This window comes from Parasteatoda tepidariorum, chromosome 3 (genome assembly GCF_982258835.1).
Source record: "Parasteatoda tepidariorum strain Cologne lab strain chromosome 3, Ptep-v5.0, whole genome shotgun sequence".
Taxonomy (NCBI): Eukaryota; Metazoa; Arthropoda; class Arachnida; order Araneae; family Theridiidae; genus Parasteatoda; species Parasteatoda tepidariorum.
The window spans coordinates 32,764,923-32,907,974 of NC_141757.1; the positions used below are offsets into that span (position 1 = coordinate 32,764,923).

General features: G+C 29.7%; 4 protein-coding genes across 17 annotated transcripts; 1 reads left to right on the top strand and 3 right to left on the bottom strand.

The window, feature by feature from the left end:
- Positions 1-3,142: 3,142 nt before the first annotated feature.
- Med (Smad/Smad4 homolog Medea) lies at positions 3,143-47,662 on the bottom strand. 8 transcript variants are annotated; one of them, XM_043052625.3, is made up of 14 exons: positions 47,347-47,460; positions 44,719-44,762; positions 42,806-43,111; positions 36,427-36,601; positions 34,774-34,803; positions 32,657-32,809; positions 29,025-29,234; positions 24,737-24,853; positions 16,510-16,626; positions 15,481-15,543; positions 12,212-12,395; positions 9,988-10,156; positions 4,771-4,909; positions 3,143-3,545 (listed from the first exon to the last, which is right to left on the bottom strand). In XM_043052625.3, the coding sequence occupies exons 1-14, from the start codon at positions 47,348-47,350 to the stop codon at positions 3,334-3,336; spliced, it is 1,923 nt and encodes a 640-aa protein (XP_042908559.1). In that variant the 5' UTR covers positions 47,351-47,460; the 3' UTR covers positions 3,143-3,333. The 8 variants fall into 8 exon arrangements, with proteins under 8 accessions (XP_042908559.1, XP_071033863.1, XP_071033868.1 ...); XM_071177762.2 differs by having other exon boundaries at positions 16,510-16,611; positions 47,347-47,459; XM_071177767.2 differs by lacking the exon at positions 44,719-44,762 and having other exon boundaries at positions 47,347-47,662.
- Positions 47,663-47,717: 55 nt separating this feature from the next.
- LOC107442573 (serine/threonine-protein kinase Nek8) lies at positions 47,718-99,603 on the top strand. 6 transcript variants are annotated; one of them, XM_043052620.3, is made up of 28 exons: positions 47,722-48,053; positions 49,968-50,068; positions 52,479-52,652; positions 56,175-56,254; positions 56,576-56,691; positions 58,454-58,569; positions 62,932-63,035; positions 66,009-66,128; positions 66,774-66,915; positions 67,115-67,243; positions 68,571-68,696; positions 71,280-71,377; positions 71,982-71,999; positions 72,512-72,596; positions 73,810-73,967; positions 77,191-77,331; positions 79,168-79,290; positions 79,488-79,665; positions 80,963-81,178; positions 82,442-82,679; positions 85,351-85,500; positions 88,369-88,435; positions 90,529-90,748; positions 92,263-92,356; positions 93,462-93,540; positions 95,094-95,199; positions 98,048-98,149; positions 99,427-99,603. In XM_043052620.3, exons 1-28 carry the CDS (start codon positions 47,915-47,917, stop codon positions 99,541-99,543), a joined length of 3,537 nt encoding a protein of 1,178 aa, XP_042908554.2. In that variant the 5' UTR covers positions 47,722-47,914; the 3' UTR covers positions 99,544-99,603. The 6 variants fall into 6 exon arrangements, 5 of the variants coding, with proteins under 5 accessions (XP_071033835.2, XP_042908554.2, XP_071033843.2 ...); XM_071177734.2 differs by lacking the exon at positions 71,982-71,999 and having other exon boundaries at positions 47,718-48,053; positions 71,280-71,392; XR_011636179.2 differs by lacking the exon at positions 92,263-92,356.
- A 5,462-nt stretch (positions 99,604-105,065) lies between these two features.
- LOC107442578 (uncharacterized) lies at positions 105,066-110,548 on the bottom strand. Of its 2 annotated transcripts, none has more exons than XM_016056177.4 (2): positions 109,840-110,548; positions 105,066-105,852 (listed from the first exon to the last, which is right to left on the bottom strand). In XM_016056177.4, the coding sequence occupies exons 1-2, from the start codon at positions 110,461-110,463 to the stop codon at positions 105,199-105,201; spliced, it is 1,278 nt and encodes a 425-aa protein (XP_015911663.3). In that variant the 5' UTR covers positions 110,464-110,548; the 3' UTR covers positions 105,066-105,198. The 2 variants fall into 2 exon arrangements, with proteins under 2 accessions (XP_015911663.3, XP_087015145.1); XM_087159019.1 differs by having other exon boundaries at positions 105,066-105,848; positions 109,836-110,545.
- Positions 110,549-116,074: 5,526 nt separating this feature from the next.
- LOC107453785 (uncharacterized) lies at positions 116,075-138,100 on the bottom strand. Its single transcript, XM_043052619.3, has 9 exons — positions 137,984-138,100; positions 132,904-133,022; positions 132,501-132,710; positions 129,897-130,113; positions 126,757-126,997; positions 124,318-124,441; positions 120,079-120,265; positions 117,956-118,178; positions 116,075-116,216 (listed from the first exon to the last, which is right to left on the bottom strand). Exons 2-9 carry the CDS (start codon positions 133,012-133,014, stop codon positions 116,123-116,125), a joined length of 1,407 nt encoding a protein of 468 aa, XP_042908553.2. The 5' UTR covers positions 133,015-133,022; positions 137,984-138,100; the 3' UTR covers positions 116,075-116,122.
- Positions 138,101-143,052: the final 4,952 nt, after the last annotated feature.

Below are 143,052 nucleotides of genomic sequence, written 5' to 3' on the forward strand. Positions count from 1 at the left end.
ACTCTGAAATTTAGAATTGTGTACTGCACAGGAAATTATTTGTACGAAATAAATTTTTTTAATTGAAATGAAAGTCAAATCATAATATACATAAATAGGTTTCATAGGATATATTTATTGCATATTCTTAGAATCTTATTGAAAAAGAGGATCACCATTCATATTAAGCTAGACTAAATTACGTAAGTATTTTAAGAGAAAATGAAGGCACCACTTGGATTTCCATTTTATTACAGTTCAACATATGGTAATCAATTCAGAATTACTAGGTTTAGTCAATTTAGAATGCCTTTACATAGCTGACAATTTTACTGGGTTTCACCAAATTTGATTAAAAATTCAAGTTTTTCACAATTGTCACAAATATTAAAAAAAAAAAAACGATTTTTGTGACGAGTGGAATAAATTTTATTACCAATTTTTTAGTTATGACTTATTCTCATGCGTAAAATATATTACAAATCCAAATTCAGCACAGCAACACCATTTAGGGCCAAGGCCTATGGTCTTCATCCTAATTTTTTTTGACCATGGACTCAAGGGGTGCAGGAGCAGAAGTTCTGGTTAGGTGGTCAGCCAAACACAGAACACACAGTGTTTAGTCTGCAAGAATACTTGATATTCATTTAATTGACCCACTGAAGGGATGAAAGGCTGAGTCAACTTCACTCGGTTCAAGAATAAACCTACAGACCTGCGACACAACAGCGAAAAGCACTACCATGCAGCCACCGGGCTTTGTATTATTATTAGCTTATACTTTCTGTTAGGGAAGAAGAAAATTTTTTTTCTTGAAATAATAATTATTACAAGATCTATTTTTAAAAAATGACAGAATTTACGGGTACTTCAAATACAATTTCCCTCACTTTTTGGGTATTTTAATCGAGTAGATTTGAGGGATCGGCAATAAGTTACGACCGAAAAAGAGTGTTTCGAACGTTATTCTTAAAAATATCTACAATAAGCTTGTAACTTGTATTTTGGTTATCATAAGAAATGGCTGCACAGAATTTCATAAACGTAGCGTAAATATTCAGAGAAAAAACATTTTTATAAATGCCGGCCTGTGTAGGAGTCAAGGAACTGGCCTTGCATCAGAAAGGTTCTGGGTTCAAACCACGGGCAAGGCATGGGTGTTCGTTCATTCTTTGTCCATACTGTGGGAGCAACGTTGGCCCACCTAATATGGTGTCCCTGAAAGAGTGGCCAACAAATCTGCCCTTCAGATGCCTGTATGACAAAAGGTTATTCTCCAGCTGGGCATCGGGGGGGGGGGAAACATTTTTATAAAATCTTAGATTTTTTCCTTGTGTTTTCTTACAACAGAAATATTCAATAAAATTGAACAAATATTTGAAAGTATTTTTTATTCATTGCAAAAATATTAAAAAAATAAAATTGTTACAAATTGCGCAAGATTTGAACATTTTAAGTCATCCTTTCATACTGCGCATACACGGAAAACATTTAAAAAATTGTTTTTCATAATTTTTGTTCTAAATTGTATTTGGTAACTTATGAAAAAATTTCGATTTGAACGTCTTGAAAATTTAAAAAGTTTCCACCAATTTTCAAATTTTTTTTTTCAATAATTAGAAAGAAAGCTTTGAATGGGTAAAGGGTTTTCCAGAAATTGCATCTCCTATTAAAGTATGTCCTATTTCCTTATACCATCACATTTTAAAGTCCTTAATCATTGTAGGGTATTATCATTTGTTACTAAATTTTGCTATAAAATACAAAATTAAATGCTTTAAAAACTCCCTATCATTTAGAAATATCTTAAAAAGTATAAAAATTGCTAGAAACATTTTTTCAAACATCTTCAAAATATTCATATATGTCTTTTTAGATAAGTTACCAAAATATGATTGCCAACAAAATTATGAGTTTTCTTAAATTGTGTCCCAGGCATGTTTTTCATGAAAGAACTACTTTAAATGCTTATATATCTTGAGCAATTTGAAAAGAATTTTTTTAAATTTTAGAGTGATACTCGTGTTATTAATGTAAAATTTCCCCAAATTTTTAATGTTAATTTTATTGAATATTTCTACAGTTATAGTAAGAAAACATAACACAAAGGAATTGCTTTTTATATATATCTCCCTATCTTCATAAATATTTAAGCTAGGTTTATAAAAAAAATGTGCAATTATTCCACAACCAAAGTAATTGATGCAAGTTTATTGCTATATTTTTTTGTTGTTGTTGTAGTTCATTTACGTCGCACTAGAGCTGCACAATGGGCTATTGGCGACGGTCTGGGAAACATCCCTGAGGATGATCCGAAGACATGCCATCACAATTTTGATCCTCTGCAGAGGGGATGGCACCCCTGCTTCGGTAGCCCGACGACCTGCACGCGAAGTCGAGCACTTTACGGTAGAATAGTTTAACGAGGACCAATACCGCACGAGGACCAATTCCTACGCAGACTGATCTAAGTGGTCACCCACCAGCACACTGACTGCAGCCAGTAATGCTTGACTTCGGTGTTCTGCTGGGAACCGTGTCTTAACGACCAGTCCACTGCGGGACTTATATATATATATTTTTTGTTGCATAGGCTGTTCCAAAACCAGGGTGCTAATAATAAATAGGGTGCCATTTACCATTCTAAGTCTAAGAAATATTTTCATTTTATAACCATAGATGGCACCACTGCATAGATTGTATTTTCAAAAAAATAGCATAATGATTAAATAATTTGTTTTGAAACATTAAGAAATTATTTTATCTTTTTAAACCCTAGCAAATTTTTCATGTAGGGTTTTAATATTGCTCTCTCTTTAAAAATATCATAATTCCCTATTGCCAGCAATAATATTTATTTCCCAGAGTTCATGCAAACGATGTAGGGGAAATTAAATATTGTCGGTCAAACCATCCAACAAAGATATAATTTTTGGCTATGTCTCACGTGATTGTTCAATTTGATCTGCATAGTGTCGTTTAGTGGAAAAAACACTTATGAATTGGAGAGGTGTGACTACAGATGGAAGACGCTGGAAAAAGTGTGAGCCTAAAGCAGCCACGGCCTGCAATAGGCTGTTGTTCTTGTGAAGAAGAAACAGAAAACAAATTAAAACATTTTTTGTTTGAAAGCAGAAATAGAACAAAAAAATGAGCTTCCAGGTGGAAAAGAAAAACTTTTATCCAAAACAAAAACTAAATAATTAAAATGATTTTAAAAAATGTACATTAAAAGTAACAGAAATTTATTTTTTTTTTTCTGCTTGAAGCAAACAATCATCTGAACAATTGCACGTAAGCAAATATTTTTGAAAACAATTACATAGTCCTTCTGATAAATCACATCTCAATCAATCAATCGTGTGGGCGAGGGTCATGGATGGGCATAGTGTGTAAGACCTCATCTAGCAGCTGGAGAGCACGGTGTAGATGAACCTCAATCCAACAGGGTGTCTCTTTAATGCGTTGACGAGGATAATCTGGACCCCAGCCTTTCACAAAGCTTAGCCTCAGAATACACAGTCTTCTCAAGTCATCTACTCCTATGCCAGCAGCAGCAGATAAACCTTAAACAATTAACATAAACATTCTCAAGACTGAAAATTTAGAATAAAAAAAAGGACAAACCCCATTTTTTTTAATAAAAAAAAATTAAATCAAGAGCTTTAAGCTCTTCTTTCTTTGTAAGCAGCAGATTTACCACATCTCCACAAATCTGTGGAATTCTGCTTTTTACCAATGAATTTCCATCAAAAGCTTAAATTGTAAAAGTCTGCTCTACAGTAGAACTTTGTTAAAAAGAAATCAGCGGGACTATCATCATTATTTCACGTTAACAGAATTTCGTCTTGGCCAATACATCATAAAATTTTTTTATACATGTTTATACTTTTAATACATGTTACGTACTACATTAATGTGTGCAAACAATATTATTATGAACCAAATAAATTAAAATAAGCTTAAAAGTTTTAACTACTTTCTTAAACTTATTTGCCCATCTGCTACTTGTAACAAAGGGAAAAATAGAAATAGTATTCCTCAAAATGAATGATTGAGATTTTATTCACATGCATATTATCTGTGCTGTATCCAGTTTCCTTTAATTTAAGCGATAATCAAGCACAGTTCCGAAAGGTGCAATGAATGTCTTGTTGCACCTTTCGAAACCGTGATTGGTGAGCATTTTTGTTTTTATTTCATGTGTATACTTTTTGATTTCAATTTTGACATGGATTCTAAAAATAAATATTAAGGAAGATTTTTACAAAACACCTTGTATGAAAATAGTAAAATAAACTCCCAACTAGCTGCTTTGCAGTTTATTTATAATCTATTTCTAAGGTAATATTATTGCGCCCTTATGCAACTAGGAATACAATTTTTCAATACTTTTATTTATTACAGAGAAATTCTGCCTTCTCATGCTGCTCTATAATACTGCATGAGTTTATTACCCATGATACTTGCATGCATTTTTTTTCTTTTTTGCATTGTTAAATTGCTTAAAAAGAGAGAGAATATAAGATAGCAATTGATTGAAATACGACTGCAATTAAAAATATGCAATAATGCTGTTAAAGTAGTTTGAGAAACATTCACCAGACTATTTGCAAAATTCTTGAATGCACGGTCATCATGCTACTCAATTTTATGGTTAATTAGTTTACTGTACGTTAAAAGCAGCGTATAAAATGTTTAGGAAACATCAAAACAAATGTCCCCCTATAAGTTGTCAGAAAACATGAACTTCTTTATTACGAAAACTAAAAACACATTAATATTGCTTACTTATTGCAGGAGCAATTCCTCCGACTGAATTTGGCCCTGGAATATGACCAGCTACTGCTGCAGCTTGAGCAACAGCTGCATCTTGGGCTGTCAATGCTTGTTGCTGCATTTGCCGATGGCATTGTCGTAGATCGAAAACCTGCAAAAAGGAAAATTTAGAAGAAGAAAGAAATCTTAAATGTTCACAAAAATGAATAGAGCCTTTCTTAAGAGGCCTCTTTCCTTTTGACCGAACTCAATTGTCAAAGGGGTTTTCATATGCTTTTAACCATCCAGAGATTCCACACAAACTTTTTGAGAGCCCATACAAACGCTAGAGCTTCTCGTTCTGTTGTCGAATAATTGCGTTCAGCCAGAGAAAGTAGTTGGCTCGTATATTCGATAGGGTGTTCGTTGGATCCATTGCCTTGAAGTAAAACAGCTCCTACAGCATAGTTACAGGCATCAGCTTGGACAATATACGGCTTAGTACCATCAGCTTGTTTCAACACAGCAGGTGTTATACGATACTTTTCAAGTGTTTCGAATGCTGTCTGCTGTTGAAATCCCTAGTTCCATCGAGATTTCTTTTTTGTGAGATCACTGAGGGGTCGTGAAACCTCAGCAAAATTTTTAATGTATCTTCTAAACCAGGAACATGTTTGAAGAAACGATTGGAACTCTTTAACACTTTTGGGAGGTTGGAATGCTTTGGATAGAGGCAACTTTTTCAGGATCAACTTCTATTCCTTTCAGGGTTATCCAAAACCCTAAATATTTCACTTTAGTAGATGCAAAGCAACATTTTTCTCAAATGGTCCGAAGTTTGAAAATTATGACTTTTTCAAATACACTCCTTAAGTCGGAAAGGTGTTTCTCGAAAGTCTCGGACAAAAGTTTCGAGATAAGCCAGAGTTAGGATGTCATTGCGGAAAAAGTCAATCAATCTCCGGAATGTTGCAGGGGCATTTTGAAGTCCAAAGGGCATATGTTTGAGACGATACGTTCCAAAAGGACACACAAATGCAGTTTTATCTTGATCATTCGGATCAACCTGAACTTGGTAGTAACCAGATTTGAGATCAATCGTAGACATGAAAGGAGTTGGTTTCGCTTCGTGTAGTAATTCATGTTTTCATACAAATCCATTTTCTCAATTAAATCCTCAGGTGTTGTCCATTCACACCAGACATCTAAAAAGTGCTCCTTAGCATTTGGAGGAACTCTTTTCTTCATTTGCTCAGCAATCAAGTTTTTCAAGTCATGAAAAGTTTTAACGTCTAATTCTATTAACCAGTTTTCGACAAAAGTTTGAGTTCAAAATGAATTTCCAAGTCGTCTTCTCAGGTGTTTTTCTATAAGTTGCATACAACTGTCGAAGCTTTTCTGCACTTAGCTTAAATCTTTTCAGAAGCATTTTCTTGATATAGCCAAAATCTTGTACTTTTTCTTCCGCTTCTCTACCAATAAGTTGAGCGATATCATTAGGGAAAGCGCTGAGAAGATATGCTACCTATTTATCTTCTTCCACTTTTAAAAATGTAAGTTGTCATTGAAACAAGTTAAGAAACAGAGACATGTCATCTGTATTGGGATCGAAATTTGGAACTTACTTTTTTAATTGTAAGCTTGGCTGAATTGAAGTTATATTGACAGGAGAAGTTTCTGAAACTTTTTGTGCCCTAGCTTGAAGCTTAAATATTTTTAACTAATATTTTTGTAGATGTTCTCTTACTCTAGTAATCCAATCTTGAACTTTTGCTTTTTTCGTTGTTCGTTTTTTCACAAATTTTTTCTAACCCTTTCATCAATTATTGTTTGTAATAGATTTTTACAAAAGTTCTCCCCATATTCAAAATTTTTCGTGATCAGTTCTTTCAGTTGTATTACTTTAGCATCGGGAGGAACCTCGAGACCCATTTCTTCAAATAATACACTTAGATCAACTTTTTTTCCCTTTCCCAAAAATGTCACTGTAGTAGTTGGAAAAGCACCACTTAATAGAAATTATTTAACACTTATTGCAGGCTTGACAATCTTAATAAGTCTTAAAATGTCACTTAATTTAATATGAAATGTTTCGAATAATAGTTTATCTTTTAATTCCCTATCACACAATATTACTTGAGATAATTTAAACCAGTAAATATTATAACCTATTCAAACAACCAATGAAAAATGGAAATATACAATGTGTTCTCAATTATGTAAACTGTAAAGCAAGTAATGGTAAAGTAAATTATAACTTTCAGTACATTGATAAACTTTCAATATATGATTCTGTATATACAAAAATTAAACATCAATATTGTAAATAAACTCAATATTTTGAACAATAAACCTTACTGCTTTTAACAACATACAAACATTTTACTTCATTCAAGAGCATTTATTCAGTGAATAAGTTATTTTAATACCACATTGAGAGAAAAATGTTTCATGGCCAGAATGCATGAAATAAAAATTTTATTCATAAAATGCACATGTGTTACCATCTAATAAATTTAATTGCTTCACTCATTATTTCCATTACTCCAAAAGTAAAGCAATAATAAATTTTCTTAAATTATTTACTTTTATATTCCTTGATAAAAACTTTACTTAACCAAAATAAAGATTCTGTATTTTTCAAAATACACAACTCCTTATTTACCAAAATTATTCACCTTTCTCACAAATGTGTATTTAATATAGGAACATATATATATATAAAGTGAATTATTTATTATAGATTGTCTATAGCGATATAGCAAAAAAGAAAAAAAAAGTGTCTTCTTTTTTTAAAAACAAAATGTAGTAACACATAAAAATTGTAAGATTAAAACAATACTAAAAGTTACACGAATTAATTAAAAAGAAATACCATATTTAAATATTTTTTTTCCTTTCTTAGTTCTAATTTGTGTTTGTTTCTTTAAAAATACCATGCTTTATTATAATCCTAGCAAAATGCATTATATCTCTGTATTTGAGATTAATGAAAATAAAACTAAATTTATATAGTAACAATTAAGACATTAGCTCTTGGTAATAATTAGCATAATTTTCAGTTTTGATAACATTTTATAAACACTTTCATTTTACCATGCTTGAAAAAGAAATTTGTTTGTGGTTTTGGCGCAGCAGGAAGCAATAAAGAATCTTGTCTGATTCATAGACACGCAAGTATTTAAGTGAAAGTGATACTCATATAAAATAATTTAAGAATGAATGAATTATTTCAAACACACTTTTTAATGTGAAAAATTCAATGTTTAAATAATTAGAATACAGTTTCTAAGCTTTGGCACAATATATATTCACTTTGACACATAAAGAGATAACTATCATGAAATATTTCCCTACTAGATTCTTAGAGAAGCTTTAAATAAATTATTTTTTAGCATCAAGGTTTCAAAATACTGATAACATATTTAACGTTAACACACAGAATTACTATATATCGTAATATGGTTTTGTTTTAGTATCATCATTGAGCGTACTATACAACATAACACTTTATCATAAAGTTTCAAATCAATATTTTGTAATTATTATTTTATTCGTAAATTTTACTACCATAAAAGTATACTTATCCAGTACTGGAACAGGATAGTTAAATAAATGCTATCAGGGGTGTTGGGGAAATGAGACCCAGTACAGAAAAAAAAACCTTAATACAGTAGAAACACTGTAATTCAAACGTGTGTTGTTGAGCGGGAAAAGGGGATTTCCAAGGAAAATGTTTTTGAGCGGGAAAGGGTTTTCCACCTGAAAATATTATCGAGCAGACGCGCAGACTAATTTTGAACAGAAGACGTTGGGCGCCACATTGAGATCTAGCCAGATCGGTTTAAATAAAGAAAAGCTTAGTGCCAAAGATTTTTATTAATAACAAATAGCACATGGACAAACATAAATTTGAATAATTACGATAAGGAGGAAAAGGAAAGTCCGTTCTGTCCAAAGTCTGAGCATCTACTGCGTGTTCAGATGGTGCTGTGGTTGCTTGGCAATGTGGTTGCTACAGTGTCACTGTCTTTTCAAAGGATACTATAAATGTATTAATCATTTTTTTAAAAAGTTGTACTCATTTTTTTTCCCTGTGAAATGTCAGAGTTCATTTTTTCAAGTTAAAACATGTGGTCCTCACAGTTATCTTGATTAATGCTATTTATCAAAAATGGCAGTCCAAAAGCATGCAAACTATTATTTTATTTTTCACATATGAAGTATAATTTTAAAGAGTACTTTTAAATACATATTAATATAGAAAAAAAATTGCATCATTATCAATGTTTAGGTTAGTTATCTCATTCTTTTAAAAGTAAAGCATTACTTTTTAAAACTGAACAAGTATTTTTTCATCTAAGAGTTACTATTTTTTATTCAATAATCTTCATTGAACAGCTGATCTAATTTTGAGTTTATGACTGCTAATGTTCAACTTCGTAGCCTTTTAATTTTGAACCTAATCCAGAAGATAAGGGATGCCCTGGATCAAGTATTGGGAAAAATTTGCCTCTGTTAAGGACATTGGAACTAACCTGCATTTACATTACATGGAGGAAAACCTCCCACGGTTAGCCTGATGGCAAGGGGACTCTAGCCAATGATCCATTTACCACTGAGGATATTTCATGTCAGCACTGTGGTTGGTGCAAGCTGGATGCGGAATTCGTATCGACCAGGCATCAAAGGGATTCGAAATCGGGTCACCTCATCGGAAGGCGAGTACTTTATGTCTTGAACCACACGACTTAAGAATTGTAATACATTCTTCTTATAACCGTCATTGAACAGCTAACCCAATTTTAGGTTTACGGCTACCAATGCTCAACTCCGTAGCCTTGTATTTTTGAACCCAATCCGAAAGGACAAGGGAACTCCTGGATCAAGTATTGGGAGAAATTTGCCCTGGTGGAGGATTTTTTGATAGAACTAACCTGCATTTGCGTACAGTTGTTTAAAGCATTTATGTTATAGCCACTTCACGTTATAACATCCGTTTTTGCTTAAACCATGTGGGTCATTATATCAATCACTGAGTGTATAGATAATTTTCATAAAATATAATACATAATATATACATATAATATATATATTATAAAAATATTATATATTTTTGTGTTTATGTTATGTCAATTTTAATGTCTAAGTATAATTATTGCTCATTATCTGATGAAAATAAACAAATAAAAATAATTTTAAATTTAAAATAATAATAAACAAAGATTAGTACAGTCAACAGTTATCTACCTTAATGTAGGCACTTGGATATATCTTGTGCACAGCATCACCTGGTGCTCTTCCTGCTTCCCGATCCAGATAGTAACTCTGCACAAAGACACTGTAATCGCTAAGGCATCTCAGCCACACATCACCCTCCCCTCTCAGATCTAATTGCACTCCTTTACCAATATGCAACCTATAAGAACATCAGTTATAAATACAACAGACTGAGTACACACACTGTTTATAAGAGAGTAACTAACATGCAAAACTGCTTTTTAGACCAAATGTGGGTAATTTGTTAAAACTAGATTACAAATACTTTTAAAATACAGTGGAGTCCCTTTTCCGGAATAGTCGGGATTTTGGCAAAATCTGAAAAAAGATTTTTCCGGATAAAAGGTCTTTAAGATAACCAAACATCGGAAATCCTAATTCTATAAAAAATAACAAATAGATCATACGTAACATTAATTTCAATCAACAACGAATAAATCCACGGGGTTGCGCTATTTCCAAAGATTTTGTCACAGATTTCCACATGATTTTGACGCAAATTTCGAATTACGCTTTTCAGTTAGTAATTCTTTTTCAATTTACTAAAACAGCGACGATTCCACAGTGAATTTGTGTGGTTTTGCTGATAGTTTTTTCAGTAGCTCTTAAATCGGATGTACTGTTTGTTTTTAAAATCGCAATGTTTTAATACAACATTATTTTGATTGACAAACCTCAAATAGAGCATTATGCACTCAATTATTATAGTGTGGATTTACAAAAGTGAAATTTTTAGAATTACTTTTTAATATCTCGATTTGTACCAATTTTTATTACCCATGTGGTTCTGTCAATCTCCACTTCAATGGTTTCAGGTTCCCAAATAGTTTTTAAAATTTCAATTGAATATTATCACAATCCGCAAGTTCCGAATCTCGCTATTGAATAGCCAATTAATGAACCGCTTTTGTAGTGACAATTTCATCTCAAATGTGAAATTTTTGAGCACTCTGAAAATCACCATGTGATTCTTAAAGGTAATAATTCTTTTAAACGAGACGTAAAAAATATTTTCTATGCGCTGTAGTGAAATGCTGAATTTGGTTTCTGTGATATCCAATTTTTTTTTCATATTGTACCGGAAATCGGATTAAAATCGAAGTTGGGTAAAAATAAAAGAGAAGCGGAAATTAGCGATAAACGTAGAATTCTAATTCCTGCATCTTTTACAACAAATCCCAAATGTAAAAAAAAAAAAAAAAAATTTTTTTTTGAAAAAGTTTTTTTGTGTGTTGTAATAAAAAGTGTTTGGAAAAAAGACCCTTCCGGTAAACCAATCTCCGTACACAGGGCTTTGTACTGTACAGTCAATTTTCTTCAAGTTGAAGGTCAAGAATACGATAGTTTGGTGATTGGATATAATTTCAAAATCGTGGTGAAAATGTAAGCTTTAATTAAATAATTAACATCCTGAATCAACGTTCTGTAGGTTCAATTTTTAACTTAGCAAAGAGATTTGTTTCTGAATTGGTACCGTGGTGTGATTAGCGAGAGTGTGGTTAAAGTTATCAAAAACATGATTAAATGTCTAGAAAAACTGAAATGTGCTTGTTAGTTTTAAGTTTCCTTTTTCAAACCAACTGGTTTTAGATGACTTTAAATCTGTCTTGCTTTCATTGACCTGAACAATGAACGGCTTCAAGTTGGGAAATGTTTATCTTTTCCAGTAAAGTTAACATAAAGTTTTCCAGTAAAGGCAGTTATTATGGAAAACTCTGCAAGTTTCTGAACTCCAAAACACCATTTCCTGCAAACATACTTCAAATTTTTTTTAAAACTGTATATTAAAAATAAAAAAATGCAAAAAATAATTAAATAAAATAAAATTATTTCTCAACAAGTATGTCTGTAAAAATAAGACACTCTCAGAGTATGGAAACATTTAAGATCAGGGATTTTTGCAGAATTTTTTTATGGCGACTTTACTTTTTTTTAACGATTTTCAAAGGAAATAAATTTGTATGGGTTTTAATGAAGGAGATTTCAAAAATTGTGATTTTTTGAGGGACAATAGAGAGAATTTTCAATGGCTCAAAGTGGGAGGGAGCATCTTACGGAGGTGATAACTCAAGTATGTCAACTTTACTATAACAGTAGGGTTATTTTTATATTTTTACTTATGTATTGTAGTAGTAGATATTTTTCAAGATCAGAAATTTAATTTTTAAACATAAAATATTTTAGTGAGACTCACCTAGGCCTCTCACTTTGTTCGGTCCTATGTACATTAGAGAGAGCACCCAAGCAGAAACGGTTTCCACCAGATGGATCTACATAGCCATCAACAATAACGCTCGTGTAGGTTGAGGAAACTTTGAAAGTTTCACCCACTTGTTGGTCAAGTTCAAAATACGCAATAGAGCACCAATATTCAGGGGCTTTGAAAAAATAAAGTGAAATCATTAAAACTTCTTTTTAATATGAAGGCAAGTAAAAAACCATTTACAATTACAACTTTTCTTACATTATGCACACTGATTTCTATTCCAGCTTACTTTATGTATCTTACTCAGGGTGTATAGCCAAATTATTCAACAAAAAATAAGCATATTTTAAGCACTTTTCAAGCACTCAAAAAATATTTTTATGCACTTCAAAAAAATATCATAATCGGGCAGGGTTGGAAAGTTTGTGACATTTGGCTGTTTTATCTTGTTTTAACCGTCATGTCAAAAAAATAAATAAATAAAAAAAAATGCTGGCATTGTTTTGACAATTGTCAAAAATCAGGAAGTTTTGAATCATGTAAAAGGAATGGCCTTTTCATATGCTACGGACTGACAATATGCTGAAATAGATTCGGGTTGAATGAATTGTGAAAACATCAAATAGAACAATGTGAACTGTGTCTTACTGCATAATTCGCAGTGAAAATCAACATGGTAAAGGAAAAATCTAATTTTGAAAAAGGGAAAATTAAGCACTTTTTAAAAACACCCAATGAAAAAAGCATCTTTAAGGGCTTTTAAAAAACGAAAATCGAAAAAAAGCACCTTTAAGCACTTTTTAAAAATGCTACGCATCCTTTTACTTTATGTATTTACATCAATTTTGCCCTTTTTTAGAATTTTTGACCCACCCACAAACTAAAAAAAACAAACCCAGTTCTTTAAAACGTCATTATGATGAGTTTTTTTTTTTTTTTTTTTTTAAATATTTTTAGAAAAGAATGCGCCGCTAGAAGCGAACTTTACCACTGCCACACTGAGGGGCAGCTGCCTCAAATAAATATGCAGTGGCTACAAAACCTTAAAATTTTTATGAATTAAATTCAAAATATAAATTTTTAACTACTAAGTATATCTTATTTTGTACTAAACATTTAATTTTTTCAATTAAAAAAAATTTACAATTTATGTAGTGAAATCATCAAAATAACTTGATAGTAAATAGGTTAATGTCATTATTTTGTAGTATACAATATGCAGCATTAATATACATAGCTGTCAACAATGATAGAAAAAAATCCAGTAGATTTTACAAAATTATATAAATTTCATAATAATTGTTGCATGATGTACTAAATATTTAACACATAGGGAATTTTAGGGATTTGTATAAGTCATCAAAATAGAAAAATTGTAATATTTTCCAGTTATGATTGACATTTAACATATTTGAAATGTTATGTATTATGTACACTCATGATTTCGAATATTAAAAGGCATTTAATTCAGCAAAGATTAAAGGATTTTTTTAAATTAATTTAAAAAGAGAGTTCTGAATAAAATTAAATTGAATATTTTACAATAAAAAAGTTTTAAACTGATTTCGATAAATGAGGTTTGCTTCATTATGTATTATATAAATAATGAAGCAAGCAATAATCTGTAAAAAAATTCTATTTCAAAAAGGATTTTTTAGGAAACTTACTCACTTTTAGGGAATTTTCTAAAATTTACAAATAGATGGACTACATAAATACAATGGAAATATTCTAAAATTTACATAAATACAAATAAATAAAACAGTAAAGTTCTAATAGATAGAAAAACAAAGATTAAATTACTTTCATGTTATTTATTTTAACTTAATAGAGCTTAAAATATAACAATGTTTATATTGATGATGTTCTGCCGCATTAAGAAAAATATATATTTTAAGCGAATTTTGAATGTATTTTCGTAAAGTGAATTTTTTTCTTTTTGAAATATTACAATAATGAATATAAGCATACTGCATATATACACAGGGTTGCCACTCAAATCTGGAAAAAAATTCCCTGTGTTTTCCCTGAACTATTATACACAATATATTAAAAGGAAACAACAATTACTGTGCTCTTTTGTGAGCTATATAGGGCTAACTATATTTATTAGTTTTAATTGGTGGGAAAACAGCTGAACATATTTAAATAATGTTATAGTAAGTGAAATAGTTTAGTATAGCTGAAATATCATGGCTAAATATCCCATAGATTACGCTTTGAGTGAGTACCATTTTTTAAAAGACAAAAATAAGAAACAAAATTCCCTGTATTTTCCCAGTTTGCAAGGAAAAAATCAAAATTCCCTGCATTTTCCCTGTTATTTGAGGTGATTTTTAAATTCCCTGTATTTTCCAGGTTTTCCCTGTTCTCCATGTAGAGTGGCAACCCTGATACAATACAAATTTGCTTAGTCAAGTAACTAAATTGAGAAAAGCACCTTATACCCATTTATATTTTTGATTGCAGCAAGCGCTATGCATCTTTAACAAGCACATAAAGATAATATTTGAGAAACTTTAATTCTTTCAATAATTACACAATTGAACTAATTTTGAAAGTCAACAGAATTAGTAATGGCCTATTTTATTTCAAGCATTTTCGAGTCATTTCATGATTTTATCTAAAATTTGCTTGCATTAATTTATTTTACATAGCTATTTTTGTCAAAAATTTAATTCAGCATAAACATTTAAAAACTGAAGTTTTATGTTTATTGAAAGTATAGGAATTAGCAATTAAACTCAAAATTGTAAAAAAAATAAGAGATAACTTTATTTTTCCTTTGGAAATATTCAAACTAAAAAAAATTATAAAAAGAGTAGAAATTTTACTTATTGAAAAAATCGTCTAGTTTCAACAGTCATTTAAACCACATGGATTTAAATCAGCCAACCCTGCTTTTTTTATGAAAAAAATTAAACAATAACTTAAATAAAAAAATTCCACCTAAAAGAATATATTTATTAATTACAATATGTAGAAATATTTTAAACTTGAATTAATAATTTCTTAAAAAAACTTTAATTAGTTCAGAATAAATTTTTTTCAAAACAACAAACAAATATTTATATTAGAACAATGATTTTTTCAAAAAAGTGATTTACATAGTGCCAAGCATGAGTATAGCCATGAAATAAATGAAGCAAGTAGTCTTTGTGCACAATATAAGAATAACGCTCAACATGAAGTAAATTTTTCAGCGACCTTCATATTTTAAATTATTATTTTTTTAAGAAGGATTTTTTTTACCATACCTGGTTGATTAGAGAGAGTGCCCTGCTGTAAAGCTACATCAGCATGCAATTGCTGATGTCCCCCTAGAAAAAAAATATGAACAAAAGCTTGGTTAAACAAAATGTTTAGGATTAATTTAGTGAAATCTTAAATATTTAGAGAAATGGTACATATAATATGATTTAAACTTGAAAAAGCAAATTTTTTCTAGTAACTAAACTTAACTAAAACTTAGGTAACTAAACAACTAAAACTTAAAGTAGAAGTTTAAGTTTTGCAATTTGGAGCAATATATAATGGTTACAGGAACAATTTAGATGGCTTTACTGTTCATTCACCCTTTCCCTTCTTTTTCATCTCTCTCAACCCACTGGTGGATTAGCAAATGGGCGAAATTGGGAGAATGTTTCTCACCTCACTATTTCCATATCTAATAAAATGGAAAAAGCAGTTTTGCAAAGCAGAGAAGGTTAAAATACGACTTTTTACGTGCAGAACCGCCAGTGGGTTAAGTCATTAACCAAGAATCTTCATTCCCAGTTAATGATAAAGTACTTCCCTGAAGAAGATAAACCATTAATTTCCCATAAAGTCATCTTTGCTGTCCTGGAAAAAGGAAGCAAAAAGACACACTCTTTGCTGAACCAGTTTTTTCTTCTCCCCATTGAATAATTATAAGAAAGCAAAATTTTGCTCCACTTAGTAATAAAAAAATATCTTACAAGAACGTCTAGCAGAAGAGGTCATTTAGTTTATTCGGCATAGATTGTTTGTCCAATTGTCCAGGGGGCATTTGAATGAGTTGGGGGTGTTTAGTTTAATACAGTATTTGAGTAAAAATTTCATAGGCTATAAATAAGATTTTTTTCCTCATTTTATCATTATTAGTCAGGCTGGAATTGACATGAATAATTTTTTTTTTCTAGAAAAAACATTCTCACTCTTCCTTCAAGAAAGTTTGCAATCCCTGAGTCAGATAGACCACACATAAAGTATGATAGGTATATGATTTGACTTCAGGAGCAAATGCAGAAAGTTACAGTACTTACAGAAGTTAGTTCCTTGTGGACGCAGAGGTAAGTTATTTTCCGGGGGCACCATAGACTGAGTGTAGGAAAGTGTACTTCCTCCAGTCCAAGTATTTGTTGAACCTGTAGGCAGAATACCTAATGATTGAAGCAGAATTTTAATTAAACGAATACCAGTAACTTTTAAACCATTCAAAACAAAAACAAGATTGCCACAAACATTCAGCAGGGATGAGAGTAGTCAGAGAGTAAAAAGGAGAAAATCCAAGAATGAATGAATGAATATATATATATATAAAAACAACAGTTATATATATATAAATAATATATAAAAATAACATAATATATATACAGTAGAACCGGTTTAAAAAGTTCCCATTTAAAAGTTTTCCTGCGTTAGAAGTTATTTTCTACAAAAACCAACTGTTCCACTGTATATAATATAATATATGTATATATAATATATATAAATAATAGTTTGTTCACCCAGGAGCTGGAACTTGGCTCTGTCTTCATCACGCGGTATCCGATGATAAAATTTTGCTATTTTTGGAAGAAAGATATGAACAATCCTGAATAAGGTTGCTATTTGGTGATCGTATGAATAAAATATTTATTTCACAATCTTAACGTGCATTTTTTTAACATTAAATATTTCATAAATTTGATAATATTTCTTTCTTTTGAGTGAATATTTTGTCCATTTTGAGACATTTTGCTGCAATATATTTAATTAGCTAGAGTAAGGAAAGGTATAACAGCAGATGATAAAGTGAAGTAAGTGACTGAAAAATAATCCACTGTTTGCATTTGGCGTGCATTAAGGGTTGTTTCATTTTCAAATGCAGAGATGTTTCCCCTCTTACTCCTCAGCAGAAATGAACTCGAGGAGGTGGAGCCATGTGCCAACTTCTGGTGAACGAACTATAGAAGCTATAATATCCAAAAATTTGCAAAAAAGTGTGATTTTTTAAACTTTTAAAACATGTGATAATCAATCCCGATGATTAATTTAAAAATTGCATCAATATGAATCACATAAAATTTGAATCATATGCATGATTTTAAAAGTGTGTGAATAAGTATTGCAATATTTGATTTTAAATTGAGAGAATACAAATCCTGATATGTGGCTTTTAAATCATGTGAATATGAAACTGGATATTGGATTTCAAAAATGCGAAAATACAAATCATGATGCGGAATTTTTAGATTGTGTAAATACGAATCCCAATGTCTAATCTATAAATACGAAAATCAATGTTTGATATTACAACCACATAAACAAATCACGACAATGTATTTTAAACTCACGTGAATACAAATCACTAAATAGAGTTTTAAAAAACGTGTAAATACAAATTGCGCTATTGGATTTTTAAATCTTGTAAATAAGAATCGCAATGTACGACACTTAAATCATGTAAATAAGAGTCGCAACGAGAAAATTTCGAATCAACCGCGATTTTAAAAACACGTAAATACAAATCGCGATCATGGATTTTTAAAACTCGTAAATAGGAATCACAATGTACGATATTTAAATGCGTGAATAAGAATCGCAATGCGCAACTTTTAAATCAAGTTAATACGAAATACAATGTTCAATATTAAAGTCACGTGAATAAGACTCAAGATATTAGCAGATTCTGGGCCGGAGATTTCTAAAAGGCTTTTTTGTATTGTTTAGCCATAATAAATAAAAATTTACAAGATTAATTGAATGAGCAAATAAATATTATAATCCCCCGCTATTTTTAAAAAATTATTTTGTTTGTCGCTGTTTCCTGGCGCAAACAGGAAGCAGCGTCTGAATTACGCCTGCAAACGTCTGAATTACAAAAAAATGAGCTATCTGGGAGGCAGGCAAAACTACAGGAAATCTTATTTTCTGCGCGTATAAGCAGAGAAAATAGCTAAAATAAGTTAAAATGCGGAAAGGTTGGCAGCTACGTAGATTAAATTTTTTGTTCATCTTTGAAAATCCGAAATGAATATAACTATTTTTTTTCAATGACTGAACTTCCAGAAAAAGAGGAATATTTATTAAAAAAAAAAAGAAACTTTCAGAGAATCAGAGTTTTTGATAAAAAGGCTGAAATTCGACAGACAAAAGCGAAAGAAGCGGATACCTGCTAAAAAAGTGGAAAAATCTCATCCCTGACAGAAAAAAAAATTCATTGACTTTTCCAGACTGATTTTATTGGATTTGCTTAATTTTTGATGTTATTTACACAAATGCTATAGTTATTTTTTCAGTTAAGCCTCACTCTTAATCATAAAATATATTGATTATATGTGCCATTAGAGCTAAAAATAAACAATTAAAAAAATATATATTAAAATACAAACTTTTTTTTTTTCAAAAAATATCAGATTTTTCAGTATTTTAAAAATAAAATTATTCAATTTCCTAAACTTTTCGGTCGTAAAATTTCTTTATATTTCCAGATTGGCAAAATTTTTTGATTTTTCCTTGTTCTGTGGTCACCTTGAAAAATGACAATGCAATAATTTAAAAAAGCAAAATTTTCAAGAAAATTCAGTTATTTTGCTTCTGAATTAAAAGACTGAAAAGAGTTTTACATCTTAAATAAGTTACTGATGGTTGTTTCAAGTGCCATACATCAATGAAAAATGGGCTATATGAAGTAAATGTAAAAATACCTCAAATATTTATATGGAACTAAAAATACAATGTGCCTGCAGTTTAATATTTTTTATTAAGGGAAATCAGTCCCATTATCGTCACCATATTTACAAGAATGGAATCATTTATAAATGACAACATTTAAATTTTTTCGATTGTCAGATTTATGAGTGCAGGACATCTGAATTCAAACACTTGGCTCATCGATATAAATCGAAAGTTAGATAGAGCCTTTAAGTTGAAGGATTAGAAAAGTCCATTTTCAGGTATTGCATTACAATACTATGTTTTTTTTTAAACCACTAATTGTCATGTAGGCAGATGGGATAAAGAATTGGTTAGAATACAAGGATCTTTCCTTTAAAAAAAGAATTTGTTTATTGCTTTCGTGGTTTCTAAAATATGTGTTTAGTTTTACTGAACCTTAGTTCTGTACAAAGGTTTATAAGAGTAACCAATAATGATTTTTTTAAAGCTGTAATTATATTAACTTTCTGTCAATAATAAAATATTTCTGGAATAACTTAGCTATTTTTATAAAAAAGATATGCATTAATGAAAAATTGCAGTATTTCAAATTGACAATTTCAATCCAAAAAGAAACTTAATTCAACAATAAAGAAAAATGCTTTAATAAATAAAAACCAGAATGATCAGATTAAATAGAAAGGCAATGTATAAAAAACGTCTGAACAAAACATACTATGCCATGAAATATCTTTTCAAATGGTACTTAAAGAAATCACAAAATAGAAATCTTCCCAATTTTTCTTTATTTATTGAAAATGATTTCAATTATCTTAGTGCAGCAAAATAACATTGAAAACAATATTAGTAACTTAAAACATAATTGTAAGCTGTAGATGATTATTTCCAGGGAACAGGATTAAAAAAAAACTTTAAAAAAAAAAAAAAAAAAACTGGTTTTAACTCGTTTTTTCCTTGGATTATTTCAAATAAAAGGTACAACATTATTTTATACCCTAAGTTAAAATTATTAAAAGAATGAAACATGTTTTTTCTAAAAACTTTATCGATTATTAATTAATATTTTCAATAAACAAATATTCACTTTTGTTCAATAAATATCCCAAAAAAGAATAGGGTCAAGTGAGGTAAAGTGGGTACATGGGGTGTTAGAGACATTTGCTGAGATTTCAGCAAGCAATTTTATTTTAGCTCTATAATCTGATAAAAAAATTTAAGGTTTACAAACTATCTGTTTATGATCAATTTAAATGGTATGTTAGTTTAAGTTGTTGATGTACTTTCTTCTAATATCATTAAAAACTGTCAAAACCCATTAATTTTAGTTCAAACTGGTAAAGGGACATCTAAAGAACAGATCTACATAGAAATTTAAGTAAATTTCAAAATTTTATTTATTAAGAATTGTTTAACAGTGGGTATATAGTTAGGCTTAGCTAAATGTTGTATGACAGGAATATTTTTTTTTTTACTTTCGTGTTAACTTTAGTAACTATCTAATGCTCTATATTTTATAATAAAATTGTTAAAAAAATAACTTGCTTATAGCCTTACATAGTAATTTTAACACTGAAAACAAAATTTCTTTTATACTTTATTTTTTTAAGAGAAGAACGACAGAGAGAATAACAATTTAACAGACATATTACACAATAAATACTTTACCAAGGTAGCACGATGGTACAACTTAATGGGTATATTTAAAGATATAGATGAATTTTCATATTAGTTTCTGCCTTCATACATGACTTTAGCAAAATAAACATTAAAAAAAAAATTGCTTTAATCACTGCAGGCCAAGAGGACCACCTTTTTTTCTTTTAAAAACAAATTACTGTAAAAACTCTTATCCACAGAAAAACTTAAATTATTATCAGACATGGGATATTAAGCAGTTTAATTTTTTGATTTGGTAAAATTGAAATTTTATTTGGCAAATTAAGAATCCCCACCCCCTAAATGTAAATACACCTGGTAATACACCACCATTAGTGCTCAGAAACAAAATGAAACACATTGCAACAGGATTTACTCAAATACAGGATTTTTTACAGACAAATTTGTATTAAGTTATTTTTAATGAATTCTGTATTCAATAAGCTACCAGATTAAGGATGATTTAAATTACGATTTAAAAAGAAGTTTCTTTAAAAAAAAAAAAAGTCATTGATTTAAATCAACTGATATTTTTAAAGCATCAATTTAAGTTAAGAGAAATAATGAAAGGAGAAAGTAAGAAAATTATTGATAGATGTTCAAAATAGAATAATAAATAATAGTAATAAATACAATATGTGGATAAAAGTGATAAGAGACTTAAGTTATGTTACATTAGCTGTGTCACACATAGTTAGCTGTTTAGTGAAAATGTTTTAATAATATTCATTTAAAGTTTGGTTAGATGTAAATACTTTTAAAAGTTATTAAATATGCAGTTAGTGTATATAATGAAATTTAATTACAATTCATGAAGATGTTGACCTTGATAAGAAATTGCGATGATTTTATTTACTTTGAGGGTAGCTTTGTAAAAATTAAATAATTTTAATTTTATTAAATAACATTAAATAATTAAGCTATAATATTGTTTTTTTACAATTCTAAGTATGATACACATTTTATAAGAGCTTTAATTCGAAAACATAAAAAAATCAGATTTTTAAAAAAAAATATATTGTATTTTTTGGTAATCCTGTCAGTCACAGTAACATGCATAATAATTTTTTTTTGTTACCTACATATTATAAAACAAGATATTGAATCTTCTTTTTGCACATTTAAATAACTAGAACCTATGTGTGTGTATATAATATAATATATATGCTTTGTTGCAAGTCTCTAGGTCTACTAAAAAGTTAAATGTAAAATGCTTTTCAATTGCTCAAAGGGTTACAAATATATATTTACATTAAACTTTAAAAAAGTTTAAGCACAGAAAATGAATCAATATAGAAAAATTAAAAATTATTAGGCAAAGACCATTTCCATGATAAGCATATTAATTTTTTTTAAAAAAGAAAAAAAAATTAAGCATAATGAGTTAACTTAAAATAGAGTCTAATGTACAAAATACAAATTTGTATGTAACTATACAAATCTCTGAGTGCTTGCAATGTCTTATATTTGTCTAAAAATTATTTTATTTTAGCTACTTGACTAGCATTTCAATTTTAAAAAATGAAAATGAAATTTTCAATTTATGAAGAAAAAAAATTGACTTACCATATAACCAAACTGATTAAGGATGCTCACTTTACAAGCCTATTTAAGGGTAATTGGTTTTGGGGAAAAATTACTTGAAAATACTTATTTTCTTGTGAAATATTACGCATATTATTTTTCATTTTTTAAAGGTGGCATAACTTGCAGAAAGCTTGAAGAATAAGCAAGAAATATTTTAAAGCAATTGCAGTGCAATTCAAAAATTCAGATTTTGAAACAGAAGAATTGAAATGTGCTTTATTGCGATAGTAAAATCTGTAGCTATACTTTTCTGAAATATTTTCCATAGCAAAATAAAGCAGTCAGTTGCTATTCCACAAGTTATTTGTTTTCAAAAAAATAAATAAGTGTCACTACACTGAATTGTAGAAAGATAAATACTCACAGAAAGCAAAAGTAAAAAGATTACTCCCAGAGTAAATAACAAGTCTGTGCATTGACATTTAAGTACAACGCCATATCAGAAAATAAGGTGAATTTAGAGCTCTTTAGTAGCTGATTATTTTATACAAAGCTGGTATCAAGGTATAACAGTTTGTAAATACTTCTACATCACTCTGTCTGATGATTAAAATAATTTAAATTAGATATGTAATGCTATTCTGTCAATAGATTAGTAAACAGCAACCTACAAATGGCATTTCTTATCCACAACCTCTTGGTTGTGAATAAGAAATTTCTCTACCTCTTGGCATTACCTATTTCACCAAATGTTAATTTGAATTCCCATGTCGAAGAGTTTCTTCTCAAAACCTTGCTATGTCAAATATTTTTAAAAATAGAAAATTAATTCTTTCAGAAGAATCACAAAATAGGTTTATTGTAAACCAATTCTTTTTTATTTAATGCATAATTATTTTTGTCTTACTTATAAAAATTATCATTGCTGTATTTAGACTTATAGTCGACTATCATTACATACATAATTGTTAGCAGTTATTCTTATGTTTCATGACAGACACTACTTTTTAGAGTTCTATTTTAGAACATATTTAGCTCTGAGCTTGTTATCTTGAAAACTTGCTATTTAAAAGTTTTTTCAGTGTCTCTTCAACTTTGAGATATCTAGAGTATACTGTACTTACACGAGTAGCATTTCCATAGACTGGTGAAAGTGAAAACAGAATACATGATTAGGGAATCTGGAGTCAGACTAACTTAAGAGGGAATGTTTGATTTGGTGCCTCATTGAAATAAATGTTTTGTGGCTTCTTTTTTCGAATGATAATATGACAGGATTGTTCATCAATTTATCACTACCTATTCTTTTGACAACCAAAAATTCACCTCATTTTTGATACACCATGTCTTTAAATGCTACAGGGAAAAACCAGTGGTCAGAAAAATTACACTATTTTCGTAGTTTAGTACAACCAAAACTACTTTGCTGCAAATGTAGTTAACTACTTCATTACTTTAAGTAGACAAACTTTGCTGGAGAACTAAATTTACACCATGTTCAAAATGGTTTCGAATAAGAAATTAGCTTACATTAAGCATTAGGGAATAATTTATTAATGTTTACATGAGCCAGTTTGTAATTCCAAAACATCTTTATCCATTTTTGTTCACTTAACCTTCAACTTTTTGCCTTTTTCAATAGTGAATATTTAATTTAAGAAATGGGAAATTATCAAATGCTTGCAATTTTTAAAAATTGTTTAATGCTATTTTATCTCCTCCAAGAAATTAATTGAGGTAATTAATTAACATCAAAAATACGTTCCCTTTCTTTGAAATAATATCAATGCTTCTCGAGTGTGCATTCACATGTGAAAGTGTAACAGAAGTAATAAATTATCTATTTTTCGTAATGGCTAGTTTATATATTAGTTATACGTGATTTTAAATTCATAATTTCTGTTAACGCTCAGCTTCAGCCATAGGGTCATTTTCATTGCATCTATTGACAGATCCGTGTTACTATTCTTAACTAACACTAAAAGTAGTTGCCAGGAATTGCCACACACTACTGTTTTTTCTCCTTGTATCACGCTATTCACTACACTACTTTTTTAAAAAAGTAGCCAGCTACATTAAAAACTACAAAAAAAATTAGCAACTACAGCAGTTTCACAACTTGTAGTGTGTTACTTCCGACCACTGGGAGAAACATTAAAAATAAAGCAACAAACACAAATTAAAATATAAAAGGCTATTAAGTTTTCATAATTTCCCAAAGTTTTTTGCAATAGTGCAGTTGACAGCATCCAAGTAATTTAGTTCATAAAGAAAGAAAGCAAATCATCCAATGTGTCAAGGTTTGCAGGAGATGGGATCAAAATGGGAAAAAGGGGTTGGATAGACATCTTCAATTAATCAAATACTTCATAAAATTGAGGCAAAAAAGAGAGAGGGAGAGAGAAAGAGGTAAAAAAAAAAACTTACTATTATTTGAAGTAAAGTTTTGGGAGAGAGCTGACTGAGGTGGGGAGGTTCCAAGACCATTCAAAGTAGTAGGAGTTAAGTGAGGTGAGAGGGCATCTAAAGCAGTATTTCCATTAACTAAAGCACAAAGATTTTATGTATCAATTAAGTAGTTTTTATTAATTTTAAAGCACAAACATTTCAGCATTACGTATTCTTATTAACTTTAAAGCATAGACATTTATGTATCAATTAAGTATTTTCACTAACTTTAAAAGCACAAAAATCGTCTATGTCAAATTCCCAGACTCAATAGAACAAAACTAGTTACAAAGAAATATTTCACGAGGTTTAATTATAAATAGACGCCCGGTGGCTGAGCGGTAGCGCTTCGCGCTGTCGTGCCACAGGTCCTTGGTTCGATCCTTGGGCCGGGCAAGGCCGACTCAGCCTTTCATCCCTTCAGTGGGTCGATAAAATGAGTACCAAGCATGCTTGGGAACTAGCACTGGGGGTTCCGCGTTCGGCTGACCACCTGACCGGAACATATGCTCCTGCACCCCAGAGCCCAAGGTCAAGAAAACTGAGATGGGCACAGTCGGCCTTGGCCCTCTTAATGGGCTGTCGCGCCACTGAGTTAGTTAATTATAAATATCTCAATATGTATCTGAATATCAATGCTTTTAATCAAGTTACACAGGTCAAAGCCTCTATAAAATAGTGCTAATAATAAAAATAATGGTAGTATAGCCTAATTGTAATAGTGGTAAGAGACTTAATATTTTTAAGTATATAAGATGAAATACGGTGAAATTCCCAGATTTAATAGAACAAAATTCGTTATAAGGAAATATTTCACGAGGTTTAATTATTATTGATATCTCAATAGTATCAGAGGATCAATGCTTTTAATCAAATTACACAGGTCGAAGCCTCTATAAAATAGTGCTAATAGTAATAATAATGGTAGTATAGCCTAATTGAAATAGTGGTAAGAGACTTAAAATTTTTCACCTATCTTTGTTTGAAACGAGATATTTTAACTATCATGCTACGTTAACAAAATAAGTAATGATATTTAGTTCCAAAAGTGAAGATTTAAGAATTATAAAAAAACACAAAATCTAAATATACTTTCGGTAATTCAATTTTTAAAAAAAATACATATAGTACTTAATCCCTATTTAGAACTAGCAAAACAAATCATATGAGTGATTTGAATTAAATTAATGATTCAAAATAGTCTACACAAATCAATTCCAGTACAGTTATTAACAGATCACTTTAAATAACAAATTAAATAATCATCTCTCAACATTGAAAAAGTTATTTGAATGAAATCAAATGAATAAATTTACTATCACCCATTTAAATGTTCTGACAAACTTATTTCAGTCAGCATCAAAAAAATATATATAAATAAAAGGTATAAAAGCATTGATTCAGATCCATGTCTTTAATAATGAAATCAGCATCTTCTTTCTCTGATATTTAACTATGAAAGTTAATATCATGTTTTCCTAATTAGTGTATTCTGTGGCATTGACGAGGGCTAGTATGTTGATGATAAATGTCTTTTTGGCCGTTTTTTCCCCTTCCCCATAGGGTATTTTTTTAAAAATTATTTTTTAATTTTTCTCCTTCAGACTTTTTCCTTTTCTAGATTTTTTCTTATCAATATTGATAGATAACTTTTATTTTAAGAGAATTTTGCATTGAATATTGTATTTAAAATATCGTTCAATAGCAAGTGTTGATATTGCTTTTGGAAGAAAGACGATTAGATTTTCAAGAGTATCAAAAAATATTAAACAATACAATGCAATACTGATGCTCTTGAAAATTATGATCAGAAATTAATAAATGCTTATTTATATTTAATATTTATTTAAATTTCACTTCATTTATTCCTTAATTACATATTTAGTTTAATAACTTTTTTTATATTTATAAATCTAGTTTAGGATTTATAATTTTTATTTTTATTTTAAAAAAAAGATGATATAAAACATAGCATGAAAAATTTGAAAGGCTTTCTTTAACGTTTGAAGTGTTGTTTTTTAAAAAAGGCTTTAAGAATTTTTTTCCCCAATTCGTCAAGAGTATTTTTCAAGAAGTTTATGTCATCGACATCCTAGACATGGTAATGAAAATCTGATCCTTAAAATATTAAAAAAGCAGGGAAAAATTCTTAGGGGGATCAATAAAGTTCCTATATAAAAGCAAAAGCGTCATTCAAATGCAAATTTAGCACTAAATTTTAACTATGAAATCTTTTTTTTTTAAAACAAGTAGTGAAGAATGTAAATTACAGCAATATACTTAAAAATAATTCAGATTAATTTAACTAAAAAGTTGTAAAATGCTCTTATTTTTAAAAATAAGTTATAAATTCAACATAAATTTTTGTTATTACTCAGAAAAATTAAAAATTTTGATAAATTTACTTTAAATTTTTTATTTTTTTTTAAATTTTATGAAAAAAAAACTGAAGTTAAAATAACTTACTTGACACTTACACCTTAGTAAATCGTCTATATACAGATATACATTAAATTGGTATTAATGGCTCAACAAAAAGCACAACATTTAACATCACAATCCTGAATTTCTAACTTACCTTGGAAGAAAATAACTCAGAACAAGTTTTACAAGCAAATCAATTTTTTTAAAAATAAATAAAGAAATCAATCAGAAAGAAAGAACAAGAAATAAGAAGTACTAAAATAGTATTCGCAACACAAAATTGTTGCATAACAATATGTTAAATTTCATTGATTTAACTAGTATTTAAAAATTATCTAAAATTTCAAAACAATGAATGGCAATATAATGATGCATATTGGAACTACATCAAAACTTTTATTTGAAAAACTTATTTCATTTTTCCAAATTATTCTATTAAAAATTATGATGTATAAAAGCTACAGGGGCAGAATAATTAAGCGAAAAGTTATAGAAGTTTGTCAACAAAACCATAATTAATTGAAAAAAAAAAAAAACTTTTTGTACTATTTTTTAAAAATATGGAAAATCATTCATCTAATTTTTAATCCAAATATAAGAAATGTGCATGCGTGGTATATTTTTAAAAAAATAGTGCAAGAAGTTAACAGCTAGTGTGATTAATCTGGAATGTTATTTATTTTTTGCTACTTGATTTAAATTCTTTCTTGCATTACATACCAGTTTCCTGAAAAATTATGTAATGAAAAATCAGAGTATAAAGAGAATAATTCATACAACTCAATTCATTTTGCATTAAGCTAATTTAAATATTAATCTACAGGACTTTACCTAGTTGCTTTTATTAGAATAAATTAAAAGCATTAGTCTCCCTATTTAAGGATCTCACTGCATTCAGTTAAAAAAAATCTAAAAATAACATTTTGAGGAAACTAAAATATATATTTTATTTTGAAAACAATAAAACTAAAAGGCAGTTTTTTTTTCAATAAAAAAATATTTGTCATAAAAGTTACGATATCAATTTGTAAAATGCTAGACATTCCCATTTTGCAGAATATGCCATAAGTCAAAACTTCAGCATGAAACCTATATATTAACAAACTGAGAAAAAAATATTTTGGACTGACTGCTTACAAAACATGCATGTAAAGTAAGTACCGCTTAGGAAAAACCTGTACAAAAAATGTTTTTAAAAACTTTTTTTGCTTTTACATGAAAAAACCTTTCAGAAACTTTATTCTACATAAGTACCAACATTGTTCAGACATTTATCGTAGCAAGAAACGAACCCTCTTCAAAGAAAGACAACCAATTCTGAACGTTTTTTAATCAATTTGTGACAACCTCACGCTAAACAGCTTTTGAAATTTGTGGGAACTCTCCATAAAGCATTTATATTGAAAACAGTCTATTTTACGAATTTAGCTTTTGCAACTTGATCACTGAACATTGGCGCATACATCATTGAATTGTTAAGCCACCTTTCTCACCATTCCGTTTTCAGCATAAATTACTTCAAGTTGAGAATACATTTCAGGTAGCTTAACATTCTTTGGGTTCAAAACCTGCGTAATAGTTGGTTGACCTTTCGCAGTTGGTTGAATCAGAAATAATTTTAAACATTTTGAATGCTTACTGTCACATAAAAATACAACACAATCGGCTGCAATGGCGTTAGTATATTGTCGATCAACCAGAGACACATGAGTCGAGCTGCGACACTACCACTGGGATGGCGGTAGAACAAATCAATACTTATATTAGGGCCGTGTCTCTTACGCCAGTTATAATTAGGGAAATGAGGGGAACAAAAATTCTAACTTGAAGTATGTTTTCTTACTTTGGGAAATAGTTTGAGCTTCTTGTCCCGGAGAAAAGAATCCTGGAGAAGGTGTAGATAAAGGTGGTACAGAGGGTGTTGTAGGTGGTGTAGAAAGAGAAGCCGTTGAGGGTGTAGCGACAGACTGGAGCTGTTGCGTACAGATGGAGAGTGGTTGTGTCACTGGTTGTTGCGCCTGAGGTGAGATGCTTGGAATGGCAGAGGCTACAACTAAACAAGGAATGGCACAATTATTTATTTTTATAAATCTATAGTTATTATAAAAAATGACACACAGACTTGCAAACCATACCAAAATAGAAAGGAGGAGAAATATCCCAAAACAACAGCCTAACATTATGAATAAAATTTTAAAAAAAATTTCAATACAAATTTAATTCATCATTATGCTATACTTATATTTGTTTCTTAAAATAACATATATTCCTGAAAAATGTTTCATTTTTAACATATATAGTTAATACTTATAAAAACAATACATAATTCCTTACACACCCTAAGAATACAAAGAAATGGATTTAAAATTATCAAAAATTCTTTATTCTTTAAGAAAATTTAGACTGCCATATTTCACTTTTCCTAAAAATACATCAAAGTTTTGTTCAAAAGAAGTTCTCATCTTTGAATTAACAATCAAAAAGCTCTCTAAATTTTAATTTAATAATTGACAAAGAAAGTGTATGTGTCTTGGTAACTACACTAAATACCTCCTCACATGCAGTCTTCCTCTTTTTTAAAAGTTGAGCCAGGAATCTTGTCTTTTTTGCTTTCTTATAATTTTTCAAATCAATAAATTTAAGTTGAGTGTTTTTAACAATAAAATCTGCAAATCATTGGGTTCAATCCAGATATGGCAAAGAAAACAAAAAGTATAGAGATACCGGTCAAAATCCAGAAGATGGTTGGCAAGTGTGGACATATGTTTATTTTCTACCTACATATTTACTATAAAAATAACAGTTGATTTTAAGAGCAATATAAATACAGAATAGAAATATAAGTTAATCGATCAGAAGATAAGTTAGTTATGAGTTTGTTTTAAGATAATTGAAAACAATTATTCGAGAACACCATAACAACTTTCTCTATCTACATTAAGCCAATAAAATTTAAGATAGATAAATTGGTCAAAAAACTAGGCTGGCTAATATTTTGTAATTTTTTTTAAAAAAAAAAGTTTTTATCAATAAAAAATTATTACTTTACATAAAATGCCATTGTCTCATACAATTTTCAACAAACCAATAAAATTCAACTGTGTTTTGAAGGACATCAGATTCAAGTATATGCTAAATAATTAAAAATTTCGTTTTTAAAAATTATTTAGTACAAAAAAATTATTTTTATTTACTTAATTAAACATTGCATTGTTCATGTTATTTATAATTTGGATTTAAATTTTAAGAATTTTGAATATAATGAAAGAGAAAAAAAATATTTTTACAAATATCTTAAAGTAATGTATAGGTACTTGTAATTTTACTACAAAGTTATGATAATAGTGAAATAATAAAATACAGTCGGACTTCTATTTAACGAACTTCCATTTTGCGAATTTCTCTATTTTGCGATTTTTTTCGAGGAACCAAGAACATTTTAGAAATTTCTTCGTAAAATAACTTCCATATAACGAAGTGAATTTTCTATTTAACAAACTTTTCTTTGAGATCCACTTTCCTTATTTCCCAAAATATTTCAGAACATTTCAAACTTGTTACCACATTTTATGGGGGAAATGACCATGAATAAATTTTTGAAACCACTTAGCACTTAGAGAAAGAAGTAAAATCCGTTTCTCTTTTAGTTTGCATTTTAAGCGAAAAACTCAGACAAAATTAACGGATTTTATAAGTAACAATTAAACTTAAGAACGCATCTGGTAATGTATGTTTAAAATGTATGTAGCATGATAGTGTAACACTGAATAATGTTTTGCTCCATTCTTGCTTTCATGCAGATTTCTTCCATGGTTAAGATTTATAAATTAAATAGTAGATACTAGTTTACAAGATCTATATCTATTGCTATTGTGTATCTATTGCTATTTTAATTATGTCTAGTGTTTATGAAATTAAAACTTGTTTCGCGTTGTTTAAGTATTTCAAAATGTGATTTTCTATTTAACGAATTTTCCATATAACAAACTTATTATCGGGATTTAGCGACTTCGTTAAATAGAGGTCCGACTGTAATAGTGAAAAAACAAAAAACTATTGTATGTTGTATAGTTGAGTTTGAATAATTTAAGGAGAATCAAAGATATTTTATTTTTTATTCTAATAATATTAAATATCGTATCATAGAAATAATATTCAATAATTTTTTTTGTTGAAAGCGTTTTATGTTTTAGACAAAGTTTAAAAATCACATAAATAATAAAAGGTAACACATACAAATCAGGGTTGGCAAGGTTTAGGACAGAAGGGATTAATCCACGGTTTAAACCCTGGTTTAAACCGTCCTGTCCAAAACTGTCCTAAACCCTTTTACTCAAATTATCTCACAATTTTATCTGAACAATATTTAAGAGGTAAAATAAACATAGAACTAATAACATATTGATAGTTAAATATACTAGAGAATATTTGTTTTTAAAAGTATAATGTTTTATTAATATTGTTTGACTCTTCAATTTAAACAAAGGAAGATAAATCAGTAATCAAGTTCAATTGGTCCTCTCATTGAATAGTACATAACTGAAGTTTGGCCTTGCCATACAGGTTAAAATATTAGGGACTAAGTGCTTGGTTCGTCATATACAGGTTTATTTATCTATAGTACTGTTCAAGAATACTTTTATTTCAATTCTTTCAGCATAGTGGTGATACATCACCAGTGTCAGTAACTGAAACTGATGTTATGCCCTTCAAAACTGTTAATACATTTTTCAGTTATTTTGTATTTTCAGTTTAAACTAATATATTTATATTTAAAAACAATTTTTTTTAGAATAGATGTCTTTTTTATCATCCTGTAATGCAGAAATTATAAAATTTTTAAAAAAAAATATTGTGAAAAATAAAAGGTTAATTTTTGAACAAATTTAGTATTTTTTTTAAGAAAAATTATTATTTTTTAATATTGCCATATTTATCCTTAAGCAAAAATATTATTTATCAGTATTAAAAGCATATTTATATTTAAAGGATTAGGTATTCACTTTTGTTGCTCAATGAATTGTGAAGCTTCAAAAGTTATAAACCTTTTCCTATTATATTATATTATTTACTTTTAATAAGTTATAGTAAATTGTATAAAAAATATCAAATATTTATTGATACATGTAATTGTAAAAATTCTATAGGTGTGTACAATGGTTACACCTATAGAATTTTTACCTTTTACAAAAGTTCAAGGTTTTGGACACTTTAAGACAGTTTTACCCAGTTTAGGACAGTTTTACCCAGTTTAAGACAGTAAAACCCACGTGTCCTGTCCAAAACCAGTTTAGGACGTCCAAAACCCCAACCCTGATACAAATTGTATATTAACTAAATCAGAAACCAAAACTCATACATCAACATGAAAATACACATGGTTTTCAAAGAAATGACAGAAAAATTAAAGAGTCTCGCCATAAAAGGATAGGGATACTCGATCCCATTCTATTTTATTTATGTTAAGGTGAATACCTTGAGATGATGCAATGAGAGGTCTCCCAAACGCATCAGTCTGTGGTTGAGCAGGATGATGCTGCACAGTCTGTGGAGTATGTTGAATTGTTTGCATGCCACTTGGTCCACATTCTAATTCACCATACTCATTCTTCACCATTTGGTTTTCACCTGCGTCATAAAATTTAAAAACAATACTCTAAATAAATAAAATTAATTAAAAAAAAGACAAGTTTTTTTATTTTTGAGAATTTTATACATTAAAAACAAGCTTATGTTTAGTTTCTTTGGTATTTTTTTAAATATTAGTTTTTAAAAGTTTGTATGCTTCTACTGTAAAGCAGCAAGCGTAAAAGATTATTTGTTCCCTGTAGTAAGCTTAAGAAAATTGGTTTTCCTACCAATTTTGCCATGATGTCCATACCCGCCAACATTGGAGAATTAAAATTACAGAGATTTTACTAGCGATATTTTTTGGACTACATGTACAGTTTTGATACATCATACATAAACATGTAAGTCAAAAAGAGAAATACAAAATTAGAACTAATATGAGCACTTACATTTAACTCAGTAAAAAATATGTATATAGATCTCAGTTGAAAGAAATTTTTTTTAAACCATTAAACTATTAACACTCAACAGATCAAAATAATTTTCATAATTCTAAACAATTAACTTCATTTTACAGAATTTTTACATAATTCTATTTCGAACATAAGTAGCTGATTTTGGTCGTGCATAGGAATTTTTTTTTAAAAATCTAAGTTCTGTTCATAACAGTAACCAGAGAAATTACTTTTCATCAGAAAGTGAGGAGCAAAATTCGTCACAATTTTTTTTTACTTTACAGGAAATCATAGTAATGCTTGCACTCAGCATTGCTATGCGGAATGCACGGGATCCATAACATAACATCTGTAATTGTTTTATTGAAATTACATACATTTGCAGGCTTGTGTGCTCAATTTAGGCTTACAAACCTTTGTCAAGTAGGACAGATAGAACAATTTAGAGAAGGGCATCACAAAAATATCCAAGGTTAAACAGGATTAAAACCCGCCACCTCCACACTTCTCACAAGGTTTGGCAGTCGATACTGCTCAACCCCAACATGCGTAATATTTTTTAACTGTCCTTTATTTCCAGTTTTATTTTCTAGTTGCCCATTTGTCACCAATAATGAATGATTCTGAAAACAGAAATACATTTTTGTTCTGATGACTGGTAATGACCAAATTTTCAAAAGTTAATAATGCATTCGTTATCGGAAAAAAAATGATTCACTGAATGAATGACTCACAGTAGTATTCTCACCACATCCAGTTTGGTATGTGCGGCAATGTGCAAGAATACCGGAACAGGTCATAGCTTTATCTGTTCAGAAGTAGGAGAAGAATTTTTGCCATTAACAAATATTTTATTGCTAAAACATTTTTTTAAAAAAATGTTCGTCATAAAATACAGAGAAATTTGAGAATATACGGGTAAACGGGAGATAATCATAAAATATGGGAGACTTTAACAGGAGACTTGGCAGGTATGCATGTCCTTCTTAAAATTAAGAAATCCATCAAAATTTTAAAATATGGATTTCATTGTTTAAAAAAATGTATAAGGGGGCAAACTAATTACATTTTATTGAAATCATTGCTTTTTTTAAAATCTAAATTGTAGGAATTCCTCAAATAACGTGTTGTCAAGATTAACTTTTCAATGTTAATGTTAAATCATAATTTCATGACTAATGGTATAATTGTGGTGATGTGGTCAACATTGCACACAGGCCATCTTTATTTCCTAAACATGCTGGACCTATTGATCTAAAATTGGATGGGCTTTAACTCGCCACTGGGGATCAAACTACAGTCCTCAGCACCTTAATCACTGAGCCATCGTGGTTTATAATATATATATATATATACATATATATTTAATAAACGGTTTCAGTTTTTTTAACAGACAGAGTCTCTTGACTAACTAAAGATTAGAGTCTCTTTATCATAAAAAATAATTACACATAAATATAGATAATAGTAATAAAAAAATTGAAGCAGAATACACTCATGGATTGTTAAGACTAAGTACAATACATAAAATAGTAAGCAATAATTAAAGAATATGAATTAACTTACCGGGAGTTTGTAACGTTAGACCAGACAAATCTAAAATAAAAAATTACATCAGATTTTTTTTATTAAAAATTGCAATAAAATGTAGCAATAAGTGCCGTGTTTTAAAGACTGCTCTTTCTCAGTTCACCATATTAACCATAGTGTGTAGCAATATTTTTACACATAAATAAAAAAATAATAATTATTATTTTATAAAATTAAAAATAGTTTTAATTAATAAATTATTTAATTACACACCTCCAAACTTTAATTAGAAAATAACAAAAAAATGAGCAGTTAAAATATAACACAATCTTTACACTGTAAATAATTTGACAATATTATTCTTTAAGAAATAGTAATACAATACAGAACTTTTTATCCGAAAACAGAAAACCAGATAACAGGAAAAGAATTCGATACATTTCCTCACCATTTAAAATTTTTTTTCCTTGTAAAATTTTACGATTTTTCTGCCTTTTTTGAAATATGTTTACCATCATTTTAAAAATAATCATTAGTTCCCTACACAGTCAGGAAATGTAAGAGTCTTGTACTAAATATTATCAATCATTCCCTTCCTTAGTTGTTCCTTTTCAACCACAGCTGAGTGAGAAAGGGTGACTCATTGAATACGTGTTTTCTCAGCATCTGTACCTTCAGCACACGGAGTCATTACTACCCTCTTCTCACAGTAGGAATCTTAAGATCATGTCCGTTGATTGTTTATAGCAGAAGAATTAAAACAAATAATTTCATTTGTCTCTTTCGATAAGAAATCTCTTAAAGTCCCCCTAACCCAATATTTCAGCAAAAAAGAAAATTTTCATTAATTATCCTAGATTAATGAAGTGTAAAATTAAAATAGAATTATAAAATTCTGATGTGTCAAAAACAAGTTTAGAAACAAAAGAAAACAAACAATTTATCATTCTGATGATAAAAACTTTTTTTTTAATAAGTGAAATTTAGAGAACTATTATAAATATGTATTTTAATTATCCAATAGCCAGAAATCGTGCAAAAACGTGAGAGGTGCATGACGTTTATTAGTGTTGATCAATGTAGACATGAAGGAACTTGGTTACTGGAATCCCCCCCCCAAGATAAAATATTTAACGACTGTGATACCTATGTTAAAGACAATTGTTCATGTCAAACTTCTTCAGTATATTTGGTACTAAGATCTTTTTTTCATTCCTGTTCTTATATAATGAATTCCTGCAACAACTGGTTGTGCACCAAGGGGGTCACGGAGATTAAAGCTCCACAATTTCATGACTATCGGCATGAATGCCAGCATTTTGCACAGTCCACCTTTACTTCCCAGACAAGCTGGTACACATGGATTAGAGGCTGGGAGGGCCACAAGCCACCTTTGGGGATTAAATCCCATGGCTCCACTAATTCAGTTCAGAGCCTAAGCCACGGAGTCATTGTAATCTTTATAGCTCTCATATGTTAATTAATATTTAAGTGGGGGAAAAAACATGTCGACAAAATTGCGTCCTGCTAAGTACCCATAGTTTCCTAAACCTATCATAATCACCTACTCGAAAGTTATAAGGAGTTGAAATTCAAATCAATCCAAAAACTGATGTTAATTGACTTTGAAACAATTGTACTTCAAACTTTTTTATAAACACTTATAAAGTGGAATGAGAATTCAGTTACCTATTGCAGGAGAGACCACTCGTTCATAATGGTATGGATTAACACAAACACTGTCACATTTTAAGTCGAACGCAAATTGACAAAATTTTACATGTTTCAGTTCATTTTTATGCAGGTCTGGCCACCTCCAAATGCGCGCATATATTACATGGGGGAAACCTTTTCTTCCAGCGACCTGTGAAACAATGAAAACATTTTTAATCTTATTTAAAAGAGTATTATGAGATAACAATTAATTATTTCAGGGACATACATTCTACAATTAAAAATGTTTGAATAACAAAATTTGTAAAAGAAAGTTACCATTTACAATGAATGGAGTACCAATTGGTACCACGTTTGTACAAAAAAGTTTAGAAAAGAAGTCATTAGTCATCAGTCGGCTAAATTCTGGAATCTTAACAGTTGCAGAAGCTTATGTAGAAAACTGATTTTTAAAAAGCAGTTTTTATTTTCATTGGGCAAGGTGCTGGTCAGTCAATTTAGATTAAAATCAATGATTTAGAAGGGTTTAAAAAAAAAAAAAGAATTCATAGATTTAAGCAATGAAATTAAAGTATTTATAGATATTTTGCAGAAGTGATTGTAACACAAAGAGAAAAACCTGAAAATTTTATATGCAAAAACTTGATATAACGATATCAATGTACATTAAATTACCTACAGATGAAAAATATCACACCTTTTCAGTAACTAATTTAAGAAAAAACTTTTCTTATATGTATCACGTTATTGGATTTTAAAATCACAGAATATGATTCATGATAATGAATTTTAAGAACAAGAAAATACAAATCGCGATATTGGAATTTAAGTACACAAAAATACAAATTGCTTCATTGGATTCTAAAATCGCATAAATAAGAATCCCGATGTGTGATTTTTAGATTGAGTGAATATGATTCTCAATGTGTAACTTTTAAATCACTTGTAAATACTAAAATCAATATTTTAAAAATGCGTAAATATGAATAGCGACATTTGATTTTAAACTCGCATGAATATGAATCACAAAATTAATTATACAAACACACCTAAATGCAAACCACATAATTGGATTTTTAAATCACTTAAGTACGAATCACCATGTGCAATTTTAAAATTACGTGAATACGATTCAAAATGTGTAACTATTAAGTCAGGTTAATTCAAATATCGATGTTTAATATTAAAATAGCATGAACATGAATCGTGATATTAGCGGATTCCAGTGTAGTTTCAAATACTAAAGCTGTCGATAATCCAACAAACCTAAAAAAACAAATTGGCGGAAGAATAATATTTATGTAAACGTCTCTTCAATGCGATTTAGCAAAAGTTTTGAAATTTAAATTTTAGATTGTGGAACTTTTGCCAGATTATAAGTTCTGATTCACGGAAATCCTCAAATCAATGGTCTTAAAATGCACAAAATCACGCGAAATTTGTGGAAAAATCATATGTCCTGCTCCTAGTTTTTTTTTATTATCTAGAAGGATGATACGAGAAACTCAGAATTCCGAGGTACACCCAGAATACAATTACCCCTGACTTTGAGTAGCAACAGTATAAATACATTAATAAAAGCTTATGCAAAGCATTAGTTAATTATTAATTACATTAGTTTAAACTTAATGCATAAATAATGATTCTAAAATAACCAAACTTCATTTTATATTAAATACTATGGAAATTCTTATTTCTTACATTTTTAAAGCAATATGCTATGAATAGCTTAGCCTATTTTCTGAAAGTTTCGTTTTATATCACATACATGACACATATAAAGAACTATTCAAAGCTATTTTTCATACCAAATTTATTTTTAGGAAACAGCATGTCAAAATTATGTATCAAAATTAACCCTCAGAGCATTAATTCTAACTTTTTCTGAACTTTCAGATGCAACAAAAAACCAGTTTCTCTGAATGGAAAAATAGTGCATTGTAGGAAAAATATTGTTCAATTTTATCCAGGGACTCAATGCAGGGAGGGTTAAAGAAAGGAAATTATTATTTGAAGTCATAGTTTTCGACAATACCTGCAACATAATTTTAAAAAAAATTCATTTCTACTTTTATACTAAGCAACCTTTAATGGAATAAATTAACAAAAAGGTGTATAATGTAAAAAGCAGGTCTGTTGTATTGGTATCAGAAAACTCGAGTGGTGTTGCTATCAAAAACATCATTTGACACTGCAATGCTATCGTGTTAAGTCGTCTAAGAATACTTTTCTCATAACCAGGGGTGATTGTGAGCCCAAGTCAAAATTCCGGAAAATTTCTTGTTCAAGGAAAAAAAAAAGAAAAAAAAAAGAAGTTTAAATTGAAAAATTAGAAACAAATTTAAACAAGGTTTTTTCCCCCATTTTCTCAATACTTCAGAGTTTACTTAAAATACATTTAGAATTTTACACATACCTATGAAGACCTGGAGAAGTAACTAAAATTTACAAATATGTCTTTCTTTCTTGAGTTTATGGTTATAACAACTATTTACTCATAAAAAATTAATATTAATCATGAATATAATCTTATAAAGTATCTCTCTGGCTCTCCCTTACAAACAAATAAAAATAAACTGTGTTTTTAAGTTCCACCTTTGAAAATTTGATTTCCGGAAACTGTGATCAATGATTTTTTGAAACGTCTGGACTTTCGATCTCCGGAAACTTCCGGATCTCTGTTAGTGAAAATTCCGGAAATCCGGATTTTTTCCGGAGCACAATCAGCCCTGCATAACTAGTTATATTCCATGTACATAACACTGTTATTGTTAAATTATACTGAAACAGTTAAAAATACACCTGCTAACCACAAAAAATATAAAAGTTGGAGACTTTTTGTGACATGGCCATGGTGTAGCAAAATAATAACAAAAACAATTTCACAGAGTCACTTTTACTCTTAAATTATAATATATTAAAATACCTAACTAAATTGTTCATTTAGTTTTAAAACAAACTAAATGATAATAGAATTTTTAAGCATTTTTTCTGAAAGCTTTTTCTGGTTCGCCTTTATGATTGAGAAATTTTTCATTGTTTGTTTTGATAAAAAAAAATAGAATTAGGTCTGCATTCATTCTCACTGGTCACTTTGCTACAAGGAGTGGCCAACACCACCAGCACAAACTTGATCAACACACGATAGGCTTTACTTTTCCTGCCGCTATTTTGTTGTTCTACTAACTTCTTGTAATTAAAAAAAAAAAATAATTCTACTAATACGGAAAAACTATATATTAGGGATGTAACAAATATTTGGCGGAAAGTTAGGCTACATATTCGGCAAAGTATTATTAGGAAAATTTTTTTAAATATTTTTTTCGAGGGGGGGGGGGATTTCAATAGATTTATAAAAGAATAATCAAAAATCGTATTTTTATCTATACATTACTGGTAATTGTTTTCACACATGTTTGTTATGTTCAAAAACTTGTTAATTTATGTTCTGAAAGACAAATGGAACATTGAAATTTAAAGAGTTGAAACTTGATTACTTTACACTGAACAATGAGTTTTGTTGCTGATATTTAAATTTTTATTATTTTTATTCATGCAAGTAAATTTTGCCATTTCTTCAACACTTTATATTTTAAAAATTTAGAATTATTTTTTATTGGTTTCATTTTTGCCTATTTTCCTGTTTCAACTATAGTGCAGCATTTTAACAGAGCGTTTCTAATAAACTTTATTCTTTTATCACTTTTTTCCTGTAAGGTAAGACAGAAAACTGGTAACATAGAAAACTCTGATTCACAATACTAAAGTTATATTTCAGAAGTAAAAATAATTTCATTCTGTTTCTCTTTTGCATTCATTTTCTTTTTATCAGTGTTTTTATTATGACAGCATTTTTTAAAGAGGGTTTATAATGTACATAATTTTTTTATGGTCCTTTTTTCTAAAAAGCAAAATTTGAAAAAGTTAAATTGAGATTTTAATGTTTAAACTTTTTATTTAAAAATTAAGAATGATTTTTGTTTTTGTTTCTACCTAGCTTTTTTTTTGTTGAAAACTTTTGTTTTTATGCTTATGATGCAAAATTAAGAGGGTATCTATTAGACCGTGTCTTCACTTCCTGAAAAATATGTTAATTGGAAAACTGAGAAGAGAAAATTTTCTTTCAAAAATTAAGATTTTTATTTTTTCTGTTTTGCATAAGTATATAATATTTTTTATGCTCGTTTTTATGACAATGCTACATTTTTAAAAATGTTTCTGATAGGCATTACCTCTTTTGACTTTTATGGATAATTTTTGTGTGGATTTTTTATGGATAATTTTAATTCATCTTTGGCATTAAGTTTTGTTTCAAGAATTAAGAATATATATACATTTTAAAATTTTCCTTTTTTTTGACGATGAAATCGTCACATTAAAAGTAAAAAATTAATTTGAGTTTTGCATATAATTAAATTGTTTAAAAAACATGGGGATTTCTTTCTTTTTTTTAAATGTGAAAATTTAGCAATAACTGTCGTAAGAACGATTGAAATACCATATGGATTAAAGAGAATGTCGGGTGTGTCAAAAAATGATTTCTTGAATCTGCGATTTAAATTTCGCATGCCGTGATAATATTGGTATATTTCTAAAATACATAGGAATATAAATAATAACTAAGCAAATGAAGGACATCGGAATTTGGAACAAAACAAAGCAAAAATTCGAAGCAATATCTGTGGAAAGAACCATTGAAATAACGCATGGATTATCTAGAATTTTGAAGCAAAATTAGCACATCAAAGAATGATTTCTGCAGAAAAGAAATTTTTTACTTCATTAATCTTTCTTCATTCTTTTCAAATAAGAATAGAAAAATCACAAAAATTTCTTTCCCCTCCAATGTGCGAAAAAGGCATCTTTTAAATTCTAGAGAGAAAAAAAAATTTCTGCAAAAGGAAAAACAAATTTTTTTCTTCTTCTTCCTTAAAGAAAATTCTTCCTGCACGAACTCTGTGCAACATTCTGTGACAATGTCGCTGTGATTCTGCTACTGGGTCAGAGCATAACATATCTAACAACCTTCTTCAAATTCTTCCTTAAGACAACTAAGGCAATGATTTAATTCACCAACACTGAGATATTTAGTGGTTTTTGATGGTGCTCTATCACTCAAAGTTTGAGTTAATTAAGATACTGCTCCTGGAGATGATTCATTGCAAAAGTTATAGAATGTCATCATACTAAAATTTGTGTGAATCAATTCTTTGTGCACTGAGAAAATTTTTTAAAATTAGTGCAAAAAGGATATAGAAAAACAGATTCAACTTTTCTAAAACATTAAAGAATAGGAGTTCGGCCAAATGATAAAAAATTGGCACTTTGAAAACAAGAACAAAATGGCCATAACCGCCCCCCCCAATTACACTTATACAAACTTTTCAAATTTTTTAATGGATATGTCAAATAGAACCTAGCAACACTAGTTTCAAATACATAAATAGGAAAATATGAGAAAAGACATAAAACAGAAAATAAAAAATCAATCCATATTTAGACTAAATATCATGTTGAATATTTTAAAATATTTATAGCAGGAATGAATAAAAATTTTTGTTTTAGTAGCAAATTTGGTTTTTTTTTTTTAAATAAAAGTTAAAGAATATTTTTGGGGTAAATAATTTTTTTTTTCCTTTCAGACAAATCATAACAATTAGCTTTATAATCTTGTAACTATATTCCTTATATTTTATACATATATATACATTACATTTTTTAAATAGATTTATTTAGATTAAATACTTTTGTACCTGGACCTGAGTAAAATAAAATTCTGTGACACAGACCCAGTGGTGTGAATCTCAAATTGCCTTGATTTTTTTAAAAATACAATTGTTTCACAGAGGACTCTTGAGCAATAAAGTTCATAATTTCCATGTAACATAATTCTCTACTTAATAATAATAATTCATTTTTCTCAACAATTCAAGTAATTCTGTAAGATACATTATCTATAACATAAAAAATTAAAATTTAAACAAATATCTAATTCACAATGACACTTCAAAATTTTTATAGCTTTTTAAAATCTCAGAAAATATTTTTCACTGAATTTTAGATTGTTTTGCCTAAATAACATCAGTCAGATTCTCTATTTCCCAATATACATTTAATAAACATTTTCTTTCCAATGAAAATGATAGAATTAAAAACATAAACAGACAGAGCACTGGAGATATCTCTCATTACAATTAAAAGATTTCTTCTCAAGCATTTTACTTAACACAAAATTGTTTACAAAAAAAGAAAATAAAACTGATTTAACTTTTTGAATTCCTTAAGTTGGACACAGCAACAGCCGTTCTAAACACATTAGCAATTTCGAGCATTTAGTTGGAAAAAATATATATATACATATAAAAAAACATTAAGAATTCAATATCAAACATGCCTGCAATCTTCCATCTAAAGTTCGCTGAATAGTCACACATTTACTGTGGTGTTGACCATTTGTGGTGATAGCTGTAATTAAACTGTCAAGTTCATCTCTTTTTTCTTTAAGTTTTTTAACCAAACTTTCAATAGCTCTTTTAGAAAAACTTTCCGATTCACCGCCCTGTCTGTGGCACATTAAACTGTGGACTATGCTCAAACAAGCATCGGCAGATGTCGGAGCATTTGTAGTCATGGTGATAGTTTCATTACACTCAGGTTGTTGTAAAGTACCAGGAAATCTACCAATAGTTTCTTGATTAACCTGCAACAGAAAATAGTTTCAGATAAAACAAATATTAGTTTTTTTTATCTGTTTTCCAAACTTTACATGACACAATCAAGTTTAAAACACAAAGCATTAACCGATTAATTAATTAAAAATTCAAGATAAAGGACAACTAACAAAGAAAAATTTGCAGTCACAAAACTTAAAACAAGTAGAATTTGGAAGAGAAAAAAATGATTAACCGAGTTAACAAAAACTTTCACCTTTAATCTGATACCTTACCTTTGATTTTTACAATTAGCCTCAGATTTAAGAAGAATGTATCAGTGCCAAATTGCCTAAGAGAATCAAAATCATTATTTTTCTCCATGCATAAAAAGCATTATACCTTTCTTTCTCACGATGAGGTAAATTCTACTATTTGCTCACGAAAGAAAGAAAAAAAAAAAGACAGTAGAATACAAAATTAAAACTTTTGCATTTCTTTAAATATGTATATCTTGCCTTTCTAAAACATGTAAAACTGCACCCCTTGTGAAAAGCTGAAAATGTGGAGATGTGAAATCAGATTTTCAAAAAATGACCCACGCAAGATAAAAGTTTTTAAAATGACAAAAATAAATATTTTTTAGCCTATTTCATAAATTGTTTTTCTTCAAAAATTAACAAAAAAAATAAAATAAATAAAAATAACGAAATTACAAAAAAGGAAAATTTTAAACGAAACAATGTTCTTTATTTTGTGCAATATTTAGTAATAAGCATTAAAAATTTTCAAGTACATGAAATAATAATTATAATAAAATTTATATTGACTGATTTTTTATTGAGAGGTTTCGAAAAGCCTCAACAAATTTTCAAAAATACACTTAAACTGCAGGAACTGGTAAAATATAGTGCAATTAGCAGTTATAAAAAGTAATAAAAAAATTTAGTAAAAAAAAATATATGAATCAGACTATATTAATTGGAAAGAAAGAAATTACACAAAATGCAAAAATATAACATAAGTAGCTTAAAGCTAAATCGTTCTTGAAAATAACATTAGAATGATTTTGAATTTTAAAAAAAAAACATTCATTATTTATACAACAGTGGTAAACTGCATAACTGAGAGTGATGTGAAAAAAGGTATATAAATACCAAAGAAAATTTAATAAAGGATTTACTCTAAAAAGTAATATAATAGCATAGGTTTACACAGTGTACAAATTTACGACTTTGTTAAAATTTAATATTGTTCAAATTATACAAATACATATAAAAATAAATAATAAACAATAAAATTTAGAGAAATCTTAAAAGAAAACAAAAAGTAATAAAATGCTTCAGGATAAGCATAGGATTAAAAAATAACAATAATGATTCTTTAAAATATATGAGGAAACTAAAAGTTGTATTTAGCTTAAGAATTCTTTGAAAAACATTGCAAATTGTAAATGCATTTCAAATTTTTACGATTCCCATTTTATTTTAAATCATACAGAAAATTAATAGACTTAAATCAATTTAAGTAATCTGTTATGGAATATTAAATACCATTTTGAATGAAGATTCAAATGATAAAACTAACATAAATATAACATAAAATATAACTTCGAGTAAAGATCCAAATGATGAAAAGCAACATAAATATCACCCACCACAGATCCTCCTGGGGCCAAAAGGTAATTTGTAGTCACAGTACCTGAATATTAAAGTCATTTACTTTAAAAACATCAAAAAGAAAATATGAAATAACAAAATCAATCCAGAAGGTACATATAAAACAAAAAATTAGGATACATTCTTGCGAAGAGAAATAAAATAGATTGAAAATTAAAAGGCTTGCCATAGTTGGAAGATAAAAACTTGTTACGTGACTGAATTGAGAATTGAAGATTTGTTGTTGTAAGAATGAATTGAAGCATCAGTGATTAACAAGTTTGAAGCGAAATAACAACTTCATGCATTTAGAGTAGATTAATATATTTTTTAAAGAAAATGCATGAAAGAACTCTAAAAAAAATTGGAATAAGATTTGTGGAGAAACAATAGGAAAATATACACATTCTGTAAGAGATTGCTGTTAGACAGATGTTTACTTCTCATAGAACTTAAGTGAAAATTAAAGACTTCGCAAACACATAAATGAAAAATTTAACACATAAGTTTAAAGATTTCAATAACAAATAATTCTGAACAATAATAATAAAAACAAAATCAACATGCATGAAGAGAATTTTTTCTAGATACTAATGGTTATAATAAATAGAAAGCTTATCATTGAAGCAAAATAAATGCTTGAACAGATTAAAAATGAAAAAAATATTTTTTAATGGGTGAAAAAATTCGAAAATATTTACAGTTTATCAAAGAAATTAAACTCAGAAAAAGAATTAAGTATTAATAACTAATTTTTAATTTAATAGAACACTATCCATCCTCAACTGATTATCTTAAGTAAAGGTCTTAAACTTTTTGCATAATAATATTCTTCTATTTTGCATAATATAACTTTTTGCATAATTTGAGGGATAAACCTCAAAATATGTGAAACCTTACACTTTATGCTGTAATAGCGATTTTCTTTATTTGTTTTCCTCTCACGACCCGTAGGAATTTATAAATTACAGAAAATTCTTATGAATTGTAAAATTATGCATAAATTTAAACACATATCACAATTATAAAACTTCTCACAAATTGCCACGTAAGGATAACATAAGAGGGATACACCAAAATTTTCTAAATTTCTTCTAGTTTTAGGATGCTTGTTATTGTTTACATTCAGTCAACCATCTATATAAAAATAGCAAAATGATAAAGAAATAAAAAATAATTTCATTTTATTCTATCATCTCTGTTTTAAGCTATTGCTTACTAAAAATATTAAAGCAAGGGCAGTTTACTTTGAAAATTAACACGTAACTTTTAGTGATATCCTTTTGCTAAATCTCCTTAAAATCTGATTTAATAACTGAAATTGCCTTTAATAAAAATTGGAATGCAAATTAATTTTATATAAAATTTTAGCAACTAATTTGATCTAGCAATTAACTTAAAAATATTTTGGAAATTTTAAACAGACGTAAATAAATTCATTTTTTTTTTATTTAGAAAAAAATTCACCCCAATTGAAAAAATAAACATTTAAAAAGTATAATTTGGTAGATTTCCATACTGATACCTGAGCCAAGAAAGTTGCCAAATTTAGTGACAACCAGGCACTGTGAGAAACGAATTAACAGTAGACATTATAAAAGGAATCCAACTTGAAAAAGTATAATTCATAATCATAAAAATTTTGATAACTTTATAAAACCTTTGATAACTTGGAGATGAATGATAGTTAGAGTAACATTGACAGGCAAATATCCTCAAAAAGTTAAATATGTTTGGGCACGGCTAACATAAAAGTACCAAAATTTTAAACAGGACAAAAATTTCATCACAAAAAGACTATCACAACCTTCAAGTATCTTGAACAGTTCTTAAAAACTTATAATTATAAAAAGAAAAAAATTTCAACATATCAATAATTTACAATTGACAAATTATGTTGGTCTTAACGAAGCATAAAGCTTTAGTTTTCCCAAATTTCTAATCAGTATGAAAATAAAGTAAGTTGTCATACACAGAAGACTCAAGGACTAATGCCAGGATTATAACAATATCACATTGATGATACAACAAGACTTAAAACTAAATTTCAGATACATTTTAGTGGTTGAAATGTGTAACCCTTTTCAAATATAAAAAAAAACAGCAATAAACAGACAATAGTGATTAATAAAGTTACTCTTGTAATTAAGAAATGTTACTGTTCATACTCAGTTGCTTGACTGGAAAACTTTAAATGTGATGGTCAAATTTTTTAATAAAAATATTAAATCAATCCCTTAGATTATATGTAATAACTAATTATGCATGATCAGATTTTTTTTCTTCACATCTTAGCATAAAACACCTATTGAAAGGTGGCTTAATTGTATTTCTTAATGGCACTTAAAGTGACACTATTATGACACATTTTTCACCAACTATCTTAAGATACCCATCGGCATTTAACAATTTATTTTATAGAACATAAAGTAATAAATTTATTAGCGTTAAAGTTGAGACACCATTTATTGATACTTCAGACAATAAACAATTGAACATGTGGAGTGTGGTTTAGGTATAATCGCTGTTACATTAACATGTAGCATTCATACTAAACGTTTATCTAAAATATTACCCTTAATACTCATAAATATGTATGAGAATTAATAATTTTATATCGTTCATACCCATAAATAGAAGGTAAAGGAGTCCTTTTATTATGACAAGAATGAGAATCACTCACAAAACATAAACAACATGAGAAAAGCAAAGTAAAAGTGCATTTTTAAAATTGTGGTTGCCATTTAAAAAGTGTTCTGCATTGTTTTTGTTTGCCTTTTTTTTAAATTTTCAAATATTCCTAAAAAAATTCCCTTATTCTTTAAAATTTTTATTTTTAAGTTAATAAAATCACATATCTCTGTTAAAAAATCTTTTAAAGAGAAAAAATTGTGCCAAGTCTTGCGCTTGAGTTGACAAGATTTAGAGGTCACGAGTGACGGCAATCGACTTGGTAGGGAAGGATTGAAGAAAAACATAGGGATTTTTTCATGCTTGCGGGAATTTTGATAAATGTCTTTTTGTTTATCCTGTTTGTTGTCATGGTAGAGTGTAAACAAATTGTGATAAGCAAATTTAATTTCGTCTTAAATATTTTATTCAGAAAAATTTTAGTAAAATCGGGTCGTCGTTTTTGTGGGAATTTTTTTTGCTAAATTTTAAGTTTTTGATTGTGGTTGTATTTTTAAATTTTAAATGAATTCTGAATTTGATTTAAGATTGCTGTTTTTATCTAGTGCAAGTCAACATGTTCAATATTTTTCCAAAAGCGTGCGTAGAAATGTTAAAAAAGTAATTTATACCTATGAAAATAGTTCACTGGACGACATACTATGTGCGTAAAAATTTTACTTCTCTTTCGTTGTAAATGATTTTGCATGTAAAGTGGTAAAAAATTGTATAGCATAATTTTACTGTAAAAAAATAAAATAACAGTATATATCTCACTAAATTCACAATGATTATTTCAATTTTCTTTATTTATTCAATTGTACAATAAGTCTGAAAAGATTGTTCATAAATTATTATTTTTTTTAAAAAAAGCATAGATTATTTTATTTTTTAGTCACCCCCAAGAAAGCCACAACATACTTTTTAAGAGATTTTTTGAAAATCTTTTGGCGAATTGAGGAAGATAGTAAGTCGCAGTCAGATATCAATGTGGAAATATCCCAGTTTATTTAAATATGGGAAAGATGAAGAGACATTATAATTCTATGTGAAATTTTGTTCCAAAATATTAAAAATGCCATTGTATATCTATTTAGAATGTATGTATCATCTATTTAGTCTATCTATTTAGAAAATTTAGTGTCAACATTTGTATAATATGCCCAATATTATCAATCATTTCTTGCGATCTTCAAGGCTTGGCACATTGTTTTATGATCATCAGGACAAAAAATTTTGGGATCTCCTTGTTCGAAACGCTGAAAGTCTTATTTTCATATTTTGTCAGAAATTTGGAAAAGTTTTTATTAAAAGCCATAATTTAAATTTTGGTTCTCAGAATATCTACATTAAAAAATATGCTAAATTATTTTAGCTTCTACTTTAGTGCTTATTTATGCTAAAAATTAAATTTCAACTTGTTTATATCATTCATTCAACTCTTTTATAAATATATATCATCAATCATTTATTCAATTTGTTTAAACCATTAAATTTTTAAAAGTCAAATTAATTTAAAAAAAGCACCACACTTTTTGTAAGGGGTTTCTACATACATGCTTTTTTATACTGAAAATTAAATTTTAACTTGTTTATATCATCATTTTTTTAATTTACTTATAAATATACATCTTTAATCATGTATTTAATTTGTTTACATCATTAAATTTTATAAAATTAATATTATAAAAAAGGCACTACGCTTTTTGTAAGGGATTTTGTCTAGACCCTTTACATTCCTTGGGTCCTAGAACAATTGTCTTCCCTCCTGAGTGTGACCTTGTATGTATAGTGAAACTTCTGGGAGAGATTACCTCTGTGTAACGACCTCCTCTAATTATGACTACTTATGAGAGGCGCAGAATTTTTTCGATAGACCTTGTGTTGAAGAAAACCTTAAGAACAGACCATCAAAACTTTTCCCAGGGACCAGTCAAACCTCCGCACCAAATATGGACTATATACAATATCGGATATATGTACTATACCGTGGGAGAAACCCTTCATGGGAAATTCTCTTTCACTTATATAAATAATTTAAGGCATAGAAAAAGTGAGTTCAGGTAACCTTGAGTAAACCATAAAATTTAAACTACTGACAATTTTTTTTAATATTTTTAAATATCAAAATACAAAAAAAGCATATGACGAGATTGGTGCATGCATTATTTGGTTTTCATTTTTATATTTTGAGAACATTTTTTCAGAAGTTTGAAGCTTCATTGTTTATACTGGTTTACCTGAACTCAATTTCTCTGAACTTTAAATTTTAAAGTACCAATCGAGGTGAAACATAATTTACCATGAAAAGCTTCTCCCATGGTCTAAGTGTATTTTTAACATATTAATGGGGCTAGTGTATTTTAAATGGATTTGACTGCATTGCCCTTGGTATATTTTCTAAAGATACATGTGGTAAAGGTAATAATTATTCTATATCTTTTTTATGTTTGTTTGTCTTTTTTTTAATTGAATTGGTAATTTCCATGTGTAGATTTTTCCTTATTCTTGTCGTAGGTTTACACAATTTTGTTTGTTCACTTATTCTATTGCGTTTCTTCTCTCTTTTTTTTTTTAGCATTTACTATTGCTGAATTAGGTGGGAAAAAAGTACAAAGTATGGCTTTTTTATTACATGGTACTTCTAAAGAATTGTTTCTAGCTGGAGTAGGAAACAGTGTGAGTAACTATTCAATTTTTTATGCATCTGATATTAACAGAAAAAACTGACTGTTACTTTAAGTTATATTTATCAATTTTTATTCACACAATTGTATATTAAAGCAGAGTTCTCCCTGGAAATAAAAAAGGACAGGGCACTTTCTCACAGAAAAAGGCACTTATGAGTATTGAAAAGGCACTTAACATCGTAAAAATTTATCAAAATGTGTAATATTATGTTATAACTGAATTTGATCGTCAACACTTTCAAAATTACCCTATTATATTATTTTATGCATGCATTTCAGAAAAGTAATTCTCACTCATTATCAAAATAGGAGAAAATTTTGTAGTTTATAAAAAATAATTAATAGCATGGTAAAAGACAATCACGTGAACAGTTTTATTTCACAAAAAGTAAACTAAAATAAAAATATTCATGGATAAATAGCTTGAAAGCTTTTTTCTATAATTTAAACTGAAAATTATGAGAAAATAAGCATTTAAAGGTAATTTTTTTTTTAATAAAAAGGTATTTATTTAAAAAATAGTTTTAAAATCACTTAAATATTAAATAAAATACCGCTGAAAAAAAAGAAACTTATAACCAGTTGAGAATAATATTAACAAAATAAATATTTGTAATAATCAAAATTAAACCTATAAACACAGGTCATTTTACCACAGTGTAATTACTTTTTAAACAGTGAATTATTTTTTTTTAATGAAATACAAATAAAAATACAGCATTTTTAAGGGGTGGCAGTTTATTTTTACAAAAAGGGTAGTAAAGGAGGGTCACCCTTCTAAAAACACTTAGGAAAAACACTGTTACATGTAGATGTATGTAAATTTAACATACAACAAGGTTTATTTCCCTCCCTTAAATAACTAATCAAAAGGTGTTTGTGCCCCTTCAATTTTATGCTAAGTCTGTAGAAAAATATTAACTTTTACACACTTTTAAATAGCAAATTAAGCATTTTATAGCTTTTTTAATTATAAAAATGAAAAATAATTTAAAATATAATTGAATAGATAGGATCTTAGGTGGTTTCATTTTCATGTTTTTTTTTTTTTTTTTTCACTTTTATTTTTGAATTTAGAGTCTAATTTTGATAAGTAATAATTCTCTCCTAATATTTTGCCCAAGCATTGAGTTTTAATCAGTATCTATATCTAAATCAAATGTTAAGAGAATATGTTATTTATTTTGATTTTTTCTTATTCTTTATGGAAGTATTTGGACTTAATTTTTTTAAACATGTTTTCAATTGAACAAAATTTCATGTTTATTGTTTCTGAATTGCAAATAAGATAACCCTTTCTGGGCTGAAAGTCTCTTGAAAGGATCTAAATTTATCAAAGATAGTAATTTTGTTTAATAAATTATTTAAAATTATCAAACAAAGTTTTACTTGCTTACTTGATTTTTATTTTGAATTATTTCTTAAATTATATTAAACAGTCTTCATATAGCCTTTAAATAAATTATGTTATTAAGATCACAACTAACAGAAATATAACGTGAGTTCTTTTATAATTTTATTTCAATACTTAATATGCCACTTCTCAATTAGTAAAACTCGTCTCTTTTTAAAAGATCTGAAAAAAATTAAACATTATGGATCATGCCTAGATCCAGCAGAATCTTAAACTACATCTTCAGTCATTTTTTGATCAAGTATATAACAATGAATTATTATAATTATTAATTCAGTTATGTTGCAACTGAAGAGAATATATTAAGTATGAATGTATTATCATTATTTAATCATTATAATATCTATTAATTCTAATTATTATGTTTTCTTAACATTTTGGAAAATAACTCACCTATCTATTTTAATGTATTAAAAATTACTTTTTATGAGGAATTTGATAAACAAATTGTATAATTGTGTGCAAAATTTTTTTGATTTGTCAAAAAGCTTTTGAAATATAGCAAAATGTACAAAAAACGAAATTAACATTAAGGAGTCCAAATTTTCAACTGTTCCTCATATTTTGAGGTTCAGGAATTCAAATCTATTAAAAAAAAAAGGTATGTTCATTCATAGAAAATATGTTTTTGGGACCAATATTGTAACTTAAAATATTGTCTGCTCTAATTATCGAGCATATTTAAGGTAAGGCCATCATGAGATCTTAATTAGTAAGAATCCAATCGATCGATCATAAATTATTCAGGCAGTTAAATTTTTTATTTTGCGCTCTGTACTTTTTATTGATATAAATATTATTTTTGTTAAAAAAATGATTGAAGTTGAACTGTCTACCTTTAATAACATAAGATGCCAAAATTCCCTAATTATATTTAAAATTAAGTTTCTTTAATATTATTTTGGGCAATAAAAAAAATGCCATTAATGTAATATTCATAGTTATTTTTTTTCTCTAATTATATTATGCTAAAAAATTTTTTTAGGTTATATGCTACCAGTCTTTAGTGCAAGATGTATTAATAAGAGATTTTTTTACTTGCTTATCATCGACATTCATGGATATGAATAAAGAGAAGGCTCGTATTGATTTTTTCAATTCTTCACTTACCCCAGATGAAGCATCTAAATTTAGTGATGAACTTCAAAGTATTATAAAGGTAAGAAACACTTCCTACCCCCGTGGCAGAAACACGGCGACACAGCGACATTGTCGCAGAAAGCGACTGAGTTCTTGCAGAAAGATTTTTTTTATTTGGGAAATAAAATTTTTGGTTTGCCACAAACAAAAGTTCTCAAAATAAATTCTGCAGAAACAGAAGCTGTTTTACCAACAAAAAAAAAAACATTTTCTTCAGAAACAAAAAATTTCTGCAGAAGCAATAATGGTTCTGCAAAATTTTTTTCTTACAGAATTGTTTTAAATATTTTTTTTTTCTAACGTACCGCGGAAGGAGAAAGCGCTCGTAATTCTCCGTTAATCTCCAACACAAACAGTTACTGGATAAAAAGGGGAGAATTGTTTTCTCCTTTATTAAGCTATTTTTGGAAATTTGCCAACTTCGGCCTCTATCGCTGGCGCAGTAATTTGCTTTGTGTTTTTTTATGAGAACAGAGCATTTTATATTTTTTGCACTTATGTGGAAAATTTCATGCGTAAAAAGATTCTTTTTTAAAAAAAAGCATGTCTAGCGAAAAGGTTATTTGTTGCAATTGTGAAGCCACAATAGTTAAAACAAATTTGAAAACTGATTTATCAAGGCGGCATTCCGAAAAAGAAATATGATGGAAGTCGACAACATGTAAAAATGCCTATATGCTTTGAATTAAATCGTCGATAAAAAAAAAAAATTAAAAAAAAATGCTATCTAACGATAAATGAAATAATATCTCACTATCTACGATTTTTTAGCATTCGAATGAAAACCAGATTGGTGAAAAATAATTACTGGTCACTTTCAAACAGGTTTCCATACGCATGCGAAAAAAATCGCATCCAATGAATATGGCTCTAATACCGATGTTTCAGTACTGATAAAGACTATTTCGTTTCGAGATGTTGAATAGACTTGAGCATATTGAGTCGGAAACTGCTTCTGCATACTTCGTGTGGAATCAGTGCTATATATTTACACAATACAGTGCGAAATCACAAGCGCTGTGTATTTTTTTCGTTCTGAACTTAATCTGATCACGAAAAAAGTTTTATTTACCTCCTTTTTTTTAAAAAAAAAAATCTTTCAATAAGTCAGTACAATATTAATCGAATCTAATTAATTAGATAAAATTAATTAGATATAGAAAAAATTGAAACAAACATTGCTTTAATTTTTTTGCTTTTAGAATTCGGTTATAGTCAATACTATTTTATTATTTTGATTACTCAACTTCAATATTAATTTTTTCACCTAATTTGTTTCTGCACCTGATATAACTACTATAGTGAAACATTAAATCATACTGTTTTAAACTGATACTTCAAATTCAGTTATCTTGTTTCATAAATTTAATCTTTTTGTCCATTCTTAGCTATTTCTATAAGTTCTATCTTATTACAGGTTCTGGGTAATCTTTATTTATGCTCTAGTAAGCTAAGCATTTTTGTCTGCAGATCTATACATTTATAACTTTTCGTTATTATCGAAGATTATGCAAATTTATACTTAAACAATTTAAACTTATTAAGAAATGTAAACTTATATTATGAAATTAAGAAAAAAAATCTACACAGTTTTATTCTATGCATGTAGACTTATTTTATAAACACGAATTTCATCTGTTATTATAAATTCATTACACATACATTTATAAAGATAAAAATATTTCGCAGAAAGATATTGGTTCTAATTAGGTTTGTCGCAGAAAGTCAGAAAAAATTCTGCCACAGGGCTTCCTACATTTCTTGAATGTTTTTGGAAATACTAAATTGATGATTTTTTTATAAACTCCATTTTTATCTATACATGGCTTGACAATTGCCAAGGAATGGTTACATTATTCAGAATAATTATTAATAGATGTTGATTGATGAAATGAAATTAAGTACATATTTAGTTGAGACAATACGCATTTATTATTATGCAAAATAGTTCAGATATTGACATATCGAAAAATAATAAAATTAAAAATGAAAAAGATGTCCATTAGATGATTTCCAAAGTGCCATTAAAAAAAGTTCTTCTTGCTAGAATGAAATAGAAATGAGTATCTCAGTAAGATATGTGATTACCTTGGATACTAATGCACATGTTGCATCTGTTATTTACGCTGAGCACTAAACTATCAAAGAGTATTTGTGGGGTACTGTCCCACTCCTCTGTCAAGGCAGTTTTCCGATCTTGCATGGTTTGAAAAGGGTGTGTTCTTTGCGAAACACATCTTCCAAAGGCAACCTTAGGAATACTCTATAGGATTTAGGTCCGAAGAGTACACAGGCCTTTGCATACGGTCAATATCTTTACTTTCTAGTGCGTCTGAACCTCAGACCCCCTGTATAGCCACTCATTGTCATCCATAAACAGAAAGTCCTGATCTACCACACTCCTAAAAAGACAAATATGATAGAACATAATCACTCTGCAATACCACTGAGATATAACGCTACCTCGCTCAAAGATGTGAAGCAGTGTTCAGCCATATAGCCTGATGCCTGCCCATAACAGCACATCAGGGCCATACCAATAATATTCATGGACCAATTGTTGGGCCCAAAGTGTTCCCTTCTCTCTTCACACCAACTGGTGGCCAGAATTACTTTTTATAGTGATTCGTCAAGTATTCGCCATTTCATAGGGTATTTGTCTGAGAACTTCACTCTGAACCTTTACTGGTTACCAAAGCCAATACGTTTCTTACATCAACGTAATCTTCATCGACGATGGCGTGGTTAGAGCGGGATGTATTGAACAGGTTTCCATGTATGCAAATCAACTTGATTTTATTGCTGTGAGATGCTTCTGGAAGAAACATGTGTACCATTAGTGTTTAGAGGTCTGCAGCTACCTGCCTAGGAAAGACATTTCTTTTCCTTTTCACTACTGAGGATACATACAGTTACCCTTGAGATGTGTTGTTCCTACTACAACCACTGGCATATCGCATATCATATACACCTTCAGCGGTCTTTTTTTTCATTGCGAGATCACACTTTTTACACTCCCATTTACTGCGACCTCAGTGGCGACATTTTGATCTTCTTCCAGTCCTCTTACTACTTGTCCATGATCGTTAGAACTCAAATGATATCTTGATAACATTTTGCACTTAATTATTGCAGCACGACACTGAATTTCACAAAAATAAGTTCAATAACATATGGTGCTATTTTGGTCAAACATTTAACATTCTGAATTTTCGACTGAATGAAGAGATTCTGTGCACGCCCTCTACACTTGATTTTACTGTTATTGGTCCGCTGTCAGGAATACTACTTTGCATATATCAGTTGTTTCTTAGCAATTGTTAAGCAGTGTATATATTCTCATCTTAATAGTTTCTTATTAAGTTAAGTTAAGTTTCTTATTGTTAATATTTTTTTCAAATTTTGATAGTTTGTTGTATATGCATTTTTTAATTTTAATAATTTCTCTTTACGTTCATTAAATTTTTTTTTTATTTTGATAATTTACTTTTAAGCTTTAATATATATATATATATATTGATTTGTTGTTCTAATTTTATAGTTACCTGTTGGGGTTATTGAGGATGTTAATAGATGTAATGTGCAAGTTGATTGCACTATAAATGGTGAAGCAAAATCTAAGTAAGTAGGATTTAAGTTTATTTTTCTTTATAATAACAACATAAATCTGCAATGTTAGAACTATGAAAGTAATAGTAATGGTTAGAAACGTATTGTTAACCGTAACATGATGCATAAAAGTGTAATAACTTTTTTTCCCAACAATTTGTATTAGCTGATCATTTATTTCGATTTTGTTTTCTTTAATATCTTTCGTAAATATTTTATTTTTGTCCATAATTTAGAGTTATGGAATTATTTTTTATGTAATTAACTGGACACAATAAAATGATCTAGTTTGTTTTTTTTACCTATGTATTTTTGTCTTTCTTTTTCTTCAAGACTTGTCAGTGAACTATATTTTCATCAAGAAAAATTGGAGGAACTTTTGAACTCATCTTTGCCGACTCACATGCAAAACTTATCAGGTTATGAAAAAATAAGAACTGTTGGAAAAGGTAGGTAGTAAACAGATATTACTTAAATTTACTCAAACAATATCTTTTCAATAATTTAGCATGTTGTCTCAATTTTTTATAGATTTTGTTCATATTGTAAGCATTATAAAAACTTAAGTATGCATTTTTTTTTCAATTTTGTCTGAAAAAGAATATTTTGATACAAATTTTAATTTTATGATTAGAATTTTATGCATGCAAATTTTCTCCTTTTTTCATCTGAGAAAGAATGTTTGAACAAAGGTTTTAATATTATGAATGGAAATTGATGCACACAAATTTTCTTCTGTTCTATCTGAAAAAAGAATGGAATAATAAAGGAAGGTTAATATATGAATGGAAATTTTGCAAATGATTTTTCTTCCATTTTGACTGAAAAAGGTTGAAATTCCCAATTACGAGTTGAAATTTGTGCCTACAATTTTTCAAAATATTAGTCTGAAATAGAGTATTCACATAGAAACTCTAAATTATGGATAGAAATCAATGCATACATTTTTAATCTCTCTCTCTCTTTTTGTCTGAAAGGGAATGTTTTAGCTATAATTCTAATTAACAATAGAAATTTACGCATGTAATTTTCTTTCTTGGCATCTGAAAACAAATTTTATGGTAGCAATTCAAATATTATAAATCTCGTATTTTTCTCTATAATGTTGAATGCTCACATTTTAGAAATTTTCTTTTACCTACTTATATTTTACACAATATTTTTTATAATTTTTTTAAATGATTTATTTTTGTGATCATTAAAAAAAGGCTGAAATGATTTGTTTCATATTTTACACAAATGTTTTTGATATATATTTTCACGAAGTATACTGAATTTTAAAGTATGAATAATATTTTTGTGAAAGATATGATCAGCAACTTTTATTTAGCCAGAAATAAGATGAATTTGATTTAACTCATGTTATGTTTGTTAACAGTATTTTCATATAGTGTAGTTTTAGAGTATGTAGATTGTGAAAATAAAAAATCACTTCTGCAGACTCATTGTGAGAGTGAGGGATGGATAAATTTTATTCTTATATAGTGTGCAAAGAAGTAATTTATTTAAAATTTAATTTCTTAAGAACTATTTGAAAAATTGCTCTCAAATTTTCTATTTTCCTAATTAATGATATATTCTTTCAAATTATGCAGAAATATTCAAAATATTTTAGACTATTTAAAAAAAAATATTATTAAAGATAATATTCTGCTTGAAATTACCCTTGAAAGAAATGAATTTTATTATTGTTTTCATATTTTTTGATTTGTTTAAAAAGTTCTTGAGAATTGCCGAAATATGCAAAAAGTGAGATTAACATTAAAGGATCCAAGCTTTCGACTGCTTTCCTGATCAAAATATTGGGACAGTATTTTCCAGTCTGTAGCTACCCCATATTTTGGGGCAATCTGAATCTGTCGAAAAAAAGGTATGTTTATGCAAAGAAAATATGTTTTTGGGAGTGATTTTATAATTTAAAATAGGCCCTCAAACTATTAAGAAAAATTTTTTGTGCATGAAAATTGAACAAAAGTTATTTAGAATGTTCCTGTTTTCTCCACACTGTACATCTACTGTAATTAAATTAGATGTAAAAAATAAGTGTAATAAAATATAAATGAAATAAAATACAAATGAATTACTTGATATTAGATTTGAATAATCTAGTATGTCCAACTGCTCTCGAGTTTGCTGCTGTTAAATGTCATGTTTAATTTCTTATAAGTTTTTAAAATTTATAATTTATGTTTTTTTAAAAAAAAACTAAAGGTGCTTTTGGGACTGCCGTCTTATATCGTAAGAAGTATGATGACTCATTAGTCATTGTAAAGGAAATAAACATGCATGACTTGACTGCGAGTGAAAGACAGCTAGCTATTAATGAGGTAAGTATGCATATATATGTGTTCATTCATAATATGTATGCAACCTATAGTAAAATTGTATCATATTTTTTCTACCTCAGTTGTTTTTTTTATTTTTGAAAAACCACAACTATGAAGAAAAAGCAGAAAAAATCCCATGAGAAGTTACGATTAATGATTAAATGAGGAATAAAAGACTTTCCTATCTTCATTTAGGGAATAGTTTTCGTTTTTTAAAAATTTGATACAGAGAAAAAAGAGACCCGATGTTCAATTTTCTGATAATATCAGAGAGACCGGCAAGTAATGTAGTTTCGGCGCATTAAATATTCGTTAGTCTTAAAGACCAATTTGTTTTTTTCGATTCATTTTCAATACAGCATTGAAAGGGTTGTTGCTAACGAGGGTGAATACATTAATGATTAAAAATAAAATCTTGATAACAAATATCAAATGCACAGAAGCGACGTTACTTTCTGGTCCCCTTAATAATTTTATTTATCTGCGAAATACGTGTGATGCTATGGTAATAAATTTAGAGAAACTTTAAATAGGCAAAAATCAAAACACATATTTAAAAAAAGACAATTAAGCAACCGAAAAAAATATAATTTGATAAGATAAAGGCTTAATGCTGAAAGGGAATAATAGAGGGAAGTACATAGCGGATAACCCAAAAATACTTAAAAGGTCCATTGGGTCAAAAAGGAAGAAAGCAAAAGTTAGATCAAAATTTTGAATAAGTAAACTGCAGTCTTATAAAAATTTAAATTAAATTAAATTTACATTATTATTCTTATGCTCTTTCTATTTAATGGAAAATAATCAGGTCTTCTCACTGGTGTTAGTATTCTGGTGATTCTGTATCCATGGCGGGCATGACTAGGCCGAGATATAAGAAAAACATCAGTTTGTAATGAATAACAACTAGTTTACTTAAACATCACTACTATACTTGAATGCAACGTTTCTCTCCCTCCCTAAAACACTCCTTTTCAAATAGCAAGTATAATCACACAAGTATATTTTTTATTTATAATAAGAGCATAATCTCGAACTTAAAATCAACTCTAGAGCGAACACTCGTAAACAAATCACCTTCACCAGTCAGAAAAAAAAGAAAAAAAAATTTGGCCTACTTAAGAAAAACTAACTTTGTTTAAAATCTGTCTAACAATACTCCTCTTGGGTCGTCCAGCATTTTTTAAAACAACAATTGGCTGAAATTTCAGCAAATAGAAAACAAATTCACAGCGAATTCACCTACACATTAACCAATAGTTAGAAAATGGGAGAGCCTCACACAAGACCCTTAAAAGTGTATTGGAAAATTTAAAAAATACTAAATTAATCCAAAATTAAGCGAGAGAAACATTTGTTTGGTGAATGAAAAATTTGTAACAAGATAGTTGCTGCGTTAAAAAGAAAAAAAAAAGATATCTATATGTTTCCTTTTTTGAGGATAGAGAGCAGATTTGCTTGTCAAAGAATTTTTAACAAGGATTAGTGGAACACAAAATACAGTTTGTTTTTGTCAGAAAAACTAGATGTTGCATTTTTAAATCGTTCAAAGGTGGTGAGAAAATGTAAATCTTATCCTAGTTTCAGAACAAAAAGGGAGTTGCATTAAAAAATGGGAAAGTATCGGCAAGCAAATTTAGAAAGAGAGAAAATGGAATTTTGTTGACTGATTCGTACCCTTTATAATTTTTTTTTCTTCCTCCAGATGAAAAGATTTGCATTTTCAGTGAAAATCGAGAAAGGTTTAAGTACTGCATTATCTTAAGAGGAGCAATAGTAATAATAATAATAATAAAATGAATAGAAGAGAAATGTACAATTTAAATTCGTTTAATGGAGAATAAAATACTCTCAATAATTAATAACAAAAATCTGAATTTTAAGCAGGAAAATTAGTAAAATGAGAAAATTAACCTATTTTCGTAGTACATACTACACAATTCCAAACACATACATTTTTGTTATGGATATGAAATATATTCAGTTATTAATAATAAAATATTTATGTTACAGATTTTAAAAAAATCATCTATTCGAATTAAAGTTTGTTTCAACTATATTAAAAATGGGTTACGCACATAGTAATTAACAAATTAAACAATAAAAGAGATGATTAAGTCATTGAGATTGAATCAAGCACTTGAAAGTGTGATTAAATTTTGTATGAAGAAAAAAATGGTTAAAGCTGCAGATTGGCTTAGTAAATTCTGCTATTGGGTGCATACATGTGTATTTGTTTAGTGTTTGTAATATTAAGTATGCCTTTACCAATTTCATCTATTTTCATTAAGAAAAGTCTTAATCCATTCAACACTCAATATAACAACAACTTAAAACATTCTAGGAAACTTTAAATTTAAAAATAAATTCATATTTATCTAATTAATTATTGATAAAAAATACTTAAATATAATTCATTTCATCAATTCATTTTTAATAAATGTTTAATTGTTGTGTTTTATTTTTTTTAGATTCACTTATAAGAGAGTCTAAAGGAAGCTTCTTAATTTTTTTTAATTTTTTTTACTGCATTTCATCAATGTCTTGTGTTTTGCACCCAACCTTCCCTTTGTTTTTGTGTAAGCACTATTTTTCTTTTAGTATTTGATGTAACATTTTTGTCTTAATTGCTTTTAATTGTTTTTAGAAATGTTCAATTTGATGTCCATTATTGACTGCTGACTCTTGCTTTTAGAATTTTTCTTTAAGATATTTCACTTTATTCACTTCTGATAATTAAAAGAAATACTTAAATTGATGTTCTTCTATGGTTGAAATCTATTTTATGCTGAGGAGCATTTGTTTAAAACTAAATTAAAAATTTGGGAACAGACAGCTGTTTAAATGTTATAACTGGTAATTTTTTATAGACATTTTTTTTTTCTGAGGCTGATGATAATGTATATCTGTCATTGACTAATTGAAATGTTATTCTTTTCAAAATTCACTGGCATTTTGTACTGTGCTAGGGGAAAAGTATTTGTACTTTCTACTCTAGCTAATATACTTTAGGCTCCTTACGATTAGTCTATGTGCTTTTAAGGTAATTAGGTAATGAGTGAAGAATAATTCAATCACTTTGAATTTGCGTAGGCTTATTCTTAAAAACCTATAACACGGCTGTTACTGTAAGACTTCAATAATTTGGGCCTATTTCAAACGGTTTCTCTTTAATTAAACTAATGGTAGGTGTGCTTACTCCTGTAAACCTAAATGTATTGAGCTGATTAGAAAATACTCAAGACTTTTATAATTATCCTGGTACATTATAAATTGATGGCGGTTTTTTTCAAAGGACGGGTTTATTTTATTAACCAATGGCAAGTCAGAGGGATGCCTCCTAATGAGGGAGGCAGGTTTGAATCACAGGAGTGGCTGATCAATATGAGTTCTGCTCCCAGCTTGCACAGATCATAGTGCCGAAGTAAAATATCTTCAGTGGTTTGACTTAGAATCTCTTTTTGATTCAAGATCCCCTTGCAATCGAGCTAACCATATGAAGCTCCCATGGATTTCCTCTCCTTGTAACTTTAATGCGGTTTAGTTCCCTCAAAAATCAGCAACAAAGGCTGGTTTCACACAATGCTTGGTTCAAAATTACATGGTAGTGGAGTTGAAAGTTGTAAACCAAAAAATTCTTTGACTGCTCAATATTGGTTATTAAATTATCCAACAGCATTTTTTTAACATTAAAGCAGCTATTTGCACTTCTTTTAAATTTTCGTTTCATTCATTGTTTTTCCAAATCATATTTTTAATTTAAAATGCATTCCTCTTACCATTGCATATATATATATATATATATATATATATATATATATATATATATATATATATATATATATATATATATTTGCTCAATCTTTTAAGCTTTATATAAACTATCCTTTCTATTTGTTCTTGTCTGCTTTTAAGTTATGTGCATTTTTATTGCATGATCTTAATTTAATATTACTTAGGCAGTATCAGGAATACTGTAAAACTAAGAATTTATTTGTAATTTGAGTGGAAAACACTTTAAAGATTTATCCTGAATGAAGAAGGCTGCATTTTGACAGAAAAAAAGGAACACCTGAATAACTTTTAATCTACTGATCAGATTTTCATGTACTAGACTCAGACTTACTGGTTCATAAGAGGGACCTCAATCGTGCTGAGTGATTAATGTAGATGATATTTTAAGTTCCAAATTTAAACACAAAAGCGTAATTTCTCTGTATAAATATACTATTTTTGCAACGTATTTGTATTCCTGACCCTCAAAATATGGGAAGGAAAAGGTAGCCGCATCCTGTAAAAAATGTTTTATTCTATAATAATTTAAGTTTCAAGATTATTAAGATTGTTTTTATCTTTTTTAAGGTCAGTGTGTTATCTATGCTAAATCATGAAAACATAGTGAGTTATTATGACAGCTTTGAAGAAGACGGATTATTAATGATAGAAATGGAATATGCTGATGGAGGGTAGGTATAAGGGAGAGGGGACATAAAAACCTCATTGTAGAAAAAATGTTGTATTATATCTTGGTAACTTCAAAAATGCTAATTATTACAGATAACTATTTTTTTCTAATAAACATTTTAACCTTCAAGTATGTTATAAAGGTATTCCCACATATTATTACAATAGATCATATTTTTAGAGCCGTGATGGCTCAGGGGATAGAGCATTTGCCTTACAACAGAGTGAACTGAGGTTCGAATCCCACCAATGGCTGGTCGATACGAATCCGCATCCGGCTTGCACCGACCACAGTGCTGGCGTGAAATATCCTCTGTGGTAGACAGATCATGGGTTGGAATCCCCTGGCCGTCAGCCTAACCGTGGGAGGTTCGCGTGGTCTTCCTATCCATGTAACGCAAATGCGGGTTAGCTCCATCAAAAAGTCCTCCACGAAGGTAAATTTCTCCCAATACTTGATCCAGGAGTTTCCTTGTTTTCTGGATTGGGTTTGAAATTACAAGGCTATGGAGTTGAATATCTAGTCGTAATATCTAGTCTTAGTAATCTAAGTCGTAAACCCATAAAATTGGATCGGTTGTTCAACGACGGTTATAAATTATAAAATAGATCATATTTTAATTTTCAATTAATCGAAAGTTAGATCAAAATGCGTGATTGAGAAAATAAACATTGTTTAGAATTCATTGTTTAGAAATTCATTGTTAAAAAAATGGACACAACAAAAGATGCACCTTTTCAATGTTCAATTTAAAAACTAAATGAGAATTTATTATTTACTTTTCCTTACTTAGCACAATCACTTCTGTAACTTTTACGGCATTTTTTTCATAATCGGGGCACTAGGCAACATAGTGGTTTTACAAAAAATTTTAATTTGTACAAGATCAATTTTATATCACAAATAATAATTTATAGGATCTTTGAAAACCTTGCAAAAAGAACTGTTGTTTTTAAATACCAAAAAAGACTAATTTAAAAAAATGTATTAAGTGCAATTTTCGTTAGAGAAGTTTGAAATGGAATCAATTAGTTTGTCCTTTTTCTTAAACACACATTTTGAGCTGTGTCTAATTTCTTAAACACATGTTTTTTGCTTTGTTCAATTCCTTAAACACACATTTTGAGCGTAACACTGGAGGGTGAACCCCAGCTCTTCACTATGACAGTTAAATGTTTTTTCTACTGAGCCATTGCAGATATTTATTTTACATTTTTAATTTATTTTCTAAGTCGTAAACCCATAAAATTGGATCGGTTGTTCAACGACGGTTATAAATTATAAAATAGATCATATTTTAATTTTCAATTAATCGAAAGTTAGATCAAAATGCGTGATTGAGAAAATAAACATTGTTTAGAAATTCATTGTTAAAAAAATGGACACAACAAAAGATGCACCTTTTCAATGTTCAATTTAAAAACTAAATGAGAATTTATTATTTACTTTTCCTTACTTAGCACAATCACTTCTGTAACTTTTACGGCATTTTTTTCATAATCGGGGCACTAGGCAACATAGTGGTTTTACAAAAAATTTTAATTTGTACAAGATCAATTTTATATCACAAATAATAATTTATAGGATCTTTGAAAACCTTGCAAAAAGAACTGTTGTTTTTAAATACCAAAAAAGACTAATTTAAAAAAATGTATTAAGTGCAATTTTCGTTAGAGAAGTTTGAAATGGAATCAATTAGTTTGTCCTTTTTCTTAAACACACATTTTGAGCTGTGTCTAATTTCTTAAACACATGTTTTTTGCTTTGTTCAATTCCTTAAACACACATTTTGAGCGTAACACTGGAGGGTGAACCCCAGCTCTTCACTATGACAGTTAAATGTTTTTTCTACTGAGCCATTGCAGATATTTATTTTACATTTTTAATTTATTTTCTAAGTCGTAAACCCATAAAATTGGATCGGTTGTTCAACGACGGTTATAAATTATAAAATAGATCATATTTTAATTTTCAATTAATCGAAAGTTAGATCAAAATGCGTGATTGAGAAAATAAACATTGTTTAGAAATTCATTGTTAAAAAAATGGACACAACAAAAGATGCACCTTTTCAATGTTCAATTTAAAAACTAAATGAGAATTTATTATTTACTTTTCCTTACTTAGCACAATCACTTCTGTAACTTTTACGGCATTTTTTTCATAATCGGGGCACTAGGCAACATAGTGGTTTTACAAAAAATTTTAATTTGTACAAGATCAATTTTATATCACAAATAATAATTTATAGGATCTTTGAAAACCTTGCAAAAAGAACTGTTGTTTTTAAATACCAAAAAAGACTAATTTAAAAAAATGTATTAAGTGCAATTTTCGTTAGAGAAGTTTGAAATGGAATCAATTAGTTTGTCCTTTTTCTTAAACACACATTTTGAGCTGTGTCTAATTTCTTAAACACATGTTTTTTGCTTTGTTCAATTCCTTAAACACACATTTTGAGCGTAACACTGGAGGGTGAACCCCAGCTCTTCACTATGACAGTTAAATGTTTTTTCTACTGAGGCATTGCAGATATTTATTTTACATTTTTAATTTATTTTCTACTGAAAGACGTATAAAATACCCAGAAGCTTCTCTTTTTGTAGATTATTTTTACCAACTGAGCATTTTGCATTCAGCCAAGTTAGCATAGGTTTTTTTTTTCTATTTACAATTTTTGAATAGAATTGCAAAGCTAGTTGTTTTACAAAAACAGCTGGTGAATGCATGTTTTTGGGCTTAGCAAATGCTCTCTTGGTTTAGTAAGGATGTGCATGTTAGCCTTTTAGAAATTGCTGAACAATTTAGAGAATTTATTGACAACACGATGCCAAGCACCATTGTTGGGGAAAAAAATTAACACAGTATTTATTTTATAAAATCTCTTATTATAATATCTTTTTTAAGTGGGTAAAATGAAAATTTTAATTGATACTAGTCTTTAAATCTTTACTTGATGTTTTAATTCTTTTAGAAATCTTGCTCAATATTTGGCTCAAATGAAAACATCGCTTGATGAAAAAGATATTCTTCTGTTTTTTAAACAAATAGTATCTGCCATAAAACATATGCACGATCACAATATATTGCACAGGTAAGTATTTTGGTTTAGCTTTGTTTTTCTATATTTTAGTTTAACATTTATGAGACAAAATATAGCATATAAAAGGAATCCATCTTGCTGTATAATATGGTTGCTGCTGTGTGTTCATTTTGAATTTATGCAGTTAATTTAGATTTTTTTTCTTCTTCCAAGCAATCATGTTTTGTTAATCTATTTGTGTTTTTTGTATTATTTTGAATGATAAGAAATTAACTTTAAATTATTAATATAAAAATAAATTATAATATACAACTAAATGTGCTTACTACAAATTACCTGAAATTATTCAGCAATGAATGATACATTTTCTAATGAATGTATTCACTACAATGAGCCTAGAAAATGTCAAGCTGATTAGAAAATACCGGAATCTTTTTCAATTAAGTTAGCGCATTGCAAAATGATGGCAGATGTTTGCAAAGAGCTAGATTATTCAGTTTGCCTATGCAGCCACACATATTATTCCAGGCATACACTGATTATATGATATCAAATCTAGACTCTCCACTTCTGAATTGATTTAAAGCATCATTAATTGTTTAACCATACCTCATATTGGCAAAGATATTTTGATAACTGTTACGAATTAAATGGTTATTAATTCACGAATGTTAATAAATACAATTTCATTAATAGAGATCTCAAAACTGCTAACATATTTTTGACCAAAGATGGTGCTGTTAAGGTTGGTGATTTTGGAATTTCAAAAATGCTGACAACAAAGCAGGGAGGTGCCATGACTGTTGTAGGAACACCATACTACATCAGTCCTGAAATGGTAAATAAACATTATTTTTAAATTCTGTTACTGTTGTTCTTTTTATAGTTACATTTTACTGTATATTGTTTAACTTAACTTCTAAAAATGTTCTTTTTTTACTGTGAGGTGAATGAATATTATTTTTAAATTCTTTTACTATTGTTACATTTTACTGTATATTGTTTCATTTAACTTCTGAAAATGTTCTTTTTTTTAGTGTGAGGGTAAATTTTACAATCAAAAATCTGACATCTGGGCACTTGGTTGTATTTTGTATGAAATGGCTTGCCAACAAAAAACGTTTGAAGGCTCTAATCTTCCTGCTCTTGTAAACAAAATTGTAAAGGTATTATTTTAAAATATTTTGTGTTATAGCTTTTTTTCTTATTTACATGGCTTAATAAATTATTTGGCGTTGTAATATTTTCTCATGGATAGTTGGGTTAATTTTTTAAGGTTTATTTTTGTTTTTTAAATACTCTATTTATGTTTCAATGTTGCAGTTTTGTACCGTAAAAAATTAAATTAAAAAAATACTTTATCATTTATATTATGCCCATATAATCATGTCTGCCTGTTCAAAGATTAACATTTGTGAAATAGACATTTGCTAGTTTTGCCAAGTCAATGCCATCTTCAAAAGTTACTTGCATTCAAGTTACAATGGTCAAAGGGAGGTGTACATTCAGTTACAGTGGTCAGAAGTAGCGTACTACAAGTAGAAAAATTACTGTAGTCGCTACATTTTTTCATAGTTTGTAGTGTAATGTGCTACTTCTTTTAAAAAAGTAGAGTAGTGCGATACAATGAAACAGTAGTTTGTAGCGATTCCTAGCAACTAAAATACTTTTTACGTTAGTTGAGAAAAGAAGCATGGTTCTAACGTATTTAATTTTTCAAATTTGATGGGTGCAGATCTTTAACAGAAATTACGTATTTAAAAATTAAATTTAACAGAAATTAAGTAAAACTAATATTTAAACTAACCATTACAAAAAATAGATAATTAATCACTTTGGTCACACTTTCATGTGCGAATGCATACTCGTGAAACATTGATGTTGTTTCAAAGAAACAGAAAGTATTTTCAATGTACTTAATTTCTAAGAGGAAATAAAAGAGCATTTAGCAATTGAAAAGATGCAATTATTTAATAATTTTGAATTTCACAAATTAAATATTCACTGTCGAAAAATGTATAAAAAGTTGAAGGTTAAATGAACAAATTTTAAAAAAATATTTTGGAAAAACGATCTTGCTTTTGTAAACATGAATAAATATTTCTTAATTATTCCCTTACATTTAATGTAAACCAATGTCTTATACAAAACCATTTTGAAAGTGCGTGTATATTAAGTTCTTCAGCAAAGTTCGTCTCCTTAAAGTAGGGAAGTAGTTACTACAATTTCAAAGTTGTTTGTAGTCACTACATTTTTAAAAAAAGTAGTTGTAGTAAACTACAAAAATAATGTAGTTTTTCCGACCACTGTATTTATATAATGCATGTTGCCAAAATCTATTACTTTTTTAGTGTTTTGTTACCAATTTTAATGTTGAATGAATTTCTAAGGGTAAATTTGATAAAAATAATTAACCAATTTTACAGTTTAAAGTAATTGCAAGCAGGGCAGTATTTTCTTTGGTTTCAACAGTTAAATGATGTTCTGTTTCAGGGTCAGTTTGCTCCAGTTCGAGGCAATTACTCACCAGGATTCAAACAGCTGATTCGGGATCTTCTTCAACGAGATCCAGACATGAGACCGACGGCTACTGAAATTCTAAATAATAGATTACCATCTGTAAGTGCTTTTTAAAATCCTGAAGTCTTATAAATAGTGTAGTAAATTACAGGTTTTAGTGAAAAATATAAAATTAAAATGTATGGCTTTGATGCCATAATAGGCATTGCATATTTCTTAGCTTCAAAAATGAATTAATTTCTTAAATTAATTTTTTTTAATAATTCTTAATCCAATTTTAATTATATTAAACCAATTATTAAATTTTTTTTACATTTTATAAAAAGTTAATATAAATATTTTATTCTTTTCTTAACAATCAATGTAATGGCTAACTTTTTATTTCAATACAAGGGTAATTCTTTGGAAACATGACAATTCAGAACAAGACATTTCTTCAAATTTAAGGTCTTCAAAATAGTCAAAATTTTTTTTGTATATTTATTTACATTTATTAATATCTTACAGACAGCAGTGTAGTTTATTGACATTTGCTCAAAAAAAAAAAAAAAAAAAATAGAAATTCACCGAATTTTGAATGCCAGGAAAATGACATATTAGCCTAGAAGTTAAAAAAAAGTCATTTTAAGCTAATAGTAAGTAACTCAACTTGAGCCTATGCGTTAGATGAACCATGAATTGCTTAAATTAATTCTTTTATCCACTGTAGGAAGAATCAAAAATTTTTTTGTTACTGATATGTACAGAGTAAAATTGTGTATAATAATCAATCATTAAATATAAAATAATAACTTAGATTACATTCAAGCATATTACAATCTTACAAAAACTTGGTATTAGGTTAATATTTGCTTTCTCTCTTTACATTCAACTGTTTAGAAAAATTTCTGGTAACTGTTTCTATGTCTTGGCATTCATAAGCCAGGATAAAGACAATTTGCCATTATATAGCATTTAACTTTACTTTAATTTAACATTTCGGCCTATGATGTTTACACTCTGCAGAAAACAACAGGATTTCTTGAAATAACTCAGGTAAATCCATGTAGTTTATGTTATTAATGATTTCAAGAAGACAGGAAAATGACAACATAAGAACCTACTCACCTTGAAAAATTTTTTGAAATAGGTTTTGAACCAGAAAGTTGGTTCTTTATTCATGCAATAAGACATGTTCAGGTAGGATGGTATTCTAATCAATCTATTAACATAAGATATTGATTGCTGGCGCTATCTATTTTGGTTATTTATCACTAAATAAAAGTAGTCGGGAAAATGACAGATTTTCTTGTGACAAGCAAATTATTGACAGAAAAAATTATTTTCAGCAAAGTTTTTGTAAATAATACTCTCTGCATATAGTATTCTAGAAATGCTTACAACGGTGGAGATTAAAAAAAATTAGATACAGAAAAATTTATGGGAAGTTTTGAAGCTAGTTATTATTGAAAATATTGTTTGTGACGTACCAGGAAAATAACATTTTGAAATTCAATAAAAAATTTTAAATATATAAAACAGTCAATGCTAGTACAAGGTCATTTTAAAATACTAACAGCAATGTTATTTATTACAATTTAAAAAAAAAGTTCTTTTAGTAGTATAGTATTAGATCTTGAAGCAAGAGACTGTAAATTGTCATATTTTGTGAGAATGACTCATAAATGTAAAACTAATTATTTCACTGTCACGACTAAATTGAAAACAAAATCTATTTATAACTCTTTATTCTTTCTTTCTTACCACAAAAATGTTCCAGTTACATGGTTGTACTTATTCTTACAGTCCTTTGACAATTAGCCATAGCCAAATTTTTTTCAAGTTTAATATTGAATAGAGGAGGTTGGCTTTGTTTTTGGATATTTTATCTTTTGATAAATTGCCAACCATAGATCTCTTCCCATTCTTCTAATTGTCTGTTGGGAACAATTCACATACTTTAAATTTTTAATTCTTGGCATAAGGACTGGGGGCTTAGGCCCTCAGCCTGAGCTTTAATTAACGATTTTTCTTAATGAGAGAACAAGAATGATTCTCTTGATCCATTTCTTTATTTTATAGTTTTGGATTGTGGCCATGTTCATTATAATAAGATTCACGTAATAAATAAATTTTTCCGAAACGATTTTTTTTGGAGATAAATATTTCTCCTTCATGTAAAAATTAAAATGTATTTGAAGCAGCCATAATATGCTTGATACTACGATGATGCTACCTCAAATAACAACTACCATCATGATGACCATATTACTATTTTCATTCTCTTGTGTCTAAATATAAACAAGTGCATAAAATGTATGTTAAGTTTTTTTTTATTATTATTATTAAAATAATTAAACACTCATATCTGGTGAAAAAAAGCAATTGCTGTATTTATACTTATTTTTTAAACTGGATACACTGAATAATTTAGTATGATATCTATGTATTTGGAATTTTTTAAAATTTTATTATGTGGGGAATTAAAACAAAACAATCTCAAAAATTTACCAATTTTACACTTAATATAGCATAATTTTTTGTAAAAATATTAATTATTACAAAACAGAAATGGGTTTCTAGGAAATGATATTTGAGCAATAAAAATATTAATTTTAAATGATGAATGTATTTTATTGCTTTATTAAACTGTTTTGCATTATTTGCATATTTATGTGATTAAATGTATCATAAATTTTGTAGCTTATAATGGTGTATGATGAAGATAATAATAAAGATTATGAAGATTCCGAAATTTCAATGGATTTTGAATATCAAGGGCAGCCTGGAAATTCCAAAAGGTTTTCTAACTTTAAGTTTTTTCAATTTTTAATGCCTTTTGCAGTTTTAGTAATATCAATAGTGCTAGTTCTAAACCAATGAGCAAATTCCATTTTTTAAATGTCTCTGATGAAGGATCTAATTAAAATTTTTAGCTCATCTTAGGATCGGGATTAAATTGGCTCCTTTTTCCAAATTTCAGGATGCTAGTGTAACTAGTTCTAGAGTTTAAATAGGGACACACAAACTCTTCTTTTTATTATTATAGATTTTTAAAACGTATACCAACATTTAGAACATTTCTATTTGAATATTAAGAAAAGCAGTAAACTTTATTATTTAACATTTTATTAGTCATTCAATTCAGAATGATTTTGTCCACCACTATTTACAAATAACTTAATTATATTAGTTTTGTAGAAAAGATTTTAAATGCGTGAAAAACTAAACAAATCAATTTGGAATCTTAAATTTTAATTTGAATACCACTTTAAATATTCTTTGATGCTAGTTGAGATATGCATATATATTACTTAATTTTAATATGTTATATGCACATGTCAAAATATGTACGCATGCATTTTGTTTTTATGTATTACAACCTGATTATTTTTTTCTTTTCAGCTTCAGTTCAGATCTGAGGTAATAAATATATATTTTTATTTCTTTTAATTTTTTGATAAAAAAATTACTAATTTTTATTTTTATATCTACTCACTATGGCTATTACATATTTGTATTAAAACCATGATTTAAAAATGTGAATCAGGATACATCTGAATAATTTCTGATTTATAATTTTTCAACCTTTTTATTTGTCTTTATTTAATTTTTTAAAGCAATTATTTTTATTTTCAACTATTATGAATCTTTTGTTTTTTTGGAGTGAATACTCAAATTGATTTAAGAATGTATATATTCAGTTTATAATGCTGATATTGTATAAGTTCCATACTTCATGAAATGAATTATCATGCTTCAATTTCTTGAAGTTTTTACTACAATTATATTTATTTTATTTTTGTGACTATTGTTTTATAATGAATCTCATGAACATTTAAAATTTCTGTGTAATTTATTTACATATAAAATATAATATAATTTATTTAATGTTTTATGTTTATGTTTATTTTTATTATATATGTTTTTATTAGATCTGTGTTGTATGAAGTGAAAATGCATGAAGCTGATATTTCTCTCACTCCAATACCTCTTCCACCCCGAAGTAAAATAAAAGAGGTAAAAAAAATTTTAAGATTTTATTTCATATTTACCAACAAGATTATTACTCTTTTAAAATGATTTTCGTTGCTCAAACAACTTTTCAACATCCTCCCACTCTAAAAAAAACTTTAAAAAACACACTTAATTATCATTTTTTTAGCAAGCATTGGTTCTGAATTTAAATTGCAAACCCTTCAAGACTCTATCTAAAGAAATACAAAATTTTCATAAAAGGGGCTTACCCAAAGATTTTGAAAAAAGCTTAACAAATTAATTATTAAACAAATAAAGTTCATAAAAAGTTTTATAGTAATTACTAAAGCATTTAATATAACTTACATTTGCGTTTTTTTTTCTATATGAATATGGTTATCCTCATTTAATTATGCTGGATAATTAAATAACTCACTTTTATGAATAAAATTTAGTGGAACAAAATTTTTTTACATGAAATTAATGTTAAATTTCTTCATTTAAAGCATTATTTATGGTTATCAGTCCTTGTTTAATTCTATCAATAGCTCTTTTCTCTAATTTGGATAGAGTGCTTAAAAGTGCTTGATTTTTAAATCATAAAATGAGTACAAAACCTGATTAAAAGAGAAAAAATTGTTTTTAAAGAAATGTCTCTACAGCAAGAATGGAAAAGATGATGAGAACACAATACATGGTCACTTCAACAACTCCTAAGTGCTCTTTTCATACTCCCAATTGTTGCCGTGGAAATTTAAGTAAAAATTTCATTTTATTAGCAGTTATATAGTAAATGAGAGGGGTTTATTATTTGCATTTACCCTCTTAAAATTTTTAGAATGTGGAAAGGTAAGTAGAGGAAAAATGTTCAGTTAAACATGCGTCAAAACAATCTTCAATTACATATTTTTTTGAAAGAAAATAAATAGCATTATATTTATATAAACTGTGCTTTCATATAAATCACATATGTTATACATTTCATTTGCATTGATTTATTTTTACATAAATTTAAATGTCTTTTGTATTTTATGATACTAAAGTGATGCAATACCAAACAAATCTAATTATAATTGTTTATTGTAAATAAACAAATATACTATAATTCTTCAAAGTAAATTCTTATAATTGTTTAAAAGTAAAATTTATTAAAAATATAGCATTTAAGATTAACTAATACACTCCCCTCAACATTTAACAATAGTTCTCATTTTAACAATATAAACCTCCTGCTTTACAAAGATATATTTGATAGGTTGCCCTCAGTTCCACTCACATGATAGTTGTGACAGCTGAACTTTTGGTGTACACTTGGGGTGATGGCAGAAAAGGTCAACTTGGACACGGTAAGTTGGAGACCTGGAGAGACAAGCCATTTTGTGTTGAAGCTTTGAAGGGAAAGAATATTGCCCGGTAATTAAGCATTATAATAAGCCCTCCATTTTATTGCTACTTTTTTTTAAGTGTTACCAAAAATTTGCATTAAAAATGCGTAACTGTTACTAACCAAGTGTTCAAAAATAAAATATTCTTAATATTAAATAAACTTTCAGATAGTTTCTATTGATTAGTTTATTGAACTTAGCATGAAAAATTTGTTAAATCATTATTTCATCTTAATTATTGATGCCTTCATTTCATTAACTTATAAATTTTACATTAACAGTTAATTGTAAAGACACCTTGTGGCTGAGTGTTAGCACTTCGCGCTCCCTGGGTTCGATCCTCGGGCTGGGCAAGGTTGACTCAGCCTTTCATCCCTTCAGTGGATCGATAAATGAGTACCAAGCATGATTGGGAACTAAACGCTGGGGGTTTCGCATTCGGCTGACCACCTAACAGGAACATCTGCTTCTGCACCCCAGAGCCCACGGTCAAGAAAACTGAGATGGGCACATTTGACCATGGCCCTCTAGGGGCTGTCGCACCACTGAGCTTAGTTTAGATAATTTTAAAAAGAAAGCCTTATGTCCAGTCATTAGCCTTAAACATGAAACCCAAATAGATTTGGGGAGGTGTCTAGGAGCACATGAAGAGGTTAAGAGGTTTTCCCAAGATGTTCCTTGCAAGAAGTTGTTGCGTAATATTAACATAAAATTAATATAATATAAATAAATCAAAATACCTCTCCAAATACATATACTTATGAGTAAATTTATGAATAGCCTTATACTTATGTATATACCAAATACTTATGGTTATACCAAATACTTGTGAGTAGCCAGTTCATAATAGGGATGCATTCAGCAATGGGTTGCTAAGCAATTCCCAATCTTTTTGATGTGTCCGAAACCAGCTGAAGTTTGAAACAGCTAAACCACCCTGTATTTAGTATTAAAATTTTTATTTTGAATATATATATATATATATAAATAAATACAAGAAAACACAAAGAAAGTTAAGAAAAACAATGCACAGAATAACAAATCACTTCAGCAGTGCAGTAAGAATGGCACTTTAAAACCCTCTAGTGACACTCAATTTGCGCTTTTGTTTTCATATTTTGTAATCTGGCAATCATGTTGCGAAAACATTTTGAAATCATTCTTGAAAAATTTCCCGTCCATGTATGTACATCTGATTTCGCTACTTGTTTTATAGTTTATGTTTTATACTGTTTTTTCTTTTATTTTATTTTCTGTTTTTACATGTTATTTTTACTTTTTGTGTTCTATTTTATTTGTTGTAATTCTTGTAAAAAAATTTTTTGAGTGCTCCTCACACTATTGTATTAATATATTTTGCTTTAGCTTTATTGATTCAATATCAGAAAGCACTCTTTTTTGCGATATTATCGTGTGGGCTAATGAAAAGATTATATCTTTTTTCCGGTTTTTTTAAATAAAATTTCATCCTTTTTTTTTCTTTTTTTTTTTAAACTGTTGTTTGTTATTTTTTTACTTATTATTTCCCCCCCCTTTTTTTTCCTCACATGTCTATAATTTTTCTTTGTTTTATCTTCATTTTGAACGTGTGTATATATATATATATATATATATATATATATATATATATATATTTGTAACATAAAAAGCTTCTATTAATCTTATTATGTTAGTTTCTTTGCTATAAAACAACTCCTACTTTATTACTAATTAATTATTCAAATCGAAATACTTTCTCACACTTTTAAAAGCTACATCCTGTTTCTAAATCTATTTTTGGCCCAACTATGCATAAATTTAAATAAAAACATTCTTCCCTTTTAAACTACGTGGGAATCACTCGAGCTAGTTCTTAAACCAATAGTAATCCTTGGGACTTCCCTTTTCCCCTCCAATATAACAAAATAGAGGGAAATTCCCTTGCTACTTTTCCTAAGATAAAAACTTAAGCACACAGTTTTGGAGTGTGAATTTGAGCTTCGCCTTTGCTAGAAAATGTCTTAAATATACTATGTGAAGCTAATAAAATTTTTTTTGCCTTCCAACTGCTATCTGCGTGGCCTAACAACACTCACCATGACTGCTACCCTTTCATATATATATATATATATATATATATATATATATATATATATATATATATATATATATATATATATATATATATATATATATATATATATATTGATGCTTTAAAATGAAAGTGTATGAAAAGAAAAAACATTGATAGAAAATGTTTTTTTTTTGTTGGTTACATTGTAATTTCTGTTTTGTATTCTATTTTATTTTATAACTGCCATTGTACAGCCAACCCAATTTTTTGAGTTTACCACCACTAATGTTAAACGCCGTAGCCTTGTAATTTTGAATCCAATTCAGAAGACCAGGGAACTCCTGGATCAAGTATTGGGAGAAATTCGCCTTTGAGGAGGACTTTTTGTTATGCCTAACCCTCATTTGCGTTGCATGGAGAGGAAAATCATGAAAGCCTCCCATGATTAGCTTGACGGTAAGGGAACTGTAACCCATGATCCATCTAACACTGAGGATATTTAAAGTCAGCATTGTAATCAGTGAGAGCCAGGTGCGGAATTCATTTTGACCAGTCATTACTGGGATTTGAACCAGGTTCTCCTCAGGTTCACCACTCTGTTTTGTATTGTAAAAATAGTAGTTGCATTATAATGCTTTTAAGCAACAGCTCAAATTCTTTAAAAATTGTCATCACTGTGGTGATCTTTGCTGACCAAATTAAATTCTTTGCAACGTTTTTTGTGAAATATAATATTGGATGAATAAATATAAACTATAATTGTTAAGTAACTTTTGTATTAATATACAGTCAAGTATTATGAAAAGCAGAACTTGAATGGCAATACAAATAGATTAAAAAAGTATGCATCAAATTTACAAATTATTGCTCCGATTTTTTACACAAAATATTAACTATTTTTTATTTTGAGTTGTTATACATTTAAAGGATTGCAATACCACATACCAGATGATGCATTAGGCAAGAAAATTCCTTTATTTTTATTTTAGATTATTTACTGAACCAACCATTTACTTTGTAGGAATTAAGTGAAATTCTTAAAACACAAGTTTTAAAAAGTAACCTTTTAATATTTGTCTTTAATATAATAATATATTTTTTTTTAAGGAAAGTGATCTAATCAAAAGACTTCTGCATTTTTAAGTTAGTGTAAATCTATATTTTGATGATGTTGAGAAGAATTTTTGTTGTCTTCTAGAGTGTGTGCTGGAGAAGGCTTCAGCGTGTTCTCCAGTGACAATGGAATCCTGATGACTTGTGGGAATGGATCCCAGGGTTGCTTGGGACATGGAGACTGGAACATGTGTGTCAAACCTAAAATCATTGAGAAATTACTCAGGTATCTCTCTAGTGAATGGATTGAGATGTTTATTAAAACTCAAAATAACTGTTTTAGCTTTCAATAAACAAATAAAAATTATTTACATTTATATAGATGGTTGATTGAATGTAAACAACAACAAACTTCCTAAAATCGGAAGAAATTTAAAAAACTTCCGGTGCATACCATCACTTAAGTTATGCTTACGAGGTGATGCGTGAACAGTCATGATATTCTAGGAAGTTTTATTATTGTGATTTGTGTTTAAATTTGTGCATAATTTTACCATTCATTAGAATTCTAACAGGTCGTGAAGCTAAAACAAAATTAACAAAGCTATATCACACATAAATAAAGTGAAAGGTTAGCCATGTTTTGAATGTTATCACATATTTGGCTATATTTGTGTAAAATAGCACCCTTTTTAATTTTTTGGATAGCATCATAGCACGCTTGCAGAGTCTTCCGAATTCATTTGTTGTTTGTTTTGCTGAAAGTTAGCTTGAAAGAGCGTGTATGAAAACATTACAAGTATAATAATATTTCATGGTGCGTTTTTTTCAAGCTTAGGCTTTGAAATCAGTCAGAAATAGTAACCCAGAAGTCTTGCGATGAATTTTAGCTCAGCTTTGCATGGTCAGCCATCCATCTCCACTTCTATTTTATTTATATTTGTTTTCATAACAGATTGTGGAGATTTCACTTCAAAGTTTGATTCTTTATATAAAATAATTTATGGATTTTTTCGTATGTGATAAAATGTTATCTCACATTTTTTTTGAATTTTTTGCAGACTTTTTTTTTAATGGGAATTGATTGATTTTTGTGATTGGGTTGGTATTTTTAACTGTAACCTATTAATATAATTCTGTTTTCATTTTCTCACTTTTATCACTACATGGTTTTTACTTGATCAATCAATCTTCAGGGGTGATTGTTTTCATATCATTCTTCTGTGTCTAAATACTAGAAGAAGGACATGTTATTGCACATGCAGTACAAATATCGCAGAATTCCACGTATCTCAAGATCATTGGTTCGCAGCCTTTCGCGAATCAAAGACTTATAATCTATCTAACTTTGAAACTTTTTCTAAATCCTGTTAACGAAACGTTTACATACATGCGATTCTTTTCATTTGGCGGATTTCGGCCATTTTGAATATGTGGAACCTCGTCGGAATTCGCTAAAATCTCGACTCTTATCAACGCGATTTTAATTCATAAACATCAATTTTTGTATTTACCTAATTTAAAAGTTACACGTTACGATTCATATTCATGCAATTTGAAAAATCGCACATCGCGATTCCCCTATTCGTGCGATTTAAAAATCCAATATCGTGATTTATATTTGCGTGTTTTTAAAACCCAAAACCGCGATTCGTATTCACATGAGTTTTAAACAATATCGCGATTTGAATTAACGAGGTTGAAATATCTAACATCGATTTTCGTATTTATACATGATTTAAAAACTGCGCTTTGCGATTCGTATTCACGCGGTATAAAAATTATGCAACGTGATTCGTACTTACACAATTTAAATTTCAATATCGCGATTTTCATTTTCGCGTTTTTAAAATCCAATATCGCGATTTATATTCACGTGATTTTAAAATCCAACATTGTGATTCTTATAGGAAATAAATTTTTTCTTTCATTAGTTACTATAAAAGTGTGATATTCTTCATTAGTAGATAATCATAAATACCAGTTCATATAATTATGTTAAATATGGAACATGTATGGTATATAAATTGATTTCGATTTTTTTAACATAAACTTTTCAGCTTTTTTTTTGCTTTGTATCACAACTACCTCTGAATCTTGCCTTTTTACCTTTTCATTCAAGTATCGATGTGTCTGATGTCAGTTGTGGTCCAAATCACGTTGTGGTGGTCGGCCGAGAAGGTGATGCCTATTCCTGGGGGTGCGGTTCGGGTGGACGACTTGGTACAGGCTCTGAAGAGGACTGGTATAAATTATTATCATATTCTTACATTGTAGTTTTGGTTTGGAAAAAATGATTTAAAAAAAAACTAATTTGTGATAATAAAAATTCTTTGTTATGTTTAAAATGTTTTTCAATAAGTTTTTATATCATAGGGATATTGTTGTTATTTAAGCCCTTCAAATTTTAACCATTTATAAGAGTGTAATTCTTTATGTTAGTTGTGCTCCTGTTGAAATTATATTCCCTCATGATGCGAAAGTGGTGAAGTCATTTTGTGGACATGATGGCACCATGTTTATTACAGAGAGAGGGACCCTCCTTGCATGTGGAATGAATGATTTCAACAAACTTGGAATGAATGAACAGAGGGGGTTCCTCATTCAAATGATTGCAAAGGTATCTTGTGAAAACAATTTACATTCTTATTGAAATGAAGTTTTAAATTTAGGTTTAATCTACCACACTGACAAATAAGTTACACAAGATCATTTGTTATAACAATCTAAAATATAATAACGTGAATATTATTAAAAATGTTTGCAATTAATTTTCTCGTTAGAGGTATCATCTAAGTGCGAGTCTATTTTTAAGGATCTCAATGTGAACTAATTTTAGTAGCATATTATATTGTTGTCAATATAATATGCTACTAAAATACTTAATATAATATGATGGGGGCCGGGATAGCCTGGTCGGTAGGGCGCTGGGCCCATATCCAAGAGGTAGTGGGTTCGATCCTCGCTGGCCGAAGACTCCCCGTGTAGTAAATGGTGACTGATGAACGTTAAATCTGTCGAGTCTCAAAGTCCTCCATGTTCCCACAACAAATCAATACCTCTGGGGGTACTGATCCAGGAGTTTCCTTGTCTTCTGGATTGGTTCAAAATTACAAGGCTACGGAGTTGAACGTAAGTAGTCGTAAACCCATGAAATTGAGTCGGCTGTTCAACGACGGTTATAAAATAAAGTATAATATGATGCTAATGTGTCTAGCAACTGTATATGATTTAATATTAAATCTATAATTCTTTTTGCATATCAATTTTGACATACAAGAATTTATTTACGGTACACTTTCGATATCTCAAACTTCAATATCTCGTAAACTTTGTTACGCCAAAAAGAAAATTTTTTCCGTATCCACCTAATGTTAATTTGAATTCCTATGTCGAAGATTTTCTTCTCAAAACCTTTTTATGTCGAACTTTTTTCGAAATAGAAATTGAATTTTTTAGGAAAAATCACAAAGTTTGTTGTAAACTAATTCTTTTCTATTTAAAGCATAATAATTTTTGTCTTACCTTTAAAAATAAAGTTATCATTGATGTATTTAGACATATATTCAACTCATCATTACATAAATATTTAATAGTAGTTATTCTTAGGTTTCATGACTCTACATTTTAGAGTAATATTTTAGAATATATTTTTTTACTTTTTAAAACATATTTAGTTCTGAACTTGCTATCTCGAAAACTCGCTATCTCGAAATTTTTTTAGCATCCCTTCAGCTTTGAGTACACTGTATTTTCAGAATATTTTTTATTAGGAGGGTTGCAAGCGTAAACTATGAGGTTTCATATCATTCATTTTATGGTGCATGCATCTTGTTATCTGATATGGAAATAGTGCATAAATAAAAGTGATATTTCTGAACATTCTTATATGTTACTTCATGTTTTTTTTATTGCAGTGTAATGTTGAGAAACATAATATTCCTGTGAAACTTAGCTGGCTGCGTCAGAAAGCAATATCTGTCTCTATGGCTGCGATGCACACAGCTGTTTTGGTGGAGCCAGGCAAAATAATCACCTTCGGCTTCAACAAGAATGGTCAACTTGGAAGGGGAAACACACGAAATCATTCCTCACCAGCCATTGTGAAGTCCATGTCTGATCGGACTGTTACGGTATCTATGGCTCGCTCATATTTTTAAAACGACAAAAGGTCGAATTTATTAAATGATTCACATGCATCAGCATCTTCTGTTATTTCAATGACTTCTTCAGCTACATTTACTATCTACAATATTTTATTCTTTCGTTGCTGTAAGAGTAAGGTGTAAATTATTGTTCTGAATTGCTTATCCACATACAATGTTTGAACAATTTTTACTAAAGGAGGTTTCAAAACACTTTTAAACAGAATAGAATTTTTACCAACAGCATGATATTTTTTTCTGACAACTTTAATAAAATAATTTTTCAGAACTTTATAAAAATATTAAATGTAATTTAATATTATTATTACACAGTGAAGACGCCTGGTGGGTGAGTGGTAGCGCTTCGGACTCCTGTGCCACAGGTCCTGGGTTTGATCCTCGGACCGGGCAAGGTTGACTCAACCTTTCATCCCTCCAATGGGTCGATAAATGAGTACCAAGCATGCTTGGGAACTAAACATTCAGGGTTCCCCGTTCGGCTGACCACCTAACAGGAACATCTGCTTCTGCATCCCAGAGCCCATGGTCAAGAAAACTGAGATGGGCACAGTTGACCTTGGCCCTCTATGGGCTGTCACGCCACTGAGTTTAGTTTAGTTTTTATTACACAAGGAAACACTGCTTCAGGGCTGTCAACTGCTTTTTATAAAATTGCATTTCATAAGATACTTTAAATTCTTGATTTGTAGTGAGTAAAAAAAACTACTCTCAATATTTATTTTTTTACAAAGCAGAGCAACATGGCATCGCTGCTGCATGTATGTATTTTTATAAAAACGTAAGTTTTTACTACCTCTATTGCTTTTTTTCTCAAAATAATATTTATTGTCAAAATAAGACTGCTATTTAGTTATCAAAATTATTATTTTACGTGGGATTTCTATTAATTTGTTTAATTATAAGTTATAATTCCTTTCATTTACTCATCAATTTATATAAGTAATCTGAAAGATGTATAAATCATGCTTTACTGTATTATAAAAAATTATTAATACCATTAATAGTTATGTTAAATTTAAATTATTCTTATAAAGACATATTTTTTAACTATATTTTTTAATATTAGACCAACTATCAATTATAAATTTCCTCGTTAAACCTGGTATTCTGTTAAATGAGGTTTATTTTATCTGCAGAATTTGAAAATTTTAATAAATAGATTTTTAAACTTTGATCTATTATTCTTCCAATGTTTTGAAATTTGTATGATGACTTCCATTTTTATGTCAGATGGTGGAATGTGGAGACACCTTTACAATCGCCGGTACATCGGAGAATGCTGTGTATTTCTGGGGAAGTCGACAGATACTGTCTCCTTATTCATCCAACGAAGTGACGCCCAATCACAAGGGTTCAAATCAAAAAGCATCAAAAACAGCCAAGAGTACTTCAAGAAGAAGACAAAGTACAGATTCTGAGTTCATGTCAGAAATGAGTGAAACATCCGTTTCTGAAATTATCAAAGTTGGTAATGTGCTTCAATTTTTTTTGTAGTAATATTTTGTGTGTTCTTTTATAGTAATGAATGGCATTGAGAATTTGAATGAAAAAGAATATTTTTGTAAAATTAACATTTCATTTTTTTCTTCAAATACATTTGTTTTGTTTTTCCTCCCCAAATTAATTTTTCCCTTTAATTTTAAGTACATCATGAAATATTTCATTCGGGGAAAAAATTCATATGAAATTTTTTGAGTGATATGTAAAAAGTTTTAGAATTTATTTAAGATAATCTGATGAATTATCTCAAAATAATTCTAAAAACTTTGATGTAAGTAAAGTTAATTAATTCAGACCTTCCTTACTTATCGTTAAACATCATAAAATGTTTCAACTTAAAAATATCTCAAATTAAGTTTGAAAATTTTACATAAAATAGTTCAAATTTTTCCATTGCATTGCTTGTCATTTTAGTTATCTTAAAACAGTTTTTCGTTTCTCAGCCGCAAATCCAGGGCTCTATTTTTAAACCAGGCAAAGTTGACTCAGCTTTTAATCCCTTGTGTGGGTTGATAAAATTCCAAGCATGCTTGGGAACTAAATACTGAGGGTTATGCATTAAAATGGCTATCTAACCAGAACATCTGCTAAGAAAAATTACAAGAAAAATTAATTCACTTCTTTTCTAAATAATTGGATATAAATTATACTAGAACCTTGATCAATTGTTTCTTATGGGACCATTCATTGCAAACAATAGATATGGAGAGGTGACGAATGCAGGTCAAGATAAAAAGTCCACTGGTGACTTAAACATTTAGGAAAAGTAATGGATTTGAAATTTATAATTTAAAAAATAATTTTTATTATAAAAAGATATGTACTTCATCGGAAAATATTTACATTGCAAAACAAAGAGGAATAAACACATTTATTTATCTTAAATATTTGGAATTTTTGATTTGAGCACACTAGTTTTTCTCATTGCAAACTATGAATTTTCAAAATTTGTAACAGATTGCTATTCTTATGAATGCAGAAGGTTATAGTTTGTTTCACCATCTTTATCACTATCATTTTTATCAGTATATCTCCTGCAACCATTCACAGTACCACAAGTTTAAGATGTTTTCCCAAACTGTGACAAATCCTCATTTTTCTGCATCATTAGCAACGAGATTTAGTATTTTTCTTTGCAAAATAACTTCAATATTTTTTAAAGTGTCAGTGAAATTTCTGAATGATAGATGTGGGTATCTGCTAGTTTCAGATACAATCTAAACGTATTATCAACATTATAAGTACAGAATTTGTAATTTGGACCTTTACAGCAATACAATACATACAAAAAGACCAAATATGCGAGAATCATGGACCAAGGTTTAACAGTAATTTTTTGAGAAGCCTTTCCAGAATTATCCAGATAAGGACTAACATTCTCGAATTTGTCATGGCAATTTTTTTTAAAGAATAACATAGCAAAAGAAACTGGATTAAAATATTAGTATTACTAAAAATATAGTTTGTATGCTGGGCAGCAAATTTGTATAAAACTTCAAATTTATGATTAATTTATAAAATTATGCCAGCATCAGTTCATGATTGCATTAAGGGATTTACAAAAAAGCAAAATTTCTTAGAACCAGGATCAATTTTCAAAAACAAGCATGTTGTAGAATGGAAAACAATGCAGCAGCTCTCTGCTTTTGCATTAAACTTTACTATAACATTGGGTGCTAGCCATGATTTTTGAAGTGGTCTGGCATCTATCTTTTTAGACTTCTAACAGCCTTAATGTCATTTTGGTGCAATCGAGTTTTATGTTTTGATATAATTTCATAATTTAATAATCACTTGACTTTTCAAATAATAACCTTTTAGTTGCATATAAATTTTATTATAAAACCTCTTCTATTTTAAGAAAGTTGTTTTTAAAGGACTTTCCATATTTCAAGGTTCATTTAAAGATTTGAGGAGACAAAGTGAAGCAAACAAAATATTAAAACTCAATAAAACATTTTTCCAAAAATTACAATAAATGATTAAATGGATATCTGATTGTTCACCGTGCTTTTTTGCACCAATTAATTTTATTTTATAACCGTCGTTGAACAGCCGACCCAAATTTTGAGTTTACTGCTACTAATGTTCTTCTCCATAGCCTTGTAATCTTAAACCCAATCCAGAAAACTGGGGAACAAGTGAATGAAGTATTGGTTGAAATTTGCCTTCATGGAGGACTTTTTGATGGAACTAACCCACATTTACGTTACCTGGAGAGGAAGACCGCGAGAACCTCCCAAGGTTAGTCTAATGGCAAAGGGACTGTTACCCATGATCCCTCTACCACTGAGGGTATTTTACAACAGCACTATGTTTGGTATGAGCCGATTGCAGATTATTGTATTGATCAGCCATTGCTGGGATTCGAACCCAGTTCACCTCATTTGTTGACAAACGCTCTCTGAATCACCACGACTTGCACCAATTAATAATCTAAATCTAAACAAAAAACAACAAAAAAATTCTATTTACTCAAGCAGTTATCTGAGAGTTATTTATAACATGATCTTATCTGAGAGTTACATATCATCTTTCATTGCCAACTATATTGTGAGAATTCATGACTCAATATTTAATTTAGCATCATATCTTTCAGTAGGTGATATCAAAACTTGTTTTTTTAATATTTATTGAAGGGGTGAGCAATAGTCCTCTTATGACAGAAATTGAAAGAATTGGACCAGACTCTCCCATAATACAAGTCAAAACACCAGATGCTCCCAGCTCTAGGTCACCTTCATCTTCCATTTCCAGCAGTAAATCTGTCTTCTCATCTCATGGTGATGGTAAGCAATTAAAAAGATTATAAATATATGTTCCAGCAAGGATTGTTGAGTGACTGTAAGGGGCTGTAAACTTTTATTAACTGCCAAAAGTTAATGGTAGTTACTTTATATATAGGGAGAAATATTAGAGTTAGATTAGAGAGAGATGTTAGAGTTTTATTTTATATAGAGAGAGAAATTAGAGTATTATTTTTCATTAAAAAAAAATATAAATTTATGTTCCAAGAACTTTTAATAACTGCCAAAATTAGTGGTAGTTACTTTATAGAGAAAGGGAGATATTAGAATTTTATTTCCTAGAGAGAGAACTTAGAGTTTTATTTTTCATTAAAAAGAGTATAAATATATGTTCCAAGAAGGTTTTTATTGAGTGACTATTAGGGGTAGGGGCGAATAAGCCAAAGTTTTTCAGATCGATTTTTAATAACTGTCAAAAGGTAGTGGTAATTACTTAATAGAGAAAAAAATATTGGTTATTATCTCGAAGGGGGTGTTGCAGCAACATAGTTTTATTTTTTATTTGATATTTCATGATCTTGTCATCAAAAGTGATACTTTAATTTTATAGCCTGTATTTTTCTGAAGAAATGCTTATGTAATAAAAAAATATTTATTGTCATGCTTGATCAAAGTTCAACAAGGCTAGAAAAGTGACTGCAGCATCTGCTTAGATTTCACAAATTTTTCTTTTTATTTTACAAAAGGAGGAAGTATACCCACAAAATGGTAATGTATATCAGCAGAGCCATGGTGGCTCAGGGGATATAGCATTCGCCTTCCAGTGAGGTGAAACAGGCTCAAATCCCAGTGATGGCTGGTTGAAACGAATTCCGCACCCGACTGGCACCAATGACAGTGTTGACGTAATATATCCTCAGTGGTAGACAGATCATGGGTTAAAGTCCCCTTGCTGTTGGGCTAACAGTGGGAGGTTCTCATAGTTTTCCTCTCCATGTAACGTAAAAGCGGGTTAGTTCCATTAAAAAGTCCTCCACCAGAGCAAATTTCTCCCAATACTTGATCCAGGAGTTCCCTTGTTTTCTGGATTTGGTTCAAAATTTCAAGGCAACATTAGTAGTCGTAAACCCAAAAATTGGGTTGGCTGTTCAATGACAGTTATAAAATGTATATCACCCATTTTTATGATAATTATTTAATATGCTCGTGATACATGTACTCTTTGCAGTAAAATAGAGGTAATAAAATTAGTTAAAAGTATTAGTTTTGTGAAGAAAAAAAAAACTTGATAGCAACTTGAGGGGGTGATATAGAGCCTGATATATGTCAAGTAGAGCCTGATAATTGTCACATTTTGCGCATGAACTAACCATCACCCAAAAACAACTTTTGACTGCTATTTCAAAGACAATATGAATTTTTTTCCTCCATCACTTTTTTCTGGAAGTAGGGAAAACATGACATTGTCACAGAATTTGAAAATATTACTGGAAAAGCTCAAAGAAATTTATGATTTACTTTGAAAGTTACTTTAGTATTATCAATTATCAATATTGTTTAACATGAAGTCATATTTATTTCTTCAAATGATTCGCTAAGCATGTTTCAATTACTTGTTAGTCATTTCATTCAATGTATAGTTAATCAAAGCTTATGAAAGAACTTTTTCTGTGAAACTATAATTTAATATTTTAATAGAAATTATGAGGGTTAATATTTTAATAGAAATTATAAGGAATAATTTTTTTAATATAAATTATCATTTAGTTTGTTTTATATCATTAAACAATGTTATTTTAATATTTTTAGCTTAAAACAAAGTAGTAATTAAATTTTTAAAAAAAAATTCTGTATTTCTATGAAAATTCTTAGAACACACATATCAATTTCAACTGTAAGTTATTAAGTTATGTTCGACAACTAGATCAGAATGTTCCTTTCTTTTATAATATACATTGTACATAATAGCAGATTAATTAGCAAATATGAGGTCAAGCTTGTGAACCAATATGTATTATTGCCTAAAGATGAATTGCAGACCTTTGCCAAGAACTCATTAGTGTAGCTCTAGAGATAAAGAATATACATAGGTGAAGAAGTTTTGCTTCCATAAACATAATGTAAACTAGTATCCTCTGGTTAGGCGTGGTCTTCACGTATAAAGGGAAAAAACAACATTTAGTGGCTCAACAGCAGAAGTTCTTGAAACGGTTTGCACCCTCCTCTCCTCCCAACCGCTACTGGGGTTGAGAAGGAGAAAAAAGTTCTTTTTTTATTTATTGTTGGTTTATTCTGTATTTTTATACTATTGGTAAACAATACTGTACTATTAATTAAAATATTTCTTTGAGAATGCATTTATATCATCCATGTTGATTAAATCTGCTAACACATTTTGACAAAGAAAGAAAGAATAAAATGGCGGTTAGCGGGAAGTAGCGTACCAAACCATGCATGTAGATTTATTCAACAACCGGTTCACAGATGGCGTATCGCCTGATTGTCTTTGCTTCTTATGCGCATGGGCTGGATCTTAGTTGAAATGACGTGCTGCTAAATCTGAGTATGTTACTCACCCTGTAATTGTTTTTCTGGTATAGTGTACCACACCGAGTAGTTCCCTGCATTAGTTACGTATTCAAAGAGCTGAACTTTTTCTCCTTTCAATATTTTTTGCTTGAGAGTTGTTCATGGTCAAATTTTTTTATCTTTCTTTTATACAGCTAGTTGGATTTTCAATTTTTTAATGTGCATTTTTCTTTTTCTTCAATTTTCCAAAAATTTTAAAGATGTGTATTAAAAGCATTTAAGACAAAACTATTTTTTGAATAGTAATACTAATTATAAACATTACATAATAATATCTTTTGAGTATTTGCATTGTTTTACATATGTAATCTATTCACTCAGATGATGGTTTGGCTGATTCTTGCATTGGAAGAAAAGACTTTGTTTTGAATCCAAAAGAAATTTTGGCGTGAGTATAACAAGATTCATGATAATTTTCATTACTTTTAATTTTACTTTTTTTTTTTAATGGCTTTCGGCATTTAGATAGTCAAAAGCTTATACATATCTTTTAAAGTATTAAATTTTTTTCTGATTTTAATTGTTTTAAGCTTAAAGCAGGCACTTTAATCCATTTTATTAAACAAGAATATAAATTGTATTTATGACTTTGAATTTTCAGAATAAAATTACACCTCTACTTCTTTTTTGTATTTTTTAGAATATTTATAATTTTTTTTTCTGTATTTTTGAAGTCAAAAATTTGCATGACACTAAATTGTAAACAGTATTACTACAGCATGTATATTTTAATGTTATTAACTTAACTTAGTATTATGTTAGATATAAATTTAATGATACAATATAAATTTAAATGTTGAATAATAATCATACCTGAATTTTCTTTTTGTTGTTGAGTTTTCTGCCACTTAATATAATTTTCTTATATTCTAGCTTAATCATTGCTGTAATTTAAAAACAAGATCTATGATGTAATCTAAAAGCAAGTTTCATTAACAATAAAACTAGCGCCTAAAACAATTTTTTCAAAGAATTAAAAATAAAATTAATTAAAACTTAAAATATTTTTCAGTAATGGTTACAATAAATTAAAAGTCATTCAGATTAAATATTTCTAAATGTCAAGCAATCATATTAAGTTTAATAGAACATGAACTACAATCAGTTTCAGTGTCATTGAACTCAACTTAAACAGCACATACAATGTAAACAAACAGAAAAGAACCCACTTATAATGATTCTGCATTTATTTAGATTTTGAATTTAACTGAAAAAATGATTTTGTTTGATAAATTTTTAACGTAGTTATATTAAATTTTCCCCTTAACGTCCGGCAGGTGGCCCAGCGCTGCAACTGTTGTGTCTGTTTTGTTTTTGCAAATGTAAGAGAGCGTAGAGGTGCGAGCAAATGAGCCTGTGCAATTATGATATCTGTAAATATTGTTGTAAATAAATAATTAATATCATTAAGCTCTTACTTCCTGTCCCCCCCCCCAAACGAGTTACTCGACACCTGAACAAATGTTGTGATTACAACAGTTATAATGTATAATGTGCTCTTTTAGTGAGCAGTTTTTAATGAAGGAAATAATTTATCAATATGAGAAATAATAAAAACCATTTAAAAATGCTCTACTAATCATCCAACATTATTAAACGCCTTTTGGGACGTAATTATTGTGAAATAGGTTTTGGCGTAATTCCGAAAAAGACTTATTGTTTTTCAAATTTTATTGAACTGCTAGTGCAATCTTCAGAAAAAGGGAACAAAATTAAGGAATGAGCTAAGATGAGAATCCAATGAAACAAAATTTTGTAAAACGAAACAATCAACCTAAGATAAATTTGTTTTAATTTTTCGATAAAGCAAGTTACGTTTGTTGTTTTTTATGTTTAGATTTTTTTGTTACAAGTGTGAATTCAGATTTAATAAGCGATCGGATTTAGTGTTCGTTTTCCTGAGCTCTTTGTAAATATAGTTCCTGTACTGTGAACTTATTTTCATTTTTTTAAACATTTTATTGTATTTAACATTGTAAGCCTGTTCATCATTTCCTGAGCTCTTTGTGAAATATGGTTCCTATACTGAACCCATTCTCCTTTTTTTTAAATTTTTTTTATATGTTTAGTGTATTTCAGATTGTTTCATCATTTCCTGAGCTTGGAAATATGGTTCCTATACTGAACCTATTTTCTTTTAATTCATATTTTATTGTATTTTAGATTGTATGCCTGTTTATCATTTCCTGAGCTCTTTGTGAAATATGGTTCCTATACTGAATCTATTTTCATTTCTTTTAAAATTTTATATTTTTATTGTATTTTAGATATTGTATTTCAGATTGTTTCATCATTTCCTGAGCTTGGAAATATGGTTCCTATACTAAACCTATTTTCTTTCTTTTTTTTTTAAATTCATATTTTATTGTATTTTAGATTGTATGCCTGTTTATCATTTCCTGAGCTCTTTGTGAAATATGGTTCCCATACTGAATCTATTTTCATTTCTTTTAAAATGTTATATTTTTTATTGTATTTTAGATTGTATGCTTCTCCTGCGCAGATAGGGAGGGGAGAAGTGGTGAGCTTAGCCAATGTGTATTGCTGTGGAATGCAGGTGTATCTTGTTGTTGATACAACCGCTCCCCTACCTCGTTCTAACAAAAGAACAAATTCTGCACCCTCTAAAGCTATGAATGCAGCACCTTTGGTACCATCTGAATCAAAACCATCTCTATCTGAAGAAGATAGCTTGGGGCCGGTAAGAAATTTTTCTTCAAAAATATATTGTTTACTTTTCAAGCATTAGATTATAAAATTTTTATAACTCTCTTTTAAAATTTTCATTAACGTAGTTTTAGTATTTGAAAAATAATTTTCTTTTAAAATTAAAATAATTGTTTGGCAGAGTGGCATTATCATGAAGTGTAATTTTTTTTTTTTATCAAAACATATGCGGATTTTTAATGTATGTATTAAATCTACCTAAGTCAGATATATTTAGTTTTAAATTACTGCCATCTTTATCTGAAGAAGATAGCTTGGGGCTGGTAAGAAATGGTTTCTTCAAAAATGTATTGTTTACTATCAAGCATTAGATTATAAAATTTTTATAACTATCTTTTAAAATTTTCATTAACGTAGTTTTAGTATTTGAAAAATAATTTTCTTTTAAAATTAAAACAATTGTTTGGCAGAGTGGCATTATCACGAAAAGTAGTTTTTTTTTTTTATCAAAACATATGCGACTTTTTAAGGTATGTATTAAATCTACTTAAGTCAGATATATTTAGTTTTAAATTACTGCCTAAAAACTAGCATCATGGAATTGAAGTTAAATTATATTTGTTTTTGATGTGTTGGTTTTTTTACAATGTCAAGCTATTTTGTAGTTAAGCAAGGAAAATAAAAATGTGAAATCATTCGTTTGCTCTGTACACAAAAGTTTGGACACTTTAAATCAATCGCTTCAGCAGGAATGGGAAGGATTAAAGGTCTTGTGGCCCATTACTGAAAAATTCAATAAGTGTTTGTGAATCAGTAAAAAGTGGTCCCTTTGAAACCAATTACACTTTTTGTTGGTAGAAGTCTTTTCTTATCATTATTTGCTATATTTTGTAAATTTATTTATTTTTAATAAAGTAATATTAAAAATTGTTTGCCTGAGTTATTTTGCCACACCCTATAATTTAACTACCTTTGAAAAATTTTGAATTGAAAGATAAATAAGTTTTGTACATAAATTTGAGTAATTTTAAATCCTAAAATTTGAAAGGAATCTGTCAAATAGTTCTCGATTAATAAAATCTTTAAATTGTGACTTCTTTAAGATAATGTAATGTGCAAAAAGTGAAATTATTATTTAAGAAACCAAACTTATAACTTTCTAAACTATTGGGAAAATTTTATCCAGTTTGTTGCTACCCCAACGATTTTTAAGATTAAGAATCCAAATCCGTCTACAACAAAAAAAATCAAATAAAGAACGTTTTTGTTTCTGGTTTTGTAACTTAAAATATAGTTGGCACTGATTTATGAGCACATACATGTTAAGACCCTTGAGCTTTTCTTTTACTTTTAAAATTGAGTATTAGTATGTAAAAATTCGATTATTGCATCAAAAATTATAAATGTGTTCACTTTTATTTTTGCCCATGGTACATTTTGCTTAAGAACTTTATAGATTATGCCTAAATGAAGGTCATAAATAAATCAAACCAAGTATACTCTTTGCTTAAAATATTATTTTTCATTTATTCCTTCTTCCTTGAACAGATTCCAGAGTGGCTCAAAATGGAGTTAGCCAATGCTGTTCAGACAAATACAATCTCAAAGAACTTCACAACTGCAAATACTGGGGATGCTGCAAGTACTTCAATTTTTATTATTTTTTAAAAGTGTTTTATTCATTTCCATTGCATGCAAAACAAAATATATTTTAGAGATGACTAAGCATGTTATAAAGTCACTGAACATAAGCTGAAAGATGAAAAAATGGAATAATGTGCCGCATTAAAGAAAATAGTTATGGTTAGTTCATACATTCTAATTTTCTGTTGCAATGATGAACCAGAGAGTGACAGAAGTTGATTCCAAGTAGTCAGAGAGGGGAACACGCCAGTGTTGGTGAATGCTTTATCAGTGGTGATAGGATGTAATAAAAAGTAAATAAATTTGCATTGAAGTTAGAAAATGAGATTGACCAAACAATGGTACATGAGCTGTGGTGGCTAAGGGGATAGAGGGCTCATACAGGTTTGAATGCCAGCGATTGCTGATCGGTACAAATTCCACATCCAACACGCTGTGACCACAGTGCTGAAGTAAAATATACTCAGTCGTAAATGAATCATAGGAATCACCCCTTGAAATCAAACTAATCATGAGACGTTTTTGTGGTTTTCCTCTACATGTATCGCAAATGCAGATCCATCAAAAAGTCCTCCACGAAGGTAAATTTCTCCTAATACTTGATCTAGGAGCTTGTTTTTTTTTATTTGTTCAAAATTATAAGACTATTGAGTTAGTTGAACATTTGTAGGCATAAACTCAAAATTTGGTCATCTGCCAAATGTCAGTTATATAAAAAAAAAGAATGTTACATTATCAATTTTCTTTAATATTCACATCACAAATATATTTAAAATACTAAATTCTTACACGCTTAATACTTATTGCTTTGAAGAAATTTTTGCATGAATTTTTTTTATTAATCATGGCATTTTTTAAAAATTTAAACTACTGATTGTTTAAAAGTAATGCATGTTCAATCTTTTCAAACTAACTTTCCATCACTAAATACTCCCTGACTCATTGTTGCCCCAAGAAATTAGAAAACACCATAAATCAGATAGCCACTGCGGCTTTGGGTTGATAAGGTAAAACAACAGAACAGAAGCATTAGTTACCATCCATTTGTATGTCTTGACAAAGCATATTGCTAATTTTAGTTTTTTTTCTCCCTTCTATTTAAGAGTCTCATAGGCATGCAGTTGGGGAGACAAAGCAGGGACCCAAATCCCACTCTCAACATTCAGAAAGCATCACTGTGCAGTAAGTTTAATTTCTAAGCTTATATATTTTCTTTCAGTCTTAGAAAGGGACATTTGATAATCAACTTCTATACTTCTTACATATATTTATTTATATTATAACAATATTATGCATCAAAAAATATTAGAATAATTAAATTTATCATTAAAACAAAATAGGCCATCATCACTGGTTCTATATGTTAATGTTTTTTTGTGTGATTTAACAACGATTCTAAGTTAGCTTTCCATATTTTAATTGGATTTCATACCGCAGGAGAAACTTTTCATGGAAAATTCAGTTTAACCCCCATTGGTTTTTAAGAATTTAAAATTTTGAAAAAAGGGAATTTGAAAACAGTTTTTCTGTATTTGAAATTTCATGGTTTACCTAAAATCAGTTTTTCTATATTTTAAATTACTTGGGTGGGTGGAAGAGAACTTGCCATGAAGGGTTTGTTTTCTCTTTGAATATAGCATCCTCTTAACTCTATCAAACTGGGTGTCGAGGAAATGACCGCTGATTTTAAAAATCAATAAAAGCAACTTGAACAGAGATAGAAATGTATGGTTTACTGTGGTTCATTTAGAAAATGAGGTTTATCCTCACCAACTTAAATTAGTTGTTTGCAATAAATGGCACTGACTTGAGAAATTATTAAATAATATTCTTTGCTGCACCATTCCTACTGAGAATGGGCCACATTGTTGCTGCATTTGATTATTTTAAAAACATTGTTAAATAATTTTTCTCACTTTGCATCACTTTTTGTTAGCAAACATTGTAGCTAATTATGAATATTTTGCAGAATAAATATTCTGGTTTCCTAATCGAAATGAAGCATAGTTTACATTTCTTCAGTAAAACCTGTTTAGTAAAAGAATTGTTCACTTGTGGTGCACTGTTTTGGTATAAGGATGAGTTTTTTTTTATTTCTTGTATCATGCTAATTTTATGTATTTCTTATATATTACCAATCAAAATATAAATAAATGTAATTTTAAAATTTTTTTTTTTTACATGATTCAAAAATTTTATCTAGAAAATATATCAAAAGAAAAGAAATCACAATTTATTATATAATACTATTAAACTGATTAGTTTAAGAAAAAAAACAATTATACATATTTTGTTAGTGCTTTTTGTATGAAAGTAAAGTATTCCAGCAGCAACCTGCTGTGGGTCAGCGTGGGGGTTGTGCAGGTTAAGGCTCGATTTTTGTATACCAGGTATTTATAATAAACAATTTCTTAAAATATTAAATGAACAATTAGAAAACTTATCCTTGATTCATTTCCACATCTTAAAATTGCTTTTTAATGTATTTACAATCTATTTGTTATAACTATTTTTTATTGTTGCTTGGATAACAAAAAACTCCACAATAATACCAATAGATAATATTTGTTAAAGTATAATATTTGTTAAATATTCCATTTGTTAATGAATATTCTATCAGTCTGATTGTATGCAAATATATTTGTATGATTTTTAACATTATTTAATTAATCAAATCTTCTCTCTAATTATCCATTTCTGTAATATTAATAATAAAATCGACAAATTATTTCTAGGCCTGTTTCATCTCACCCAAATAGAATAATTTCCGATGAAAACAAAAACAATGGACTGTCTCAGTTTCAGAAAGATGTCAACAGGAATAACAACTCTGTTCATAATGTAAGTTTATTAAAATGGTTTCAGATAACAATTATGAACTTGTAATTTTATTTAAGAATCAAACTACTTATCAAATTAAACTAACTATTCAAAAGTTCATTCTTTATACATTGTTTCATTTGATGTATTCAGTTTGCTAAAAAATGTATAACTCTTTTAAAAAAATTGTCGAGAAATTCAAATGATCATGTACCATTTTCCCCTCTTTAAATACTAATAATTATCATAAAGACTTTCATTTTCACAATATGGCTAAAAAGAATTTTTTTTTTTTTTTTGTAATTTTAGACTAAAATAAATAAAAATACATATTTGTTTATTTTTTAAACGCAAATTACATGACTTCCCACATAATATTAAATTAAATTGTATACAGTGGTCCCCACTTAATCGCAGATCAGATAATCGAATAACCTGCTCATACGAATCAAATTAATGACACCAAATAATTTTATACGAAACTAATGTTAAATTTCCTAGTTTGAATGGATATTTGTTGTTTCTAGTCCTTCCTTAATTGCATAAAGAAATAGTACTGAAATGAAAAAATCTGCTTATTTTTAAGAAATGTTTCACCAGCTAAAATGGAATTTCTGTTTTTCAGTTAAGAAGATAAGAATACAATAGGTGTTCACTTAAATAGCATACCTGCTAACATTGAAGAAATAAAATAATGGAGATTTTACTAGCAACATTTTTTAGGCTATGAATAAATTTTTGATAAATTATGGATAATCATGTAAGTCAAAAAGAGAAATTCAAAATTAGAAATAAAATAAGCACTTACATTTAGCGAAGTAAAAAACATGTAAATAAATCTTAACCTAAAGAAGATCTTTTTAAATCATTGTTTATCATTACTTGAACTATTAACACTCAATATACTGCAGTACTGGCAATAGCACCATCTGTTGGAATAATAAGAATCCATAAGAAGCATTTTTGCCGTCAGTAGATAATTTATCTCCAAATTTTTCATTTTAAATTTCTTCAAAAAATATGGAGAAATTTGAGAATATACGGATAAATCGGAGATAGTCTTAAAATATAGGAGTCTTCGTTAAAAAACAGGAGACTTGACAGGTATGAAATAGGGACTTCCTGATCATTTGGTGCTCTTAACAGGTGTTAGGAGTATAGCTCTTACTGGCAATTATACATTGGAATGAATAAAGGGTGTTTTATCCCTCTTTACTTACTTCACTTACACATCATTTAGAATGTGAAAAGGTACAGAGTGATTTGTTTCACATTGAAAACTTATGGTCCCCTCCTGGTGTGCTATTAGCTTTGATAAGAACAAGTCTCAAAAACCTAACAAACTAATATACAGTGTGTCTTTCTCTAAAGTACAATAATCATAGCTTACTCCTGTGAATACAAAATGAGCGTAAAAAGGAACGGTTTGAAATAATTGAGAGAGAAAATAGAAGTTTTGGAAGAAATAAATTTTTAAAATCCCGAACTGAAATAGCAAATTAGTTTAAAATTTCTAAAGTCTTGAGGATGAAAAAAAAAAATCTTAAAGTATTCGAAAGGAATACGCAAGTCATTAAAGCTATAATAAAAAAAGAAACAGCAAATCGAATTTTGATAAATTGACAAAATAAAAGGGTATACAAATTGTCTTCAAGTACAGAATTTTTCGAAAGGAACAAGATAATATCATAGTATCTGTATTGTTTTTTTCATTAGCCTAAATTTATTTTTATTAAATAACATTAATATTTCATAATACTAATACAGACAATCTAAATTTTAATTGTTTATTGATTACAAAATTGGGTTTATTTATAAATCAAAACACTATACTATGCATTGGATATCATTAAAAAGTAAAATTTTGCATAAATTAAGCATTTAAAATGATTAATGCACACCCCTTTTACTCGAATAACCCACTTAATTAAATAGTGTTGGTTGGAATCAATGGTATTACTTTAAGGGTAGACTTTACATATATTTTATGACTCGTTTACATTGCTGTGGTTTCTGATACTTGATGCAACTTTTTCCAAATTTGTATACCCAAACTTATTCATTTTTCAAAAAGATATTAATTTCAAATAGCATGCTTAATAATTTGTTTAACTGATAAGATACTTTTTTTAAACATTTATATTGTCTAACTAATTATCGATGGGTATAAGTCTACATCAAGGTAAACTGTGTAATAATTGTTCAGTTACATCAATAAGTAATTTATTATTTTATTTATAAAAGTAAGTTGTAGCATGGTCGTGACTAAAACCAATTCAGAGAAAAAAAATTTCCTAAATTATATAAATAATTTTGATAGAATGCTACTTCTTAGAATTTCCAACTGACAGATGTGAATTAGAATTCCCTTCTCATTTTCCATGTTATTAAGACATTTTTGTTTTAATAAGAAAAAGAATTATCATACTAGATTCCACAGAAAACATTTTATATTTTATTGCATTTTCCATGAACTACCTAATTATTTTATTATGATTCTCCTTTTTCGCTTAAGAATTCTTTACTTCAACTATAATAAAAATGTCACTTCATACGGAACAACTCAATGATTTTCTTTTATTGATTCATTTATAAGATTCAACACCAAATTTTACAATTGAGGGCCATTGTAAATGATTTTATTACCTACATTTATTTTGTTATTTAACTATGCTTTGATGATTATAATTGTTGTCATTTAAAAGTGATTATAGGACATAAGGCATGCTATATATCTGCTAAATAAAGCTGCAATATAGAAAAAGTTTCATACATTTTACAGAATATTATCAATATAAAAAATATTCCTTTTTAAAGTTTATTATGATTATATGCCTCAATAAAAAGTTACGTTTATACTTCTTTATAGGTTCGAGAAAAGGAACTAGAAAATGAGATTGTAAAACTAAAGGAAGAATTAAAAAAATATAAAGATATGCCAAATAAAAACTCTCGTTTTCAGGAAGAAGAAGTAAGTAGTGATCTTTACTGGAAATATTTTGTTGCACTGTTTAGATTTTATCATTTTTTTCTAGAAGACTTTTCAAACTATAATCAGGCTTTAGTCTTTATCTTTACAATATTTATAACCTGCTAATTTATTATTATTTAAAACAGAATTAACGATGTAAAATGATCTCATTAAATCAACAATGCCATCCAGTCATTGGACTGCACTTTCACTAATTGTGTCTTAGTGGTCCAGAATCCATTCTAATGCAATGTACCTGGCTCTTCCAAAACCATTTAAGGATTTGGCAAGCTTCAATCCAAATAATTTAATTGCGATAAAACAGTTATTTATGATCCTATTTTAATGCAATTTTTGACAATAATTAATAGAAAACATACAATTAAATGGAATTGAGATATTTTAGATTTAAAAAAAATAAATTTTTGTTCAAAGGCACACGAAAGTTCATTCGTCATACATCAGCACTCCTAGACATGTATGATGACATTTCTGATTATATTTTACCATACAATTTTAAATCCTTCTGACGTGTCCTACCTTCCTTAGAAGTTTGTAGAAACATTAACAGGGCATTCTGTATATGTTATATCCTTTACCTTTTAAATAATAAATGCAAGAATTCTTTCTTATTCAACTGACAATATATTGTGCACTCCTCCCAGGTCTGTTAAAATTAAGGACGAAATTGCCTCCAAACTTAAGGGCAATTTAAGGATACTGCTTCTTGAATGGGAGAAATTTGTACAATTGGAGAAAATAGTCTAAATATATAAAATGGTTAAGTTGTAGCAAAATATGAGGATTATCTTGTGAAAAACAGTGGAGTATGATTTAGTGATAAAGGGGAGTAGAAAGAGAGGAGTTTTTTATATTTTTCTCCCACATCGAATGCTTTTATGCCATCAAATCAAGGGTAATTATCTCTAACACTGAAATTAGATTAATATTGTACTTGACGCGCAATGAAGACTTTGTCGTTTTTTTTGTAAGTTACTTTGTTTCATGGCATATAGCATAATTTTTGAATTTGAAATTTCTTCAATTGTTTTTTAGATAAATATTTATTCTTCCTGTTAACTTAAATGAAAATTTGAAAAATCACAAAAATTTCAGGACATTTATTGAAATGCTTAATAATTAAGGATATTTAGGGAAACTTTCTTCTTTTTAAGGACAACTTTGAGTCCTTCATGTAACTAATAGAAAAGGGACTTGCCTTTTAAATCTAAATACCGAAAGTACATTTTAAAATGATTTAATAAATTTTCTTTTAGTTTTTAGATGCAGATTATGAGGAGAGACCTGTATCTAAAAAAAGTGCCTGGTCTAGAAGAGGAAGCAGCCAAGCATCCAAATCAAAACTTCGAAGCAAAATTTGTGTTTTACAATGACATATTTTATGTTCCTAACAAAATTATGTACATAATATCAAATAAATTATTTTCTTTTAATTTTTTTTTTGTTCACTTGTTGCTAAACACCATAGTTTAGTTCAAAATTGAGCCTATGTTTTGTAACATTAGTTAAAAAACTGTAAATTTTGCTCCCTTTCTCTACATATACTGATCAAGTGAAAATTTTGTTGAAAAAAAAGTTATTGTAAGCTTAGTGTGAAATGCTGGCAAAAGAAGAGAATTGGACACTTGATGAAACCCTTGAGTTTTTTCAATGAAATCAAATATAAAAAAAAACCTGACTACACAACCAACATATTGTTTTCAGATACTTGATTACTTACATACCCTCCAACAACATGGAATTTCTATAGTTTAAAAAATTCTTTTTGTTAGGAAAAGTAATGCATCAATATTTAAAACAAAATTAGTAATAAAATTGCCCAGCAATACATAAAAAGAATTTAATCAGATACATAAAAAGTCAGATAGATAAATGGTCATATTCTCAAGTTTTGATAAAAGTTTTATAATTTTATTTATTTATCTTTATTTTTAAAAAAGATTAAAAGATTCTGAAAATTGCTGGAGAGATTAATTTGCAAAAATCTCAAATGTTAGAGGGTATACACTCAGAGCCGGATTATACCTTTCGTAGGCCCTAGGCATAGCCGTTTTTGGGCCCTCCTTCCCCCACTCCTCCCCTCTTTTCAAAATATATGCTAAAATTTTCTTGCATATTTTTTTTACATTTTTATTAATATGGATTTTAATTTACAAATTTGTTTATCGAACTTTATCTGCAATACCGACATACTGCCAATATTGCAGTTGATATCGATAATACCATTATGATTAGTTAGATCGATAACTATGTAAACACTTCACGTCAACAATACAACAACAAACCAGCAAAGAAAACAGTGAAATTGATAGTGATATTAATTACAAGAAATATTTATACTACAAATAACTTCGTAGTTTTCATGATACTACTATGATAACTAAGTGAAGGAAATTAACCTTGTCAAAAGCAGGGCTAAAGAGAATAGAAGGGCTGGTTCATTCCTTTGAAGTATCTCTCGCCGCTCCGATCCTCCGACGTCACTTTGGCGCAAAGCTGGCACTTTTACTTCAAGAACGGAGTGTTTGGCCGTACTAGCTCTAACTAATATTGGATCATTTCTTTTTGCGAGATATTCTAAGACATTTGTTATTTTCTATAATGACTTTCCTCAGTTTTTGCAGTGAATTTACAAGAATTTAAAACTATTATCGAAATGCCAGTTTGCGCGATTGCAACTTGCAAAAATTCTGATATAAAAACAAAAGGAAAAAGTATAATTTTTCGCGTGTTCCCTAAAGTAAATGAACAACTATGTAAAGAATGGATTCCGAAATGACGCAGTTAATATAAAACAGCAATACGTTTATTCTGTCGTAAAGAACTTTTATAAAAATTCATTATCTAAATAGAAACCGCCTCGTTACTTCATAAAGAAAGGCAGGTGAAAAGAATTAAAAAATAGATAAAGTCAAAGAAAATTAAAATGTAAGTAAAAAGTATAAATAAAATATATAGTATATTGTTGAAATTCTCCTAATTTCATAACATATTTTTTAATGTAGTTATTCTAAATATTTATGATTTTTTTTTAAAAATTATATTCTCTTCAATTTAAATATCGATAAATTATATCATCGTAAATTTAAATGTCTATAAACAATTGTAAAATTTCTAATGTCATTATGAACCTAAATTATTATTTTGTTTCAGTAATTAGCGTTTAAGGTTGATGTTTCCTAATGATTAAGTATGAACAAATTGCTATTAACGACATATTTTAAAATCAGGGATTCTAAATTTAACTTAACTTATCTTTATAAAAGAACATGTAGATAAAAAAAAGTGTCGATATATGCCTTCATTTTTCTTAATAGTTAAAGTTAAAACTGAACTTTTTAAAATAAAGTATTTATCGTGTCATTTTCACTAACTAGCGAAACATTTTTATAAGTTTAAAATGGTATTTTTTTAATATAATAACCAAGAAAGTTTTCTTTGAACTATGTTTATGAACGGAAATAATGTGTTAATTACGTAAAGTTTGAAGGCTAATAACCAGAAAAAGTCTAACTTATTTTTACAAAGAGAAAGATGCAAAGTTATCATATCTTTGCTTGGGATCTCCGAGATCTGTGGACACAGTGACGTCATGAGGAGGGAAATCGTAGCTTCAGCTCTAAGAGCGGAGTGAACTAGCCCTTGTATTCTCTTTAGCCCTGGTCAAAAGTAAATCTTTTGAAATTATTTATAAATAAATTTACAAGGTAGGTTAAATGTTTACTAATAGAAAAAAAAATATTTAATACTATTTTAATAAAATGTTAGTCATGTTTTATTTTTGTCAAAAAAAAATTTTCTCCCAAGTTTTTCGTAGGCCCTAGGCACGTGCCTATAGGTTAATCCGGCCCTGCATACACTTATAAACATGTCTTTGACTAGATTTGCCAAAAAAAAAAAAAAAGATTTTATGGCTAAAAAACAGATATTAAGGAGTTAAAAATGAATCAAAATACATCAGTATTTTTGCTTCAAGGAAAAAAAATTCCAACTATATCTTTGGGACAACATATTCATATAGAAGATCTTGCAGGAAAGCCAAAAAATTTATAAAAATATGCATAAAACCATAATGTTCGAATTATAAATTTATTGCTTGACCTAAAAACCTTCTATTTCATTTTTTGATTAGCCTATCATAGTTAATAGTGTGACAGTCAATCACAAAACATTTAATCACTAAACCAGGTCTAAAAGTCAAGAATATAAAATTAAGGACTAAATTTCCTCCAAATTTAAGGATGTGGATGCTGATTCTCTAATGGGAGCAATTTCTACGATACCAACATGGATTCGCAGATATACAATTGGTAGTAGTTTCAGTAGTTCCTGCACTTGAGCAAAAAAAAAAAAAAAATGTTTTTAAAAAAACTCAGATATTTTTTCTTAGAATAAAAGTTATGCAAAAATATCTTTATATAAAGAGGGAGTAAATAGTATAAATATGGAAAATTATTAAGTAGTAGCAAAATATGAGGATTTTCTCGTGAAAATAAGTATAGTATGATGTAGAGAGAAAAAGGGAGCTTTTTATGTGTTTCTCTCACATGGAATGTTCCATACTATCAAGTCTCAAACAAAGGAAATAAACTAATATCATACTTGACATGCTATGAAGACTTGAGTGTTCATTTTGTTATATACTTTGTTTCAAAGCATAAAACAAAATTTCTGAATTTGAAATTTCTTCAATTCTTTTTTAAGTTGGAAAATACAAAAATTTCAGGGCATTTCTTGAAATTTTCAATAATTAAGGACACTTGTTTTTTTTCCTCAATATTTTTACAGCATTACAGGATGTAATGCTGTAAGTAAAAACAAAAGCAAATTTTTTTAAGATTGTATAACATTTTAATTTTGAAAATACCAGATATAAAATTTCTGTTTAATGAATAGCTGAGGAGAGAGAATATCTTTGATAGTTAAAATTTTTAAAAATGAACCAAGCAAAATTTATATACATCTATAATACAATGACAAATAAAGAAAATTTTATTTGATTGTTGTTAAATTCATCCTATTATTTATCATTATCATAACATTTATTTTAACATTGTCCCCCCCCCCCAAAAAAAAAAATTACTTTTGATGTACATGTTCTTATACTTTCACAAAAAGATGCAAAACGAGTTGAAGAGTAGTAGAAATAAACCATGATAAGAATGTGCAAGTAAAAATATATTAGGAATATCGCATCATAATTATCTAGAACAACATCGCTTAATTTATTATTATTTGTTAAATTGAAGGTTGATTAATAAAAATACTATTTATAAATAATATTAAGACGTTGTAATTGTTAAATATATTATACTCATCAGTAAACTTACAGCTAAATATTTCTCTAATAATAATAATTAAAAAAAAAAAAACATTAGCAGTAACGAGCTAAACTTTTTACACTCTCAGCACAACAATCACATAGCCAATAAGAACTACAGCCAGTAACTTACTTGGATTGGAATAAACCTATTTCAGGGGAAATAGGGAGCATTAGAAATAGATTTCTTCGAAACCAAGTGAAAAAAAATAACCAAATGGAAACTCTTTCTCGAAAAGAGTTTCCATTCATATTTAAAGAGTTTATGATTGCAATTCAGCTCAAATAATAATATTTATTTCTAGCTATTTAATGTATCATTTTTAAATAAGTGAAAACAAAGAAGCATCAATTGAAAAGAAGAATAAATAGTTTAATGAATTATTAGTTGATATATCTGTAATCCTTTAAAATTTTATATACATGAGTGTAATAAAACCTAATTTTATAATTATAAAAATATCACAAATTTTATACTACTGAATTAATAAATTCATCATCAGCATTGGCACGACAGCCCTTCGTGAGCCTGGGCCTTCCTCAGAAGCTTTTCCCATTCTGTCCTTCTCCCAGCAATTGTTTTCCAGTTCTTTACTTTTAGGATGGCAAAATCCTCATCTACACAGTCCTTCCATCTCTTTTTGGGCCTTCCTCTTGGCCTTTTATTGGAGGGGGTTGCATTAGAGACTCTCAATGCTGTTCGTTCTGGGCTCATTCTCACTACATGCCCGGCCCATCTCATTCTACTTAATTTAATAGATTTAATGATATCATCAAATTAATAAATTACATATATACTATGTATTGCAAATCACTTATTGAATTCTCAATTGCATACAGCAGTGTTTCCCAAAGTGTGGTACGCGTACCCCCAGGGGTACGGGAACAGTTTAGCAGGGGTACGCGTTCTTATGCGAAATATCTTGCAACAAACGAAAATTAAAAAAAATTTTAGTTAAAAACAAAGCTAGCCATGAAAATTTACGATTACGTATTTTTCTATTGGATATTTTTTGCAGAGTTAACAGTTAATAATTAGTGGTGTCAACAGCCAGTTGTGATTTTTACTTTTTGTGCGATTTTTCATAATAAAAAATTCATTCATTTTTTTATTAGGGGTACTCAGCGTTACGAAAAATTTAGAAAGGGTACACAAAGTTCATAAGTTTGGGAAACACTGGCATACAGGACACTAATTTTTAGAATCAAATGCTGTTTAACATGGATACTCAAACCAACTCTTAATTAATATGATACATAATTTTTAAAACTGTGGATAAAGTTAAAATAAGTAATGGAAAACTACTTTTTTTTCTTCAGAAAAGTGGATGTAAAAAGCTTTCAACATTCTGGTAAAATATTAAATTTAAACTATTCTTAATACTTATTGTAAAACAATTGTATTGGTAATTTTTAGTTTCTTCCATTCTGTCCAAATTTTCCCTGTGTTCTGGAAAAAAATAGTTTTCTTCAAGACCAAATGATGCCAATCCCACTTACAACACATTGTGAAGCATTTCATTCTTTGTTTTTTTCAAAAATTAAAATTAAAAATGTAACTGCTAAACCACAATCCATGGATATAAAGAAATTTATTATTTTTTAGATGCTTTTCTAAAATACATGAACAATATTACAATATTTATTTTGTTTTGATAACCAAATTTTCTGTCCTTGATCACTTTTCATGAAATAACATTTATATGAATCACCCAGAACGAGCTGCAAGCCTCTGAAAGTATCTGACTTGTGCAGCTGCAAATACATCACCAACTGTTCGCTTTTCAAATATGTTTCTTGATTTTTTACATACACCAGTCTCTTTATCATCATGATCTTTTTCCAATCCATTTGTTGATACGGATAAAGTTATGTGTTTATCACTGATTAGCTCAGAGTCCAAAGATTCAGACACCTCAGATGAATCTGAATCTAACCTAACTCGTTTTTGTTTGTTGCCAGTTTCTTGGTCTTCTGTTGCTTTTCTCTTAGAGTTCACACTAACAGATTTTTTCTGTATTTTAGATTCTTTTGATGAATCATTTGATACATCATCCTCAGATCTGGACAAACTTCTACGCTTCCGTTTATCATTTACACTTGTCTTAGATATATCATTATGTTCCTGTTCTGACTTACTGCTAGATAAATCTTTAGAGTTTTCAACATGAGAAGACTTTTTATCTTTTACAAACTGGGATTTAGTGGGCTTCTTTCGATATTCCCGCATTGACTTTTCATAACTGTTGCCACCTTTCTGGTCAGAATTCTCACTTGAAGAGGAATCATCATCAGTCAAGTCTTTATCATCATAATTCTCTTCTGATTTCATTGCCACATTATCTTTAGAAGATGAACCTGCCTAAAATTGTCATAAAAGGAATTTTATTAAATTTTTATCGTAAACTTTTTTAAAGATTTTATAACTAATTTATCCTTTTAATTATTTAATTTTCTCAGGAATATTTTTAACCACCTTGCACAGCCGAAAGAGCCAATGTTTCAAAAATGTTTAGTATATTGTAAGATAAAGTTATGAGGCTAAAATTGCTTCTATTGCGATTATTTAATTTGGGATCATAAAGTAAGAAATTAAGTTACTTTATCTCATTCGTGTTAATTATAAGCAGAGTGTAAATAAAAAATTATTTCTTTTAGATAAAATCATATTTTTTAAAAATTAATATATAGATTTCAGGTATTGATTATAAAATTCATTTTGGGAAGCAAGTACTTATGATAACAGTGTTTGCAAATCTGTAAACTCACAGAATCAGTTGCTTATTGTTATTAAACTTCCGTGAGAGAAATCATTTAGAGATTAAACATTAAAATTTCTTTAGTTATCAGATTTACAACCATCGGATATTTGAATCAAAAGAACTAAAATTGAACTTTTTGAGTCACGATGACAAATTCTCTATGCCAAAACTTTTCATTGGTTTTCAAGGAAATTGTTTAGTCTCATGTCTGGCATAATCAAAGCCATGGAATCTTAAGTTTTTATAGAAAATTTTGGTTGATTCTAGGTGGTTGAAAAGTCTTATGTGTAAAAAAACAAAAAAAAAGGTTTTGATCTTTGATCACTTAGATAAATATTTATAATCATATATACAAAAATGTAATTTGAATAAACAAAAGACAATTCTTTTAACTATAACTTTTTCACAGGTGCCAATTTTACAAAAAAAAAAGCCATCAATAATTAGATAGCAACAACACAGAAATATCCAGTTAAGGTTTATGCTTTTCAAATTAGCAAAATTTTAAGTTTTAAATTAAATATGCAACTTAATTCGCCATTGGTATATAATATTACTAAAATTATGCATGAAATTAACTATTAAATTGAAAAAATATCACTTACACAAACATAAGAAATTAAAAATTTCTGAAATTTTATACTTCATTATAGAATTAAATTGATTATTTAGAATCAACCTTGTACTTTTTGGTTAAATTTAAACTAGTCCTACGTGCTTTTATTTTTTTTTATCTCTTTGAATTTTTTACTATTAAAACATATTTTCAGTTATTGCTTTTAAAATCGTTAAAAGTAGAACACTAAACAAAAACAAATTCTTAACTCTCTGTAGTTAAGAAAACAAAATCTTATTTTAAAAAGATTATTTTGAAAATTTAATAAAATAACTTGTAATTTTTATAACATAACTGTAATACCACAATCTTGATGACAAAATTGTAGTAATTATAGATAAATTGTAAATGTTGTAATCTCCGCTTTTAAGTCAGAATGACTAATTACAACTAAAGTTATCAAGCCTATAGTAACTTATGGTAGCAAAATTTGGACTTGGATGAACTAAGATAAAATAACTATTATTTGAAAGAAAATTTTTTAAAAGAATTCCATTGAACAAAAAATATCATTCAATGCATTGAATGATAAATAAATAAAGAGCCTGGTTGTTTCTGCCAACTAGGGGATGGATTTGGGTTGTAACCTTACAACAAAATTAATAATTACTAGTTTACTTTGTCCCTATGTCTAAACTTCTTAAATACTATTATTTGATGCTTAGTTTAGATGCTTTTTTTTCTCTTTTTACTAGCATTAACATAAAATCATCACTAAAAAGACTTTAATTTTGTTTTAAAAAAAAAATATTTTTTTTAAATCCAAAACATTAAGCATTTTTAATTATTTCTAACATGCCTGAAAAACAATACAGATGTATATTAGATAGATAAACATCAACAATGTTTACAATATTTGTTTAATCATCTGAGCATGAAAACAATTATTTTTCTTAGAACTCCTCAAAAAATATTTTCTTGAACAAAAGCATTGTCTATATATACACATGTGTTTTTTACGAAAATAAATAGATTTAAAAAGTATTCATAAAATTTAAGTATCTCCATAAATGTGTCTGCGTATGGCGTATCTGTGTCTATATTATCTAACTTTGCCGATAAGTGAGAAGTGTTGTGATCACTGATTAGTAAATGAAGTTATACTGTCCTAAGTTTAAATAATTTTTTTCAATTAAAAGTGTCTTTTAAAAATTAAACTTCATAAATTTACGAAAATTTTCAGTAATAAATGTTACTGTTTATTTACACTCTAAATATCATGCGAAATAGTAAAAATGAGCAGTATCTCAAATTTTATGCAAGTGAATATTCCGTCAGATGACTCAGTTATTTATTCCAATCAAAACCTTTAGGTAGGTACTGATATAATTAATAGGGATGTAACCATTGGTGAGTTGGTCGAATATTCTTTATTCGGCCAATAAAACCGGCTAAATACCAAATATTCAACAGCTGAATAGCAACATTTTTTAAAATAAAAAAATCATTAATCAATATTATTTTTTATATAGATATAAGTTTAATCATTATAGAAATATAATCAACACTTAGCTCGTATTGTTGGTAAGGGATGATGGGTTAAAAACTAAAATACCTATTTAAAAAAAAAAAATCAAGCTAAAATGTTAGAAAAAAAAAATCAAAAAAAAAAATCTCTTAATTCTTAAAACAAAACTAATGTTAAAAATAATATTTTCCTGAAAAAATTATCTATAAAACATTAACCGGGATAATGTCCATCAGAAACACTTTTAAAAATGCAGCGCTGTCATAAAAATGTCAATAAAAAAAACAAAGAATTTAAAGAAAAGCTAAACAGAAAATATAATAATCAATCTTAACTTTTAAAAGAAAATTTAAAGCTAAACATTAATTTTTTCCAATTACGGTATTTTCAAGAAAAAAAGTGAAGATTAAAGTCTAATAGAGACCCTCTAAACTTTAGAGGGTCTCTATTAGACTTTAATACAGTCTAAAGGGTCATGTCATAATAAGAGCGTCTATGAAAATAAGTTTTGAAAAAAAAAAGGCTAGATAGAAATCAAAACAAAAATTGTTCTTAATTTGTAAACGTTCAACGCTAAAAATCTTAATCAAACTTTTTCACATTGCCATACTTTCAATAAAATAAGCAATTACTTCTTTTTGAAGCCTAAAGGCTCTTTTTTCCCTATATCTTATTGATAATTTTATTTTTTTAAAAAATGAAATAATAAACTAGCAACTACTTATCACTTAAAAATTTAAGGTTTTTATCAGAGACTGATTCTTCCCTATTACAAATAACACCAGGGATCTGTTCAGGCCAAATTTACTACCATTTGGCAGTACCTTCACAAAATCAACTTTAGGAAAATTTCACAAAATACTTTTTCTTAAAATTGTATTTTTGTATCCCGTAAGAAACGATAAATCCATATTCTTATGTTGATTTTTTAATATAATTTTTAATTTTTCACAAATTATGTCTAAATTTTCACAAAATAGGTACCTCTCAGAAAAACCTAGACAGACCCCATAACACAACTATCACAATATCTGAGCAGGGGATAGTTCCGTATCGTGATCTGTCGCCCAGCTACAATCGCCAAGGTGCCAAATAGATTTTAAACATGCATGCTAATTTTTTTTAAAAAAAAAAACTGTAGATGTTTGCCCGGGGGTGGCTATGAGCTATACCTTTCGAGTTGGTCCCCTTCTGTGATTTATTATTTTTTTTAAGTTTCTCGCGGGCCACTGCCGGAAGTTTCCAAGATTTGGCGATTACTCTTCTACAGATCATGATACAGAAATCCCCCCTCTGAGCAAAGTAGAACATTGCATGCAGTCATGCATAATATTATCCTGCTACATATTACTATTAGTTTTAACTAGAACAAGATTTGTATCGATAATAAATCACGAGGTATTTTTAAATAATTTAATGGACTGACACAGTAAATATTTACCATTATTTAAATTCTTTTGACTAGTTCATTATTTTTTTTAAGTAAATAGGTAAGATACATACCAGTTCCCTTTCAGAATCACTTATAGGCTCTTCTTTAATAGCAGTCCGTTCACCAAAAACAGGTATTTTTTCTTCTCCTACGGTTTGTTTCAGAAAATGCCGATAAAATCCACTCAGATCTTTCTGTTTGGTCACGTCCATCATGTCATTCAACATATTTTCACGACGTTCTCTTTCTTCTTCTTCTTCTCTTTCCTGAACTTTCTTTTTGTAAGCTGCCGTAACAAACATTTCTTTATCTTTAAATTGATCGCCTTCTTTTTCTCTTTCTACTTGTACCTTCTTCTCGACACGTCGTTCGTATTCTTTCTTTCTTTTATCTGCTGCTTTTAACAAATGATCAATATAGCGGGAGGACTTTTGTACCTTAGGTGCAACTTCGGCTGCTTTTTCAGCTTTCATATCATCGTAAATACTATCGTATTCATAGATGCTCGGATCTATTGCTTCCTTTGAAATAATTTTTTTGGATGAAATAGGTTTCGATTGTGGTATCTTTGAAGACTTTTTCTTTGAAGTTGTAACGTCATCATCACTATCAGAGCCGAAGATTCCTCCACTTTTGGGGCGAAGAGTTTGAGCTTTTTTCGGAATAACAAGTCCAAATGATTTTTTACTCTCCATTTTACAGGTTAAAACTGTTTAAAGCGTAACGAAACAAACTTAGCTAAACATAACAATAAATTGATAGATTGATGCCAGTAAGTAGAATATATGTTGCCAAAATGAAAAAAATCAATTGTTAGATAATAAATGTGAATTATGTTTGTAGCTTGCTTGATGAATTGTAATTTCTTTTTAAGTGCCATTCTCCTTGCATCCGCTTTGAATATCCTGGCACCCTTTAACTGAACATTCAGTCCGGAACGAAATCAATGCAGTGGAAAGAGGCGCACATATCAAAGTAGTCTTCATGGGAAAAAAATCACGCATGCGAGTTTGAAAATGCGAACGGTGCTCCTGAATGGTGAAAAACTTTTACTCGTGAAAAATTCGCCAATTAGGTTCTTGCTCGTATCTCCGAATATGCATATGCGATATTTTTGCATACAGTGTGAATACTTTTAATAAAAAATTTCGGAAACTTTATTCGCGATCGCAGCGAACTATAGGGGGCGTTGTTGTATGAGACGCATACCTGCGATTTCTATATGAACCGTCATTCAGTTACTCTGGAGACGTCGTTAATGTAGCGTGTAGCATTGCAACGTTCCTTCTTTAATGTGGCTTATTAAATTTAAAAAAGAAAAATGCTTGATATTCTTTCTTGTACAACCGAAAATAAAATGGTATCTCTTTTCATTAGAGAAGGAATATCCAAAACACATCGGAAAAATATTTGTACATTAACAGAAAAAAATATGTATATTCTTATAAGAGTTAAAACCTAATGCCCGAGAAATAGTATTATTAAATTTAACGATATAACATGAAAGGCCCATTTAAACTTTACATTCTATAGTTTCAAGAATCATATTAGTTCAAAAATTAAAATGAACAAAAAGTATACATAAGCCTCATAATTTTATGAAATTTAATTTTGCTAACAAAGTTTTTCGACAATAATTTTTATCTAAAAATTTCAAGTTTCAATAAAAATCATTATTTAGAAACTAAGAAACGTAAAATAAAGAATGCTCACGAAACAAAAACAAAAAAACAATTCTTTTTTGTCGCCATTTTAAGTGCTACGAAAATTCGTCTTTGGGATTTGCCAAAAACAAAACAAGATGCAATTTTATTTTTTCAGGAGGGAAATATTTTACCGAAAAAACGAAAATGTACCAATTCCCACAACATGAAACTTTATCTTGGTAAACGTACGTTTTGGAAATGTTATTTCATTTGGAATCTTATTTATCAGAGTTCATATGGCGATATGATTGTTTTGAGTCTATGCTAAACTCTATGTCGGCTCATTTTCCACCGAAATCCGATTGACTATTTTGATTTTAAATAAAGTGTTTTATTTTATGAATTGTTCCAAAAATTTTAAGTGTAGATTGGCGGCACTTAAAAACCGCCAAATCTGTAGCGGCGGTGGCGTTAATACGTTTTATTCCATACTTTTCTGAATCATATTACTTCAAACATTGGAATATACAAGAAGTATACATAAACACATAATGTTATACCATTTAATTTTTCAAAAAAAGTATTTTGAGAACAATTTTTATCAAAAAATTATAAACTAAAAAACGGAAAATAAAGAATTCTTAGGATAAAAAAACGATTTTAAGAATTCTTTACATAGAAATAAAAACTTTCATATTGTTTCTTTTTTATTATTCTTATAGTTCTTAATCAGACGTAAAAAACCATTCTGCAGAGAACCATCATCAAATGAAAAAATATATTTACAAGCAAATTTTTTATTGTAAAAATCATTGCACTTACCTGATTTATAATTCCCGGAGAATTCCAAAATGATAAGTTCCTTGTTTGAAAACTTTATTCTCAAATAATAGATACATAGTTTATCCCTTCATTACTTTTAGATAACATACTACACAGCAAAATTTTATAATTGATATGAATTTGAATATGTAGCTAAAAACAGAATAGCTAAATTCTAGTTGAACTTATTCTTTCAAAACTAAAAAAAACTTACCAAGAAAACGATTACAATTAATTAAGAATCAGCACAAATGGCACTATTTCAAATAATTTGGATAATTTTTTATTGTTGTTTTCCGAATTATATGGATACAGAAATATATACTATTCTATAACGAAGAAGAATATGCTATAACTATTACAATTCTGTATGTTCTGAATTCATATTTATTCACTGGAATGACGAAAGCAATGTTGACTTCACTTTAATTCGTAATGAATTGAAGACAGAAGAAATTCATTTTACCTTAATACACACATCTGTAACAGTATCCGAAATCGGAAGTCATCAGTTGCAAGTTTGTTGATAATAGAAATTAAAAATTATTGAGGAATTTTTCTTCAAATGTTTGGCGTGTTCTGCTCCTGAAAGATTTACTAATATTCTGGAGATTTTTTTCAAGTTCTTCGGCCTTTTCCTAAGGGAAATTTTGTTTCTTATTCGCTGCTAAAAAATGGCGTCTGATTCGGTCAATGACTTTGATGGAACTAAATGAAAACGTGATAAATTAATGTCTGGTATTTACAGGCTCCTGCTAGACGGCGTACTCGAGCGTTGCGATCGCGAATTACCCACGATTAATTTTTCACCTGCCTTTTTTACGGTTTTTTACAACCTCAAAATATTAGAGTAATGAACTCTCCGTGATAGTTCAGAAGCACCGAAAATCGATCCTCGACTTCGGTAAGATCAACCAAGTACATGCGATATACAAGCTCATAAAATCTGTGGTAGGTTGTTGAGAAATCCATGGGTTGAGGGATCTGGACAAAATTCCCATCCCCTTCAGATATAAATTCAGTCTGGATTGAGGTAGTGGCTTAACAAATTGTATTGCCATGTCTTCGGATCACCCTCAGGGATTTTCCCCAGACCGTTGTCAATTGCTCATTGTGCAGCTCTAGTTCAACGTAAATAAAATACCTACTTAGCTATCTGTGCATATTCACCATTTTTTCGCGATCGCAGCGCTTGAATACACCCTCTAATAAAGTAGACAGTTTCAGGGTAAGTTTTCATTTAGTTTCACCAGAATGATTGTTTAGATAGGACATGTTTTTGAAGCAGCAAATAGAAAGCAAAATTTCCCTTAGAAAAAGGCAGAGCATCGCTAAATCTTTTTGAAACAGTACGCGTCTAACATTTCAGGAACAATGTTGCATTAATGCTTTCCTTCGTATAATCATCATCATGGTAAAATATTTTTTTTTTTATGTTCAATTCATTTTAAATTAAAATGAAGATATTTAAGTCCATTGCCTACTTCATGCCAATGAATAAATGTGTTTTCAGAACGTGCAGAACGATAACAGTTCTAGAATATTCCTCTTCCTTATAGAATAGTATGTACTTCTGAATATATATAATTCGGAAAACAACAATAAATGATCATCAGATATATTTGAAATCTGATGATCCTTTATTGTTGTTTTCTGAATATTGGTATGTTGAATATTAATAAAGTGTCATTTATGTTGAATATTAATACGTTCTAAATGTTTTATTGGTAAGTATTTTTTATTTTTAATGATTAATTTCAACTAGAATTCAGCTATTCTGTTACATATTGTAATTCATATCGAAACTCTACAATTATAAAATTTTATAGTGTGGTATGTCATCTTAAATTTATGAAGTGATAATCTATGTATAGATTATTTGAGAATAAATTCCTTAAAACGAAGAACATTTTATTTTGAGATTCTCCGGATTTATGAAGCTAGTAAGTGTTATGATTTTATAATGAAGAATTTACTTGTAAATATATTTTTTCGTATTTGATGATAGTTCTGTTCATAATGATTTTCTACATCTGATTAAGAACTTTCTACATCTGATTAAGAACTTTAAGAACTTTAAAAATCAAATCAATATAAAAAATTTTCCTTTCAATGAGAGAAATTTGTAGTGTAATTTTTTTTTCATCATAAGCATTCTTTATTTTTCGTTTTTATTTTATAAATAAGAATTTTCTATTGAAAATGTAAACTCTTCGATAAAAATCGTTGCCAAAATTAGAAATAATAACTTGTCTGCAAAATTAAATGATATAACATTATATGTTTCAGTATACTTTTCATACTTTAATGTTTGAAATAGTTTGATTCAGAAAATAATGGGACCTGAAGTTAAAATAGATTCTTCATATTAGATCATTAAATTTAGTAGAGCAATTTCTCAAGGATTAAAATTTCTCTCTAATAAAGATACATATCATTTTTCAGTTTATGAACAAATATTTTTCCAATTTTTATTTATATAATATTCTTTATAATTTATATAATTTATTTACTTCCCAATGTTGCTTATTTTTTCAAAAAAAAAAAAAAGAAATTTTATTTTGTTGTGATGGGCATACTAAAGAATATTTAAAAAAAAAAAATAAGTTTAATAAGTTACTATAACGAAAGAACATTACCATGCCACACTCCCCGCTAGAGGGCGTACGATTGTGTTTCGATTGCGAATGCAGTTGAAAAGATAGAACCGAAATATTATTGGATATTTTTAAACGCTTTCAGTTATAACTAGCAGTTCACCAATAGTTTTTCTTAATGAGAGAACGATGTAGTTTATTCGTTGAGTTTTAAAAAAAATCATACGTTTGGGATCGGATTCGTGATTTACATCATGTAAGCTACCAGTATACTATTTTAAAATTTGTTTTAGTTAATTGTCACAGTTACATTAATAAAATGTTATTGAATAACTATAAGAAAAAATATTGAATGATTAGTTTTGTTATGTGATTAATTTTGTATAACTTTTTTGCTGACAAAGCGAAAAATATATTCATTCATGTTTTTCAATTGACTTGTACCGATAAGCAATAGGATCTGAGTTTTATAATTATGTATTTATGCTAAAAAAATTTTAAAATTAATAAATATTTTAATTAAACTCACAAAGACTCACATAAAGAGAAAAATTTTACTGAAGTTTACTTAGAAATACTTTTGTTTTCTTTACAACGATCAAGAGGAGTATGTTAAAATCACTCTCGCATCTTTATCCGCATTTTTCAATCAACTTTTTCTTCGGCATATTGTCCATAACTTAAATACAAATAAATAAGTAATTTTATAACGCATAAGGCAACTCGAATTTATGATTTATGATAATATATATATATATATATATATATATATATATATATATATATATATATATATATATATATATATATATATATATATATATATATATATATATATATATATATATATATATATATATATATATGTAGTCAACAGCAAATTAAAAAAGAAAATTTCCTAACAAATTTTTTTTATGATATATTTTTAAATTTTTTTTTATTTTTACTAATGGTATTGACTATCACTGAAGCCGTTATATAGTGTAAAATTTCAATTCGAATTGCATTATGCGTGGAACATGATAGTAATTATGAAAATTAATATATACCACCACAAATAGATTGTTTTTTTCAATCTTCGGCGTAAAAATCAGTCTGAAATATTGACCTGGAAGTTTTACATCGAATTTTGATCCCCAGCGCCATCTGCGCACTTGTCAACAATCCATAATCAATATGTATGGGAAATTATCATTATGATGAAAGGGAAAAAACAATTGTGAATAAAAGCATGTCAAAAGCACAAAAAGGAAACTATTATTTAATATGTTTAGAAAAGAAAAAAGAGTTTAGTAACAATTTCTGTCGTAAATTTTTGTCAATCCATCAACTTTAGATGGAGCAAAGGTAGTTGTGCGAGAACTTCTGAAGAAAAGCCAGCACCTAAGAATGGGAAGAAAATGAACAACAATTACATTTCTTACCAATTATGAATTTCAAAACATTCAATAATCAGTACTGTTTAAAAATTATTTAATTTTTAGAGTAATTTTATGCTTGAATCAGTACTTATAATGAAAACAGAAATGTAACTGAGACCACACAAATTTTTTTTTTATTTTAAATTTTAATTATTCGTGTATGAGATTTGTACAACATCAATTTCTGAAAGCGCGTCAAAGAACAGATTTAATTAAATTATTTAAAAGTGCTATAATACAATGAAACAATTTGCAATAAGCTTTACTTCTGATAGGCACTTTGAAATGCAGTATTTATTTATTGCTAAATATTCTCAGTTGTTGACCAGATCATCTTATTAAATAACCTTGTGAGAACTTAAATAATTTTTATACTTTTTTTCAAGCAGATTCTACTGGAGTTAAGGCATCGGGGTAATTTTTTGCTCACAATTAAAATATCTATCCTGTGGGATTTCTTAGTAAAATGACTTATTTTGAACAAGATTAAAATGTAATAGATTTTATTTTTTTAGCTGCACGTTTTCAAATTAACAACTTTATTTATTTATTTTATTTATTATTATATATGGAAACCGTGGTCTCAGGCCGAGCATATGATAGATTAAAAAATTTTGCTGAGAACGTTAATAACAATGCGATGGAAGCTGATCAAACGATGTCAGAACTAAGTCTGGCTGTTTCAGCCAGAACTAAGTCTGCCTTAAATGGATCAAGGGGGAAACTCGGGGGGCGTGGAATCCAGTATTAACCTAAGGCAAGTATTCCTGCAAAAGTTAGTTAGACCAAAGGGGTCATGTTTGTTAAGTCTCTAAAATTTTGAAACCAACAGCAATATGGTCTTTATTGTTCCTCAGTCACCAGTACTTCCAAGACAGGCTGGAACTCAATGGTCAGAAAATAGTTATGCTTCAAGCTACCACCGAGGTTAGAGCTCTGGTTTTACGCAATGAGAGCTCAGTGCATTCGTGACTACGTAAATAATTTAAATAAAAGGAGGGTCCTGACCTAGTTTACACAACGTGAGATGATGCTAAAAAATTAATTGGAAGAATATTTACAAACAGCAACTTTACATGCTTAGTATCTTTTATTAAAGTTCTGTTGATTTCAGCTTTTCCAAACAGTTTGCATGTTTTAAGTGTTGATTTTACATTCAGTCTTTTTTTAAGAACCGGTTTGCACTGTCGTATACTGACTGAACTCTATCAGTGATTACTGTTCATGTGGATAGAATAATAGATAATAATTTAAGTGCGACAATAACGCCGTTAAAACTTTTTGTAAATTGAATAGGCGTCTCAAAATTGAGCCATTTTCCCTCTCTCTACACTTTGCCCCTCTCCGTTTCAATAGTGTCAACAAATCTTGCTTTATTCCCATCGCAGTGCGTCTCTATAATTCGAAGTTGAAATTTACTTAAGTGCGGAGAAATCAAGATTTTTTGAAACCATGGAAAAGGAGAGGAAATCATGTAAACTTGAGATGCCTACTCTTTTTGCAAGGAGTAAAAGTGGGTGTGTGTTTGAATAAAATATGTGTTTGATATAACCTATAGTGCTTGAATATAACCATACTGACTGACAAGATTTGTGTACCTCAAGCACCTGACAATGGCTGCAACAATTACAGTTTTAAGCCAAATTTAAAAATCTATTGATTTCCAAACTTAAAGTACTTAATGATAATTTAATTGCTTACTGTCTTTCCTTTCTGACAATTCTGAGACCTTTGCTTGTATGATCGTACTCCAAAACTGGTGCATTTTCCGCATATCCTATGGATCTGCATTTTGGTTCTTCTACGCATTCTTTCTTGCATTCTTCTAAGTCATTGACAAGACCACCCAATTCGATTTTTTCGTCATGAGATACCTTCAAGAGTCCACTTATGCCTCGTCTAAATGTATCTTCACATTCGGCATCTAAAAGGGATGTTATTATGTAATCAATCGTACTTACGCAGCAAGAATGACTAGGGTTTGTAGCACTATGACATGCCACATTTTAAAAAATTTCCAATGAGTGTTCAAGTTTTAAAAAAAGTTAAATTTTTATGTCGTAATAAGATGTTTCTGTTTATTTCGACATCGATTGATCTTTTTCCAGGAAAAAATATCTCCTCCTACCTTTTTTTCATTATTTGGCAAAAATTATCCCAGCAATCACCTAGAAAAGTGGGAATGGTTTCATAGTTTTACCTATGTCCCTAAGATCAATGTTCCCCAATCCGCGGATCAAATGGTACCGGGCCGCCCATTTCATTGAAACTGAATTTAAATTCCTAGGTTTATACCCCAATTTAAAAATATCTGGTAAGGAATGGATATGTGACCCATTTGTCAACAAATCGGTGGAATTTAGCTTGTCTGTGCAAGAAGAATATCGACTGCTGGAGATTGCAAACGATGGTGACCTTAAAACTACGCTCGAGACAACAACTCTGCCGGTGTTCTGGATTAAAGTTATGGCAGAATACCCCGAGATTGCCACCACAGCACTTAAATCCATGTTGCCATTTCCGATAACCTATCTGTGTGAAGCGGGGTTTTCTACAGTAACAGCAACCAAAACAAAGCAACGGAAAAACTGGACATAAGCAACACACTTCGGGTGTCATTGTCTCCGATTTACCCATAAAAGGAACAGTCTCATTGTAAAGAAACAAGCTCAGGGTTCTCATTGATTTAACGTTCTAGTAAGTTAAAATGTTAAATCACATTATATTTATTTCTTGGTGTAACTGTATTTTATTTTGAAGGCATGTTTAAATATAACTAAATTAAAATTAATAAATCAAAATAATCTAAAATATAAGCAATTAACGTCCCTCCCCCCCAGCGGGCCACCGTAAAATTATCAAACATTGACAGGTCCGCGGTGATAAAAAGGTTAGGGAACACTGCCTTAGTTCATATGGTTGGAAATATGAACTATGAGATGTATGCGGATATTCTTCACTGGGCTGCCATCCCAATTCAAGGAAGGCCCATTTCTCATCCAGCGAGTTAACACCTCCACTCACACATCGAGATTTGTACTTCCATGCTCTGAAGGAATAGGTAAACTGGATTAGCCTTCTCAGAGCCCCGATTTAAATCCCACAGAACACCTTTGAAATGAATTAAAAGGCGAATTGCCTAAATAAGCCGTCCTCACTGCATGCATTTACTTCAGCTGGGATGGACGAGCTGGGATCAGTTTCTTTGGACACCTGTCAAAAACTGGTGGAAATTCTCCCAGACGTGCGATGCCAAACCAACATCCTATTAATGTAAGCCTTAGGACTCTCCGAGTTCGTACTATTGAGTGTCCGGATATTTTGGCCAGATAGTGTACGCAACCTTTTGAATGATGGTACTACTATATTTACTTGCCGCGATGCCTCAGGGGATAGAGCTTTTGCCTTCCAATAAGGTGAACCGTGTTCGAATCCCAGCGATGGCTGGTAGTCCGGCTGGCTAGCCTGCTTGCATCAACCACAGTGCAGACGTGAAATATTCTCAGTGGTAGACAGATCATCGGTAAGAGTCCCTTCGCCGTGGTCTTCCGTTCCCGTGGTCTTCCTCTGCAAGCGCAAATGTGGGTTAGTTCCATCCAAAAGTACTTAGCAAAGGCAAAACTTCTCCCAATACTTGATCCACGAGTTGCCTTGTCTTCTGGATTGGGTTCAAAATTACATAGCTGCGGAGTTGAGCATTAGTAGTCGTAAACCCAAAAATCGGGTCGGCTGTTCAACGACGGTTATAAAATAAAGTAAAAAAATATATTCACTTTAGTTTTCACGTTATAGTTTTCACGTTCACTTTAGTTTCTTTGGCTTACCTAAATCTTCTTTCAATCGATAGTATAGCATTTTGTAGGAACTGGTCTGTTTAATTAAACCCCTATGGTACATCAGCATGGCTGATTTCAAATAGTTTGCGTCCATCGGGTCATAGATACTGGCATTCCCGGCCACTCTGTTGAAGAAATCAAGGGTACCGCGTAGGTGGTCAAACAACTTCAAAAGCTGATGGAGATGAAAGCAATAATGTACAAAACATAGCAATAGTATATAATATAGTATAATCAGATAATATAACAAGATCATTTTTAATTAAGAATCTCGTCTTTCTCGAATCTACTGTCAAAATCTGTGAAGAGAAGCATTTTTTTATAAACTTTTAATTCATTTAATCATACTCATTTTATCATATGATCTTAATTTTATCGTTAAACCCCTTTCGAATAATGTGATGCACACGTCATCTGACTATAAGCGGAGAGATATATTGCACGTACTAGAATTTTCTAACAAAATTGTCAGAGTACAACTCTGCAATCACAATTTTAGGAAAAGTTATTTAATAATAAGTTTTGTAAGTTCTTATAATTTTGAAAAATATCTTCGTATTTAAGGTAGTTACGCAATGTATGCAATGTATTTTATTATGCATGTCTTTAACTCGTTACAAACTATTTACCAATTATATCATATCATTTTATTCAGCTGAAACATTAAAAGTGTCGAAGGCATTTAAAATAAATAAAAAGGTTATTTTTCTGTCAAATTTTTAAGTTCAAATTTCAAAAATTTATAAACTCTATAGCTTTGTGAATCGGAACCCGACCCAGAAGTCAAAGTGAACTCCTGAATAAAGCATTAAGTTTAATAACTTGTTTTCTTGGAGGAATTTTTAAAGTGAGAAAAAAACAAAGGAAACCGCCCACGGTTAGCCTAAAGGCAATTGAATCCAATTTTCATCTACTATTAGAGATTTTTTGCATCATTGAAGTCATTTGAGCGTCCGGTTATTAAAATTAACTGACCGTAGCTAGGTTTCAAAGCTGGAAAGTATAAATAGAAAGCAAGTTCGTTATCCTCTAATCGTGAGGCTTTATCGTCAGGGGTAACCACACCTTTCCATATTGTGACACCCTCTCTAGATTTGAAATTAGTTCATGTTGGACCAACAAAAAACAATACGATATTCTACATCGGGGTGACGGTGGCTCACGATGTTTCCAATAAACGTAAATCAATATTACGATAGCATGATGAAACTTTTCGTAGATCCTGCATGAACAAATCATCAAAACGAGCCTCATCTCTGATGTTGGACCATCATAAAGTAGTCTGGACTCATTAGTACATTGTGGTAGTGGTCATTTTTGATGGTTACCATCAAAAAGTGTGAAGGAAAGCAAATAATGGTTACCCTCACGATTATCTTGCTCTCTTAAAGGTAAACCACCAAAACCTTTGACTTGAGTTGGCTTATAATACATTATTTGTACAATTATTTGTTTGAGTGGCAAAATATTAATTTTATGCATAAATAGGTGTTTCATGTGTGTAAAAATATGAAACAAAAACTATGGAAGTAAGTGGTACGAATCTAACTATTGTTAATACAGCTCACTCTTAAAAGTACTTGAATTCTGATTATATTATTTTATTTTATGAACAGCCGATCCAATTTTGGGTTTAGGACTACTAATGTTCAACTTTGTAGTCTTGTAATTTTGAACCCAATCCAGAAGACAAGGGAACTCTTGGATCAAGTATTGGGAGAAAATTGTCTTAGTGGAGGGCTCTTTTATAGAACTAATCCACTTTTGCGTAACATGGCGAGGAAAACCATGAAAACCTCCCACGGTTAGCCTGATGGCAAGGGGACTCTATCTCATAATCGGTCTACAACCGTGGATATTTTACGTCAGCACTGTGGTCGATGCAGGCCGGATGCGGAATTCGTATCGGTCAAACATTGCTGGGATTTGAATCCGGTTCACCTCATTGGATGGCGAATGCTCTATCGCCTGAGCCACCACGGCTCAAAGCCTGTTATTTGAAATTACCTTCCTCAACCACTATCTTGTGTGGTTTAAAATCGAAATATAACGTTCTAATTTGAAATCAATCCGTGTGATCATGGGCTGAAGTCGGAAAAACTTGTATTAAATATGTTACTGAGGGCCGTAAAGTGAGAAAAATGTAATCACGGTCCCGATCGCGTAAAATCGCGAAATAATTTCTTAGAGTCACTATAGAGCGATACTTGAGCATTTAGAACAGTGTCTGTTGGAAACCCATTAGCTTCACACAAGCCTCAAGTCGAGAACCCATCATAGCTTTTTCAAAAAAGACTCATGTTTTACATACAGCTTGAACTCTACTCCCTGCCTAACGAGAGAACCACCTTAGTGTCTAGGCTGCTATGGAAACAGGAATATACGCAATTTAAATAGGGAAGATTCTGAAACGTATCTCCCAGATCCGATACACTAACTGTCCTAAATGCTTACCCTAGGTCCCCACTTAAAAAAGTTTTACCTCGTACCATTGCCACAGACAGTGAAAAGTTCAGTGAAGTAGTTCTATCAATGGATGATTAACCGAAGAAAGCTAAGCACAGGTGGCGTTGGTGGTTAAAATTCGTCGTAAGACTTCCGGGTTACTACTTGCGATTGATTTTTACATCTGAGCTTGAAAAAGCCCGCCATCCAATATTATTATACTTATATATGGCAATATGCCCTCATTATAACGCGTTGTTTCAATTTAAATTTCAATGGAACAAGCAAAAAACGAATTTGGAAAAGTTCTCAAGCATGCTATGATTCTATCCAAAAAATGACAAACAGCAATACACTTATATAGCCAAATAAGGGATAGCATTCAAATCAAGGCAAACCTTACACTTTATTTATGTTGTGATGTTAATTATCTTAAATTTGCTTTAGGTTTAAGACCTGTTAGAATTTATAAATTAGAAAAAACTCTTATGAATGGTAAAATCACTCGTTAATTTAAACACAAATCACAATAATAAAACTTCTTAGAATATTAAGCCTGCTTACGCATAGCCTCGTAAGTATAACATAAGCGGACGAATACATCGGAAATTTTCGAAATTTCTTCCGTTTTTAAAAAGCTTGTTATTGTTTACATTTAATCAACCATCCATAGACGGAAGTGCATCGAAACTTTATTGTTTTGAAAAGCAACAGATTACCATAAACGGATCAATAATGGACATAAAGTCTAGGACTACTTACGGTAATTCACATCTCAATCTGCTGCACGCGCTTTGTGAGCTCTGCTTTTACGCTGTGTATGTCGCTATTTGACAAGACATTTACTTCAGGTTTTTTAATTAAAGATTATACATCAGGTTTCAATCAATATCAGGTTTTTTAATAAAAAATTAAAAATTTATTCGTTGGAAAATGTAAGTAAAGAAAAAAAATATTTTCGCTGTTTTTTATAACTGCTTGGTTACAGTCACAATTATGAAAGTACAGTGAAACCTCTCGGAAGCGACCGCCCTCCGTTTCACAGTAAAATAGTAATTGACTGACTTCAAAATTGGTATAGAAGGTATGTGATTTTCTCAAATGATTTTAATTTTAGTCAGTTGATTTAATTTTCTTAGTGCGGAAATGCCATTTCTGTTGGCGTCATGAAAAGACGGATTGATGTATAAAATCTAGTGTCTGTAAAAATAACTGATATAATTCTATGCACAAATAAATTTAATAATTATGAATGATAGAACTATTTTAAATAAATAAACAATTATGTTTTTTGTTAAAATTGCTTTTAATTTCATATCATAAAAATTAGTTAGCTTTAAAAGATGAGGTTAATTGTTTGATTGAGGTGCTTAGTTTTTTCTGAAATAAGTTTTCATTTCTAATTTAACTTTCAACTCTAAAAGTAAATTATTGATAGCATAGTCTTTAGTGCACTCTTATTGCAACATGAGGTTGTATCGTCAAAAAGAGCTCTCTAAATAAGAACCTCACACAAATATTTTGAATACATTTTAACCTGCTTATTTGTTTTGATATTACTTCGTGTTCACTTATTTGACCCTTTCTGCATTTGGTACAGTGGTCTGTCCGGTCGTTAGGAGAGGTTTTGATGGTCGCTCCTAAAGGTTTCCTTCAACACAAAGTCTATGGAAAAAAATTCCGTGCCTCCCAAAAGTGGTCGTAAATGGAAGTGGTCGCTACACAGAGGTGGTTTTTCCTGGAGGTTTCACTGTACTACTTTTTGAATGTATAAATACTTACCTTGTCTTCTTGTTCATTGGTAAATTCCGTCAGCGAGTTGGATAACCATTTCCTCATGGCTCCCATTGAAAACCTCAAGTCATCATACATTTCATCAAGGATTTCCATTTCTTTGTCCAACTCACTATTTTGAAGAATTAAAAATTAAAAAGAAAAGGATAAGGTATCAAAAATCTTTATTAACTATAATTCTCCATCTCTGAAAATAGTTCATAAAATTTAATACAGCGAATTCGCGATAACTCGAATCTGATAGGACTGACGAAAAACTTCGACATATCGGAAGTTCGACTTACCGTTAGTTTCGGTTTTGGACTTTCAAAATATTGTCGGATTACTTAATTAATGCTTATTTATTAATTACAAATCTTCTAAATGCTTACAATATTTAAGATCATTTTTCAGACAAGCCATTTACGATAAGACTGTTTGAAGCACTTTACAATACCCTGGTCCATCGGCTGCAACTTTGCTATTGTGTTTGGCGGGAGAAACTGCAAGTTCACTGCTTTCAAATTAGGTAGATCACTATGCGCTGTGCATTACTTTTCTTTTTTTAGCGAAGAATTTCCGATCCAATTTTCTTACATAGTCTTCAAATAAAACTGATGTCATCCAAAACTTTTTGTTAGACTTGTAATCCAAAGGATACGTTTTTACATACTTGAAACATCGGGGATTTCGGTATTTTCCGATAACAACTAAGGGCAATTTCTCTGTCCCAAGCGCATTTCTTCCAACTAGGACAGTCAAACGTTTCTTGCTCATTTTACCCCCTGAGCAGTTTTCATCCTTAAACATCATAGTCTTATTTGGAAGACATTTAAAAATTAAACCTATTTCATCAATATTGAAAACATCATTTTAACTGTATCCTTTAAGTAAATTTGGTAACGTTTCATTTAACCATTGCTCACATACTTCAAGAGGGACAGCTTTAGCTTCTCCATGAAGAGTGGAAAGACATTGTGTGTGTGTTGCAAAGGAAGGAGCAAGATATCAGCTCCTAGGTTATTTTTTTTCTTGCTTTAAAGGATAAAAAAAATCGAGTTAAAAGGAGTAAAATTCGAGTAATCGAGAATAATTAACATGAAATTGAAGATGAAAGGGTCGGGACCTCATAAAAAAATCGAGTTATAGTAATATTCGAGTTATCGTACTTCGAATTATAGCGAATTGATTGTATTTAATAAATTCACTGGAGAGAGATATGTGTATGCAAATTGTTTTCATAAGATTTTACTCATTGTTCCTTACAAATTGATGACGACTCCTTTTTTTTATAGTCAAATATTTAAAAGATTGCATCGATTATGTTTGTTAGCTTACGGCTTTTTCTTAAATACGAAAAGAAATTTCACTGTAGTTTAATGAAAATTTTATTAATAGTTATATTTCTTCAACTTATTAGGGCAGATGTGCATAAGTAAAATCAACTTGGATGGCTGTCGTTGTCACCAAATTGCTTTTTCAAAGCCGTCAGAAGAAAGGCAACATGGATATTTTGCTGATAACTATACGTTTCTGCGCGCGTTTCTATAAACTGAAATTGTAGTGTAATAATGTAAAAAAAAATGAGTTCGTAACTGAAGAAATATGGCAAGTATGTATTATTTTCGGTGGTGAATAATTCTAAGTAAAGTTAATTTTTCTTTCCATGCCCCCCCTCCCCACTGAACCGTGACCTTAGTGCAGCTAAATCAAAGGTCCTTTCTGAACGGGGTCATGTTTAGTTCCGCATAGAAAACATCTTGCTGAGATAAAAAGATACCATAAAAGTTATACAAATTATACTGGGATCGTCAATTCAATCCTGATAGCTGCTAAAACAATTGATGTATATACGCAGAAAAGGGAACTTTAAATCAGTCGTCGCTGAAAGTGTTCTCATTGGCTACGGTGTGGAAATTTGGCGAAAGGGGTATCTGTAGCTTAGGCGTTGTCCACGTCACCTGACTGAAGAGAAATTACGTGGCATTTCAACCATGACTGGTAAAATATAACCGCCGGAAAACGATGCTAGGTGCTTGGCCATTGTTGGGTGATATGTGTGAGCGTTGCTTTCTTGATTGGGCCCATATTTTAAATCGCAAAACTTGAATACGAAATCTGGGAAAAGACCGGTTCCATGTCTAGAACCTCCCCCATCACCTCTCCGCTGGTGTATGGGAATATATTGCATTGTTTTTCCCTTCCATAATACCCCTCACTTATATATATATATATAATTATTAAATTTAGCGTTTCACGATGCTTACTCACTCACTATGTTCCATATAGTTTCCAAACTTAAACAATGTTAATCGGTTTGAAAATCAAAACAAAAACTAACGTACTCCCAATTCCTATGAGTATCTAAGCTTTTACTGTTGAAAGCATGAGAAGTGTTGCCGTAGGTAAAGCTCATTTTGATCGCAAATAAAACGAAAGTAGTCTTACTGGTGTGGTCTTACAGATGGAAATCGGTTGTCAAGCTTGCGCAGAGGTCTAAATTCCACAAAAAGCGGACGTCCAACTAGTCCCACGTCAAATTCAAATGCCTTGATGGCTTCCCATAGTTTGTCAGGCGTCGAAATATCTTCTGCAACGGGATGGCTCGAAAACCTTTTCACTTGGACGTTTATTGTATCCTTCAAATCTGGATGATTTTTAATGGTTTCGAAAGCTTTATTCCAAAGACCTGTGTGCATCAGAAATAAAACTTTTATTAAAAACCATTAATAAAGTGAAGTACTACCTTTGCAAAACAGGTTGAGGGATGCAAAAGTGGCCTCTTCTTTCGCTCTCTCGGATTTGAAAAGAATTTTTAATTTATGTTTTTAAAGTTTTAATGATTGCGCGTCATACGATCGCACTATACTTTTCGTGAAAGATTGAAAATAATGGCAGTGGCGTCTCTAGACTTAGGTGCACCGTCCCGCAAGAATTATAAATGCACCCTGTCTTGGACTCAACACAATATTTTTAAAATTATATGAGTTAAGAACACTATGAATAGACATTTGGGATTGATGAGATGTCAAAATTGTAGGGACTTGGGAAATTCGTAGTGCGAAAAAACCACCGAAAAAAGCGATCGAAAGACTACATTTATTTAGATGTGGCGCGCTCAAAAACTTAATTCTTTTTGTGTGGAAAACAAAATATAATAGTTTCTTTTTTGTCTTTTTGTTTCAGGTTCAGGTGCTACTGCGGGCACCAGGTTGTGCACCCCTGTGCATTATTTATTGATCATGCTCCCTCAAACCTCCTCCCCCCCACATGGGGTTCTTACTTATGTCACTGAATAATGGGGTCACTTTATTAGATTAAGAGAAATAGTGCTTCGTATTTTTAGAACTTTTATAGTTTTTTCCTTGAAATCATATTGCAATAAGTTTTTGCTATTTGTGATTTTGAGTAAATAATTTAAAACTATACATTTGTCCGCTTTTGGATTTTATTAAAATTTTTCAAATTTATCAAATTATTTTTATCAATTATTATTTATCAATTATTTTCGATATTTATTAAAAAAACTAAGAACTGACAGAAGTAAAATACTTTATTACCTTCAAAAAACTGCTTATTGTATTGGCATAATGATATAAAAAGAATAAATATAACGCATGCCTAATGTCACAAATTGTGATTGGATGATGGCCTTATATTTAACATGTATCGAAAGACAGAGTAAATATCCATCCTCAGTTTAGTTCAGAACGTTAAAGAGAAAGGATATTCCGAATTTTCTTTCCCGTCTCCTCCGGTACCGTTTATCCACCAGGGGAGAGCAGAAATCGATAATTGCAACATGCACCGAAGAGCCATTACATTATGACCACCCTCCGTCTATAACAATGGGCTCGCCCAGGTTTTCATGGTTTAATGGAACAATGTTTTCATGGGGCACATTAGGACCCATAATCCTCATAGAACAATCCCTGACGTCTGTAAGCTACTTGAACATAGTTGCAGACCAGGTTCACCCATTCATGGCAACGGTTTTTCCTGCGGGGGATGGTGTTTACCAACAGGAGAATGCACCAAGTCATAAGGGTCGAATCGTCATGGATTGGTTCGAGGAACATTCCAGTGACTTTCAAGTCATGTCTTGGCCCCCAAATTCACCTAACCTTAATCCAATAGAGCATTTGTGGTCCTACTTGGAAAACCAAATTCGTGCTGCCACGCAATGCGAGGGAATTGCAGGACCAGTTGGTGAGCGCTTGGTACCAGATACCTCAGACTACCTATCAGCACCTTGTGGAATTAATGCCCCGGGGGGTGCTAGCAGTTTTAAGGGCTAAAGGTGGTCCTACATGTTATTAGCAGGGTGGTCATAATGTAATGGCTCTTCGGTGTATATCTATCAAAGGGTACATCAAGATCAAATGCTTGATATTTTGGATAGTTCAGTGTTGGTGCGAAGCGCCACTAACTGATTTGTCGAATCTGTGATGCCCTGTGTTCTGAGGTCATAAGGGAATAAGTTTATGCTAGTATCAAGATTGTATACTAGTGAATTGATGTTTAATAATCGTGATCGTAAATGTGAATCGTAATATGTGATTGTCAACATTCACCGGTGAAAGTCAACAACCACCGATTTCGGTCATTCACAGTAACATACACATCATTTACATAATAACCTCATCAGGACGTTTATTTCATACTTTGCCTAAATAGCATCCGGCTTTCAATGTAACTTGCAATGAAGCAAATGGCAAATGAATTCGGAAGACACAGCAAGCTTGCTGTGATGCTACTCAAAATAACCGACTGTGCTATTTTACACAAATATAACCAAATAAAGGATAACACGAAAAACATGACTAACTTTACGCTTTTTTTATGCTGTGATATTAATTTTGTTACATTTGTTGTAGGCTCATGATCTGTTAGAATTTATAAATTGCAGAAAACTCTTATGAATGACAAAATTATGAGTAATTTTAAACACAAATCACGATAAAAAAAGTTCCTGGAATATTAAGCCTGTTCACACATTACCTCGTAAGCATGACATAAGCGGAGGGATACAGCGGAAGTGTTCTAAATTTCTTCCGGTTTTAAGAAGCATGTCATTGTTTACATTAGTAAAGTAAGTAGTGAAGGTTTGTTTTTTATTGAATTTTTGAAAAATCTTTTGTTTTTGCGAAATTAAACGACGGTATAATTTTTTAGTTTACTCCAGATCAATTTTTGCTAGTTGAAGCAAAATTAAAAATAAATTTTAAAACATGGGAAAATGTACAGCATTAAAATATCTCTCCAAAATAAGTAACTGTATCATTTTATTCTTTTAAATTTTTTAAGGAAGAAAAATGAAAGCACTAAAAATTATGAAGCGCTGTTTGTTTCAATCTAAAGGTGCGACGCTGTTATTTTCGATCTTTCTTAAAAAGTATAGTGCTGTAAAAGTATACTATATCATCAAAGGTTTGAAAATGAAAATTAAGAATTTAATCGAGTTTCAAGATGACTAAGAGACCAATCTAAATTTTATGCTTCCCCCGTCATCTTGGGTTTAAAGTTGCATTTTTGGTTTGAAATTTATTTTTCTTATCATTATTTAAAATGAAAAGAATATTTATTACCTACTGTCTTTTCAGAAATTGTTCCCATTACTCCTAATTTCGATGTCAAGATGTCCCTGACAGTCTTATCGTCATCTGGGTGAGTGCAGATCACTTTATAGAATATAGCACTCCATCCACCATAGATGGCAGATGCGGCATAATGAGTACGACTCCTTTTAATTTGCTCTGACCATTGGGGGATTAGCTTTGCGTTGTCACTTAACTCTCTGTAAACCTACAAAATATACAATATAAAAAATTTCCATGTATCTTAAAATCAAAAATGGCGGAAACTGCTTTATACCAATCTGGTGTAGTGTTGTGAAACACCACAGAAAACTCTTAGTTCTTGGAGTTTACAACACAATCAATCAGTGGACAGTTCTTGACGACATGAAACACCAAAGAGAATCTTTCACACTATTTAGCGTCAATTTTTAGCATTCAGTAACACTAAAATTTACAATTAATTTAAAATTTAAAGTTAAATTTACAAGTAAGATCTGATACATATAAGAGTCAGTACTATAAACTACCAAGTAGGAATCATTTATTTAGGATGCTCATTTACACTAATTCATAAAATAAATTTAGTTGATGCTAATTGTTAATCAAACATACACTACGCACACAGCTCAGAGAGAATATTAAGCTAAATTTGAACAAGGCTTAACAAAACGGTAACGGATGCAAATTATATATTATAAAATTATTTAATAGTGTTGACAGATATTTAAAAATTAAAATATAATTCGCCTTATTACAAAAGTAAAGCAGCGTGAGGAGAAATTAGCTTGTATGGGCAAGGCCTTATTTATAAGGCCTGAGAGGCCCAGGTCGACGGCCCCACGTTTCTGGGGGCCCCTTAAATGTTTCAAATATATTATATTTGCGTTTTTCCTTAAGAATTATCTATTAAAAATAAGAGTTAACTAAAATTGAAATAAGTATAACCATAAATTTACTTATATATCGTAATTTAATTATGTTAAAATAATTTAAAAACTCTTCACAATTAAACAGCATGTAACTTTGGTTTAAAGTAACAATCAGCACCCTTGATAGTTTTATGCCTAGGGTCAACGCTTTCCTAGATAAAGCCCTGTGTATGGGAGTAATTAGCTTAGGTAAAAGTTATGTTAACACGTACCCGCGAACCATCCTCATGTGTTTGGTATACATACCCGATTCCGCTTTTTCTGCAAATTTTAACCACAAATTCTTGTAACTGGACGACTATTACGTACCGCTGAGATGTAATGGCACTGTGTATTAATATTAGAGATGATCGTGTGCCTTATTTGATGACACGCCATACCACCACATCTGCTGTAGAAACGGCCAGCTGCTGGACAGCGTTGGTAGGATTGACACCTGCCTACCGCTACCTCCATTTGAAGTGGTGTCTCTCTGTGAAAAATCCAAATTTCATTTGGGTAGTGATAACCATCGTGTACGAGTGTGGAGGCCCTATGGTGAAAGCCTCAATCTTCCCTACACTACAGAGCATCATACCACTTCTACAGCTGGTGTGATTCTTTGGCGTGTCATCGCATATGACATACGTCAATCACCCCAAAAATTGACTTGGTAACATGGCAGCCAGTGCACGGAACTGCACACACGGCTTCTGTGTGGCGGTTGATGGTTTCCGTGTCTGATCGGCTTGGGACCTTCGGATCTCTGGAGTTCTGGGGATGTATTTTTACGCAGTGGGCGAGAAAAGTTGTAAAACCGCTTCACAGGTCTGTTGGCCACATGTGGTGACCAAACCAATTGTGTTGCCACTCATAGCAGAGCTCCAATGTACCATTTTCAACCAGACAATGCTTGCTTGATTATCAAAAGATAATACCCAGCAAGGGTGACACAGGAATGCCTCCGTCACATTTCTCTACACACTTCCTTGGCCTGCTAGATCACCAGATCTGCCACCGAACTATCATATCTGGGACTAGTTGAGATGGCTTGTTGGACACCTTCCAAGTTTAGTCAATTTAGTGGTGTGTTACAGCAACTGTATTACAGCAACAAGTGAGATGCCGCAGGACATTAAAAGAGACTACCCCAACACATCATTCTGTATTCGCGTTAGAGGAATCCCAAGAGGGTACTGAAATCTTCTTTCATTTGTAATCTTAATAGTAATAAATTATCATTTCGCTTTGATTTTTAATTCACTTACTTATATCAACGTTGCACTTTGGTATGTAAAATTTCGTTTCATTCTGATAACTCTTTCTAGGTGCGCTAGTTTTTATGGCAATGAGCGCAAATTAGGAAGCTAGATCAACTGCAAACTCGCAATGATCAGACTATAATTGACATTTCCCTTTATCCTTCTTTGACTTTTTATTGTTCATTTTCAATTATTTATTTTTCTCTGGTAACTATTTACTGTTTTTCAAGCTGCTTTGTGTTGCAGTGAACTGTATATATGGATTAGTTTCCTAATTCATACGTAACAACATATGTCCATATGTATAGATTAGTTTTCAAATAAAGTCATAAGGGACACAGCAATTACAGCATAGTATATTTACAACAATAATAAATAAATGAATTATTAAAAGAAAGCAAATAAAGAAATTTCACAGTGGTATTTGTAATTAACTGCCTCACCGTTTGATAAAATGATGAAACTACGATGGTTGTAGCTTTCGATTTATGTTGAGTCTTAAGAAGTCCGTCAAGGCCCAAGGTGCCTGAGGCTGAACTCAGATGATTCGATTTAATTCGCAACACTAAATCAGCTGGAAGTCCTACGTAAGAGTATGGATAGACATTCTGGTCCAAAATGTTGTACGTTGAGTTCAGAACATGCAACGGAACCTAAAGAGTAAATATAGCATAGCACGAATGAATAGTCATGAACAATAAATACAACTAGTAAATCTTGAGTTCTCATAGTATGTTTTAGTTGTTGAGTTTTCATAGCACATAAAAAGTAGTTAAAATGTATTCTAAATGTAAAATGTAAGTAAGTTCAAAATAAGTAATAAAAAGTATAGGAGTAAAAATGTACCTCCGTATAATCCTGACTGTCATAGATATCTCCCCCGATATCATACGTCCTCAAATCAATAGTTCTGCCAAGAATGACAGACATCAAAAAAGGTATGACCACGCTTACCATGGCTGATTCTACAGTATAAATAGAAACATAAATTATGAAGCAAAAATTATGAATTTCGTCTAAAATTTAAACATTGAACCTTTTTGGTTGGCAAAAAAGTCGAGTTGATAATCTTTTCTGCACACAAAATAAACTTTAATCACACATCCGTCATTCTGTTCGATGACCTTTTGTCCGGTAACTTTAACATCCTATACTCATAGAACTTTTGGTCCTTATCAGCATAAATATATCAACTAAGTACGATTTGGTGTCAGAGTTCTTATTGAAATTTTTACCATTTAAAAAGTCTTGTACTAATCGAAATAGACGATATTTCGATTTTACAAGGTCAGGGATACATGGGGGATGCGACATCACCTCCCGACCAAGGTTCAACAATTTCTCTCGTGTCGTCTCATTGAGTGGTTGAACACAATTCCTTTGCGATATGTGATCCTCGACCTAGTACGTCAGAATTATATATTTCGTAATTTACAAAATATTTTAAATGGTAAAAATTTAAATGATGACATCAAATCGCACTTAGTTCAGTTTTCAAGCTCATAAGTTTCCCAAAAAATGGCAAATGATCATCAGACAGAGAAACGACTAAGTTTTATTTCAGACTTAAAAAAAAAAAAAAAAAAAAAAAAAAAAAAAAAAATGCTTTTATTGTAATCTAATACATTTCATCCTTGTGTTCCAAATTAAAACAGTTTTTAGAATTTGTTGATTATCGATATTGAAATATCGGACCTGATTTAATTTAAATTTGGTACCAAGATTTCCATTATAATACCAAGTTTCTGTTATAACCCAATACATTTCATCCTGGTGTTCAAAATTAAGAGAGTTTTTAGATTTTACTGATTATCTATACTGAACTATTAGAAATTATTTACATTAAATTTGGTACCAAGATAATTTGACATAATACAAACAAAATATTCATTCAACAAATATAATACACGCACATGATCTTGCGTAATCGTTCTCTGAACGTCTGAAACAGTGTTTACAGGATCGAACAAAAATTGGTCTCTTAATCTCTTAGTCTTTAATGTAATAATCTCTTAATCTTAATCTTAAAATCTTTTAATCTTTCAATGTTATTCAGGTCATTAATCGTGATTTCATCCGAAAAATAAAGCAGTTTAGATGTTTCTACGGCAGTTGATCCACTTGTTATGCTGTTTTCAGGTTCTAGTTGTCTTCTCCGACAACTGCGAATTCCAACTGTCCTACCCAAGGATACAGTTAGATGGGAGTTTAAAGTCTTTGAACCTTTATAAGGCATGTATTGTACACCTTACACACCTTATAAAGGTGCCCATAGGTCTATAGTCATGATATACTATAGTCATGATAAAAAGGTGCCCATAGGTCTATAGTCATGATATAAATTCATATAAAGTCTACGAAACGCAACTTAATGTGACCAGAGGTCTGTAGAGGTCGCTAACCAATACCCATTAAAGAATTATTGGCATTCTTCAATATCAATGTATCGACCAGAGACCCTCCACTGCCTGAGAATACAACCTTTATGGAAACGGAAGTTAATGGTTTGGGAAGGAATCATGATAGATGGCCCCAAGTTCCTTATAAGAGGCCCTATTAATAGAGTATAGAGATAGGTTTTCAGAACCCTACATTCACTTTTTCGGGATTCAGTTTCTTAAATTTAATATTAATGGATTACAGCGCTCTGCCTAATAGACCTCACTATGGGGATAATTTTCAAAAATATGAAAATATTAACAGGGTATATCTGTCAGCTAGATCACCAGACCTGAATCCAGAACTATGTGTGCTCCTTTGAGACCTTATTTGCGGTCATTGTATGAACTAGTACAAGAGAATCTCCGTGTCTGGCTTTAGTTCCTATGTAAATTCTCGCACATGTAAATTCTCGCTCTTTTGCAATGGTTCCCCTATGATTTTCTCATAAAACTATACGACTTTTCTGCCAAGAGTGTTGTTTTTGTTATAAATTATGTTTGCATTTGAAGATTTGTAGACTCACATGTGCCGCCCCGCTAGATTTATAAGCACATTCTATCTTAGACTTATCATAAAAAAAATTTATAACCATAGGAGTATGAAACAAAAACACTGAGGTCAAGAGATATTTGGATGTTCACAATCATTGATTTTATTTTAATTGAAGATAATTAAAATCGCAATTGTGATGAAAAGGCAGACTCAAGTTACTGAATTGAAACATTGAACTTATCATACTGAAATGAATTCTTTTTTCTAGTAATAGGAAACAATAACTCGCTATCTTATAATAATTATATTCGAAGTATAGTTAAGGGTTATTATTATTTAAAAACTGAATTAAAAATATTTCAGAGGTAAAATTTTTTTTTTATTAATTTTAAATCGTTTTTATGGTCAGTGTGCCTTCAAGCCTCGTACGCCCCTTCACACCGCACGGATTGCGATGGAGTTTTTTTACACCATAACGCTTTCTTTCGTTTTTCTTTTTTTTTTTTTTTAATTGATGAATATTTAATTTTTGTTGTTTTTTTCATCACTTATTTTCAAATTCAACACAGAGAACAAGTCTTAATTTTTGGTCGTAAATAGAGGAGGTCGCCACATAGAGGTGGCCTTTCCTGGATTTTTCACTGAGCCCCGCTCACCAACCTTCATTATTATTCATTGTTTTTCTTTCCCCTAAAAAAATGATATGTTCCACAAAGAACATTTTCTAAATAAAATATAATAATTTTAAGCAATAAAATGCTGTTAAGAATCGTAGCGAGTACTTACGAGTTAAGTACTTGGAGGGGAAAAAAATGAAGCTTAGGAATGTATGTATTCAATGCATGTATGCAGTAAAGTAATTTTACTGCTAAACGATTTCATTTTTATCAGTTCAAATAAGAAAAAAATTTTATCTTTCGTAATTTAATTTAATTTTTGTATTTTTAAACTTTTAATATAACTGTTTAGATTATTATCTGAGAGCAATCTTCATTCTCTCTTCTTATCTTTTTATTTTTTTAATTAATTATTTTTGTTAATTTTGGAATAAAGCGCTAGCTTATAAAATAAAGGTCTCGATAGAAATGAATAAATTTTCGTACAAAAATGGATAAAAGGTCTTTTAGAGCAATAAGTTTAGAACTAATTAAAATTTTGAAGAAAAAAATAACTCAAGTGCAGTACGCAAATAAAAAAAACGGACCACCTTGAATAACGTTTGATCTAATGATAGGATTTTCACGTTCTAGGACTAATTCTAAATAGCTGGAAGGATTGACTTTAAATATGCTAATTAAGGACAGCAGACGATATTTTAAGTTACGGAATCATACACAGAAGCGTACTTTCTCTGAGTAAACATTTATTTTTTTCCACGGTAATTCGTATTTTTGACCCCCAAAATATCGGGGGTAGCCGCAATCCGGGAAGTATGGTCCCAACAGTTTGGCCAGGACATCGCTCCAAAATTTGGACCAATTAATTTTAATTTTACCTTTTGCGTATTTCGCTATATCTCGAGAACTTTTGTAGCGAATTGAAAAATGTTTGCACACAATTATAAAATTCGTTTATCCAAAGATAATTCCATGCAAAAAAATAACTTTTTGTAAATATTTATTATTTTATTTAATAATGGTGAAAAAGTTTGAATTGTAAGGTGTAAAATTTTTTACCTCATTTTAGAGAACATAATTTTATATTGCAAAATACAAAATTTGAGCGAAATTGGTCAAGTAGTTCTTGAGAAATTGAATTTCAAAAAATCAAATACTTAAAAAAAAAAAAAAAAAAAAAAAAAAAAAAAAAAAAAAAAAAAAAATTCGCACTGCACATTAATAAAAATTTTTTTTCAGGGCTTTAATTTTCAACTTGGTATTTGCGATACTGCAAGCTGCAAAGCGACTGCTTCTTCTTCTTTTTTTTTTCTTTTTCGCTACAAGTTTCACAGTTATATTCTCGAACAAACTATTGAACATTAAAAATTTATTTAATTCTATCATATTCCTTAAGCATATTTTCTCTCTTACTTCGTAATTTCAAGTTTTTGAGTCTTATAATTTTTACACAGCAAAATTAAAATGCTATGTAAATTTTAAAAACCAAAGGAACAGCGGCGTTAGTGGATCTTACAATTACAATAGAAATTTTTTTCACAACAATTATCCTGTACTTAACCATAACTTTTTAAAATGCTAACATATTTCTATGCATTGTTCCTGAATTTTATAGAATGCTTAGTCATTTTATGGATGTCTAATGTTCATAGACAAAACTTGTATTATTGTATAATTTGCATAGCCATTATAGAGAATGCCTGCAGACAATGTGAGAAAGATTTTTATTTTCGTTCTATGCCGATCTGTTATAGGTATTCTATAGTAAATCATGATTCTTACATAGATATCACATGACCACATTATTTTATTTTATAAGCGTCATTAAACAGCCGAACCAATCATGAGTTTATGACTTTCAATGAATAGCCTCGAAATTTTGAATCCAATTCAGAAGACAAGGAAACTCCTGGATCAAGCATTGGGAGAAATTTTGCTTTCGGGGAGGACTTTTTGATGGAATTAACCCACATTTGCGTTACATGGAGAGGAATACCACGAGAACCTCCCAATGCAAGGGGACTCTAACCCAAGATATTTTATGTCAGCACTGTGGTCGGACTGAAACTAGTATCATCCAGCCATCGCTGGGATTCGAACCCGCAACCTCATTGGGAGGTGAGTGCTGTATCCGCTGAGCCACCACGTCTCTGGTCACATTATTTGTAAAATTTGCTTTGAAAACTGTGTCGATAATTTTTGCTTGGAACCCGGAAAAACAATTTTAAAATTTTGATTCGGGCAAAAAATTTACTTTTTTGTTAAATATCTAGAAATCATTCAATGTGAAACAATATTTGATAAAAGTAGGCATAGAAAGATAACACACATTATTGTAGTTTTAAACACATACTGTAGTTTTAAAAATAACTCACCTTTTAAAGATTCCCTTGATAAATAAGTAAAGAGCGTTTGGTTTTCCGTTTTATTGATATATATACAGGTGAACTACACCATGTGTTGCTCGAAGATAACGAAAAGTAACATCTGCAATTTCCGTAAAATATTAAATCAATTCAGGAGTAACAAAAGAGTTTATCGGAGCTGATAGCATTGATTTGCATATATTAAGCAAAATTCATCGAAATATTTCAAACATATTCCTAAATCTTGTTACTATACTAACTCCAGCAATTAAAATGCCATATTTTTCCAGACATGCAAGACGAATATAAGAACTAATCATTGGGGCTGCACATTAATATTTGAGTGAGGCGAAAAAATTATATCGAAATCTGATGAATAGTTATAGAAGAAAATGCGCGTAAAAAACGTCAATGACCTTTCTGATTGCCGTCAAAAGCTGAGAGATGTTGAAAAAATTCTAAGACCACATGTTTAGAAAAGACTTCATCCGGCAAACAAACAGATTTTTGATGTTTTCTACAGCCGTCTTCATTAATAGTGATTTGTTATATTTCGATAACATTTTCGATCCTTCCTCACTTAAAAACTAATTTACGACTCCCTACATACATACTTATTTACTGTTTTGATTGGGGTCGGGATAGCCTGGCTGGTAGGGCGCTGGTCTCATGTTCGTGAGAGCTGGCGTCCGAATCCAGCATGCCAAATACATCCCGTGTTGTAAATGGTGACTGATGCGCGCTAAATCTGTCGGATCACAAAATCCTCTATGTTCCCATAACAAATTATACCTCTAGAGGTATTGAATTGGAGATTGAACGTCCTCTGGTTCATGTCAAAATTACGATCTGTGGATGTATGAATAGGTCCACCCTATAAACAGATGTGACGTATGGGTGTGGCAGACGTAAAATTCTTGGCCTTAGATGGCACCACTGGAAAACAAGAGCAATTGCACCCTTACGACAACAACATTGTTTTAATTTTTCACCAAGAAATTTCCTAAAGCAGGAGGCATAGGTGATAGAAAAACGCAACACACTTAATTTAAGCATATTATCAGAGAAAACATAATTATCAGAGAAAAATAATCAAATGTCTGGGGAATCCAGTAATCTCCAGACAAAATTTAGACTAGGAATTTTATTTTATTTTAAAACCGTTGTTGAACAGCCGACCCAATTTTTTTGGAATGTTCAACTACTAATGTTCAACTCCGTAGCCTTGTACTTTTGTACCCAATACAGAAGACAAGGGAACTCCTGGAACAAGTATTGGAAGAAATTTGCTTTCACTGAGGACTTTTTGATGGAACTAACCCGCATTTGCGTTGCATGGAGAGGAAGTCCTTGAAAACCTCCCCCGGCTAGCTTGACGGCAAGGGGACTGTAACCCATGATCCGTCTACCATTGAGGATATTTCATATCAGTACTGTGATCGGTGCAAGCCGGGTGCGGAATTCGTTGCGACCAGCCATTGCTGGGATTCGAACCCGGGTAATCTCATTGGAAGGCGAAGGCTCTATCCCCTGAGCCATCACGGCTCTACACTAGGTATTTAGAGAAGATATCATAATCATGCAATAAAAATTCTGAATGGTTCTCCTTAAACCTAAAACTTTTTTCAGTTATTAGCCAGTGGCCGGTAAACTCTAATGATTTAGTAGGCACATTTTCCTCAAATCTAATGAGTCTGTGACTGATACCGATAGATTCTTTTCACTTTTACTAACTCTATTTTTGTTGCTTGGATTAAATTACATTAAAAAAAAATTGATATTAGAAGTAATCTACGGCTATAAAAAAAAACTAATTCATCAATAAAACTAATATAAATATGTGACAAAATCTATTTTAACTTATTAACTTTGAAAAACTTATTTTAAAAAATATTTGGGGAAACAAAATACATTTAACGCATAGAATACTGTGAATGACCGAAATTAGTGTTGTTGTCTTCCACCGGTGAATGTTGACAATCACATAGTCGCTTTGGTAAATGTTCGAAATATATACTAGGACTAGTTAAGTGCCACTGGCCAGTATTCACTTGCCCGGTATGCCTTACACTGATGCTATTTTAAGTTTCAGTACCACTGTTCGGTATACATTTGCCCGGTATAACCTATACTGATGTTTCTTCTAATCTATTGTCAGCAGATATTAAAATATCAAATAAATATTTAAAAAAAATTTAACGAATAAATTAATATTAAATCGGCTATAACGAATATTTTGGACATTCACCAAAGCGACTATGTGATTGTTGACATTCACCGGTGAAAGTCGACATTCTCTTGATTTCGATCATTCGCGCTAACATATACATTACACTTTTGAAATATGGGAACTGCTAATGTTACGTCAAGCGCTCAGGTATCATAATTTTGATCTAGTTGCGCTTTCTGCGTCATTTTGTTAACATCGTTTTGTTTGTCATTTCTAAGTTAACTTTCAAAAAATTCTATGGCTGGCAACAGCATTTTTTATTTTTTAAGTTGTTTATTTTTATTTCTTTTCGAATTCGTTCTTTTTTAGCGAAATGTTTTTTAACCTAACAAAATTCCTTGCCGACTGTTCTCTCTATATATGAAGAAAATAAAGTAAATATTTAAGTGTTGTGAAAAGAATCTTATTTAGTTGTACAAAGTACTTCAGCTAAGGTACTCTCCTTACTCAAGAATCTATCACAAATTGATGGATCACAATAGAAGGAGAGATCACAATAGAGAATAATCACACACAGAGGATAAAGTCCTCGTCTCCCAATGAGATGAACTGGGTTCGAACCCATAGTCGATACGAATTCCGCATCCGGCACTCACCGACCACAGTGCTGACGTAAAATATCCTCAGTGGTAGACGGATAATGGGTTAGAGTCCCTAGCCGTCAGGCTAACCGTAATAAGTTTTCGTGGTTTTCCTCTCCATGTAATGCAAAAGCGGGTTAGTTTCATCAAAAATGTCCTCGATCTGAGGAAAGTTTTCTATCTGATTATATATTTGTCTCCCTTCTCAACCCTTTATTAGCAGAATTTTTATTAAGCATATTTCTCATACTTTTTTCCTTATTTTGTATTAACTTAGGTTAAAATAAGTGAAAAATATTATATTTAGCATTTTGATAATTTATTGTTATGAAATATAGCATGAAACACCGGTTTCTTTAGCTGCAATAAAGTAAAATCTTACAAACACAGCTCACTTCAAAACAATAATTTTTTAATTAAGTCGACATTTCCCTTGTTAATTTCCTGCAATTAATTAATATTTTATGATTTCACTTGCTTTTTCTCTAAAGTTCAATTGTTTATAGCTAAATTTATCGATTGAGAAAGTATTACATTGAAGATAATCCGAAATATTGTTGTAATTAATTATAAAATAAGTGAAAATTATTATTTCGAGATACTGAATTATAATTTTTTATTATGGAAAATTGTAAAACATAACGCTTGAAAATATTTAATGAATTTTTAGAATGAAATTAATTTGAACTTTATAAAAAATTAAGAGTTTCTTTGGGGGGCACTAAGAAATTTGCAGCCCTGGAGCTACAGTACTAGTAGCCTGCTCTTAATCCAGTCATGTTTGTATCCTTTTTCCAATATCGCTAAAATTAAACTACTAGACAACTAACCATTTTAATATTTTTTAAGTGGCAGGAGGATGCATTATGATTGTGATGAAGATTATGAAATTTATGTGCGAAGTAATTACTATATATTCTAATTACTATTTGAAATCATAGGTGTTGAGATAAGGGTTAATATCCTAAGAACAGAAATCTTTACCAAAGAAATAATTTTTTAAGCAATTGGAAATGCAAAGTGGTGATTTTTCAAACATTTTTTTAGAAACACTTAACCAGTTTTTTTTTTTTAAAGTTTTGCTGGGAGGTTGTTTAGCTTACCCATGTAGGAGAGGGAGAGCCTGAAGTTTCAAGAAGACCCGAGCGAAGCATATTTACATGGTGACCAATTTCAAGATTGGTCACCATATAAATATGCTTCAAATTTGAAAATGCAGTTCTCTTCTCGGACTCACAAGCGGCTATACAATCAATTAGCTCATATGAACGTCCCTTGACACCTGAGATTTCCCGATGTCAAGACCTCTTGAGGTCTTTATTTTTTAGGGGAAAACGAATAGTCCTCCTGTGGGTGCCAGCCCATTGTGGTATTTGGGGCAATGAGCAGGCAGATTTACTTGCCAAGAAAGGTGCTAATTTGCTACAACAACCAAATACGGCAACTTCCTTTTAGAAAATCAAACTATTCCTTAAAAATTTATGTAAAACCAACTCATTGCAAGACCTTCAGACTCGCACAGCTTTGAAAAGTTGGAGAAATGTAAGCTCTTCTTTAATTCCCGACAAACCAAGACGTGATGCAGTTGCGGCCTTCCGCTTGTATACAGGCCACGATTGTCTTTCTGCTCACTTATACCGCATAGGCCTTTCCACCACGCCTTTTTGTGCACTTTGTAAAACTGGAGAGAAATTGGGCAGGGACCACCTGCTTCTATGTGGGGCCCTTCATGGACACACTGAGTCCTCAAGACATTGGGAAGCAAGAGAACTTTTAAGGCAATGACTTCGGTCTTCTTTCTTTGTTATTCTACGTACATTTGTATTTGTTATTTATTTCATCTTTCTATTTGTACCTTTTGCCTTGCCATTAGAAATAAAAAAAATAAAAAAATTTCAAGATTAAAAATCTCGAAAACAAAAGCGATGGAGGAACAAGATGTGTTTATTGCGAAAGTTATAAAAATTATATGTAAATTCCAAACCTATACAGAAGATAAGAAATTTAGTTACAAAAAGTGCACCACAAGCCGTCAATGATCAGAGCAATCAATTCTAGTGTTAAAACGTGAAAGGAGTATTGTCGTTCTGGATTAGGAGGTTAAAACCATGTATTCTATAGAACATGTGTGTTTTTGGCGCTGGGATGGGTGTTGTTTTTCTACACTAGGGAGCGCTGCAAGCTCTTGATTGTCTCTACTTCAGGGCGTATTTTGAAGCCATTTGGCTCATACGTGATCATTGTGTTTTGAAACTCTCTTGAGTAGG

What these genes read in the sequence shown, in the direction of transcription:
- Med (XM_043052625.3), bottom strand. An exon ending in AGTGGTCTCTCCTGCAATAG is followed by an intron (nt 34,804 to 36,426) that starts GTAACTGAATTC and finishes TTTTTATTTTAG; the next exon opens with ATTTGTCTGGTCTAACGTTA. An exon ending in AGCTCAAACTATTTCCCAAA is followed by an intron (nt 24,854 to 29,024) that starts GTAAGAAAACAT and finishes TTTGTGCTTTAG; the next exon opens with TTAATGGAAATACTGCTTTA.
- LOC107442573 (XM_043052620.3), top strand. Translation starts at nt 47,915, where the DNA reads ATGAATTCTGAATTTGATTTAAGATTGCTGTTTTTATCTAGTGCAAGT. An exon ending in AATAAGAACTGTTGGAAAAG is followed by an intron (nt 56,692 to 58,453) that starts GTAGGTAGTAAA and finishes AAAAAACTAAAG; the next exon opens with GTGCTTTTGGGACTGCCGTC. An exon ending in ACAGGCTCTGAAGAGGACTG is followed by an intron (nt 79,291 to 79,487) that starts GTATAAATTATT and finishes TCTTTATGTTAG; the next exon opens with TTGTGCTCCTGTTGAAATTA.
- LOC107442578 (XM_016056177.4), bottom strand. Translation starts at nt 110,463, where the DNA reads ATGGAGAGTAAAAAATCATTTGGACTTGTTATTCCGAAAAAAGCTCAA. An exon ending in GTGATTCTGAAAGGGAACTG is followed by an intron (nt 105,853 to 109,839) that starts GTATGTATCTTA and finishes TGACAATTTTAG; the next exon opens with GCAGGTTCATCTTCTAAAGA.
- LOC107453785 (XM_043052619.3), bottom strand. Translation starts at nt 133,014, where the DNA reads ATGGTAAGCGTGGTCATACCTTTTTTGATGTCTGTCATTCTTGGCAGA. An exon ending in AATTTCTGAAAAGACAGTAG is followed by an intron (nt 126,998 to 129,896) that starts GTAATAAATATT and finishes TGATGCACACAG; the next exon opens with GTCTTTGGAATAAAGCTTTC. An exon ending in CCAATGAACAAGAAGACAAG is followed by an intron (nt 120,266 to 124,317) that starts GTAAGTATTTAT and finishes CATCTCCATCAG; the next exon opens with CTTTTGAAGTTGTTTGACCA.